Here is a 144,179-nt window from a genome sequence, read left to right on the forward strand (position 1 = left end):
ATTACAAAGAAATCTGTGTAGCAGTCAGTAGCCCCCCATATCTTAAATTACTGCCCACAAATATTTGAGCAAGGGCAAAATTATCTACCATATGTTGTGACAAGTTTGGAGATATCAGGGCAGTCAATTTACCTGAATCATCATTTTATGAGGACAAAGGAGTTTGAGCCAACATTAACAGTGTGGTCCAGGGCTCCTTTGCTGAGCTTTAGCTTATAAAAAACAAAAATGATTATACAATCACCCCCACACCGTTATATTTCTAAGTGGTAATTCTGCTTCATCTGTCACCTGGGAGGATAGTGAACTATCACAGCATACAGAATTCAGGAGTAAAGGAAGGGGATGAGGTTTATTATAAAGCCACTCACATTTCATTTTAGTAATCCTCTCTACTTCCAAGAAGATTTCTGAAAAGTATCAGTGTTCTGCTGGATAGCTTTAATGGGATTACCTTTAAGGCTGTTCTAATAAGTGGTGTTATTAAGCTGTCTGGCTCATACTGAGACTTATGCATAACCACTAGAACTCCCCCGTTTCTCCTGGTTTTGTTACAAATTGGAATTAGTGTCTATCTAGTGTAGGGTTTCATGTTTTAAAGAGGATTGGGTTAGGGGAAAATCTTTTGGTTAAAGCCCTTTTTATTTTGCCTATGTTGAAAAATCCAATTCTCTCAGCCTACAAAGTATGTCTTAAAAGAGATTAGTGACACTGTTCAGTACAAATCTGCCAGACATTCTCAATCAAGGGCTCCTACATAAGACACCATGTATCAATGTGATAAACAGTTTAGATTTAACAGGAGAAGAAATATCTGTTTTAAGAAGAGTGTTTGAAACTCCATGCAAATTAAAAAGAATGTGCAGAAATTGAAATGACAAAGACTCATTCTTTCAACCCTTTAAAGTGAGTTCTTTTAAAACTGTTCGTATTTAATCAATGTTAAACTGTTCATGCAGAGAGAATATTGATCAAGACAATTTTGAACCTGATAGAAAACCCATAAATGTCAGTGGAAAAGACTCACATTCCCTTCACTGGGATTTGGATCAGGCCTCTTAAAAAAAAATCTGAAAATAAATAAATACATATTAAAATAGATAGAGTTATGGTACCACAAAGATAAAAACCAACATTAACAAGCTGAAAGCCTCCTCTCCCTGGAGATACTCCATGAAAATGACAACAGAAAGGCCAAAATAATTGAACCCATTTAAGGATTAATGGAAATGGGAAGAGGGAGAGAGCTGGAAGATGCACGTGCCACTTAAAAGGAGAAAAGAGTCCCTACAGGATAGAAAGGCATGAGATACAGCTAAGATAGCTGAGATACAGTTGCTGTGGCACACTGTATTTAGAGGCTGTCACAAAGGTGGTCATCTGCATAGCCATGGTAGTATCGGTAGTGCTATCCTAATTGATAAGTAATTTAACCTTGAAGGGCTGGGAGGCAGGCCTGTGACTCTGGGAATCTCAATGGCATCCTTGAGGCAGAATTATTTTTTTGGGACTTGGTCCTCCTCCCATTTATGTCAACGTCAAAACTTTCATTGACGTCAGTGGGAGCCACAGGAGGCTCTAAGTATAATGATTTAGAGATGCTGAGAAGGTGGCTGACTGGGAAGTTGTTGCTCCTTTCTCTGATTCATGCTTCCACGTTCCCAGAAAGGAAGCTTGCAGTTATTCTCTGTTAAAAAGTGTCCATTGGCCTTTGGGCATGGATGCCTTAAGAATTAAAATGAATTTGTATTCACTGTAGTAAAGCTTTTCAAAAAAGCTGTCTCTGAAAGTAATGAGCATTTGAAAAAGAATCTTCCTACTAACAGTTCAAAACTTCTATAGGGTGTCCAGGCTGGGATGCTGGACCCCACAAATCACTGGAGCCACCAGTGGAAGTATGCAAATAGAATACAAGAAGCTGGAGGGGAGCATCATTTTTCAAATGGGAAATAAAACAAACATTCTAATTTTAAAAATAATAAAATAAAAAATCATTGAACAGCTACCATGACTTGTAAGTCATGATCTGCAGATTTAGCTCTCATCACAAACCTTCTTGAAGCTCTGCTTGTGATGTGTGAATCAGATGCTATTTTGCTTTTGTGTAGCTATCTGCACTTTAAATAATATGAAGAAACCTTTATGGAAAATCAAATATTTCAATCTCTAATCTGGATTTTTCGCTAGCACATATGTAGGATTCTGTTTTTTCTTTAAACAAGTAACAGTGAACTTTGCCGCACTGCTTCCCCCCCCCCCGCCGCCACACACACACTTCATGCCCCTCCCCTCACTTCCTTTTATGAATTTGGGGTAGTGAAATCCAAGCGGTGTTTCCTAACTACTAGAATAAATGCCAGCTACCACTAAAAGGCATTCCAAAACAACAATGGGGCTCAGATTCTGATTGCTTTACCCATGCTGCATAGATGTTTTACTCTGTGAGGAATCTGTTGGTAGACTAGTGCTGATGATGAGGACAATATTGTCGCAATTGTCAGCTGTGGCTATGCATATGACTCTGAAGTCTGACGCCTGATACACAGAGTTGACCACACTGAGGTCATGGGAAGTCCACATCTATGATGTTTGACAATGCAGCTCTGAGTCACCTTTCACATGCAGCCTGGAGTCTATTTCGTCAATCCCGCTCAAAGTTGTTACATGGTGATCTTGTCAGAGACCACCAATGAGTCCTGTTCAGAGGTATTTGCTCGAGTTCTTTGAGATTGATGCCAGCCCACTGGAGACTGCTTTTCAGGTTATCTTTGAAGCACTTAAATAGATGACCCTTTTTTCTTTTGCTCTGCCTCAACTCCACATACAAGTTCTGTTTTGGGAGATAGTGGTCGTCTATTCTGATGGCATGTCCAATCCACTTAAATTATGCTCGCAATAATGTTTCCTCAATGCTGGTTGTGGTTGCTCTCTTAAGGACTTTAGTATTGGTCACTGTCCTGCGAGCAAATGCTCAATATTGAGCAATGGAGTACATGTGAAATTGCTCAAGTTGTTTAATGTGCCATCTATACAGAGTCCATGTCTCATATCCATTCAGAAGAGGTGTTAGAGCAACTCACTGGACCTTCAGTTTGATGGAGACACAGCTGTTGTATTGGTTAATGACTTTTGTTCAGAGTTGGACAAGTGTTTGGATGGCTTTACTAATTCTGGAGGCAATTCCCTTATCAAGAGAACCATCATTTGAGACAGTGCTGTTCAAATACTTGAACTGATCCACATTTTTTTAGCTGTTTGCAGTGGGTGAAGATAGCTGGTGTATCGGAATGAGGTGCTGGTTGGAACAAGACCTCTGTCTTACCAAGACTGATGGTGAGGTCATGGAGCTGGATACTTCAGAGAATCTATCAACAATGACCTGAAGGTCGTGGTCTACGGGTCATCAAGGTGCAGTCATCTGCAAAGAGTGCTTCAATGAGAGGTGTCTTGAGCATCTTGGTCTTAGCACTGAGTTGAAGGTCAAAGAGGGAGCCATTGAATTGGTAGTGAATGTATATCCCCTGGTCCAAGTCCCTTGTGGCATGGCTGAGGACATGGGCAAAGAACAAGTTGAATGGCAGTGGAGCAAGCATGAAGCCTTGCTTCACTCCATTTGAGATTTTGAATGTGTCCATAAAGTCACCACTGAAGAACATTTACACTGTCATGTGGTCATGGAACAGACAGATGATTTGGATGAACCTTTTTGGGCTATCCAGTTTATGCATAGATCCTCTCTGTTAACCATATCAAAAGGCTCTGGACAAGTCAATGAAGGCTGCATACAGGTCCATGTTCTGCTATAAACATTTTTCTTTGACTTCTCTGATGACAAAATATCCCTAGTACTACGACCTGGTCTGAAACCACATTGTGATTCTCAGGTTCTCCTCAGGTACATTTGCAACTAGTCTGTTCAGTAAAATGTGAGCTAGTATTTCCTCTGCTGTACAGAGGATGGAAATGTCTCTGTTTTCTGCAGTCAGCTTTGCTGCATTTGTTTTTGAACAGTGATACAACAACAACATCTTTGAAGTCTTGTGGCATTTCTTCTTCCTCCCAAATGTTACTCAAGATGTCATGAAACACCTCAATAGCCTTTGGGCCTGTTGCTCTGTACAATACTGCTGGAATACCATCCATTCCATACCCTTGCCAGAGTTCAATTGTTTGATGGCTTTTGTGACCTCTTCCATGGATGGAAGAAGGTCAAGATCCTCTTTGATGGGTTTCTTGGGTAATCAATCAAGGATACACTGATTGACTGTGGATGGTCTATTGAGTAGACTACTTAAGTGTTCAGTCCATATCTGTATAATTCCCTCCTTGTCTTTGATAAGAGTTATGCCATCTGCAGACTTCAGGGGAGCTGTGCCAGATTTAGATGGTCCGTAAACTACTTTGAGAGAGTCAAAGAACATCTTAGCATTGTTTATATTCATGTAATGCTGAATTTCTGCAGCTTCCTTCTCCTACAACTCATCCTGCATTCTCCTCAGTTCAAACTGGGCCTTGCTCTGTAGGTACTTAAACCTCTCATTCTTTGAGATTGAAGTGAGATTGTTATGCCATTCAAACAAACACTTTTTGCTTGAAACTTAGGAGTTTGGAAACGTCCTCATTCTCATTAAACCAGTCCTGGTGGACTCTTTTCTTTTGGACCCAGCACTGATTTAGCTGTGTCAATAATTACATCTTTGAACTGGTTCCATTTTTCTGTTGGGTTGCCAGTGAATGGTGGGCATGAAAAAAGCTTGTTGTCAAGTTACTGCTGAAACTGCACCTGATAGTCAATATTCTTGAGCTTTCCTATATTGAAGGCTATTCTGTTGATCTTAGGGTGCTTGCATTGTGTGTGTGTGTGAGGGGTGTTATTTGCAGGTTGAGCACTGCTCTTATCTATCTGTGGTCTATTCAGCATTTTGTGCCATGAATGGCTCTGGTAATTCTGAAATTGTAGATGTGTTGTTGGCGGGTGATAACATAGTTGATCAGGTGCTATTGTTTGATAAATATAAAATGACATGGATGCACCCATAGTCCATTTTGCCTAAAGATAGTGTTTGTGATGAGCAGACTATGTTCTGCACATTTACCCAAAAGGAGAAGTCCATTGCTGTTTATCTTTCCCACTCCATGTTATCCTGTCACACCTTTCCAGTCACTGCTGTCTCTACCATCTCCAATGTTGATGTTTCCCAGCAGGATGAGCTTGTCATATGCAAGAGTCCAGGTCAGAGTAGAATTGCTCCTTACTCTATGAAGAATCTCACTGGTTTTTAAGAGACTCCTCATGAGTAAGGTATTTCTTAACATTGTACGGCCCTACATGCAAATAGTATCATTTTACAGAGTCCATGCACTATGTAGTTCCAGGTAGTAAAAGCTGATAGTGCAGGTAGATGTTTTGTTGAACTGTACAGCACTCTCAGATTTCATAATACATTTAAGCAATATTTCTTGCTCCTTTATCTGGCATGGGGTGAAATCATTCCTTTCAAGTGACATGTGAAAAACGATGTATTCCAAGATTTTCTCTGCTTTCTGGTGACTCCCCCGGCAGCTGCCACACATGCATTGCTGTTGAGTGCAGTAACTCCACAGAACTTTCAGGCAAGGATATAGATTACTGAGCTCACAGAGCAGTATGAAAGCAGTACTTACAGTTTTGGGTAGTATTAAAGAGTTGGAAGTTGTTCAAGTAGTGGGAGAGTATAATTTTATTACTTTAAAGGATGAAAGACTGGAGGAATCCATGATTAAATTTCTATTGAGAGTATGTTATTATTGGAAATTTTTCCATTGTTTCCCGTGTTACATCTATGCATGTTCTAAAATTCCTCAGTACAGACTCAAAAATAAAAACAAAAAGGAATGGAATAAATGCATTATGGATAAGATTTTCATAAGAACCTAAATGACATAGAAGCTTAAGTTTCATTTTCAAAAATGACCTAGGCATTTTGGAACCACAGTCAATGGGACGTTAAGATCCATGTAATCCCACTTGCTTGTTCAAAGTTAAAGGAACAGTGCAGATACTAGCTGTGAGTGAGAGAAATGGTTGGGAGCCAATAGTCACACTGGTTATCTAAACTGCAGTTTCTATGGATGAAAATATAGGAGATGGAAAAAGAGAAGAATGTGTCATCAATAGTGACTTATCAAAACTGCCAACAGGCCAATTCTGTGGCTCAGTACCAACATGAGTTTAGGATATTTTTGCGGTCTGCATGTATACCCTTCTCTCTGAAGAAAGGAGGGAATGCTGTATGTGTGGGCAGAAAGGCTCTCTTTCATCTAAATCTATACCTGTGTTTCCATTTCATAGAACTTCAATAGATGTGGACCATTCCAGCTGAATTTGTCCTTTTGCTCTTTTTTAGACAGATGTACTAAAAACATCTCTGTTCCCCATAACTAGTTTACATTCCTAATCTTCATATGGTGCCTATTACTAGAGCATAAATATGGAATGTTAAATCTCTGTATATTTCAAGCTATCTATAGCCCTCAAGGATCAGGGGAAAACTAAACAAGAGAGCAGGCAGCCTTCCAGAACTAACACAGCTTTAACAAACACATGGAATATTTATAGAGCACAGAAAGAACAAAGGAAATGCAGCACTTCCGCTATTTACAATTTCTTTCAGTGTTTCAGGAATTCTGGTTCCCTGCCATGTTGTTGCTCTCAGCACAGGGCCACTGCTGAGCTATTTTATGCACTCTGAGTTGCCTTGGTTTTGTCTAGAGCCTCCTTTGCCAGTGCATAGATATTTTATCATCATCTCAATTAACTTTTTACAAGGGAATCCATATATTTAGGCAGGGTTTTTGTGGGGGGCAGAGGAGGAAGGGTGTTGTTTTTTTTTCTTTTAACATTTTCAGTTGCAATGGTCACTTTTAAGAATATTGTCACACTGTCTTTAGGTAACCAAATGTTACCGCTATACTGTCTTATCCAGCCATTAAAAATGAACAGCTTATAAAGGACCATGTAAATTAAAAGGCCTTATTCCTCCTAGAACACTAGGGTGGAAACCATAGATTTCTTTACTTTCCTACAAGGTCCATAGAAACACCAACTTTCAGACTCCTGCTTTGACAAATACTGAAGGCAGGTGTTCCCCTGTCTCCACCATAAAAGGCTCATGCAGTGCTCAACATCTCACAAGAATGGCCCCAGTGATTGTGTGTCAACCAACAGTCACAATGTTATGGGGCACAGAGGTAGCATATCTATGATGGAGACATGAATCTAACCTGAAATCAGTGCTCTGTGATGGACACCTTGCTACTCCATCTGCAGGTTGTACAAATACAGTGGCTGTTCAAAATGTAAGCCACAGACTGCAACTTTCTTAGTATTCTTGATCTCAAAACACCAAGTCTTACAAAGCTGTCATAAAAAGGAAGAAAGGAGGGAAGATGGGAGCAAAGTTAAGATACTTTCAATCTATTGGTTTCTTTTGAGATTAACTATAACTCTGAATTTTTAAAGATTTCTGACCAAAAAGTTATTGAAGGATTTTTACATGCAAGTTACCAACATTTATTCTAAACCTTAAGATCATTTTTTCCTAGAATAGAAATCTATTCTAATCTATAACTACAGCATTCTAGCTATAGTACAGTGAAATGCAAAGTAAATTTTGAATTGTAGAGCTGTTTATAACTTGAAGGGTAAATACAAATCCTATTTAGTTTCCCTATCCCTGTTCATAACCAGTCATGCCATGAATAGAAGCACATCGAGAGCTTCACTATGTTTGCACACTTCTATCACCACATCATCAGAACAAAGCATTCCTTTTTCAGTTTCAGTACCATTTTTGGAAGAAATAAAATTTTTCATAGTAGAAGATAAAACTCTATATTCTAGATCTTGCATGTAAAAACAAACTGCCCAGACTAAACAAAAACATTTTTTTTTCAGGTTTCACAGCTGAGATGTTTTATCATTTTTCAGCATTGAAAATTGCAACTGTTTGCTCATCACGTTATCCTACTGATTGGAAAGGCAGAACAACAAAAAGGTGAGTATTGGTACTGGATGTTTGCTCATGCTAGAGAGAAAACATGAGACACAGTACAGAGATCGACAACTTCCTGTAGAGGAACTTGTAAAAAAACAGACTGTTATCCTCCAACAAATGTACAGAGATCCAGGTCTGTTTGTGGATAATACATGGACATCAAAAGGAGCCAAACACTAAATAAATTGTTGTCATTAGTTCATGAGCTGTACTCTAAATCCTGAACAGCATAAATAAAGGAAGCTCTAGCATTGTAGAATGGCCTCACATCTCTTGCTTTGTGGATTAGTAGGACTGTGTCCTGGTGAATAGTATTTGGGGAACTAGTGTTGCAAAGCCAACAGCAAGAGCTGCTTATTTTGGATTTTTAAAAAGCGAGTATATGTGCACGCATACACATGTGACTGGCAGAATTACATAACTTTTAAATAGTCACTCAAATTGTATATTCCAATCACCATGAGTAACAGAAATTAAGGCCCCAAAAGAGTCTACATATGGTGCTGCTATATTAATTCATTACTACACAATAGATTGAGAATATCTACTCTACTTTGAAACTGTGAAAGACAGCAGGTACAAATATCGGAAAGGTTTTTAATCAAAGGTAGAATGGGACTTGACCTCTTATCACAGAGTAAACTCACATAGCCTCCTAAAAATGAACTGCAGACAAAGCATGGAACAGATTTATTTAGAAAAAACTGTGAAAGATCATGTACTTGGTGAAATTGTGACCTTGGATATTCCTGTATATTTCCAGGGTAACTCCACCAACTCACATCTGGTCTCTTAACATTTAAGAGAGTATTTACAGAGTTTATAAAGCACCTCTTTACCTGTCTGCTGTATTGCTAACTGATTTAAACAGTCTACTTAGCAACCTTCATTGCGAGAAATCAAAATATGGGTATCTTGGCTCAGGCTACAAGGGTCACATGCATATCATTCCTTCCTTCTTGAAGCTCTGTCAAGCCATTACATGGGTGTAAAATCTCCCCATACGGTGTCTAGCAACATAAAAGTGGAAATTAAAATGGGGAGATGCAACATTATTATTTTAACATTTTAAGTTAATCCATTTATTATGGATTAACTTAAAATGACCAGTCTATTTTAAAAACTTGCCATTATCTAGGTCAGCAATTTTCAACCAGGGTATGCAGAAGTCTTCCAAAGGGTGCATCATCTTATCTAGATGTTTGCCTAGTTTTACAATAGGCTATCTAAAAAGCCCTAGCAAAGTCAGTACAAACTAAAATTTCAGACAGACAGAATAAGAAAGTAATAGTATGCTGTGACACATTTGTATTTTTATGTCTGATTTTGTAAGCAAGCAGTTTTTACGTGGAGGTGAAAGTTGGGGTACACAAAACAAATCAGACTTCTGAAAGGGGTTTAGTAGTCTGAGAAGGTTGAGAACCACTGGTCTAGGTAGAGTATCACAGATGTTTCTGAATGGTGGTTCATTTGTTATGCAGCTAGGTTTGCAGAATTTCACCTTTTGGGATTTATATAAAAATCTTACCGGGCTGGCAAAACACTGGTGCAAATATGAAGAGATCATTTATACCAGATGCAATGTACTTTGCCAGTAGCTTGTTTCCCCCTTTACTATTATTAAATATATTCAGGCAGCTATAAGACTTTTTCTACTCAGCACTCAGTTATTTCTTCTCCTTGATCCTGCGATGTCTTTGCTTTACATTTATGATGCCACAGTCTGGTGCTATGGAAATGTTTATGAATTCACAGAGTATTCCAATTTCACTATGGGATCCTTGGGAAGGAAGAGAAGAGTTGTGGAGGTGAAATCCCTTATCTCTATACACCATCACCACCAAAAGGTAGTCTGTGTCAGGAATAATTCTTACAAATATATGAAAGGAAAATAGAATTATTTTTCAAGGGTATATATTTCAAAGTTTGCCTCAATGGCAATGTACCCCTATATTTCAATTTTAAGGTAGCTTTTTGCACTGAGTTTTATTTTGTTATTTAATAGAAAAAACGAAAAAGGAAATTTCTTCTTCCTGGAAACATATGAAGGTTGATTGATGCCTCTAAAAAGAGGTCAGTGTCTGAAACACTCAGAACATCATAGGAATAACACTACATGTCAAAATAGGAACTCTTTGTTGGCACTGTTTAACTTCACATTCAGGTTTCCTAATTTGGGGAGCTGGTTGATGAGAAAGAGAAAAAAGAAGTTTGTTAAGCGGTCTGTGTGCTTCCAAGACAGAGGGCTGAAGTTTGCCTATTTATTTATGGTAATTGCCACCTTTCTAAAGGTTCAAGAAGGATGGTGCCTGCTCAAAGAGGACTCCAGGGACGCTCACGAAGTAAGTGATCCAAATCTCCTGAAGAGAACTAGTATTGTGGATTACACTGGTAAATTTTATTCAAAAATAAAAAACCAAGAGGATAGACTGATAGGGTTTGAGCCTAAAGCATTCTCTCACTCCGAGAGGAGGGCCAGCTGAGTTATATTAATGACTAGAGCTATGCAAATAATTGATTTTTTTGGCTCACTGGCAGTTCCAAGAAATAAAAATTGTGTCAGGTTGAATGAAAAACATTTCATTTAAGTGTATATAATGTTTTAAAAATAAAATTGAATGACATTTTAAAACTAAAATAAGTTTTTCAAATTGAAAAAGTTAAGATTTTATTTTGAAAGTGCCAAAATGAAATATTTTGGTGCTTGGGGATTTTTTCCCTCCTGAAACAATTTAGTGAACTTGACATAAATTCTCAAAATGTTTCAGTCAATAAGAAACTGCATTTTTCACTGAAAAGTGTGTCAAAAATTTTCCTCAGGTCTATTAATGATACAGAACTGACAATGTTACACTGTTTTCTTCTAAATTACACACACAACTTTAGTCTCAAGAAGCAGCAGCTATAATAACGTTACCCTAAATATATAAATCATAAAAATAGCTCAGTAAACCCATAGGTCAGACTTAAGGTTGCAATATTTATCCTAGGACCCATTTGTTGATGAAACTATTGTGCAGAAAAGACTTTCTCTGCAGGAGCCCCTGGTACAGCCACTACACATGCAGAAGCTTTTTATGACCTGCAATAGCATATAAACTATAAAAATGTGTTTCAACCAGGGAATTCTAGGACATCAGATAGTAAAGGTAACAGAAAAGAAACAGATGCTTAATTACTTAAAAAATATTGGGTTAAGCTACAGTGTGCCTTTTTCAAGTATTACGTTTCAGTCTGGGCTCTTATACAACCCTCAAAAGCATAGGGGCTAAGATCTTACTGGCATCTTTTTGAGTAAATTGGTTAGAAAGGCATAAACAGAAGAGAATTTGCAGAATGGCAAATATCTTGAAATGAACCGTCAGGACAATTGGAAGCAGGGCTATAATAATGTTTTATACTATACTTATTTTTATGATCCCTGAATAACATATTGAAAGCAGCTGTGACATTTTTGAACACCAGAGAGATGTGATAGACCTATTTAATAAAGTGAGTTAAACAGCCCCAGGTGGTCTGAAGATTTAAAGACCAGGAAATACCACAGACAAATGAGAAAATAGGATGATCTAAACCAGACCAGGTCATTGAAATAGATTCTGATAAGATATGGTCATATAAGGTAAGTATGTCATGTCACAATACAGCATTATAAAATTACAGTATGGTGTGCTAAGGTTGATTATTACATCACCCCGAAAAACAGGGATATAGAGCCTGTCCATACAGATTCATATTAGGCTAATGTTTGGTCTATACAGGCCAATTATAGACACATTTTTATACATTTTTTCCCAAAACAGATGGGATCTTTATATTTTGGAATTCTAAAGTCATTATATTTCCAGACTCTGTGCATGCTTGAAAGGAACTTCCATGGTTTAAACAGTATTTAAAACACATTTTTGTTTGTTTTAGCTTTGCAGCTAACAGCAGCAAACACTGAACCACACTCTGCCTTAAAATACATATCTGCCTTGCCATTGAATGAGGCCTTTAAAACTGAAATGTATTTTAAATCAAATTTGTTTCTGTATTTATGGGATTTGGTGGTGAATGCAGTAAAATGAAGGCTTTTAAAAATATTCTTGTCCATATACATCTGCTTGACAACATTGCTGTGTAAACTTACAGGTGTTCTCAAAATCATATCTATAGATGTCAATTTAATTATTTTCCATTTACATGAGTGCAATTGATATCAGTCAACTCAAGGAATTGTTTTCAGAGACACTGGTACTCCCACAGTGAAACTAAGTACAAGAATAGATTATTATTTATTGTATTGCTCCTTTTGTACCTGAAAATAGAACTGTAGAAAAATTGTAGAGTGGAGAATAAAAGTAAGCTGCTATCTTATTTTATTGCAGAGTTAATTACAGAGGACATAGCATCTCACTGAAATTTAGACAAATCATTCCCCCATTAAAATCATATCACTGGAGAAATCTATTAAAAACCTCAGCACCAAGGTTTTAATTCTGACCACACTGAAGAAAATGGCAAGACTGCCATCAAGTTGATTAGGGCCATGATTTAACCCTTAATGTTTTAAGTGTCCTATCATGCCTAATGATGCCAAAGGTCTGTATATAGATTGCCTTCCAGGCATAAATTGTTTGTCTATATTTAATGCAACAAATACTCTGGTAGCAATGGGCTCTTATTATCCTTATGTTACTTCCTGTTTACAATGTTGTGTATTCATTTCTTACTTGTTTATATACTATCCTATAACTATCCGTTTGAAACACAAATAAGGGTGGGCGAACAACAAAAGCAGATGCACAGTATAATAAATTGATATAGCACATAGTAGTTTAAATGTAAAGTAAATTGGTCCTGATAATTTATTCTCGATTTACTCTTACCCCATTGAAAAAGAGTAGAATTTATCCATTTATCAATTGCTTCTTGAGATAATCCAAAAGTCAAACTCATTCTAGAGATCTCAAATCAGCCTCTCAGCTATCACAAATCCATACTGGGTGAACACAAAACCTATTGATATTTCCTCATCCAGAATACCTGGGTCGCAGTAGGAAAAAGTAAATCATGTGTCCCCTTATGGCTGGGCACTGGTTACACAGCTAGCCCTTTACATGTAACGGTGGTAACTCTTCCTTAATAATCATCCTACCTCTGCACATTCACCTATTACATTCATAGCATTAATGGGATCAGATGATTCTCTGGAGGGATTCATCAGACAGAAACCTATCAGTTGAGAGATCAGAACAGGCAGTTATTTTCAAATTACCACAATTATGTAAACCTGGCCAGGAAACTGAAAGTGAAGGAATTTGCATAAGGGAAAGTGGAAAAAAGCTGTACATCAATATGATACCAGTGCAGTATCACCATGCTCTGACTGACTGACAATTCCACTTGAGCATAATTTATATTCATTTTTATGTTTGACTATAATTTAATTAAGTAATTAATTACAAGCCCTAATGATTAGCCTCCTCCTTGTGGAGAATATTGCACAATTAACCAGGAATCAATAAAAAGTGCATTTGCAGAGAACAAATCATGCTTTTGTTACAAATATTTCTTCTTCCTTTTTTAAGCAGATTCTTTATATCTCTCTCTCACAGTAATACCAAAAGGACCCAGTGGAGCCCAGTGTGCTATGCACAATACAGACACACAGCACATAGACAATCTGGACCATGAAATGTTTCCAATCAAACTAGACAAGAGAGGGTGAGACAAAGGAAGTATCAGCATTCCTCTTTTACAGATGGGAACTGATACACAGAGAGCGTGAGTGAAGGAAGTCTGGAAACTGAACTGATCCCAGCTCTCCTAAGGCCCAGTCGACTGCCAGTTAACTAAGAATTGAGGCTGGGATTTAAGGGAATTAGGCAACCGACTCCTACTGGAAGTCAGAGATTTGGGTGCCTAACTCTTTTAGGGACTCTCTAAAATCCCAACCTCAGTGTCTCACCTTCTGCTAGGACACCAGGATCTACTGTGCGATCATTTGGCCTTTCTTGTCCTGATCCTGAAAGATGTCCTGACCAGAGAGGTGAATATAGATGACAACACCGCCTCCACTAACTGGCTAAATCCTGACCATCATCTGGGGATGTGAGTCTTCTCTTTCCTCTCTCCCCTTTTCCCTTCTGTTTAAGTCTAGTTGAGCCATCTCAGACTGTTACACTGCTGTAAGCCTGTGATGAGAGAGACAATAAAAAGCAATGCTCTGAACAGCCTGAGGCTTACACAAATTTGCCGTATCTGAGTGACTAAGACCAGGTGTCATGCCCATGTTTCTCCGCTCCAGCAGTGAGTTTGCAATTGAGAGATAGAACCAGAGATAGAGGCTGCATATTTTCTCTCCCCTCGCGTGTGCGTCTGTTTCATTTTGTCTTTTTAGGAAATGGGATTGGGCAGCAGCTCCAGCCCATCTCAGCTAACTGTTCCTCTCCCTCTCCTCACCACAAGACAATTATTACCCTCTTCAATGCCATTTAAGAGACTTAAAGGGGGAGATCCTTCTAAAAACTCTCTCCAGCTAAAGGGAAAGGGAACAAGGGATGTTAAAAATGAAAGTCTTAACATCTCATTTCAAATGCTTTAACTGTGTCTTTCTTTATTGTATCTTCAATACAAGGCTAAACGTGTTCTTAACCATAGGATTGCCATAATACTAAGCAGGCTGAAGTCTCTGAAGGCCAAATCCTGACGCTTGCTTAAAACTATTTAATGGTGGACATTTCAGAGTCACACTGACACTTTTGATCCTCATTTAATCCAATCAAAATTAATTCAAGATCAGGGCTGTTGTAAGATACCAAGCCCCTTCAGCTCCCACAGGAGTCAGTGGGAGTTCAAGATCAAGATCACACAAGTGTATTAATAATGTTAACAACTAATTCTATGACAGAAAACCAAAAAACACTTCAAAATCATGAAAGTTTAATGCCCTGTAGATCAGACATAAAGCAGCAAGCACACAACCCAATATGGGCACTGGCCACATGTTGTAACTTCGTACTTCACTGAGTCATTTTAAGAAAACATGAGCTCATTGTTTTTCTGATGATAGAGAACAAATAGATTACATTTTTACTCAATCAGTACAATGCTGCTAAGAATTTTAACACAGTGATCCTGGGACAGGCATTGCTTTACATGAGTAAATCAAAAGCAGTAGTAAGTGAGGCCCAGATCCTGCAATTCACTGCATGGGAATGGAGCAAGAGGCTTTCTGCAGGCACATGGGTAAGTGAGTTGCAGGATCAGAGTTGAAATGAATACACTTCACTGCAGTTTTTAAGTTCTGTAGAAGCCGAGAGCAGTTGGGTCTACAAGGACTAAAGCTAAATTAAATCTAAACATTTCAAAAGAGATTAGTAACACAATGATATGTGGCCATTTCAATGAATTTATTAGGATTAAAAATGTTTTCACTCTGGACATAATTTCTTTGGAGCATGCACCACTGTCAGTGTGCAAGGATTGCAGCTGGATGCTGCCACTTGAATATCTGTCTATTCTGAGCCAATAAAAATCCACTTGAATATAATTTTTATATGTTCTTCTGAGTGTAAACCATGACTTAGGTTTCCAGGGCAACACAACAACAAAAAAGCCAAACAAAAAAGCCATCTATTTATGGGAGAAGAAAATGTGCTTAACCTTAAAGGCATTTAATGATCAGACATTAAAATTAGATTAAAACTAAAGTAAATGGAAGCTACAAATAGTTTTTCAAAGTTAGAACCTGACATTATCTTTCTCTCTTGTTGTTTTTAGGAGGTAGTAGGGGGACAGCACTTGTTACTTCCTTAACAATTTTCATGACTTTTAACCAATACAATTTCTGTATGCAAATAAAATAAAACTCAACTATATGGCAATTGATTCAGTCAGCTCTGATGTCACAATCCCTTGATCTTTGTTTTGAAATTAAACAATAAGTTAATATTTGTGATCTTAATGCAGAAAGTAGTTCTGTTGAATAATTACCTCCAGATTTAGCTTTTTAAGAGTAAAACACCCTGAGATGTGTTTCTATAAAATGGCAAATTTGTAACAAAGAGAATTTAACAAACAAATTCTGATAAACCTGTGGGTAAACAAGGAAAGGGAAAGATTTCCATTAACTCCAATGATCTTTGAGCTAGGCCCTATGTCCAGTCACAGGTGTCTTCCTGTAAACTCTAGTATGAATCATCAATTTAAAATAGAAAACTGAGTTAGGTTAGATGTACACAAAGACCTGATGACATAAAAACACAAACCTTAGTCTTGTGATTGTCATGATATTGTTATCAATATCGGTAGAGAGTACATTTAGCTTATAGCTGTTTGTTACAATAACACTGCATTGTCTTCTTTGGTCTTATAATTTATGGGCAAATTAGAATAGTTGGTAATATGATGTCTTTACGTGCAATTTAGCATCTGACAAAACAACTCCAAGATGTGCTTTGGATCTTAATCCAATATAAACACTACACACTTCTATTTAATGCTTAGAGTCATTAACCACCATAAACATTAATAATAAAATCCTTTCACTCTACCTCAGAGATGGGTTAAAAGTACATGCTGATGTTGATGTTTTTTGAACATCAGTTTCTACTACCCAGATAATCTGAGAGACAAAATGCAATTTAAGATAATCATTCAAGTGAGCTTCCTTGCCTTTAATTATGTTCTTCTGTTAGTTTTCATGATCACAATCTCTAAAGCAGAATGCGCTGAATTATTACATTTTCATCATCTTGTAATTTTTCATTCTTTACTACTAACAATATCATAATTGTCATTAGGATCTAGAAATCCATTGGAACTGGATGAGAAATACAAAATGAATAATTTACTCAATGATTCTCTTTTTTTTGAATATGAATTACTCAAATATATTGAATTTTCTAGAATGTGTTTAAAATTTGCAATTATCCACTACGTAGTTTCAACAAATTATTCATCTACAGTTTCTTTATGACCAGATTGTTGCATATTAAAGTCTGAAATTCAAGCTCTTCTGATTAGACTGGTGCACTCATGGTATGTTTCTGTTCCCTTATTGGTTATTGTAACTTTCAAGTCAAGTTTCCAATACAAATACGTATTATCAATTCTAAATATGATTTACATAAATATTCTGCAATATTTGTGTGATGGGTTGGATCTTAGAAACCCTTTTGGGAACTGCCAACTGATGTGCCAAGACTACTGCTGCCCCTGCTTTCCTGCCCTGCCAGCTTGGGACTCCAGCACTTTGTCTTGTTGAGCCAGACACCCCAGTCTGCTCCAACACAGACCCAGGGTCTGAACCACGTGCCCCAAAGCTGCAGGCTTAACTGAGAGCAATTTAAGAAGTGTTCCTGGCTTTAACACCCAGATGCCCAACTCTCAATGGGATCCAAACCCCAAATAAATCCATTTTTCCCTGTATAAAGCTTATATAGGGTAAACTCATAAATTGTTCGCTCTCTATAACACTGTTAGTCCTGGTCTACATTACAGGCAGGCTTTGGTGGCATTCAAGCAACATCCATTCTTTATCTCTCTGTGTTAGCCTCAGGAGAGTGATATCATTCATGGTCAGCTGGTTGAAATATGGGAAATTTGTTTAAGGGGACATTCAGAGGTCCCTGTTCCTGCTGGGCTGTTTACCTTTGGCTGAAAAAAAATCACCCCCACTGTTAGCCATGTGTTGAGAGGAGGCCTGTTCATGCTGAGCTGTTCAGCTGACAAGGCTCTTCTCTGATACTAGCCAAGTGTGGCAGGGAGCTAGAGGAAGGGGGCGGGGGGTTGGATTGTGCTGCACATTCACCCTAAAACAATAGCCCCTCCTTTTAAATGGCCAAACCAATGGGCTTTGCTTGGTAAGGTAAAGGAGGGTGCTGCAGTTTGAAACTGTTCCTACATGTTATGAAGGTTGAAGAAGCTGAAACCCTTTGCCTTACCATGGCTGCCTGCAAGCCAAATTCTGTTGCCCAGCCAAGTGTGTGTGATGTCTCACACCAAACCAGCAGGCACTCAATATAAGAGGCAAAATGTGACCTTGTACCGAAAGCACGTGTGCTATGTAATGTGAATCACTTGATTCAGTGTGAAGCAGTCTTTCCTTTGTTCTCTAAAATGTATCTTTTTAAATACTACTCTCCCCTTTTTTCCTCCCACAGCTGAAAATGTTCCTACACTCCCCCTTTCATCTCTGTCCCAGAGGCTAGCGCAGATCAGAAGGTGGAAAAAATGCACTCACAACGACATGTTCTCAGAGCTCATTCAGTCCTTCCACACTGAAAGAACTCAGCAGAATGCATGGAGGCAAACAATGGCAGAGGCCAGGAAAGCATTAAATGAACGTGATGAGAGAAGGGAGAAGCACGCTGAGAGGAGGTAGGATGCAATGCTGAGGATAATGGGGGAGCAAACTGACAAGCTCAAGCATCTGGTGGAGCTGCAGGAAAGGAAGCAGGAGCACAGACTGCTGGTGCAGGTATGCACAGCTGTTCCCCGCCCCTCCGCCCCCAGCTATTAATATACACGCTGGGTTAATTAATAAGTAAAAAAGTGATTTTATTAAATACAGAATGCAGGATTTAAGTGGTTCCAAGTAGTAACAGACAGAACAAAGTGAATTACCAAGCAAAATAAAAACAAAACATGCAAGTCTAAGCCTAGTATAGTAATAAAACTGAATACAGATAAAATCTCACCCTCAGAGATGTTTCAATAAGTTTCTTTCACAGCTGGATGCCTTTCTGGTCTGGGCACAATCCTTTCCCCTGGTACAGCCCTTGTTCCAGCTTAGGTGGTAGCGAGGGGATTTCTCATGATGGCTGCCCCATTGTTCTGTTCCACCCACTTATATATCTTTTGCATAAGGCAGGAATCCTTTGTGCCTCTCTGGGTTCCCACCCCTCCTTCTCAATGGAAAAGCACCCGGTTAAAGATAGATTCCAGTTCAGGTGACATGATCACATGTCACTGTAAGACTTCATTACCCTTCTCTTGATTTTAAGAGTTATGCTTATCCAATGAGGAAACAAAACACCACCATGGGACTTGTGTGATCAATACCAGCTAAACAATACAGCTTACATATCAAGCATTGAATACCCTTACTCTAATCAATCCTCAGAGTACAAATTAAAACAAAAACACTCACACAATTTTGCTGCATTAATCTAAATGATCAATGAATTCAGAAAAGTTACAGTCTTTTGGAATGCATTATGCTAGTACCAAGAGAACTAAGTAATTATTCACCACACCCCACCCTTTTCCTAGAGAGAGTACATCCACAACCTTAGGTGCCAGGACAATTTATTTTCACAAACCTTTATAATCTTCAGTTGGCAATATAAGAATACTTGTGCTATCAGAAGTGAACTATTGCAAAATATTAAGTGAGGAAATACTTAGTACAAAAAGAAGCATTTTCTGTCTAAGACTCATGCCCGCTGTGCTTGTTAGTAACATAAATCTTACAGAAGAATTTTATTATTTAAATACATCCTCAACACAGAACTGTCACAAAACTGATTTTGTTTACTTACCTTTCTCATGATAGTCTCCTCTCTCTCTCTCATGCTTATAAAAAACAACAGCCCTTATGTCATAAACAGATAGCTAAGGGTTAATGTCTCTTTCACCTAAAAAAAAAAAGTAACCTGAAGCACCTGACCAGAGGACCAATCAGGAAACCAGACTTTTTCAGATCTGGGTGGAGGGAAGTTTGTGTCTGAGTTCTTTGTCTTCTGCCTGTACTCTCTCGGCTATGAGAAGTGATTTTTTCTGTCTCCTGCCTTTCTAATCTTCTGTTTCCCAGTTGTAAGTACAAAAGATCAGATAGTGATTTATATGTTTTTTTGTATTTACATGTCTATAGTTGCTGGAGTGTTTTGAATTGTATTCTTTTTGAATAAGGCTGTTTATTCATATTCCTTTTAAGTAATTGACCCTGTATTTGTCACCTTAATACAGAGAGACCATTTTTATGTATTTTTCTTTCTTTTTAAGACCTGTTGGAGTTTTTCTTTAGTGGGGAACTCCAGGGAATTGAGTCTGTGCTCACCAGGGAATTGGTGGGAGGAAGAAGTCAGGGGGAAATCTGTGTGTGTTAGATTTACGAGCCTGACTTTGCATTCCCTCTGGGTAAGGGAGGAAGAGAGATTAGCTCTCGGTACTTCTGTTTTCCAAGGCTGGAAATGGGGGAGGGTGGAATCCCTCTGTTTAGATTCATGGAGCTTGCTTCTGTGTGTCTCTCCAGGAACACCTGGAGGGGGGAAGGGAAAAGGTTTATTTCCCTTTGTTGTGAGACTGAAGGGATTTGGGTCTTGGGGTCCCCAGGGAAGGTTTTTGGGGGGGACCAGAGTGCCCCAGAACACTCTAATTTTTTGGGTGGTGGCAGCTTTACCAGGTCCAAGCTGGTAACTAAGCTTGGAGGTTTTCATGCTAACCCCCATATTTTGGACGCTAAAGTCCAAATCTGGGACTAGGTTATGATACCTTATAAACTAAACTAATGATTTTCATGTAATCTGGGAAGGAAGGGTGACAGATTATTAAAAATAGAAGAAACAACTTGGGATGCACATAGATACTACAGCAAGGGGAGGGTGGCTAAAAAAAACAGAGAGCTATAAAATATATTAGATAGATAGCATATACCCATTCACTCTGACAACAACAGCACCCCTCCCTTCCTTGCTTCCCCCCCTAAAAAAAGTTTGTGAAACCTTAGGTGCAAACAAACTTTCTCTAGGATCAGAAGTCCCTGAGATGTCTGTCCCTAGTTCTGTCTTGCCCTTTTGGAGACCTCACTCCTTGGTGGGCTAGTGGTGTTATCCTCAGCAGTATACAAAATGTAGTTTTACTACATCTCATAAGTGTTACTTAAAAACCATGATAAGGTGATTGATGTTGGCAACATTTCATCACTGAAGGCAGAACATAAAGGATTTTAATCTCTTTGATCACTTTAATTCAAACAGTACAATACCTGTATATACTAGACACAGGCCCAAGCCAAAACCCCAGATGGACTTTGGGGAAGTGGAGCAGATGAAATCTGAATCCACATTTGCAATCAGATTTTTGGCTGGTTACTAGCATTATAATGGACGAACCCCCAACCCTGAAACATTTCTGAACAGTGGACGATTGAAAATTTAGATCGGGATGTAACTGTAGTGTCTTAGGTCCAGTAGTACCACATAACTCTTTTCACAGAAATATTATGACTGCTTTTTCCAGCCAAATAACTTTTTAAATATTTTCTTCCCTCAGGACTTTTATCAAAAAGTGCAGCAAGTATTTTTAGGCAGAACTCACCTTCTCAGTACTGCTTAAGTATTTCCATATCAAGGGTCTGAAATAGATTGCTCTTGATGGTATACATATCTTTATGTGGTCAGTATAGTCAGTAGGACACTTTCAAGATTTGTGAAAAGAAACTATGTTCCATCACATAAGGTCTAGCAGTTTAACAGTATCATTTCATGTTCAAAAGCACTGCCAGGATGTGTCTAAAAAAAAAATAAATTCTTGCCTTTGCAATCCATTCCTGCCCTCTGATCCTAGCCTATGATGAATGTAAACATGTTCCATTTCTCATGTAATAAACATATTAAATAGCAGCTGTCTTACATTTTTTAGCAATTAACAGGTAGAAGGTTTAAAAAAAAAAAGACAAAGAAGTACTTCATCACACAACACACAGTGAAACTGAGGAACTCATGCCAAGGGATGTTGTGAAGGCCAAGAGTATAACTGGCATCAAAAAAGAATTAGATAAATTCAGGAAGAACAGGTCAATTGATGGCTATTAGCCAAGATTGTCGGGGATGCCACCCCATGCTCCAGGTGTCATTCATACTCTGACTTCCAGAAGCTGGGACTGGACAATTGATAATTACCTGATTCTGTTCATTCCCTCTGAAGCATCTGACAATGGCCACTGTCACAAGATGGGATACTGCGCTAGATGAACTGCTGGTATAACTCAATAAGGCTGTTCTTATGTTTGAACATATTTATGCTATAGTCTAAATGTAATTAAAGGGTTTTTTTGATATAAAGGTCACCATAGAAATTAAAACAGTTGACTGTGGCTATTCAGTAAATATATACAGTAAGCGCACGTTCTCCTTATCTGCTAAGAAAATATTTACAGGCTCAGTGGGTAACAAAAAATATCGCCCTACAAAACAAATATTTTCTGAAGCAGAAGGCTGGGGTAGTTTCCACAGCTGAAGGAGGTATTTTTTCCTCTGAGCAATTGTATCTTCTTTCCACCTAGCTGGAGCAGTGTTCAAGGAGGACTCCATGGCAGGGCTATTCTTCAGAGGAAGTAAGGCAGCAAAGAACATCTCATACTACTCCACCCAAGGTTCTTCTCCACATATTCACCTTTCCAGTACCCCTCTCTCCTCTCCCTCTATTTGCATGAACTTCTTGTGGGAAACAGGAAACTGACTTTTCCCACATTTTAAACAAGGTGCCTTGGGGAGCACCAGGGATAGACCAGTTGTTCTCTCCATCCACAACATATAGAACACCGATCAGTAATGATATTCAGAAACTCATTGTTCTCACATGGACTGTTTCCTAATGCATACTAGTGTGTCTTTTTGGTCATGTGATCAAAAGTTAACCAATGGAATTTTGATTTTAAAAAATTTCAGTTGTTAGTACTCTTGCCAAAAAGATCAATATTCTCCATTGTACTCCACTCAAAGTACTGCAGTATCGCTATTGTAAACTGTAATGTTTTAGATTGTTACTGTAGAATACTATTTTATAAGGTTCTTTATATAACATAACTTATCTGAATGTAACACACATATAAACACACTAGCCAAGAGCAGCATTTTCTTCCAGAGGCAAATTAAAGATGAACGGAAGGCCAAGCACTGAGGTCCAAGTCTGAGATCAAAGTCTGGTTTCTGACTTGGACAGACTTGGTCTCCTTTTTGAAACATTAACAATATATTATGGTTTGCTCCCATCTGTGTGTTCTCCCTCTAATTCTCCTCTTCATTCTCTAAGTAAACTTACTCTTAAGAGTTTTCTCCTTCTTCAGTTACAATTCTCTCTTACTCAACACTGGCAGGGACACAAGTTTCTCTCTCATACTAACTGCAAATGTTACTGTGTTTATTGTTCACCCTGGCTGCAGCAGACCAGCCAGTTACTCTAAACTTTTCAAGCTTCATGCAGAACACATTGTTGCTTTTAACTACATGATTTGCAAGTGTGACCAAGTGATTGTGACAGTGTGACTCTTCCTTCTCTGAATGTCCTGCAGAAAATTGCCTATATATGCTCAGAAAACAGACTACTCTCTGGCACAAATCTCTCCTATCTGGCTTCTCATGTCCTAATTGCTCTGTCATTTGACACATTTCTGCCAAATACTGCCAACCCAAGAGTTTGCCTTCCAGTGTTTTTATGGATTTGAGCCGAGACTGTTACCAACCACAAAGCTGGATGTGGTATTCTGCCCAACCCGACAGTCAACTGGTTTCTATGAGTATTTCTATGTTTAATTGTAGATTAAAAGGAAGAGAGACAGTAATGGCCCCGGGGCAGAGACCAAGTTTTAGACTTCATTCCGAAGATGGAAGCATTGTAGCAGCAGCTAAGGCCATGGGTTTAAACACAGGGGAAGAGACAGAAGCATTAGATTCAATTTTAATAAGTGGGAGAATAGGGCAGCCTCCAGTAGCATTAGACAGAAATGGGGCCAGAGGATCAGCAGAGGAAGGGATTAATTGTACACCCAAAGAAGCAGCTGACCCCTGGAGGAAGCAATGGTGCAGGAGGAATATGAGAGATCCAGAAAGACTACTTTAGACATCATCATACTGGTCCACCACAGAGAGTAACAGGGTTCTGTATTAACATTAGTCACCAACTTAACTGTTTATGCTTCATATTCAGGGGCGTCCGCTAGTCCCGCACGGCTTCAGTGGAGCATCCGCAGGCATGCCTGCGGGAGGTCCACCGGAGCCGCGGGACCGGCGACCAGCAGAGCGCCTCCTGCGGCATGCCTTCCTGCTTGGGGCAGCGAAATGTCTATTCTATTTCTCCCTTCTCTCCCTGTTTCAGCATGATACAGAAAAGAAGTCTGTAGGTTAAGTGACATTTATACTCATTATAATATTCTATTCTACTGGTGTTGTCTTTAGTGGAAATTAGCTATTATACAATTTTATAATGAAGATAAGGCAGAAAAGCCTTTCATTTGTCACTCATATGCATCATAAATTATTTTCACATGCTCACTAGTTTAAAATCTGCCCTAATTTATTCTGCATAGGACAACATCTCAGTGACCGATTGAAGTAAATTATAGATTTGAACACAAAGGAAAACTATAAATACAAAATTGGAAGCCTATAAATATAGGAATAGGTGCTTCATAATTACCCTAGTGCTGCCACAAGAGAGATGCTTCTCCAGTGCCAAACAAAAGCTCATATATTAGTTGGTACTGTGGGTTATTTCACACCTGAAACACTTTGCACTGGTCCTAATGAAGTATAATTATTGTGGCAGGCTCAGGATATGCCCTCACATCACAAAGCAAGTACCCATTTTCAGTATGTTTTGGTATGAATTAGCAGTAGATTTGCTACAAGTATGTTTTCTGAACCATAAGAACTCTACCATTAACAAATCACAGTTGCAGAACTGAGATCTCTCATAATAAAAAATACCATGTACCCGGGTTTAATAGGCAAATCTAATATCACAGTGCTTAGATAATACCGTGATGTTCACTATATTAATGACTAAAATATAGAGATAGGAAACTTGGCCAAGATTTAAAAAGTGGGAGGAGATCTAAAAGTGAAATAGGAGCTGATGAAAGAGCAGTTAGGGAACTTTAATCAGAGAATGGCAATTTGTCAAAAATTGTTTCTTGGGCCCAGGATGGAGTTTCTGGTCAAAACAAGAGAACCTGTTGGTCAGGGCACTCGCTTATCTGCAAAATTTGAGATCCAGAGTCACGTCTCTGCTCTGCTTAACCATTAGGTTATGGAGTCTCTCTCCTGGATCCAAATAATGTTTATATAAAGTAGAACAGACAGATTGTGAGTGCACCCAATCAGGCTCCTGCTGTGAATCAAGCAAGGGTGGGGCCTGATCCTTGGTCTCCCACAAATCAAGTGAGAGCCCTATCCACTGGATCATTGACTATTTTGGAGCCTCTTTTTGGGGGGGGGGGGGAGGGAGTGAAAAATTTCTGAAGATCTTTTCATTCCACATCAGAATGAAAAATATCAAAACCTCAATTTCTCATGCAATGGGCATTCTTGTTTTTGAGACAGCCCTGTGGTTGGGTACTCAGCACTTTTGAAAAACAAGTACTTCAGTATGGACTTGGAAGTGAGGGTGGGGATTTTAGGAGCACAGATCTCACTGGAAATCTGTGGGACTTGTGCACCTGTTTCAGGAGCTTGTCTACCTGAGAAGTTAGTGTTGAATAAGCAAGGGTATAAATTTAAAGTGCAATAGCTATTCCACACTAACTTCCTGTGGAGACAAGCTGATGGTCACTTTTGTAAGTCCCATCCCAGGAGCCTAACTCTGGGTTCCCACTTCTGAAACTACTGGTCCTCAATTTATCCAGAAGAACTCCTTTTGGAACAGGAGGCTTCTAGGAGTAACTGAAAATTCCCTGGAACAGTAATACTAGCACCAGAAGTGATATTACATCATTTCATGTAAGAGGATATTTGCTAATTTTCACTAAATATTCATTAAATATTAGAAGAAAACATCACTATGAATAGGAAAGGATTAGAAGCAGTTAAGGCTACATTTACCTAAGACAACTGATAGCTTCTTGGCTTGAAACATAATGTAAGAGAAGAATCAAAGCTGGATAGTTCAAATGTCTTGAAAGTTAGAACAATATCTTTAAATTATTCTCTACCTTTGCCTAGTAAAAGAAACAAACAAACCCCACAACTTTCTCACTAACTGGTAAGCCTTTGGAGCACCAGAGGTTTTGATCTGGCAAGACAGTTTGCCCATCCAGAAGATATGTTCCGTACCTTCTGCCATGTCATATGGAAGATAAACACAGGTGAATAAAAAGGTAGCAGAAGCTATAAACTATATGACGAAGCTTGGGAAATTTCATGCTTCATTAGGAAAACCATGCTGAATACATCTTATGCCATTATCAAGGAGATAAAGCCTTGCAATGTGATGAAGACTGATTTAAAAAACATTCAAACTATTTCCTCACTTTTAGCCTCCTTTCGGGTGTGTATGTTTGTAAGATATAATCTTTATACAGCTGAGACATTTGTTTTTCACATTCACAGCATAATATACATAGTTGCTTACTATTGCTTTGGTAACAGCAAGAATAATTTATATTCCAGCTCATTCTGTAATCTATTGATTCTTTTTGCACTACTGAAAAAAAAAATATAAAAATCTCAGCACAAACTGGTCCAACTTCACCCCAGTTTGTTACACCAATTTGGTGAGCAATGCAATTTTTTGTTGTAAAATTCTGGAAAAGCAAAAGCCACTTAACTTCAAAGTACTGTATTATTGTGTGAGTAATAAGCATATGTTAAAATTAATGCTGGCACCTTGGTACATATCTCTGTTCTACATTTCTTGCTCCTAGACAGTAACATCCATTAATGTTAATGATAGTTACACCACATTATAGAAATGAACATACCTGTAATGATGCCAATATTTTTAAATTAAATGAAAAAAAATTGAATCTTAAACAATAATAAATACAGAGCAGCCTTCACAAGGTTCTACAGCTGGATTCAATTTTCAATAGCAGACCAGATTCATTGTGAAGCTTTCACATTTACATGTGATGACATTTAAGGCAGACAAGTCTGGAACTGAGCCACTAAAAGATTTACTCTGTTTCAAATAAATCAATAGGAATTTACATCACATTAACACCTTCAGCAGAGTACATGTCAAAAGTACCTTTTGTGTTTAGGAGCTGGCCACATGGAGCCAGGCGCAAAGCCTACTGAAGTCCATGGGAGTTTTTGCATTGATTGCAATGCGGATTGGATCAGGCCCAGGACTAATTGAACTGCCTCCCTAACATGTTGACAAGCAACACAACCACTGCAGAGGATGACTCCAATTGACTTCAGTCCTGCCAGGATTTTACCACATGACTTAAGTGAACAATATAGACAACCCAGACTTAAGTTCTCCCCAAGTATATCCTGGAACCCTATGGTGCTGGGGCTTCTGCCCCCTGGGTTTATAAATACTTACTAGAGCTCTGCTCCAGTTGGCTCTGGCTGAATTTAAGCCCTGTAGACAAGTGAAAGATTAGAAAAATCAAGATAAGTCTCTGACAGATTTATAAAGAGTTTAATCTTTTAGCTATTAAAATAAAATATTATTCCACACTGACAAACTGCTAAAGTTCTGTATCTTCCCAAACTACTTCCTGGCAACTTCAAAAACACCAGAGTGGATTATACCTGTTGTGTTATATCCAAACAGTGTTGGAGAGTGGTTATCCAGTCACTGTACGTGTGTTTCAATAAGAACAGCCATGCTAGGTCAAACCAACTGTCCACCCAGATGGTATTTTGTCTGACAGTGGCTAGTGCCAGGTGCTTCTAAGGGAACGAACAGAATAGAGCAAACATCAGTGATCCATCTCTAGCAGTCCAGTCCCAACATCTGGCAGTCAGAGCATGGGTTTGCATTCCTGACCATCTTGGCTAATAGTCATTGATGCACCTATTTTCCATGAAATTTATCTTTTTTTTTTAACCTAGTTATAATTTTGACCTTTCCAACATCACCTCACAATGAGTTTCACAGGTTGTCTGTGTGTTGTGTGAAGAAGTACTTCCTTTTATTTGTTTTAAGCCTGCTGCCTATTAATTTAATTACTGACCCCTGAGTCTTGCGTTATGTGAAGGAGTAAATAACACTTCCTTATTCACTTTCTCCACACCATTCATGATTCTATAGACCTCTTTCTTATCCCCCCCTTAGTCATCTCTTTTCCAAAATAAAGAGTCAGAATCTTTTTACTCTCTCCTCATAGGGAAGCTGTTCTATACTCCTAATAATTTTTGTTGCCTCTCTCTGTACTTTTTCCATTTCAAAATATCTTTTTTGATATAGAATGACCAAAACTGCAGGCAGTATTCAAGGTAAAATAAATAAATAAATTTGCAAGGACACAGTCATGGGATCCACCACCAGAGCACCTCCTCCTGGCCTCTCTGGTGATTAGCTCCTTCCAGATGCTGTGTCCTCCTCTGGCAGTCTCCCTATCCATCTCTGCAATTCCAGGTGCTCGTTCTTCATGACTTAGCTATGTAGCCAGGTCATTGCACATGTGGCCCCCTTCTATAATATCAAAGTCCTTAAAGGCAAACTGAACCAGGCAGTCTGCTCTCCACCACCTGGGTCTGAGCCACTTCCCCAGTGGCTGGTAGGAGAACCTGGGCCCACCCTCTACTCTGAGTTCCAACCCAGATGCCCTCATAAGCGGCCAAGCTCTACCTTATCTCATACCTTGCTGTTTTCCCCTGAATCTTTCCTACTTTTCTGGCTTTCCCCCTCTCTCTGGGTTTGCTTCCCCAAACACACCTCCCTTCTCTCAGGGAGTGACTGCAGACTACTTCCCTCTCAGCTCCTGGGCTTTATACAGGCCCCTCCTATTCCTGTTCAGCTGAGCATCATCTAATTAACCCATGCTCCTTGGCTTCTCCTCCGGTTGCAACCTGGGCAGTTAATTGGTCCAGCTAGTCACCTTAACCTCTCCAGGGCTTGTAGGGGGTGGACACACCATAATAGATTCAATAAATATTTATGTAAATAATAATAAGTATAAATTATGACACATGTAGCCTGTTTCCTCATCACAAAGCAATTACAAATGGATCAAGTTTCAGCAAATGAATACATTACCCATAAGCAGTAACTGAATACTGTGGAAAAACAGTTTATAGAGTGTACATAGATTGACATGGACTGCTTGCTTTGACTATTCATTGTGGTGTTTGGTTACTTAATTGACATGGTATTTTTGCACTCCAATTGGATGACAAGCTTTTAAAACAGTATAATAGCCAACCATGAATAGCAATTTGCATCAAATAATCAATGAATGGCATCTACTCTTGCCTGCACATGAATACAAATGTTTTCATGCAATTGTGTATTGGATTGAAGGATAATTATTAGAGAAACATTAATGAAATCAGAAACCTGTTTTTATAAATCTTCAAACCCATTACTCTGTTTTTGAACATGATAGAATTGAATAGCCAGCCAGCCTTAAATGAAGGTGTGAAAACACTGTTTTTGCAGTAGTTGGTCAACTCTAAGCTTTTAACTGACAGTTGAAAACCAGATACACCTCACTGATGATGAGACTGAGGTCTGCTAGCTCTTCAAGCTACATTCACTTGCTTACCAGCACCACTTACTCTACCCTGGACTGATTCTGAGGCAGCTCCTTATAGCACAGGTTTCTAATTTCTTTTAACCTGGGATCAGCGGGGTGACTGTACTGTCCTTATATGACCAGGGGACATAGAAGTTGGAGACATCTGGCCCTCTTCTCTCCCATTTCAGCAGAAGGAAAATAGACTTGCTCCAGGCTGGTGCCTTTGAAAGATTTTTCTCTGACTGCCTAAGAGCACACAAAATGAAACTCCTTCTTTTGAGAAAGTGGAGAAAAATGTTTTTGACAGCTGGGAGCAGAGTTCTACTCCTTCCATGTTAAATCTACATCTATGCCATTATATTGCTTTCCTCACCACAGCACTAGATTGCTTGTTGGTTTACAAATGGCTTTGTTACTTTTTATATGTAAATAAAGCTGTTGCCATATAAAAACTCAGCATACAGAAGAGTATGGTTTATTTGAGGGCAGGAGAAGAGGGAGTCGATTAAAGGGCACAGGTCAAATTCAGTATTGCATTAGAGGATACAATTCCCACTGAAGTGCTGCAGCCTTTTGACCATTGACTTTAATATTGGTAGGGACCTTCCCTCCAGTCTCCAAATATGCCATAGGCTTCTCTTTCTTCTGAATCTTTTATGGCCACTGGTTTATTTACAAACACAATGTGATGGGTTGGATCACAGGAACCCCCCAGAGAACTGCCAACTGATGTGCCAAGACTGCTTCTGCTCCTGCTTTCCCTGCCAGCTTGGGATCCCAGCACCCTGTCTTGCTGAGCCAGACACCCGTCTGCTCCAATTCAGACCCAGGGTCTGAATTACTTGCTCCACAGCTGCAGACTTAACTGAAAGCAGCTTACAGAAGTGTTCTTGTCTTTAACGCTCAGATGTCCAACTCCCAATGGGGTCTAAAACCCAAATAAATCCATTTTACCCTGTATAAAGCTTATACAAGGTAAACTCATAAATTGTTGGTCCTATATAACACTGATAGAGAGATATGCACAGCTGTTTGCCTCCCACCCCCAGGTATTAATACATACTCTGGGTTAATTAATAAGTAAAAAGTAATTTTATTAAATACAGAACATAGTACTTAAGCGGTTCCAAGTAGTAACAGACAGAACAAAGTGAATTACCAAGCAAAATAAAATAAAACACGCAAATCTAAGCCTAATACAGTAATATAATTGAGTACCGATAAAATCTCACCCTAAGAGATGTTTCAATAGACTGGTTGCCTTCCTAGTCTGGGCACAGTCCTTTTCCCTGGTCCAGCTCAGGTGGTAGCTAGGGGATTCCTCATGATGGCTGCTACACTTTGTTCTGTTCTACCCATTTATATGTCTTTTGCATAAGGTGGGAATCCTTTGTCCCTCTCTGGGTTCCCACCCACTCCTTCTCAATGGAAAGACACCAGGTTAAAGATGGATTCCAGTTCAGGTGACACGATCACATGTCACTGTAAGACTTCATTGCCCACTTGCCAGCGCTCATGTATACAGGAAGACTTACAGGTAAAACAGAGCCATCTGCAGTCAATTGTCCTGGTTAATGGGAATCATCAAGATTCCAAACCACTATTAATGTCCCACACTTTGCATAATCACAATAGGCCCTCAGAGTTAGATTTCATATTTCTAGTTCAGATACAAGAGTGGAACATTTATACAACTAGGATGATCACACTCAGTAGATTATAAAGCTTTGTAATGGTACCTTACAAAAGACCTTTTGCATGAAGCATATTCCAGTCATATTAGCATATTTTCATAAAATCATATAGAGTGCAACATCACACACAGTATACCAAAAACAACTGAAATCCGTTGGTCACAGAACATTTTTGTGACATTTAATATCTGACCTTGCCAGGAAATTCCTAGCACCAGAAATATTCTGAATTAAAAAGCAAAACAATACTTTCTGTTCCCCTCCCCCAAAGTACATCAGCCCATCAATCTGAAAAACATTGTCTTGCCTGTAATCACCAAAATTAAACTGAGCATCTACATAATGTCAGAGTAGACAGGCCTCTAATTTCTTCCTAGAAGAAACAGAGATGTAGAAAGGAGGAATCAATGGGAGCCATGTCCATTTATGCCAGGGCTGAATGTATCTTGCATTGCTAACAGTTTTCTGTTAGAGTGATATTACTATAGTTAAGTGGTTGCCTTTATCAGATTTTGCTAAGTATTCTGTACTGCAGTAAAGCAGAGTGTTCTTGATGATATTGAAAATATGGCAACTATCACTATAACCACATGTTTTTATGCACAAATGCTGAGATGACAGACACATTTCTAGGGAATGGATAAGCCTCAGAGTCAGCTGTTGTGATTTACAGTGAAGAGCCTGAAGGTTTGCATACTGCTGCTTGTTCACTTTAACCGTGGGTCTAAGTGGGCAGAGACAGCCTTTGTACTTTCAGTCATTTTGTACAGTGGTCAGATTCAGAAGTAATTATTACACTTTACTAATCTCTGTCAAAATAGCTTGTTAGTAGAACAAAAGCAAGTCCTTGATTTTCCCTTTACCTTTCGGGTGTCTTAGAGGAGCTGTCCATATACTATTGGAGTAAGTCATAATCATAAGCCAGTGTTTTAATGTGCTGCTCCAGCTTAGGAACAGCACTTGTCTTCACAGTAACTAATGGTCCACATGTTGCCCCTAGGAGGTTGAATGGATGTAATGGCCTGTTGGGTGACCTTAGGCAAATCACTTACTCACTCTCTGCCTCAGTTTCCCATCTGTAAAACATGGATAATGATACTGACCTCCTTTGTGAAGCACTTTGAGACCTGATGAAAAGGGCTAGATGAGACCTAGTTATTATTGTTACTTATTCAGGGCAATATTTGGCCCATTGACTCATTTAGACATATTTTAAGAGAAGCTACTGAGGTGTTGTCTATACAGTGCATTAGTCTGCACTGCCAGGGTGTAAATTCTTGTGCAAACTAATTGGCCCATGTGGACCCTGCTGGCATGCACTATACATTTCCTAATCCATGTCAACTGTTTCAAACAATACTACATTAATGAGCACTAGAGAACTTATAGTGCATGCCAGCAGGGTCTACAGTTAATGTGCAACACATTAGCGCTCATTAGAATCCACACTCCTCTACTGTGGACGAATGCATTGTGTAGACACGCCCTCAGTGTATTTTCACTCTGTCCAAGTATGTATTGGAATCCAGTCTTCTTAAGGAATAGTTCCAATTATATTCCTGATATACTCTGTGATCGAATCTATCACAACGCAGATGGATTAACTCTTCCTGTCTGCTGTAGTTCATTGTACAATATGTACTCCCTGCAATGCGCTGTATGGTGCAACTGCAATGTCATATATCCTAAAAGTTAAAATAGAATTAAAAAAAAATCTTTAAAATGCTTCCAGAATCAGAGTATAGGAAAATAGGTTTGTTAGCTTGTCTGACTATTTGCTTTAGGCAGAACAGACTGCATTAAATTCAGTGATAAAACTAAGACTTGGTGCTGAAGTAAAGATGTCAATTTTTACACTTTAAATGTGATTTTAATTTCTACCTATTTTTTTTGGTGTGATGTTTTATTTAAAACTTTAATTACGCATGTAACCAATTTACTGTTTTGATATTGTCTAGGTCCAGTATTGTATGGCTGCCATCCTTAAACCCATAAGTTCCTACAAATTCAAAGTAAACAGTTCTCACTTGACAGTGCATACATTCAGTAATTAAACAGTCTGCTTAGGTGTTCCAATATGCATTTTTAATAAAAAAAATGGTGAGTAATTTAATGACTAGGATATCAGTTAAACTAATGTGAGCCCCTACCCTTTCATACAAGACCATTTTTCACCTTGTGTCCTGTAAAGGCATTTCATTTTCAGAGACAGGAACTCTTAAGTCACAAAAAAATTTTTTCCACAAATACTTTTGCTAATTTTCTATTTCTCAGTATTTCCTGGCTAATATGGATTAAGATGCAATGAAACAAAACTGTTTTATAGGTTTGGTTGACTTATTTCCTTCCTTGACACTAACAGTTTGTGAGAAAACAGTCTCTATTACAAAGGGTGTGCTTAAAAAGTAAGTAGTGGGCTTTCCCCCATGTCATTGAAATACATAGAATTTCACAGGGTGAAAGGGTGTATTGATTTACATCCAAACAAAATACCCACAAACATACTAAAAAACAAAATACTTCTGGGTTTTGCTGTTATTACAAAGTCAAACCCTTCCTGACTGAAAGGAGATGAGAGCTGTCATTTTGAAACAAGAATCTCACTTTTTTCTAACTTGAGCCTGGAAAAATTGCAAGTGCTCAAATAGAATGGCTGATTATGCACTTGTTACTATTCCTTGCTCATTCCAAAGCCTTTGTTCTACATTGTTACATTACCTGGGAAAGAGAGGGCTAAACCTCCCATGAACTATTACTGATGCAACGCTTTATCTGGGGCCGGGTGATAAGTACATACTGAGAGGATGAAAGTTATCAGTGCCTTCCAATTCCCCTATAGTTCTGCAGGTTTTTTAAAAATGAAATGTAATGAAATATCCATGGAGACAACATTATAGAGCCAACAAATCTTAACAGAGTTGACTGTTGTGGTTTGCTTTGAAAATTGCAGTTGTTTATTAAATGTCAGTCAACTGACTTATTCTGAGGAGAACCCAATAGGTACACAACGTTATAAAAAAGTTAGCAGCAGGTGTTAACAAAAAGTCATTTTTATCTAACTCTAAACAATCTCAGTGGCTTAGACTCCAATTTATTTTCAATGGCCAAATCTATAGGTCAAATTGATTATTCAGAAGGGATTGAAATTGATACAAGGCTACTTTATAGTTTTGACATTTCTTCTTCCCCATTAAAGGTTATTGAACTATTTAGGGTTGAGTAAGTCCATAGAGACTATATTATGGAACATTTTGGCACTAAGAGCTATAACATTTCCTTAACTTGTGCGACATTTATCTCATACTACCAATTATGGTTACTTTTGCAGCTTCATATTTAAGGGAATTGAGAAAATTTACATTTACAGTTTGATCCCCAGTATGCTTTGATATAGACGTGCATTCCCCATACTGTTGCACTTGAGAATGTTTGACCAATTACAGTTTTGCAGTCTGACTCTATAAATTTTAGCTACGCTGACCTAAGTCCAAATGTCACAGGAGAGCTGAGGGTGTTTTTTGAACCATGAAGAAATCAATGTTTAAACCATAGCCTGGTGTAATTATGCATTTATTAAATAAGGCTAAGCTAGGTTAGATCCGTAAACAGAGGGCCCCCTATTTTCAAAATCAACATGCTTTGGGAATCCTTTCCCTATGTGCAAGTGTATACGGGGTGCAATGGAGATATATTTCTTTTCCTTCTGGCTATTAATGAACAGTGATGATGGGCAGGGAGTCCTGCTGACACAGTACACTACAAAAGGGCAACATGATATAAAAAAATTCTAGTGTTTAGGGTTCATCTGTTTCAATAGATATATTGATATTGATTCCAAGGACTTATTTTCAAATGCATGTTTTTTTTCAGAAGAGTATACACTAGCTGGAAATTAAAACTTAAGGGACAAATTTCTATTACTGTACTAATAAAAAATTTGAAATGTCCCAAGGACATCCCTGCCAGGTTCCTAACCAATGAAGGGACTGTTGCAGTTAACCTTTAGATTTTACCATGAAATATTGAACTTTTGTTAATAATGTGTGGCTACCTATGATCAATAAAGTTTATACCTATCAATGTCTTGATTTAAACAGCCCCCAGTAAATAGGGGCATAACAGAAAATTTGTTTTTCCTTGGGTTTTCAATAATTACCAACATCACTGAAAATGTTATCCTTCCAAACCTAAAAAGGAATATAAAGTATGCATTAAATATCAGTGGTCATGTGTTGTGATCTGAGCATTGACAGAAGCTATATTCATATGCTGACAAGGATTTGTGATTGACACCTGCAACATTTTTCAGAGTGCCCGTGTTAAGCTTCTACATGGGTGCATAATTGCACTTGCTTTGTTTGACATTCTTAACTAGTAGTGTACAACAGAAAATATTGAAAATTTAATAGGGGCACAAAACAATCAAGCAAGCCTGGGTACAGTGCAATTGCATTTTTAACATAATTAGCTGTCTTATTTTGAACCCCAAACTAGTCGATGCATTTGCACACATAATTAAATATGATTAATTCCAGCTCATTCACCCTATTCTTGTAATGAGCTCTTTGTTTCCTATAGTTCAATTACTGAGGGCTAGATTCCGACGAGGAGTTAAAACTTCAATTTTATTAGATGTTTTACGAAGTTAAAGAGAAAATTCCTGTGAAACACACAACTGCAGACCTGGTGAACTGGATTAGACAAAGCCTCATCTTTTACCCCAAAATTTTCCCAAATTCAGGTTAAACATTATTAAAAAAAAAAAAAAGTACAATTAACATTTTTTACACTACTTTTCAATTTCACTCTGCTCAGCCCTTCGCAGTTTTATCTGGGATCAGAAGCAGAACTGTCAAGACACTGTGAAAACTGCTATTCTTGTGCTATTTTCAGCTGAATCAGAATAGCATAAATCTCATGAAAAAGTCTGTTCTCCTGATATTTTCCGACAAGTCCCTGCTTCTGCAATTGGATCTGTTAGCATGACAGAGTGCCAGAACACAGTGGTCTGATCTAGCAAACTCAGTTTCAGGATCAAGGCTAATTTTTGCAGAGCTGTAAGTTTCAGCCATATTTCACTATTTAAATCAGCATTTTATTTTTCCACATTTTCTACGTTGTTTGAGTTCTACCCATTACTGCACAAAAAATGCATAAAATAAAAAAAGTTTGAGGGAGACCGACCAACAACTTATATAGTATCTTCCCATTCAGGTAAACCTGAAAAGATTGACAAACATGCCAGCAAACTCTTATGTGCTCATGATGGTACTCCTTATTACTCCTCAAATGTGAAATTACCAATCAGTTAGTAAAAGAGGATGTACCAAAAGAAACACTGAAGGAACACTCAGAGAGGAAGAAAGACAGCTAGGAAATCACACTGTGTCAGAAGCCCAGGATGGATAAGAGGAAAGCATGATCTACAACGTCTAAAAGCCGCAGAGAAGTCAAGGAAAATGAACATGAAGTAGAGATCCTGAGATTTGCCCAAGAATATATAATTAGAGACCTTGGTGAGAACAGTTTCACACAAAAGAAACCATATTACAGGGGCTAAAAGATGGAGTTGGATGAAAGGCATTTTCATGCAACAGTTGTGAGCAGCACAATCACTGTGCTCATATTTCTGGCAGCATGTGCCAACTGTTGTCTCTTGATCTCTTCCATTGCTTGTGTTTGCAAGTGGAAATCAATTAATCACATTTATTCAGTTCTCCTCAATGATCTCCCTTAGCTGAGGGAAACATTTACTTTTTTTCTTTTAAAATAAAATAAATTTTCTCGAAAGACCAATGGTCAGATTTTTCATAAAATATCTTGCCTATGTAAGGCTAGCATAAAACTTTGCATTGGCCTTAAAGGAATCTGACTTGCACAAAGTTTTTTTATGAGGCAAGAGATAACTCAGTAACCTCATTCAATGCTGGGCAAATTAGTGCATACTTTTTAACGGCACTGCTGATTTCACTGATTTATCTTAAAAAAAAAACAAAAAAACTGCTGGGCTCCTAGTATTTAGGGAATCAAAGCCATAGTTCTCTAGTGTGTACTGCTTTGTTGTCAGGAATCAGCATGAATGCTCTAAGAAATCAATGAAAACTTTTCAGATAACATAGAAAATACACACTCAGGAATTCTTGCTTTAATCAATATCCATGGGGAACATATGGATTCCCCCTTCCTTCTGTCTTCTCTGAATTAGGTACTTTATAGTTCATTACTAAATCTCTTCAGCAACCTTAGAATGTGGATGGGTAAAACCCAAAATTCAAACTCAGGGTTTGTTTCAGAGAAGATACAAAAGCTTTTCTACAGAAAACTTTTGCAATGAAAGTCCCAGTTTCAATCCAGTTTCCACCTATTTATGGTAAAATTCTAAAATCCAGAAAACACCTAGAACATTTTAACAGGATTTATTCAGAAACAAAGAAGAGTATTTACTAATTCCAGGCTACATATTCATCTCAAAGTTAAGTTGAAACACCTTTAGTCTTAACAAGGAATTACAACAATGGCCAAAATATCTTTAAAGAGAATCAATTGCTTTAAGGTTTGATAATGTGATATGGAGTCTATCATCTATAGTGTTTGTAAATTAGATTAAACAGCTTTTTAAAGGCACATTTAATTCTATGTCTCATGTTTCACTATGTCCCAGAGTTAAAGTTGTCTTGGGGACCTAATTGTAAACTCCTATCCCTTAACATGTTTGGATTTCATTTAAGTTTGACATTAACTTTGAGTTTCCTGGGTTTGTAATGGTTGTTTGGGGATAATTACAACATCCCTGTAATAGTTTTATTCTTAAATTACTGATGAGTACTTAATCTTAACCCTAGTCTAACTTTTTTTATTTGGGAATATTTTATTAAGATTGGCAGACTAGAGAATACTTCAAAACTGTGCCCTTAAATTTTCCATAGCAGCAATTTGACCTTGGAATTTCATTTGGGTTTGGAATTATTTTATCCCAAACAATACAAAGGTGATCCTCAAATTATTGCCTGTCTTTTATGATTGAAAAATATTGCATAGTACTTATATAACTTACATGTACAACAATGTTGTGCCAGAAAAAACGGTAGTCATATTTATTAAATATTTTGTTCAATACCAAAGAAATTCCTCAAACTCCATTTTGTGTCCCTGGCTTCCATTTAAATAAGCAGAAGTCTCTCCACCATTGGAAACCCTAGGTCACGTACCATTGGACACTGGGACACATGGTACTTTACAACTGAGAGTAGGCTGAGGTCACTCAAAGGCCACTTCAGCCAAGTTAAACAATGGTAGTGAGCATGTGCTGAGTATTTGGCAGGCATCCAACAACGAGATAACATTGGCATGTATCCAAGCCAGGGGTGGCCAACCTGTGGCTCCAGAGCCACATGCGGCTCTTCAGAAGTTAATATGCAGCTCCTTGTATAGGCACCGACTCCAGGGCAGAAGCTACAGGTGCCAACTTTCCAATGTGCCGGGGATGCTCACTGCTCAACCCCTGGCTCTGCCACAGGCCCTGCCCCCTCTCCACCCCTTCCTGTCCCCTCCCCTGAGCCTGCCGTGCCTTCACTCCTTCCCCTTAGAGCCTTCTGCATGTCACGAAAAAGTTGATCTGGAGGTGTGGGGAGGGAGGAGTAGGCACTGATTGGCGGGGTTGCCAGTGGGTGGGAGGTGCTTGGAGTGAGAGGAGCTGATGGGGGGTGATGACATATTACTGTGACTCTTTGGCAATGTACGTTGGTAAATTCTGGCTCCTTCTTAGGCTCAGGTTGGCCACCTCTGATCCAAGCTGATGAGAATATGTGGCAGTGAGCATGTGCAGAAAAGATTTGATAAGACAGAGAGAATATGCAGTATAGATCTGATAGCAATGGGACAGTATAAAAGGAGTGTGTTAGCAAAGAGTTAGTTAGTTAGGAGCAGCAGTCAGGAGAAGAGCAGATGAGATGGTCCTGGAGGAGAGAAGTCAGGAGGAGATCTGAGGAGCTGCTAGAAGATTGGAGTGAATCTGACTGACCAGAGCAGACAGTGGCAGCAGCAGCAGACAACAGAATGGAGTAACCTGCCAGTTTCAGTTACAGTTTAGGATAGTATAGTGTCAGATTTGTGTTCATATATGTATGCTTGATATGTATGTGTATATGTTAATTGTAAGTTACATATGTAAAACAAAGTACAATTTAAGAACTGTTGTCAGCAATCTGTTGCAGATTGGCCATCTGTAGCAGATCGCAACCACTTGGGATCATTTAAACCTAGGGTAGTCAATAAGTGGACCATAGGCCAAATCTGGACCACCAGACGCTTCTGAACAGACCCCCAAATCTTTTTATTTATTATTATTTTCTCTGGAGTCTGGACCTTGATTATACCCTGACTAAGAAATTTGGACCGTGACAAAAAATAATTGACTACCCTTGATTTAAACTACATGATATTGCAGTTTAAATGCTCTTTAACTTGCAATAAGGGATTTGTGTTTGATTTTTATTTTTAGATTACTGTATTAGGGATTATTAGTTATATTAATAAAAAGATACTTTGTTTTGGAAAACACTGCCTGCATCAATCACTTATTGGAAGGTTTTATCTGTGTCTTCCAAGGGTTTCTTTAGCTACTCTGCAGACCCATACCTTCAGGAGGACAGATTAAGGGGGCAATAGGTAGGTTATTCTAGGAGCTCTCCAAAACCTGTTTTTTGGGGCAATATGTTGTAATTTCCAGCACAGAATTTGGAAAGTTCATGGCTAGAATCTTAGTTAAGTGCTAATGTAAATTCAGTTATTAATCTACAATTTGAACTGCGAACTGATTCTGACATACCATATTCCTTTTTGCTGATTGGTGAATTAATTTTGTAGATACAAGTGGCTAACAATTTTCTGGTAGAATAATTTTATTTTTCAAAAATTGCTTAATTTTAGGCCTTGTTTAGTAGTGTCACTAATGTACAGGAATGTTTATACCAACATGTGCTATATTGGCTTCAGAACTTAATTTTTACTATTTTTTACTTGGCAGACAACTAATCACTCAAAGCTTGTGCTGCCTTCCTACACTTTCTGATTGTTTTGATTTTGTTCACAATCCCATATAGATTGCACAGCTTGTGTGGGTTTTTTTAGTCACACTACTGACTAACAGTTTCAGTGCCTTCTGATAGGTATTGGTGATATTTAGAGTATGGCACTTGTGCGTTTGAAAGAGTGCTGAATAACTGCCCAGTGGGGACTACAGGTAGAGATCAGAACTTTCTAGAGAAGGGAGATACTGCTATCAAGGTCCACCCCATATGCTGATTGATCCAGCTAAATTCCAAAACACAGTTACAGGAAAAAAGCAAGGAATAAGAGAATGTGAGCTATTATCACTCATTGCCTACTGCTGCCGCTACTCTGGCTCTGAATCATCCGTTCCTCGAGTGCCTTTACAGAACTCCGTAGTTCTTAGATGTATATCAGAAATAGCAGGAGAAAGAAAACTGAACAATTCTTGTTTTTCTGAGCTGATAGATAAATAGAAAAATTTGGCCCAAGGAGTACTTGCTAACCTACTCTTCTATCCTCTTCCCTCGCCCCTGCAGATCCTTCTTACATCCTATGTCTCTTCTACCACCAAGGCCACAAAATAATCTCCTGATAAACTATTCTGGACTGTTAATAATTTTGTCAACCTAGATTGCCTCCAACCTGACCCAAAATCATCTCACCATCGTGGATTATGAGTCTACTTCACAGAGAACTCCTGCACCTTCAGAAAGAAGGCATCAAGATAGCTTCTTATGACACCAGGAATGTCTTGCTGAATGACACATTGCCTTCCTTCATGTTGGCCTTTCACACAACAGGAAATCAATCCTAGCAGGAAGCATAAGACTCCTCAGATCAATGTTCCTCCTGGCTGGTAAATGATAATTAGGGCTCTAAATGCCCTTCACTAAGCTATTATCCACACTTCCTTTGTGGGATAAATTTGCCATCTATCACAAAGAACACAATAGCTGAGCTGGTCCTTGATTAAATCAACCTCACAAACCAGTACCAAATCTAATGTCCCATTTCTGAACAAGCTACTGAAGTATTAGCCATCTAACTGAGTAAACAGCCAGTTCCAGCTTCACCTGGTCACTGCCAATACCTTAGATCCACCCCAGCCAGGTTTGAGGCAGAGCAGAAATCAAAGACTGTGGTAGTATTTCCACTCCCTGCCCTAGACTAAATGAAGTAGAGCTGAGGTATATGAAAATAAGTCAATAAATAAAATTACATGAATCTCACACGATTGTTTTGGGGCCAAGGTCTAAGGTAATTCTTATTTAAACTGAAGTGGTTCTTTCTACCCTAATAATCATAGATTACTTATACATAGTGAGGACACTGATCTCTCCACATCGTGAAACTGCTTCATCAGTCATGTCAATCAACTTTTATGGCACAAGAGGAGAGTAACAGGGTTTGATAGTCACCCCTGAGGAACCTCCTAGTGGCTTGTCTGAGGATTAGCTCTTGACTAGTTTGATACCTCTCCTTCAGTTGCTCACTCCACTCTCTCTCTCTCTGGACTCAGGTCACTGCCTCTTTGTGACTCAGCCCTCTGGCCAGGTTACAACAGTCCTGCCCTTCCAGGGGAACAAAATGTCACTGGACTAACTGTCTCAGGAAGTCTTCTGATTCACTACCCACTCTGTGCCACATTCCTAGGTAGGGGAATCCAGGTCCACCCACTACTCTGGGTTCTAGCCCAGAGACCCTATGTTCTTCAGCCACAGTCTGCTCAAGCTCCAATCTTTTTACTGTTTCCCTGGGCTCTTTCTTATTTTTCTTCCCTATTGTCTAGCCCACCTCTAAGCTCCCATTCAAGCTTCCTCTGTTCTCTGAAGCAACGTCACCTCCCTTTTCAGTTCTTGCCAGTAGCCATACTCAAAAGCAAGATACCATGGCTTACTCCCCCACCAAAACATCCTCTTTATTTTTAACCAACACTCCTTCCTAGAGCCATCTCTTATTACCAACTTTCTCTCTCTATATATATAAGCCTACCCATTCTCCCCTCCCTCCCCCAGCTGCACTTCATCGGCCATTAGACTTTATCAGTCTCTGGCTCTTCCAGGTGCAGCCTTTCAGTTTAATTGACTCTTTTTATGAGGGCTGGATACCCCACCACTAAGAGCCTTCATTTTGCTCTAGACTATAAGAATCTAAGAATAACCACTGAGAAATTCAGCTTCTAAGATCTACTATGCTGGCTGTTAGCATCAAGAAAGCTAAATTTCCTGGGCATCAGTAATGACTTCTTTCATTTTTTCCCCTTATTATTATGGTAGAAAACTCTGCAAGAAAACCCTAAACTACAGTTTGGTAAATGGCAAATATATTTGGGTAGCATAGATTCACTTAATTCTATTTTTGATACTCTAATTAGTAGATTGGGCAATAGCAACAAGCAGATAATTTTTATAATCAAATGACTTTACAGATTGCTATGTTTCTTATTTCAGAAACCACACAGCTCTATTTTAAAATCTTTCTTCTAAAATGTTCTCCCCTTGAATCCAGCCAAAATTTTTCCTGACAATTTATAATACAGTGACAACATGTGAGTTCTGCTAACTTATAATCAATTATTCAAATAAAGTAATTAGATGTGGTGGAGACAATGGAGGTTAGAGTGTTAGAAGACATGGAGAGGAATACAGACACCCACATGGCAGGGGAACAGCAAGGGGATATTGTCTTGACATCAGAGAATGTTATCTCCAGTGGTCCCCCATAAAATGCTTTGCCTGCAGGACAGCTGCCCCCAAAAGAAAAATTGCTTATATGCCAATAGCGGCAACAAAGGCAAATTTTTCAACTAATCTGCTCCAAATGAGGATAACATCAAACAATTATTTCTCTGATTTCCTCTTGATCAGAGGGTAGAATTGAGTGCACAGAACTCATTTTCATATGACACTGAATATGTAATCATGTTTTATATATTCAAACTTACTTTAGACAACAAATAGAGGTTTTTCTTTACTGTTGTTTTTGTTGGTAAACCTCTACCCCAATATAACGCAGTCCTCAGGAGCCAAAAATCCCTACCGCGTTATAGGTGAACCCCCTTATATCAGGGTAGCAGCGGCAGGGCTCCAGCTGTGATTTAAAGAGCCCAGGGCTCTGGCTGTGGGGAGCCCTGGGCCCTTTAAATCGCCACCCGAGCCCTGCTGCCAGAGCCCCGGGGTAGCGATGGCAGGGATCCGATGGTGATTTAAAGGGTCCGGGGCTTACCATGGTGGCCAGAGCTCCAAGCCCATTAAAGCACTGGCCGAGCCCCGTTCCCGCAGCTCCAGGGTAGCGGCAGCAGGGCTCCAGCAGTGATTTAAAGAGCCCGGGCTCCAGCCACTGTGGGAAGCCCAGGCCCTTTAAATCTCTGGCCAAGCCCCGCTGCCGCAGCTCTGGGGTAGTGACAGCAGGGCTCCAGCGGTGATTTATAGGGCCCGGGGCTTCCCGCAGCAGCCGGAGCCCCGAGCCCTTTAAAGCGCCGCCCAAGCCCCACTGCCAGAGCCCTGGGGTTACTGCGCTATATGCAAACCTGTGTTATATAGGGTCACATTATATCAGAGTAGAGGTGTATTTGCCAGCCTCCTGCAATACAAGAATTTGACATGTCATTCCCAGCATCCAGTCCCAGTCGCTGCTATCAGAGTACACGTCACAGTCTTTACTGCCTTCTAGCACCTTTGCAGCAGTCTGATAGCTCACAGGAAATGGAAAGAAGCTGGACCTAGCCAGATAAGAATTGTGTTAGGCTGGGTGAGTTCTCAGCTGGCACAGCATTGACATACCCAACTCCTGTGCAATCATCCCCACCTGGGTCTAGTATGGACTCTAGAACATAAGCTGGTATTATGCAAGAGCACATTGTACTCTGGCCCTCCTCAGCTGGAACAATGCCAAGAGAAAGGGTTTAGGGCCAGCTCAGGTCTGTCCTCAGAATCAAGAAGCTATAACAGTTTCACTGAAAGACCCCTATCCTTTGGCTGTGCCAAGAGAAAACTTACCAGAGCTGAGACTCTCTAAACCCAAGTGTTTACTTTCAGCCAGCAGAGGTACACAGTAAGCCTGATTTTCAGTCCTTATCATATGTACTTATCAGTATACAATTGTAGTTATGACTGTGTGCATACACAAATGACCAGTTATGGATCTATGTAGCCATTTGCCCAGGCAGATACTTAATTTGTATATGTAATCACTGTAAATGTGCACACATGTTAGATGTTCTTGTGCTAGTTCTCATCAAGTTAGTACATTCAAAATAGTAATGTAGCTGTGGGCATGGACAGCAGTGAGTGGTAGCACGTGCTAGTTGCCTGAGTATCTACCTATGGTGTTCAGGCAGATAGACTACTCTTTTTAGTGTGCTAACTTAGTGACAGCTAGCACAAGTGTATCTACTCAAGCTAGGAATCACTTCCCCACTCAAATCCAAGCACAGACAAAGCCTATAAGTCTTTCTGAGTTTCACCCAAACTACACCTCTAATATCTGTCAGTTGCTGCCAAAACCTTAGTGTAGAGCTCTGCACTTCTCCTACAAAGAACAATGGTATCGCTACCACTTAGGCTTTGTCCACACTGGCAAGTGAAAGACAAAACGTTAGTCCTTCAGAGGTGTTTAAAAAACACTCCCTCCTCCGAAAGACAAAAGTTTTGTTGACGACAAGTGCTGATGTGAACAGCGCTTTGTTAGCAGGAGCGCTTTCCTGCTGACAAACAGCGGCTACATTGCGCACCTTTTAATGACACAGCCATGTCGCTAAAAGCTGTGTGCTGTAGACATAGCCTGAGAGCACTTAGAGAATGTAGCTCCCTCTTTTGTTTAGGTGTGAGTTATGCCTCCAGCCACTGCAGCAGAAATTAGAGTACAAGGAAAGCAGGACTATTCCTCTCATACGCCTTGTCCTTCCTCATATTAAATTGACATTCATGGAATTGGTAATTGACAGTTTGCTCAGATTTGATATTTCTGTATTTAGAGAGCTATTTAAATGGATTCAAAAGGTATTAATAGATTAATTTAAATTTCATTTTATTCAGTTCCCAGACTTTGAAAGACCATTGAGTTTGCAAACCAGTCATAAGTTATTGCTTAATAGCAAAAGAATTAACCCGAAAGAATGGATAGAATTTTATTTTTCTCACACTACTTTTTTTTACTTAGGTAAAATTGTATGTTATCATACCAAAATGAGCCTGAGTTTTTAAATGGCTGTAATAAAATATGACCGTATTCTTGAATAGAAAATATTAGACAGATGGAAGGAACCCTATTAATTGTCAGTAATGCAATTATACACCATGCTCTGTTAGGTGTAATGTTATACAGGATACAATTTTTCTAAGGCTGTCATAGAAATATTTTCTGTTTAATAGTACCTTGTGATATATACATTAATTATTCTATTCTATGTAAGTTCTTATACTGTGCTCATCATTGCAGTATCTGAGCTAGTTCATGGTAAAATCTAACAAAGGATAATAAGAAGCTATGTCTATTTCACCTGCTGTGGTCACTACTAAAACATCAGGACAGGATGAGACCACCATTTGAAATCAGTTACACAATCAATAATAATGTATTAGTCTCCAACTATTGAAGTCCTATAGCTAATTTTAATAACCTCTCTTTACCCAATTGAGATGTAAGTGCTTAGACACTCAATGCTGATGCTGAACGATCTTAAAAGTCAACTATTGCCATTTATTAAGAAAATGATAAATGTGAAATCCAAGCAGAATCTGCAATATTACCATTATATACAGATACAGCTTAAAAACTATGTGATAATTCTAAATGGAGTGAAACGTTCAGAGAAGATTATTTGTTGGGAGCAATGTCTGATCCATACATCAAAGGAATAAAATTAGTCTTGGAAACTAACCAAGAAATCTGTTATCTAGAGCCAGCCACTCAGATACCACAGAATATGCTCCAAGGAGAAAGTGCAGTATATACACCTTAACACACTTAAAACCACCTTCACCAAACAAGGACACTCCACCAGAGAAGTAGATTGCATCATGGAATTGGCTACCCGAATATCCCAAGAGAAACTCCTTCAATACAAGAATAAAATCCCCTCCAATCGCATATCTCTAATTACTACCTACCACCCTACCCTGGAACCCATAGAGTATCATCAAACAAAAAACAACCCATATTTGATGGGGACCCCATCCTGAAAGAAATCTTTCCTGGACCCCCTTTTCTAGCCTTCAAACAATGCCTCAACCTCTCCAAGCTCATCGTCAGAAGCAAGCTCCCCACAAACAGTCTGTGAAACCAGACAATCATTACACTCTCAAATGAACTCACACTGAAAAATGATAAAAGAAAAGCACACCGTAACACCTCTGCCTGAACACTTTTCATAAAGAAATCACTCAATAGTTGATCTCTTAGTCCTCATCCTCAAAGGAAACTTGCACAACACCTTCAAAAGATGAACCTAGGAGCTTAAATTCATAACTTGGCTAGATACTAAAAATCATGGATTGAATAGAGACACTGGATTTATGGTTTATTACCCACTTAACTCCCATCCCTATCTTTTTTTTTTTTCCTTTCCCCCCTGGAAAGATGTTAACAAGCCACTTCACCTCAAATGGTCCCTTGAAATATGTAAAAACAATGAGGAATCCTTGTGGCACCTTAGAGACTAACAAATTTATTTGGGCATTTGTCTCTAAGGTGTGACAAGGACTCCTCGTTGTTTTTGCTGATACAGATTAACACAGTTACACCTCTGGCACTTGAAATATGTGTTAACTACTTATGCTAAACAATCTGTTCCATCTTGTATGTAGTTGTGACTCTTTGAGTACCTTTCCCACACTTGAAGAAGAGCTCTGTGTAAGCTCAAAAGCTTGTCTCTCTCACCAATAGAACCAGGCCCAATATCCTGGGACCAAAATGGCTACAACAATATTTAAAATATATGACATTTGAGAACACTAAAGGATTAAATGTCTTCATATTTTCTGCATTTTTCTTCCACATATTCACCATATCCATTTTTGTTTTCATTAAAGGACTCTAGGATGAATTCTGTGGACTAGTATGAGACTTAATTAAAGTCAGTAGGATAAAGTGGACCAAGCTACTCAAAACCCTATTTTCTCCAGCTAAAGTATGTCACAAGCAATTTAGCACAGGAAGCCAGTCACTACAATTGGAAATTCTTAATGATTATCACAGCATGTTGTAAAAGCAAGTGGGTAACTAGGGGTCTCTTCAGAGATTTGCAGCTTTCATTGCTGTGTAATCCTGTGGATAGCTACAGGCCAGAAGCTGTAAATCTGCCAAAATGATACACAAATACTTTAGAGGAATTTCTGGTGTATGTTCTATTCCTCCATTTTTACATATACACACAGATGTGGATGATACTTTTTGGATGCATCTAAATAAATAAATAAATGTCCCCAAAATGAGGATCCATGTATTCTGAAGAAAGTTTGTGGTATATGAGCTCTCTTCTTTGCTTCTAGAAATATTGTCTTCCAAATAGCAATAAGAAGAAAGTCAGGGAAAGTGTGGGACCCTTACTGAATGGAGGAGGCAACATAGTGATGTGGAAAAAGCTGAAGTACTCAATGCTTTTTTTGCCTCCGTCTTCACAGACAAAGTCAGCTCCCAGACTTCTGCACTGGGCAACACAGTACGGGGAGGAGGTGAGACTAACAGATGTATTGAAGTATGAGCTTTCGTGGGTGAATACTCACTTCGTTGGACGCATGTAGTGGAAATTTCCAGAGGCATGCATCCGATGAAGTGGGTATTTAACCGTGAAAGCTCATGCTCCAATACATTTGTTAGTCTGTAAGGTGCCACAGGACTCTGCTGATATTTCACAAAGTGGGCCCTCAGTTTTCCAATAACTGACTTACTTCTTGTATCAGTCAGGCTGGGCCTCGACTTCTCAAAATATGCGTAGTAGTCCACTCTAAGCAAGTACTACTTTCCCTTAAAGGTAAAGAAGCCCACTCCCCCTTTTCCTCATGGTTGGGTGGGCAGCACAGCTGGTAAACAGATCTCTTTCTGCTAATGGCAGGGACAGCCTTAGGGAAAATGGTACCCTAGGCAAACTTGTATTTTGGCACCCCCCCACCACCCTTGGCCTCCACTGGCTCCCTGGGCTTCCCTGCAACCCACCTCTGGGCCCTGCTGCCTCCCCTAAGTGTTTAATTTGTGTTGAAAGAGATGCCAGAGCTCAGCCCTGGTGCAAATTAAGCACTGGTAGGGCAGCCTGATACTAGCAGGGGCTGGCTGGGCATCCAGCTCTGAAGGCAACACCACCACCAGCAGCAGCGCAGAAGTAAGGGTGGCATGGTATACTTACTGCACTGCTGTTGTGGCTTCTTGTGCCTGGTACTCGGCATGTGGCTCAAGGTGGACTTTGCGTTGTCACACAGTAGCTGTATCTTGACAGAGTCCACGGCCCTCCTGCAGCCCTCTGGCCACTCCTGGCTCAAAGGGGCGCCATTTCAGATTTTGGGGAGTTGGAGGAAACTTTAACCATGATTCCAGGGACTACTTAGGCACCTGAAAACTGTAGGTTTTTTGCATATAATAATTTAGGAATTAGTTGACAGGAGCACTCTAATTGTTATAGAAAGAAAGAAAAAATATATACAAACTCCAATTAAATGTTTAAAGTTTCTATGTAAATTTAGAACAATCAGGAGATAATACAGCAAGATAATCCCAATCCCAAGCCTTGAGGTATCCGTTCTGGAGTTTTAACACAGATATGAAAACACACTTGATACTTCGTACACTATCTTTAGTAGAGATAAATAAAAATAAATAAAATCTGCTTATTTTCTCTAACAGACACATTCTGTGTTACTGCCATTATCTACTCTATTTTAGTCAATTGTTTTTCACTAAAAACATATTTTTAACATATCTGATTAAGGTTTTTTTCTTCTCTTTTATTAAGAAAGAGAATTTATTTTTCTAATTATTTTGGCATTTATGTTTACCAACCACAATCATGTATGTGACTCACTAATATTTGACTCCATCATTGCTATTGGTATGATAGTTGGAAATGCATTTATCTTCATGCAGATTTTAAGATATTTTACAGATATAACTAAAAATACAATTTGAAAATAGGCAACCTTCATCTGCCCAGTGTCTAAAGCAAGGGTAGGCAGCCTATGGCACGTGTGCCAAAGGCGGCATGCAAGCTGATTTTCAGTGGCACTCACACTGCCTAGGTCCTGGCCACTGGTCTGGGGGGCTCTGCATTTTAATTTAATGTTAAATGGCGCTTCTTAAACATTTTTAAAACCTTATATACTTTACATACAACAAAAGTTTAGTTATATATTATAGACTTCTAGAAAGAGACATTCTAAAAACGTTAAAATGTATTACTGGCATGCGAAACCTTAAATTAGAGTGAATAAATGAAGACTCGGCACACCACTTCTGAAAGGTTGCCGACCCGTGGTCTAAAGTTATGCATTTAGCTGATTTTTTTTTTTTAAACTGGCACTGCTAAGGTTAGTACAAGCTAAAGTTACACTCTAGGAGGATACTATTATTTGACTGTGCCACTTCAAATAATGAATGACAAAGCACAATGTGGCAATAAAAGTAATAATGATAATTACTCCAGCCAGGTTAGGCATTTTAGAACTCACCACTCAAAGAATTAAATGTAAGCATAAGAGAGAAATAAAATTATGAAATGCACAGACCAGTCAAAAAACAAAAATAACAGCACTTTGAAAGAAAAAAATTGCAGGGAATATATGTGCATTGCAGGAAGTACCAATAGCAACAACATAAGTATGTGTTGGGGGGTGAGTGTGAAAGAGACAGAGTGTGAGAGCTGGGGGAGTGTATGAGAGACCATGCACTGCTCCTTTAAGAGAGCCGCACTCACCAGTCTGAAGAAAAGCTCATTCAGACACAGCAGAAGCCACCAGCAGTTCCATCGCACTCTTGAGCCCTGTACACCCACCCCATCCAGCGGAAATGGGGTACATGGGCATGGAGGCAGGGGACACCCTGACAACAGCATCCATCCTCCCCACACCCTTCCCTGCTCTGTATAGCAGACAGGAAGCTCCCAGGAGCAGCCGGGGCAGCTCCAAGGCAGAAGGCAGGAGCCGTGGGGCTGCAGACGCCAGCAGAGCAGCAGGGGGAGAGGCACCCCTGCTCCAGAGGTTCACCATTTATAACAGCGCCCTGGGATTTCACCCAGTTTGCCTGTACCTAAGGCCAGCCCTGGCTGGTGGTTATCACACCACTGGAAGGCATCATACTCTTCTATCAAGAAGCAGAGTTGTGTATTTATTTCCAAACAGGAAACACATGCTCAAGCCTGTCCGATAGCTGCCAATGCCCAGGTGTGAGGCATTTTCTTTTCCATGACATCCTTATGTAATGAAGTGGGAACAACAGCTCTGTGTTGTTGAAATATGACTCCATCCTCCACATTCAGCTCATCTTTAATTTGAAAGTATAGTTCTGCTCCTACCAGTACTTGGCTTGTCTTCTGGACATCCTGCTTAGTATTGCTTTCTTGACTGCCTGTTGCTGGATGTCCTTTTCTGTAGTCTCTTTGATTGCCATCAGTTTCACTGTGGAAACAGGGAGACAGTGAAGCTAATGGACAGTTAATTGATTCGGTGTCCTGAGCCCCTTCCCACAACTCGCTAATATGGGTACATATGACTTGCTTAGGATGTCAGCTAAGACTAGTAAATGGCTGAGAAAACATCGATCTCTATCTGGTAAAGCTGGAGGCACATCAACATGTGCTGCAGTCTCTTTGGAGCACTAATAAGGGGCTATCCCCTTTGATAGTCTTTAGGGGGTTGTGGTCTGATTATACCATTGATGGTGGAATTTGCTACACTCCAAATACCACAGCCAGAAGCTTTTTTTCTATTTGTCCATACCCCTATTCACCTTCTGATAGGGCTCAGCTGGCATAAGCAATTGGCTGGTTCTGCGAAAGAGCTATACCCAATTCTTTCTTCGATGCATCACACTGAGTGTCAGGGGCTTTCCTGACTGGTAGCACTTTAGGACAGAAGCATGTGTTATCATTTGTTTCAACATGTCAGATGTTTGCTGTTGGGGACCTGCCGAGTACCACTGAGCATACTGCCTTGTGAGCTGATGTGTGTTCTGGCTGACAAGTGATGAGCGACAACCAACCAACCAACTGATCGACAAGAAAGATATGACTGGCAAGCAACTTGATAAGGGGGCAATAGGCCCAGCCAGAAACTGCAGCCAGCAGGGCTGCCTTTAGGCCGATTCCCCCAAATAGGGCCCCGCACCTAAGGAGGGCCCGTGCCCAGTCAGAGCATGGCAAGCTTGCGGTCCCACAAGCCCTGTGGCCCCGGTCCCCTAGCTGGAGCGCGGCAAGTCTCATGGTCCTGCTCCCCCAGCCGGAGCGCGGCAAGCCCCACCGCTCCATTCCCCTGGCTGGGGACTGGGCAGACAGCTCTAAGCATGCGTCCCCGCTTCCCCAGCCGAAACACAGCAAGCCTCACGGCCCCGCTCCCCCAGATGGAATGCGGCAATCTGAAGTGCTGCTGAAAACTCGGAGCACCGCCCGGTGAGTACAAGCCCAATGAATCGAGCCCCGCACTTGCTAAAGCCGGCCCTGACAGCCAGGTGTAGACAGAACTTGGAAAATTTATTGTTCCTATGAAATGCTGTACCTCTTTCACATCCACTGAAGCTGGCATGTTTCTGACTTCCTTGATCTTGTTGGGCTCTGCTTTCAGAGTTCATTGAATGTCATGCTCTTTGAGTCATATTTTTTATGGGTTGAGTTTTATGTTCTTAACCCTACATCATTGTAGAAAAGCTTGTAGGTTTTTTTGTCATGATATCTTTCAGTTTGTATATGATTGCTCCCTTCCCCCAAGAGGATATCATTCACAACTATTTTCACTCCAGGTAATCTTTCTAGTGCTTGAGTGAGTCTTCTCCAGAACACCTCTGATGTTAGGCTTATGCCCATCAGCATGCACAGCCATCTCTAGCAACTAAATGGTGTTGCAAAGGTTATCAGCATGCTCTACTCTATAACCAGGCTTATGTGCCAAAATCCATTCCTCACTTCAGACTATAAAGATTATGGCTTTGGAAAGTTGTGGGCAGTGGATATTGCATCTTTTCAATGTCAGGTTCAGTGGCTTTGGGTGTATTCAGATACATAAATTGCCTGATGGCGTCTTTACCACCACTATGCTTTCTATTCAGGCTGTACTGGCTTCTACAGGTGCTATGAGACCCCTGCTCTGCAGATTTTTGAGCTCCTTGCATACTGGATTATGTAGTGCCTCTGGACTTTTCCTTTGTGGAAGCAGATAGGTTCTATTGTGTGGTCTACTTCTAGTTGGAGTTTTCCTTCGAGGCACCTGTCACCTTTGAAAAACATTCCCATATGCTTTTAAAATTGTCTCCATTATCCATGTGACTCCCTTCTTGTGTCTTGCACTGCAGCTATAAACTTGCTACATTATACACCGCTATTCAAAACAATCCAATTTTGTACACATAGGGTTCACGTACACCAGAAGTGGAATACATGTTGATAACTGCTCAAAGTACCTCATTTTTCCCCAAAGAACAGAAATTGTAACAACACAGTACCCCTTAGCATCAGGCTTTGGTTTAGTGCTGAGTCAGAAGGAAGAGTGATACATATAGATACCATTGTCTGCAGTACTTGAGGTATTCCTTAAAGTTCTCCCATCCAAACACTGATCTGGCTTGACTCTTGAAATCTGATCATAGCACAAGAAGGCTACAGGTCAAGTGGCATAGTTTTAAGTAAGAGAAAGATGAACATGGTGCAATAAATACCAGCTATTAAAAGCTATTTGCAGCATATCTTTCAGTCAGTTTCAAGCTACATTAGGTTCAAAATTCCTATGGGTCTTGTTCTGAGTCACTTTAACTGTTTGGAAGTTTGTATTTATTTGCAGAGTCTGTAGGTGAAAAGAATATCTATAACTCTTGAACATGCATACCAAGATCAATATTAATTATTATATCTCCATCTGCAGCTGGCTTCCAACAGATTTTATATGTTTATAAGAACAGGTAATTCTGTTTATTTTAGGGGAATAAGGATATTTTTCATATGTTGGTAAATAATGGCAGTCATTTTGTGTCCTTTAATTGATATAAATTAACCGCTGTTTGAAATAATATTGTAGCTCTCTTTGGAAATAGGAATTACCTTTCCCTTAAAGCTGATTTTCAACAAGGTATGTGTAGAACAGTTTAATATCCACAGCATGGAACATCATTATAAAATATGAATGAATAGCTTAGGATCGCATAGACAAGCAATACAATTAGTGCATTTGCTTAAATGTAGGAGAAAGTGACTCATTTGCACAAACTTATTCACAACTGTACATATTAAATGGGAGAGGCAATATAAATTAGTGTAAATCTAGAGCATCCCCACTGATTTCAGTTAAGATATTTTGCAGAAGTGAGAGTAAAATTTGGTCCATTGTATTTTGTTTCTTTCAAACAGAATTATCTATTGTTAAAATCAAAAGTAATTCTTTTACATTTCCTAGAAACTCCAGTTTCCCAGAAACTCCAGCAACAAACTGTGGCTGAAATACATAGCTTTAGAAGCCTTTCTGACTCTGCACTGAGCATAATATCATCTGAGCGACTAAACATTTTTATCCCTAGACAACTTATGAGTCACATAAGCAGCTGTATAAGCAGCTATACATAGTTGGAACCATACACAGTCCAAATTACATTATAGTCCATTGGTCCAGAATCACCTGAGAAACTGCTTTGTAGTTTGGATGCAGGGGGATAGTGAAGGAAGCTTTGTTCAATTTTGTATTTGCTAGAACTCTGCACTCTTTAAATATTGCAACAAACGTAGGGCAGAGTTTACACTTAAAAATATTATTGTGACTGTAGATGGTTGTTAAAGAATGTGTTGACTGGCACAATGCTGAACATGGTTCAGCAGTCAGCATAGACCAGGATAAAGAGATTAGGGTTTGATCACAATTAGCTGACACAATGGTGAACATGATTTGACCTACCATGGTCATTTAATTTCAAAAAGGGGAACTACACATAAATGAGGAAGTTAGTTAAATTAAAATTAAAAGGAACAGTCATGAGAGTGAAATGCCTGAAAACTGCGTAGAACCAATTTTAAAACACCACAATAGAGGCTCAAACTAAACGAACACCCCAAATTTAAAAAAAAAAAGTAAGAGGGCAAAAAATGCCACTGTAATTAAACAGCAGAGTAAAAGAGGCAGTTCGAGGCAAAAAGATGTCCTTTAAAAATTGTCATGTATCAGAGGGGTAGCCGTGTTAGTCTGGATCTGTAAAAGCAGCAAAGAGTCCTATGGCACCTTATAGACTAACACACATATTGGAGCATGAGCTTTCATGGGTGAATCCGACGAAGTGTGTATTCGCTCACCAAAGCTCATGAACCAATATGTCGGTTAGTCTATAAGGTGCCACAGGACTCTTTGCTGCTTTAAAAATTGGAAGTCAAACTGTAATGAGGAATACAGAAAGGAGCACAAACTCTGGCAAGTCAAATGGAAAAGTATAATTAGGCAGGCCAAAAAAGAATTTGATGAGCAACTAGCAAAAGACACAAAAACTAACCATAACTTTTTTTTAAAGTACATCAGAAGCAGGAAACCTGACAAACAATCACTACAATCACTGGACAACCAAGGGATTAAAAAGTACTCAAAGAAATTAAGACCACTATGGACAAGCTAAATGAATTCTTTGCATTGGTCTTCACTGAAGAGAATATGAGAGAGATTCCCACATCTGAGCCATTCTTTTAAGGTGATAAATCTGAGGAACTTCTCCAGAATGAGGTGTCAATAGAGGAAGTTTTGGAACAAACTGATAAATTAAAAAGTAATATCACGAGGACCAGTCAGTATTCGCCCAAGAGTTCTGAAGGAACTCTAATATGAAATTGCAGAACTACTAACTGTGTCAACCTGTGGAACTCATTTCCAGGGGATGTTGTGAAGGCCAAAAGTATAACTGTGTTAAAAAATAGAATTAGATAAATTCATGGAGGATAGGTCCATCAATGGCTGTTAGCCAAGATGGTCAGGGACACAATCCCATGCGCTGGGTGTCCTAAGCCACACACCCTGGCATGAAGTGGTTTCCATTATACACAGGGTTTACAGTTTGGTTCAGTGGCTCTCAGCACCCCAGCGATACAAATTGTTCCAGCAGCTCTGTCTCAGACTGGATGACAGGGGGTGGATCACCTGATAATTGCCCTGTTCTGTACATTCCCTCTGATGCATCTGGCACCTGGCAATGTTGGAAGACAGAATATTGGGCTAGATGGATCATTGGTCTGTCCCAGTATGGCCATTCTTATGTCCTGGTTTTCACCAACTGCAAAGCCACATTCAGCATTGCATCAGTTAACCTGAATATTCACAACAGCTTCCAGCTATGGCAAACTACTGCAGTGTATGCCAAGCCTAATAGGGCCGAATCACCAAATGAAAACAGAGTTTATTCAGCTTTGACCTGGAGTCTAGGTCAAAGTGGTAGCAATCTGCCAGAGCAGGCTCTTATTTCATGTGGTTAAGAAAGCCTACAAGGAGGGTGGAAGCAGTGGGGAACATCACTGTGAATACTGACTGAGCGAGAACTGCAGGGTTTTACCCTATAATTATGTTGCAAGATCGAAATACAACACAAATTTAGTGCAGTACCACAGCAGGGACTAACTGATGATTACAGCCTGAGCATATTTCTTCTTTTATGAACAATTATCTTTTGTTCTCTTTAAACCTGGTTAGAGTATATGTCGGTCAGCATAAAATAGAAGAATAAAATTTAAGGAAATTGAAGTCAGCTTCTCATCTTTCACTGAATATGTGAGTCATTGACTTTCATGATAGAGAAGCGTGAATGCTAAAGCAGTGTGTACAGTTTCAAGTAGAATGATTATCCAAACACAGAAAGGACTCCGACATTATCTGTCACATAGCTAACAGTTATTATAATTGTTTCTGGACTGGAGAGGAAAATATTGCAATTATAGTGGAGTACCAGTTTTGTAACTTGTAAAACTATACCATGAATAACAACCAGTAATAAAACAATTTGATCAGTAAACTGCTGATAAATGATTGACACAGTTAATGAACATGGATGCACTGTTCCAAAACAGTAAGCAGAAAATGGAATAGATAATGGAAGTGGTTAAAGTGATTTGTACTACTTTCTGTGTCCCTTTTTGGACAAATACTTTGAACATCATTAGTTACTACAACACAAATTAAGATAAATCAATGGTCAAGTGTTGAGCCTGGATGCTTAAAAAGCCCAGTTTGCATTGATATGGATATTTTTGCTCTGTAGAATAGTCAGCTTATTCTACATTTTCAAGATTTTTTATCTTTCTCCAATCACTGATGGGGTTATTTAGTAACAGTTAGCTAAGAGTATTCAGTCATTCTACATTTGGATTGTCTTAAAGTAAACTAATCTCTGACTTCACAGTAAACATGACTTTGAACAGATATTTCAGGATTAAATGGCATAGAAAATGGGTAGATGTATTGTTAGCTTTCTCCTAAACAACATAATTACAGAGGGAGAATTCTGCCAAAAGTTGATAACTAGGTACCTCAAAAAGAAAGCAGAGACAGGCTCCATGCTAATCACAGTACACACCTCTTGCTGGAAACTAACCTTTCTTGTGAGCCACAGATACATGGATCAGATCTAGACAAACTAAAAAGTTGGCTCAAAGTCTATATAGAATATATTCAGTGTTTCTTTGTAAGTAACTTTAGACTGCTGCTTTTCACATCAACTGTAGCAATGCCACAAAACATAGCATAATTTAGCAGTCCTGATTCATTGCCCAGCTCCAGGCCCTTTACACCTCTGATGGCATTCATGGGTTGTAAACTGGCTGCATGCATCTCATACCTCAGGAATGCCTCCAATTTACAGGGCTGCCTTAGGAAGCACAGGGCTGCTGGAATAACTCTCAGCTGCACCCCCTCCTCGCTGCAGTCCTGAGTAGAGGTGGTATACTGGGAGCATAACCAGAGAAGATGTGCGGGGCTGGAGTGCTAATGCACTGCAGCTATTTTTAGCTACAGAGTTACTTTAGTGTTGCTGTAGCTGAATGTGGCTTAGAGCAAGCAAGAGGCTGCTCTAAAGTGTACTGAGAGTCTAGCCAGTCTGCCCAAGGAAGCACAATGTATAATCTTAAACTAACAAAAGCATGGATGACAGTCCATATTCCAGAGGAATAGTTGCAACCATCTGGCCATTGCTGCTACCTGATCTTACAGTAGTAGTTGGGAATCCTACCAGATTGCTTATATTATAACTCTGAACAACAAATGGTGCAGATCTACCCTGAATTGAAGAGACAATATCCACTACCCTGAAACTAAGCCAGCTAGCTCTTATCCATGCCTCAGTCTCACACTGATACTGACTGAAGTAATTGACTCCTCTGGGTGGGTCAGCCAACATGGAGGCATAAACCTGTGTGTCATCAACATATTAAGGCACCTCAGCATTCCAAACAGCACCATGATATACATTGAACTAGAGGAGGCAAGATGGAAGAGCACTCACACATTAAGCAACTACTTTGAAAATCTGCCCTTCAATATTTATTTTACTGGATGCAACATAGTATAAATAATTTAAAATATCAAAGCCACATGCTAATCATTTACCAATATATATTCAATACGATGTGCAGAATTTTAGTTACATGACTTTCATTATAAGTAACGAGAGCTTCACGTGTGAAATTACATGCAGTCCTTTGAAAGTGGATTAATAACTTGTGTGTGTTTTAAGTATCCTCTGATTTGGGTTAGGCAGTGAGTTCTCCTAGTGTCAATTGTTGAGTACAAGACAAAAGCATTGGTCATGGTTGAAACTTTTGACAGGAAAAAAAATCTGGGACAAAGTTTGCTCCAATTACAGTGGTTCCTCTCTATTGAAGTCAATGGATAGAACTGGAATAATTTGGCCATATGATGGACAGTTATCAGAAAAAATGATTCTTCTTGAATTGGAAAGCTGGAAGAGTGAAGAATGATTTGAATTTGGCAATATTTCAGCCCTGGGGAGTCTTATTATTAAAGGAATAAACAGACTGCCGGGAACATCAAGCTTAAAACATTTTGACACTAGCTGACAACTGCCAATCGTCATTAAAGTCATTTACAAAAAAATTAAACAGCTTAGAGTAAAAAGGAAACATACTGAAAAAACCAATGACATTGTTTACATAGAGCAGATATTTGCTTTCAAAAATGTGGCTTGGTGAATCTAAGGCACAGGAAATGAAGAACAGCATGAATCTGTCAGATTCATTTTCCTCTTAATCCAGCTGCTAATATATTTGTACATACTTTATTGAGTGGAGTGGCCCTTCTCTATTTGCCTCTGTGAACCACTTTTCATTTAGGATTGTTACTGCATAGCAGTTGCATATGCTGTAGAAGTTTGTTCGTTATTTTCTGTTTACTGGTGAATAAAAAGTGAATCGAGCAGAACTGGGAACTGTCTCCGTTCCTTCATAGCAAATACTGTATCACTGTGACACTGTGAATAAGCTCAACTCCCATGCACAAACTCTTATTCTGTGTAAGAGCAGGGCGGCCACAAGCTCCAAATGATCTCATGATCTGTGCTTTTGAAGTACATTTGATATCTCCCCTAGAGAATGGGTTGTGGCTAGGCTTTAAATTGGATCATACTGCTCAAACCAGTTTCCTATAAAAGATAGTGAAACTTGTCTTAAGTGACTGCCCAAGGAACTAATAAAACCTTAATAGATGTGTTGTTCTAATAAAACTAGAGGAGACAAATTGTCATATGAGATACAAGATGTCTACATATATAATAAGAATATTTTACATAAACTCAGGAACTGTACAATAGATTATTTCAATATGGCAAACTTTAGAAATGTTAGAGGGACATCTTTAGCTTTTCTTAATTATTGCTTGAGATCAGATGCATTCCTTTCACATTGGCCTGGCTGAAGTTTGGCAATCTTCTTCCTTCTGCTAACCCTGCTAATGGTTTGGCGGATTTGAAAGTGTATCTGAATACTGAATTGCAGACAATTTTCTAACATAGGTTTTTTGTGCCTGACTAGGTTGGATAGAGAGTCATCTGCATTTTTGCTACCAGGCACAATTTCAAATAAGTCTCCAGTTTCTTAACCTCTTTTATTTTGCAATATTTGCACTCACATTTTTCCCCTTGGAAATATCTAGGTTTGGCAGAGTGTGCACTTGTATGACCTCTCTTCAGTGTTTGTGCTGACCAGCATTTGAAAATTTAGTGGTTCATATACTAATTAAGTTTTGATGTATAAATTGCCCTCCCCTGGTTTGGTTTGTTGGGTTGTCTGGCTCTGATGTGAAGTCATTGTCCCCTGATGTCTGGCAGGTAAGGATACATTAATTATGCATTTCTTTCTCTTGGGAGTGTTTTTTGTCTCTTTGCTAAAAGGACTCAGTTGTTCCTAACTTTCTGGGTACAATAAGACTCTGTAGTACTCATGCGTTCTTTCTTGCTTGCTGTAAAACAAGTTTTCACTGAATATGTTTGGAAGTTCTTTTGTTTCAAGGAGCATTTTCCCCCTTTCTATACTGTATAATATTAATATAAATTACCCTAAATGCATGCCATGGCAAACATGATTGCTTAAACACATGCAGTTGGGACTTAATTGCCAGAGGATCTTGATATCAAAACACCTGTTAATAATAATAAAAAGCCTTTTATGGCTAAGTCACTTCTCTGATCTGATGCAGGTCAGTGGTGACCAAAAGTAGTAGTCATCAGCAGCAGCATCATCATTTGACAGCTGTTTAGCAGCCTTTATATAATGAGTTGGCAGTTTCAAGCCAGTTCCTAGTGAACAGACAAAATAAAAACCACCACCATAATTATCATAAGTCCTAGCTGAACAATATTCATTGAGACAGGTTTCAGAGAGATAGCCATATTAGTCTGTATCAGTAGAGATGAGGAGTCCTTGTGGCTACGACCCATTTCATCCATGCATCTGATGAAGTGGGTTATAGCCCACGAAAGCTTATGCTCAAATAAATTTGTTAGTCTCCAAGGTGCCACAAGGACTCCTCATTGTTTTTAATATTTATTGAGGGTCAGATGCTGCCACCCTTACTGCAAATAGAACCTTACTGTTAGTAGCCCTATTGAAATCCATGTGACCATTTGAGAAGCAAGATACTACTTAACATAAATAAGAATAGCCCTGAGTAACTTAATTTCACATCTTAAAAAAATTATTAGATGAATCATTTTTAAAACTATTTCAAACAGGTCTGAATCTCCAGAGGTCACAGGGAATGAACTACATTTCCTCCATCCAGAAAAGAGTAACAAGACAGAGTGGGAGGTTTGCACTCTTATCTTCACTGAATATATTCTGTGGACAAAATGATGACTTAATTTACATTTGCTATCAATTATGTATCTATCACTGGCATTAACATTCATTTTTATGATAATCACTTCTGGAAAGGGCAGATAGTGAATTGAACAAAAATAAAATAAAATAAATAAATAACTACTTCTTCCTTTTAATCATGCCTGTTCTTTAACGGTTCATCACACTCTTTCTCTACTGTTTACAGATAAGAATAAGTGGAAGGACACACAAATCTCCCTGCAGAGACTCTTGCCCTGTCCTATGTCTGAAAAACTTCAGATCTCAAGATTCATTATCCTATATAAAATCTTGTCTCTCATATTGTGAATCTGTCTTAACTGACAGTATCAAACATTAAATACAGATAATTAAGTCTACACAAAGTTAGACATCTAATCAAGATGAGGGAACTATTAGAAATTACCAGGACAGGAAACTCCACATATTATTTTGATTTCTATTGCATTAATAACAGAATATAAGAAAGAAATGGCACAAAAATGAAGGTTGAGATGCACAGTTCATATCATTTGCCATATAGTTTTGAAAAACCCAAACACTGGGGAGGGGGGACAATTCTGTTATAGTATAAAACTGCATTAAAATGGATGTAAAGAGGTCTTTATGTAACTGAGAATCAGGCCCTATTATGTATAAATGAAGGTTACTTACTTGTAAACAAGATTCTTCACACTGGACTGTGCACATTCAGCATATGTGGCAACAGGTGCCGTTGAACAGCACAGCCTTTTACTAGCAGTGCCTGATTAATCACTCAAGCACCCCTGTCTGCCGTTGCCCTCCATGTCCAAAAACATTCTGAGGGTATGGCTATATAAGAGAGTGCAGCCCCTTCCAGCGCTAATGCTGAACCATGAGTAGATGAGACTCTGCAGAAGAGGGGAAGGAAAGCAGGAAATACGAATATGCTGAGTCCATCTGAAAAAAACCTTGGTTAGAGGTAAGTAACCATTTCTTCCAGTGTCCTCAGCATATTCCCAGTCTTGGGGTAGTTTAGTCAGTAATATATAAAGAGATTGGATGGAGGGTAAGGAGTCCTAACTGAACAAAAATTGAAGAGACGATATGCCAAATGTAGCATCAGACTTAGCTGTAGTATTTAACACATAATGTTTAGTAAAACATGAATTCCATGTGGCCACTTTGCAAATCTCACTGAATAGAACCTGTTTTAGACATAGTCGTGGCCACTACTCTAGTGGAGTATGCTGTCAACATAACAGGGAGTGATTGTGAGGGATAATAAGCTTCTATTATACATAGTTTGACTCACCTAAATAACTTTTGTGCTGAAATGGAATTCCCTTTACAGTTATCCACACAAGACAAATCTAAAATCCTTAGTCCTAACTAAATTGATAACTCTTTTAAAGTCCAAACAATGTAGTTTTGCTTCATACTTATCTGAATGCCATTTGGGAAAGAACACTGGTAGAGTAATGGATTGGTTAACATAAAAGTCCAAAATTACTTTTAATATAAACTTTGAGTGAGGATGAAGAAGTACCAGTACTTTGTCTTTATGAAGAACTGTAAATTGGGGGGAATCAACCATCCAGGCATGACGTTCACTAGCCCTCCTCGCTTATGTTTTTCTGTGATAAAAGTCGTCTAATTGAAAGGTGAAACAGAACAATCAGATAATGGTTCAAATGGAGGCGATATAATTTGTGAAAGCGCAACGTTTAATTTCCAGGCTGGAACAGGCTTTGCTTTTGGAGGTTACAGATTTAGTAAACCTTTCATAAATCTCTTAACAATCTGATGAGAGAATACTGATTTACCATCTACAGAATTTACCTCTAGGGTTTAAAGTAAGCACAAACTATTGGCTGAAGTTCTTTGACCTGTGTTATGTGAGAAGTCAGACTTCTTGCCTTAATAACAATAATAAAAAAAAATCTATGAATTGACACCATTTGCCAATAGAGGAGTAGTATCTCAGATCTAACCAATGGTCCATCTAGATTAGTTTCCTGTCTAACAGGGGCAAGATGTAGCTGCAGAGGAACCTCCACAAGGGACAATCATGCAGTAACATACCTTTGCCAGTAGTTTCCACAGACATAGCATAGCACTTCTTCATAAGTGTGCTGCTTTGAGGGATAGTCTCTAGTTTGTGATAATAGATGAGACTCTAATGTACTAGATAATTCTTGATACAAAAAGTAGTTACAGTATTTCTTGAAGGTGAGTTTAATGAGGTATTTCTTTCCCCTTTCTCCACTCCCCGTGATGTAGTCGAAAAGAGGTCAGCATTTCCCACTTCTAACCAGCATCACTTTAGGTTATGTCTAAAGGTAGCTGCAGCTCTTGTAGACATACCAGAGCTAGCTTTGATCTGGCAAGATCATGGCTAGCTAACAAAAGGAGCAGAAAATAGGCTCATCTACCCAGCTGGGGAGTCCCATTCAAGCATAGAGTTGGCATAGCCAGCTCCTACAACAGGCTAGGAGGCATTGCAGGTGGAAAGGAGGAATCTAGCATAACTGGAGCATATTGTGAAGGCACATTATAGTGGCACGGTTGGAGCAACTGGATAAGTTCAGAGCAGCCCCCAGGAGAGTGCAGACACAGAACATGCAGAAAATCAGCAAAATGGTTGCACTTACATCTCTTGTAGAGAAGGGAGGGAAGGAACAACCATTAGCACAGACAGGAAGTAACTTCAGCACTCTGCACCCTTTTAACTTGCAAAGCTCCATTTGCAGGACACAAAGCTTAACTGAGTACAGAAGACAAAAAAGGAATAGTGCAAGAATTTTTTGAAGTTTAATTTCTGTAGCATAAAATGTACCTCAGTTTCAAGATTCAGCTTGTCTATTGTAAACTTACAATAATAAAAGTGAAAGGTCTTTCTGGGATGTAAATAAATTAAACCTTCATGATTAAGGTTGATATGATTTACACAGAATTTCTGAGAATCCTTTAATAAAACTATTGGAACACTTGTAGAATTTTTTCAGTCTACCTTATTTCTGACACTGGAACTGTCTCCACTGTAGAAAATTTACAATCTAGATCAATGCCAACTTCTTACTGCTATTTGGCACTGGTGAGGCCACATCTGGAGTATTACATCCAGTTTTGGGGGCCCCACTACAGAAAGAATGTGGACAAATTGGAGAAAGTCCAGCGGAGGGCAACAAAAACGATTAGGGGGTTGAGGCACATGATTTATGAGGAGAGGCCGAGGGAACTGGACTTATTTAGTCTGCAGGAGAGAAGAGTCAGGGGGGATTTGATTGCAGCCTTCAACTACCTGAAGGGGGTGGAGGGGTTCCAAAGAGGACGGAGTTAGGCTGTTCTCAGTGGTGGCAGATGACAGATCAAGCAACAATGGTTTCAAGTTGCAGTGGGGGAGGACTAGGTTGGGTATTAGGAAACACTATTTTACTAGGAGGGTGGTGAAGCACTGGAATGGGTTACCTAGGGAGGTGGTGGAATTTCCTTCCTTAGTGGTTTTTAAGGCCCAGCTTGACAAAGCCCTGACTGGGATGATTTAGTTGGGGTTGGTCCTGCTTTGATCAGGGAGTTAGACTAGATGACCTCCTGAAGTCTCTTCCAACCTTAATCTTCTATGATTCTATTATTCTCACAGGGCCTTCAGTTGAAAAGCTTTGCTTTAGTTTACTCTGCCAACTAGTCCCAACTGCCTTTTGGAAAAATGCATGCAACTCACAAGTGAAATTGTCCTAAAGAGCGTATAGAAGATTTGAAGCATTAGTTTAATCTGACTTTACATATTCCTCAAAATCAGAGATTAAAAACAGGTGTTCAATAATTTTGTTTAAATATGATTATTGGAAGAAAATGTGTGACTGTGGAACATCATAGTCTTTAGAGATTAATTCACAAGAAATACTTTGCTGTCTTTGTGAAAAATAGCCACAATGCATATGCTGTTATTCCTTGGCATAAAGAGCATACCAAAAGTGGGTCAATGGTTAGAGGAAATCCACAGAAATAGTATACAAAAGGTAAATGAAGAACTTCTTACAGTAATTATGTTTGCCCTTCCGCCCCCCAATCCTACGAAGGACTTTGCTAAGTTTGGACCTATAGTCATTGTTCAGATAGATCTCAAAACACATCTCCAAACTTAACTGCTTGTGGGTGACTTGAAATGGATGTGCAATCACTTGAAGAAAAAAATGGTTAGTAACCTGTTTTGTAACTGTTATTTGAGATGTGTTGCACATATTCATTCCATCCTTCTTCCCCTTTATGTTGGCATCTGTCCCATAAGAAGGAACTGAAGGTGATCCAAGGTGGCTCCACCCTTTATAACATTGTGTAGCAGCATGAGATTGCTGAGGATGCACATATACCTAAGGGGTACCACTTAGGAAAAAAAATCTCTGACTCTAGTGTGCTGGGCATGCACACACCTGAACAAAAATGGACATGGACAATATGTCTCGAAGGACAAGTTACAGAACAGACTAATAACTTTTTTATTCCTGCTAGTTTCAAGGCCTCGAAAGAATGTGAAATATTAAATCTGAAGTCAGTGGAAGCTGCTGAGAACTCAGCAGTTTTGAAATATCAGGACATAAATAGGTGTCTAAATATGAACTTAGGAGCTAAACTTCAGGCATCCAGTTTTGAAAATGTTGGCCTAAAGTGCTTATGACCTTTTAAAATCATATTCTAATTTCCGTTAGGTTTTATTAGACACTTAACAAATGCTAGTCAAGTTTTCCTAATTTTTCAGAACCTTTTCCTGAAATGTCGCAAGAAAAGAAGTTGTAAAATAAAACAGATAGCTGCTGAAAAGCAAATATATTTATTATGCACTTTCATATACATAGGGTTTTTTGCTTAATATAATACAAGGAATAAAATAATTTTACAATGTGAAATTCATTCAATGTACATTATAGGCTATATACAACCCAATCCAGGAAAAAAAAAAACAAAAAAAAAAACCAAAACAGTTTATCTGCAAACCAAGTTAACTGAACAGATCAGATGGAGGATATTAAGAATAACACACATTTGCATAGCAGAGTAATGAGGGAAACAGACGTTTTTAAATCAATGGTAATACTTTCAATACTGATCACAAGGAGTACAAAAGGGCATCACTGTACCTCAATACTTTTTTAGGTCTGACAAATTTCAGTACTTTTCTCTTTTGAAGACTTTCTCCACAAGTATATGGTACTGTTAATGTTCACAAGACAGTCCTTTCTCTAGCTTTCCCATCATGAATTTGTGATCACTTCTGGAGATGGTTGTTGGAGAGACTACGTGAAACGTGAGGAGGAGGAGGAGATAGCACTAGTCGCATAGTGGCTTATGAACAACAAAAATCTGAAACAGAGAAAGATTTGACAGGCTAAATTCTGGTCTGAGTTACAAGTGTGCAACCCCACTGACTTCTGTGTGATTGTAGAGACAGCAGGACATCACCCAACATTTTAAAAGTCCAAATTGAATTGCTTATATTTGGGGGATATTAGTTTTACTTTCTTAGCCATGATACAGACCACATAAGGTGTAATATTAAAATCACACACAAAACCAGCGGGGAATGTCTCACACACCCTCATCAAAGTGGATATTTTAAGAGAGTAGTTCATGCTATATTCCAAAGCAATACTGAAAAGCTACAGGAACTGTTACTTTGATTCAGAAAGTAACCTTTCAACAGGTCGTCTTTCAGTTGATTTATATGTGGGGTTTACCCACCAACTGTTTCACATGTAAATAGTATTTATACAAAAACTTGAAGCTGTCTGGAAACTGTAGCCCATTGTGAAATGGGCCCTCTGACCCAATGTGCACTTTGTAACAAAACAAAACAATAAAATTAAATAAATATAATCCCAACGACAATCAAGTAGTAGAAAATGTAAGCCTTCAGGGATATCTTTCTACAGAACAAAACATACACCCAATAAAAAAGAGAAAGTTGTGTTCTTGCACAGTATTGCAAATGCACTATACTTAAGGTTCATAACAAGTTTGCTGAAACTTTCTGGTACTCTCTTTTTACTGAACCATTAACATTCTTAAGGCTATTCTGCAAGAGTTTCATTATGTTTATTTGATAAATATCCCACAGGGACAAGAAATTAAATACTCGAAACATTCACTTCAGAATTATCAATATTGCTATGGTGTAAACTTCTAACATTACATTTTACTACAGATCATATGCCTATGAAAGATTTTCTTTTTACATTTGATAATGAGTAAATAAGAAGGAGGTGCTTTAATTAAAAAAATCAAATTTAATTATGTTCTGATGACTATTCACCATAGTAGTAAGCTATCAAGATCTTCAGTGACCGGAATACAATGTATATGCATCCAAGGGCCATTTATCTAAATTTATAAATACATTACCATCATAACTTTGGATCACACTATTCAGGGAATGAACAGAATCGCAATATGAGAAAAGTTGAATTCAAGTCTTTAGAGGAAATACTTTAGATAATAAAAGTTAACGTTTTCTACATGAGTCAGACTATGTAACAGTGAATGGTGCAATATACTTTGTAGTTTCAGGTGTTAATCAGTTCTATGACTCATGAGTGATAGAGTTAGAGTTGTGCATGTTCATCCCTTGTAAATGGAGAAAATTTCATAGTGGACACTGTTACAAACAATAGACCTGTTTTTGCTTGCTTGCACAAATATTACACAGGTGTAAATTCACTTACTTTATGGAGTTATTCCTGAGTTCTTACGGAGGCATAAATGAAAGCAGAATCAGGCCTTACATTTTAGCACATTGTATTTAAGCACCTAATATTGATTTTTTTTTGTCATACTAGACTATTTAGTATGGGCTAAGTTTTGCCCGTGGATGTATATGCATAGCTCCTATCGTTTTCAGTGGTAGCCAGTCTGTACATCCAGATATCAAGCTGTAATTGTAGAAATTAGATTTTATTACAAAAAAATCCCAGAGGTGTGGTGTATGGTTATAATCTTGCATCTCTACCATTGAACGGAGTAGTTTTACAGACTGAACATACAAGTACTGTAAATTCATCAAATACTATTACCAGATTTGTTTTTCTTGAGAGAACTTTTGAAATACACAGGAAAATGACCATACATTACAGCAATGCAAATAGGGTATAAACTGAATGTTTAGTTTCTTTTGCCACAAGAAAATAAAATAAATACAAAAAGCACTGTCCTCCCATATATAGTTCATTGTGGTACATGCACATTTATCAAGCCTTTTGGAATAGGATATCAAAAATCCTTGCTTTTACAATTTTTCAGATGTTGTCAGGGCAACACAGCATATATTCTGCAATTAAGAAAAAAGTGCTTATTCTGTGTATGATGTACAAAGTACACAAAATAAACTTCTGAAGCGCAGAGAGTTACACTGAGAAGGCAGCCTTAAAATTTAGGCACATTACAGTAATTAAGGTAATTGTACTGCAGTAATCACATTCTTAGTTTTCTAGATGGACTATCAAGCATTATATGCTTTCATCCCTGGCAGCTGATTCAACCATTCCAGGCAGAAACTCTTCTGTTCATAGCATCATGGAATTGGCCTAAAAGTGCAAAATTAAAAAGTTAAATTCGTGAATATTCTATATACATACAGCATATACAGAAAGACAACTATACACAGTTTCTAACTAAAGATATTTAGAAATATGAGTCCTGAAACAAAGATTTTCTTTAAAAACAAAAATACACAATTGCATTCACTATCCATCCTGGCTCCAATACCTATGGAAACTTTTGAAAATATTGCCCCAAAAAGGCAACAAGTGGTGAGAGCTGGAGTTCCATTCCTGGAAATCCTTGGAGATTAGATTGGCAATGAGTTTCTCCATGATGAAGCAATATTTTCTAACATGATGTTCCATAGCTAATTCACTCAAAATAATCAAGATTAATCTGTGAAATATTTTTCAGGGAAGGCACTGAGATGAACTTCAAGAAGTATTCGATCTCTGTTTTGTTGGTTAGTGGATTTTTTTTTTTTAATTGGGATGTGGCAAAGATATAGAGAAGACATCAAAGTAAAAGATACTTTCGAGGCTGCACTATGTAGGTAACTGTCACCACAACAAATGATATGCAAGTTTACATTTAAAACATAATTGTAAAAAAGGATTAAAAAGAATGCAAAAGCTACTCTTTGGTCATATTTCACTGTAACACTATGCAGGTTGGCAAGTGTTAAATTGGAAAAGAGCTAATGAATAGAGTCAACATGTAGTTATAAAATTATACATGGGGTTATTTCCATAAACTTTTCTTATATTTTAATTGCATTTAAGTCAGACAATTCTAAAGAGTTAGCAAATTGAATGATTTTATCTATGCTCCTGCACAGTTTTGTTCTGGTGGACTCCTTGACACAGCTTCCACAGTTCCATCATGTTATTTGAATTTCATTTCACTTAATGATTGTTCAAAGACAGTGTTTGGGGTGCTCACATTATAAAAGAGTTATGAAACGAAGAGACTGATTATGCAGCATGTTAACCTTATAAAATATTATACGGAGCAGGAGTAAAATTTTCAAAAACACAAAAGTGCCTTAGGAACTAAGTCCCATTTTCAAAAAGGACTAGCACACTTGGTAAAAGTAGCAAAGAGTCCTGTGGCACCTTATAGACTAACAGACGCTTTGGAGCATGAGCTTTCGTGGGTGAATACCCACTTCGTCAGATGCATGTAGTGGAAATTTTCAGGGGCAGGTATATATATGCAGGCAAGCTAGAGATAATGAGGTAGTTCAGTCAGGGAGGATGAGGCCCTGTTCTAGCAGTTGAGGTGTGAAAACCAAGGGAGGAGAAACTGGTTCTGTAATTGGCAAGCCATTCTGGACAATCACTACGGAAAAGGATAAAAGAACACAAATCAGATATTAGGAATGGCAATATACAAAAACCTGTAGGAGAACACTTCAACCTTCCTGGCCACACTACAGCAGACCTTAAGGTGGCCATCCTGCAGCAAAAAAACTTCAGGACCAGACTTCAAAGAGAAACTGCTGAGCTTCAGTTCATCTGCAAATTTGACACCATCAGCTCAGGATTAAACAAAGACTGTGAATGGCTTGCCAATTACAGAACCAGTTTCTCCTCCCTTGGTTTTCACACCTCAAATGCTAGAACAGGGCCTCATCCTCCCTGATTGAACTACCTCATTATCTCTAGCTTGCCTGCATATATATACCTGCCCCTGGAAATTTCCACTACATGCATCTGACAAAGTGGGTATTCACCCACGAAAGCTCATGCTCCGAAACGTCTGTTAGTCTATAAGGTGCCACAGGACTCTTTGCTGCTTTTACAGATCCAGACTAACACGGCTACCCCTCTGATACTTAGCACACTTTGGAGTCTAAGTCCTGTTGACTACTAATGAGAGTTAGGCTCCTAAGTGACGCAGGAAAATTTTACCCCAAGACATCTACTAGAAACAAGGTGGCAACTATAGTTGCTATATAATTTAAGATAGTTTACTAAAAATAGTAATACTAAAGTTTTATATAGAGAGGCAAGCTCTGAATGGCCCTTGTCTGAGCCATCATGTTGTTTTAACTGGTTAGCATTAGAGTTGCATCAAACATTTGGGGAAGCAGCTTAGGATTTTGTATAATACTTTGGGTTTCTTCCCTTTACAATAAACCTCAGGAACTAAACTTGTAGCCTAGGAATAGTAGGAAGGGACACACGTCAGTGAAAATGACTTCTACATTTCAAGGCAGCCTGGGATAAAAACCCTCTTCTTTCTTTTGCTAGAACAAGATGTAGGAATGTCTAACTATCAGATGATGGATACAAAATTAATAAGCAACTGTTCACAAAAAAAAATCCTTGTTGACTTGCTGCAAGACTAAGCCAGCTAACAAGAACATTTTTTTTCTAAAAAGGAACAATCTGGTCTGTCAGCATTCTAATATTAATGTAAACAAAAGAAATATTATGGGAAATAAGCAATGTATACAAAGCTTTTGCATTTCAGGAAGATGCTGCTCCTCTGAAAACTCAAATGTTTATTGGGATCATTATTAATAAAGTCACAATATCTTTGCAAAAACTCAAACTTCATCAGGATGTTGCGGGTATAAGGATTGGAGGAGAGTGAATTAACTATAACTAACTCCTGGATAATTTCTGTAAAAAAAACTATTGAAAGCTGCAGAATTTCTGGTTGAAAATGTATTATGTAGAGAGTGAGAAACCAAAATTAATTTCATTTGGAGTCTTAAATTATACTTAAGAACTTCTGTATGAATACACAATTCCCACACTCAGAAAACTGGTCCCATAAGCCAATCCTACAATGAGATGCATGAAGGCCATTTAGAATCCCATATCCTTTAAAAAGGCATTGTTCTGTACTTCTTTCACTGCAGGATATAGGACACATTAAATATTTCAATTTAAAGTTGTAGAGAACTTATTCCTGTAACTTGAAAGAATATTTTACAGTTTCTTGAAGAGTGTATATTGTGACAGACCCAGACCAGTGGGGTACAGGAGTCTGATAGAAGGCAAATATACTGGCCACTGGATGAACAATTTTCTGTTCCCTGAGTGACCAGAGCAGGGGCTGCCCTAGAGCAATCAGGAACCTGCTAGAACCAATTAAGACAGGCAAGCTAATCAAGACACTTGGTTTAAAAAAGGACCTCCCATCAGTTAGTAGGTGGGTGTGCAAGGAGCAGGGAGTGAGGTGTGTGCTGCTGGTGGAGTGAAGAGTTCAAGCGTGATCAGGCTTCAGGAGGAAGATCCTGCAGTAAGGATAAAGAAGGTGCTGGGGAAGGCCCTGAGGAAGTAATCCAGGGAGTTGTCGCTGTCACGCAGCTGACACAGGGAACATTATAGACAGCTGCTATCCACAGGGCCTTCGGCTGGAACCCTGTGTAGAGGGTGGGCCTGGGTTCCCCCCAACTCTTGATTGGACACAGGAGGAGCTGACCTGGTCTGTGAGAAACACCAGAAGACAAGATCTAAATCGGAAAGGGATCTGCCCTTTCCCCGACCCACTAATTGGGATACAGACTGTGAGGATTGTTCTCCATTTCCCCCATGCTGGCCAGTGACGAGGTTAGCTGAGTGGAAGGCAGGTTTGAGCCACCAGCAAAAGTGGCCAACCTGAGGGCTGCCGTGAATCTCTGAGGCAAGCAAATCCACCTATAAGCATAGGATCCACCAAGGCAGAGGAGGAACTGTGTCACAGTATGTAAACAAATGAATTTCAGCGTAGCACTTAAAATATAGCAAGGTATTTTAAAGTTAGCCTTTCAGCTGAAAATAATGCTGTGAATTATTTATATGTATGAAACATGATACATATTCAGCTACTTATCAAAAGTACTGGAGCAACACCTTGCCTTTAGCTTTATATCAATTTCCAAGAAAGTGTACTGATCATCCAAATTGTTTTAAGCTGATGTTTTGAAAAACATTTTATAATGTAGAAATCCAATTTGACACTTCACAATTTTGATTAAAAATTCATGATTTAAAAAAAATTACTCGAGTTATATTTTATTTATTTAAAATGCACATATTTTGTCTATGGGTTGTCTACGTGATGCATTACTGTGTACCAGCTAAGATGCAAGTTCTAGTGAATACCAGTGTATTATACGCTGTCCATGTGGACCCTGCTGGCGTGCATTAAAAGCTCCCCAGTGTGCAGTGACATAATACTATTTGGGACTATGTCAACATGCACTAAGGAATTTTTAGTGTGCGCAAGCGGGGTCTACATGGCCCGTTCAATATAATGTGTGCACTAGAACTTACACCCCAGCTGATGCACACTAATGCACCATGCAGAAAAGCCCTATGTGATGATAAGAGGTTTACCTATTACAGTGGTGTTTCCTTCTTGTAGTTGAAGCTTGGGTCAGCTCCCTCAAGCTGAAGTTTTAAGGCTTGCTTAAGGCTTAGTTCTGTCTCTGCAGGAGGATAGCCTTCCAAAACTTCCTGAAGTCCTCTCTCCTGTCCTGTTCGTGGGACGGAAACCCTACCAAGAAAAACCTGGTTGCTTTGAAGATGATAATTTGGGTTTGTCATTATTCCATTTCGCTTCTTCTGTTCCCCACTCTGTTGGTGAATTAAGAACTGTTGCTGAGGTCGACAAACTTCTTGCTGAGATGGAGGGACCAAAATTTTGCACTGTGGCTCTGCTGGCATCGATTTAAGTGGCACACTGGTTCCAGATTTGGCAACAGGTATTCGTTTATCAAACTGAGTCATTTCATATTCTAAAACTTGTGGTTGAGAGGAGCTGCTCTGCTTGATTTTTTTCCCAGCAGATCCAGATTTGCTGGAGTTTTCTGTTTTCCCCCCTTTGTTTGCTTTAGTTGATTTCAAACTAGGTTTTACTTGGCTCCATTCAAATTCACTACTTGGTGAATTATGATTCTGACTTAAGGAATGAGTTGTGGAAGAAGGAGAAACAATGGACTGCCTGCTTCTGCTACGAGGCAGTGAATGCTGCTGTATTTGTTCGGTAAATGACATACTATGGAAACTATCAATAGGCACTGTCTGGGCAGTTGCTGTAGATGACGTAGTACGCAGAGAAGAGTTTTTGGAACTTTTCAGAGAGTTGTTTGATAAAGACGACTTCTGGCGGTCCACTGTAGAATCTGGAGATTCTGAGGGAGAACTAAAAGCATGAGCAGGCCCATTAGACAAACCACGCATAGTAGGCTGCATATCTCCTCCACCAGTGCTCCCTGAACTATTTGATTTTATTGTTAATGACTGCAGTTTTGAAGAGACTGACTGCAAGGCTTTTTGCTCCATTGTGTGGACTGGTGATGGAGTGCAGCCATTTAGACTAGATGCACCATATTTTTCCAGTAATTTAATAATCTGAGAATGTCCATTTTTTGCTGCAACACGCATAGCAGTACGTCCAAATTGATCTGCATGATTTGGATCAGCACCATGCTCCAGTAATATCTGCACAACATCAATGTGTCCTTCCTGTGCTGCAATGCAGAGCGCAGTAGCACCTTGATTACAGGTGTGGTCAACTAAGGCTCCATGCTCAATCAAAAGCCGAACTACTTTCACATGGCCTTGCCAAGCAGCAGACTGCAAAGCGGATCGCTTCTCATTGTCTGCAGCATTCACATCAGCATGGTATGTTATCAGTATCTGCACCATCTCCAAATGGCCCTGCCAGCAGGAAACATGGAGTGCTGTCCTTCCTTCTGCATCGCTTGCTTCTACGTTTGCACCATTTTCTAAAAAATACTCGGCCATTGTAAGCTGGTTTTCTAATGCCAAGATGTAAAGTGTTGGCCGGCCATCAGCATCTTTGTAGTTTACATCTGCTCCATGGCTGAAAAGTAGTTCAACTATATCTCTATGACCTTCTAAAGCAGCAACTCGGAGAGAATTTCTCCCATCGTAGCCTCTCTGATCAATGTTAGATTTATTTTCCAGTAATATCTGTACACAATCATAGTGACCTTCTTGTGCAGCCAGTATGAAAGGTATACGTCCATCATTATCAATTTCATTTGTTCTGGCACCTTGTTCTATAAGTGCTTCACATATCAACCTGTGACCTTCAAAAGCTGCCATGTGCAAAGGTGTCCATCCTGCATCATCTCTATGATTTTCATCTAGACCTCTGTCTAGCAGAGTCCGTACTACTTCAACATTACCTTGGGCAGAGGCTATACTAAGAACTGTTCGCCCTTCACTATCAATGCTGTCCACAGCAGCACCCCAAAATAAAAGAGTATTTACAACTGAAGCATGGCCCATAGAGGCTGCTGCCAGAAGGGGTGTACGACCATTATTGTCAGTGTGATCCACATCAGCTCCTCCTTCTAGAAGTAAGTCAACTACATCTACATGCCCTTCGTAGGCAGCTACCAGTAGCGGAGTCATACCATCTTTGTCACAATGATCTACTTCAGCACCACGGTCAATTAAAAGGCTAACCACTGAAGCATGCCCCTTACTAGCAGGTACACAAAGTGCAGCAACAGACAGAGCAGTCCTTCCATCCACATCCTCATGATTTACCTCTGCACCATGGTCAAGGAGGTGCTCCACAATCTCTTTATGTCCCATGTATGCTGCCGCAATCAAAGCCGTTCTACCTTCATTATCAGCTTTGTTGACTTCAGCTCCATGTTGTAGCAGATTCAGCACTATATCTTCATGTCCTCCCCATGCCGCTGCTCTCAAGGCTGTTCGACTGTCAGCATCTGCACAATCCACTTTGACTCCAGCATAGAGGAGTGCAGAAACCACCTCGGTGTGTCCACCCCAAGCTGCAGATCGTAGTGCTGTCCAGCCATCGTGATCAGTGTGATTTACATTAGCCCCACATCCAATCAAACAATTGACAACCTTGGTATGTCCTTGTCGAGCAGCTAAAGTAAGTGCTGTCTGCCCATGAGTATCTTCTATTTCTAAATCTGCTCCTCTAGAAACAAGTAAGTTAACAACATCAAGATTGCCACTATATGCAGCATTAGCTAACAATGTTCTCCCATTTGAATCACACTGATTTACTGATGCTCCATTATCTAACAGAGTCCGAATGGAATCTTCTCTTTCCAGAGCTTGTCGTACAATGCAAGATGTACGGTCATCTTCACTGTTGACATGAGCACCAGCTTTTACTAGCAGCTGTAGTACTTCCTGCTCTTTTGGGATTAAAGTGGACAAAGAGTCTTTGACTGGTGTGCCATTCCATATCATCCACAAAGCCAACTCAGAAGTCTCTAACTGCAAATTTGAATTAATTAGATGCAATGCAAATTCTTGGGCCTCTAATGGTGTCAAATCCTTTGCTCGACAAGTGTAACTCATTGCTAACATTCTGTGTCCCTCTGCTGCATTACATAAATATTTCTGTGTACAGTGCTTTACATCCAGCAACCATTCTGCAAAACTGTAATGAAACAAAATTTTAGTATTTCCTAGCCCATCAACAAGAACTTTTGACAGAACATCTAGTTTGCGTTGAAAGTCTTCCATAGTCAATGTCATGTTTTTGGTCCACACTGCATGATACAATTCTGTTGTAGTCAATGGCCTACAAGCTGCAAGAATTACATTCAGAATGGGCTGGACCTTTGCAAACTGTTTTCTTACAAAAAGCCTCTGACAAAGCCAGAGATATAGGCCATTTAGTGTTCCAGGAATGTCACGGATCTCTCTTAGCATGATAAAGTTTTCCACAACTCCATCTAGGACACGTTCTAGATATAAAAAGCAACCACTGCTTTTGATGTGAAGCTGGTTTAGCATTTCTGCAGTTTCTTTTGTGAGATGTTGTCTCAGTGCTTCTTCTTGATCTAAACGATGGAGAATATACTGCTGCACATCTTTCACGATATATGCCTTTCGGAGATCATCTAGGCTTATTTTTCGAAAACCTATTTAAAAAGAGAAAAGATAAAGGTCAACGAACAATTCTGCAGTTTAGTTTTCTACTAGTTTTGGTTGTTCAATATTACAAAAGAAAAAGAAGGCTTTTGGAGAGGAAGTTTGGGAAACAGGAGAAATGATGTATGTATCAACACAGTATATCTGAAATTCAGTGACAAATAGCTAATAGTAGCTGAGAACTGTGCTATAATATATAAAGCTGCATAATTTTTCAAATTCAACAAAAAAAGAGAAATGTACATTAATGAACAAAGCTGAACTGGACCATGGGACAGGGATTGTGACACTGTCAGACAATGCCAAGCACACTGACAGCACATAAATAAATAATTAGAAATAGTAAAAAACTGATCTGCACCCTTAACATATCCCGTTCTATATTAGGAATATGAGAAATTTAGGAACAGTTGTTTGTGTTTATTTGTTTGGTGGACCATCTAGCCCAACAGCTCAGCCTTTTTATTTTGGTTCATCTTAACTCCACTCTCTGCTTTTTAAGAGCTCTCTAATTCATTTGAGAGCTGAACTCTAATCTTGGCTTCACAATCATCTACACAATAATTTTAATATATTTATTATCCTTTGTGTGACAGAGTTCTGCCCAAATTTCCATTTACTCAAACTTTCTTAACTTTCAGATTATGACATTTAATTTTCAACCTCTTAGAAGCCTATAATTAATAGTGATTAATCTCTTTCAAAATTTGGGGACTTTCTATTAGGTTGGCTTGAGGCCGCTTTTTGAACAAGAAAGACTTTGTTTAGTTTAGATTCTTTAGACCTGTTCACTTCCCCTCTCCTCCCCTAACCTACACTGAAAGCAAAAACCTGTTATACCACAATGACTTTGACTTAAGCAAATGAGTAGCCCTACTAAAGTCAAGGGGTACTCAGAGTATACAGAAGTCAACAGATACAATGATGAATTCACATTATATGAGGATGATGAAATAATTTCCAGTTCACTAACTGAGGAGGATGTTACACTTCATTTACTAAGGATAATCATTTAAAAATCAGTAGGACTGGATAATTTGCACCCAAGAGTCCTAAAAAGAGTTGGCCGAGGAAATTTCTGGCCCACTGATATTTTTAATAAATCTTAGTGTAATAGGGAAATCTTGGTGTAACGTGCCAATCTTAAAAAAGGTAGGCATGATGACCCAGATTATAATAAACCTGATTTCATTTTTTGATGAAATTACAAATGTAGCTGATAAAGGTAACTGCGTAGATATAATATGCATACATTTTTGATTTAGCACCACACAAAACATTATGATTAAAATAAAATAAGTACTCTGGAGTACTGACAGAGCACATGTGAAATAGATTAAAAACTAGCCATTTGACAGATATCAAAAAATTGTCGTCAATGGGGAATCATAATCAAATGAAGTGTTTCTAGTGGGGTTCTACAGGGATCAGTACTAAGCCCAATCCTATTCAACATTTTCATCAATGATCTGCACATAAATCTAACATCAGTGTTGATAAAATTTGCAGATGACAGACTGGTGGATTGTTAAGTAATGATGTCAATCATACAGAGCGATTGAATCACTTGGTAACTTGGGCTCATTCAAAGAAAATACATGTGAAAAAGATATCCCTTGAGCAATACAAGTTACATTATCCTAAGCACTGTTCACACCACTGCTATGTTGGCAGGAGAGCATCTCCTACCGACATAGCTTCCGCCTCTCGCAGAGGTGGAGTAATTATGCATCTTCACCACATGCACTACAGCTGTGCCAATATAGCACTGTAATATAGACTTTCCGTGAGAGACTTAAATCTGTTTAATTAATCAAAAGAAGAATGAGAGGTGACTCAATTACAGTCCGAAAGTACCAAGTTCTAAAGGGCTCTTTAATCTAGTGGATGAAGGCATGACAAGAATCAATGGCAGTAAACTGAAGCCAAACAAATTTCAATTAGAAATCAGGTCTTTTAATTTTTTTTAATTTTTTTTTTAAAACAGTGATAGCGATAACCAGTGAAACAAACTACTATGGGATTCCCCACCTTTTGATATCTTCAGATCAAGATGATGTCTTTTTGGAAGATATGGTTTAGTCAAAAACAAATTACTGAGCTCATACTGGGTGAAATTTAATGGTCTATGATATACAGCAGGTCAGATGAGGCCTTAAAAACTCTATGAATCTATGACTATTCCTGTGTTTAAATCTTTGCAGGCCCAGGGAATCTGACATGATGACCTGTGTGTAAGTGTAAAAGTACAAGTAGGATTTAAAAAAGTACCTAACACAATAACATTATTACTTATTTATCTTCCTCATTTAAAACATAGTAAGCTGTTTGCCTTTTTAAAAATTGCTAAAAACTGGGGTGAAGATTTCAGTACTTCCCCACTATTCTGTATTACCTAAATAACCTTGTTCTTTAAACTGCTGACTGATTTCTGTATCTAGCAAAAATAAAATTTCAACAGAAGTACTAAAAACCTCTATAAAAAGGATGACTAATCTGAATCTTAAATTATCCAGGCAGGTAAGAACAATTATAATTACTAGTATTGCCCTCTGAAAATTGAAATTTTAATATATTCTAACGCTGAAAATTGAATACACTGTACATTTCAGAAAGAATTAAGCATATCATTTTAATATTTTACTCAATTCTTGTTTGAAATTAATGCAGCTATTTCAATTTGGAACAATATTACAGTTATATACTGTAGAAAAAGATAATTCACTCACATTAGAGGAAATTATGGTTAACAACAAATGCATAATGATGGAGAATTTCCAAGTTAAAAATAAATACAATTTACTGCTGGTAGTGTGATCACCTTAATCTCCTTTAACAGCCTTCAAAATATTGAAAGTGAACACTGTCAGAGATATATTTAACTATCTTTTTAATCCTGTAAATTGTACAGGACATTACAACCTGCAAATGAAGGTTGTAATGTAGATCAATTTCCAACTTCTTCAGTAGTACAACAAACAAGGTTTCCTCAATGTCATGTCGTCCCTTTGTTTTCTTCTCTGTTCTTAAGAGGAAGAAGGGAAATCATTATACACACAAGAATGCTATACTTGGAAATGTGTTAAAACTGGACTCTTGGAAGTTTTAGTAGGCTGCTGATTCCCAGAACATAGCAGATGCATAGAATGTAGTATATAAAAAAAATTCAGTTACATGTAGCACACAACTGGTCTCTGTCATTTGAAACATCAGTCTTGACAGTGCCAAGTTTTGTATTTGCCACAGATCTTTTTTTCTAACAATAAAACATAACAATGCTTGCATACCACTTTTCTGGAAGCTACAGAACTCTAAAAGTCACAGAAACAGCAATTTAAGTTGCTGAGTAAAAAATAAAAAATAGTTTAGGCCACAATTGTACCTCACCATTCCAGTGACAGACAGTAACCTCATCCATCCACAATAATAACATGCACACATTTTATAGAGTCAGCTAATCTGCCTTAAAAACTTTTTTTTGGAAACCAAAAGTGGTCATCAAACCGCAAATTGTCTTGGGGGAGAAGCAATCCTGTGGTAACCAGTTCAATCCAGTTTTGACCATTATTCCACAGAGCTAATAGCTTGAAGTAATACAATTAAAAATGGCATTGTTTGGATCTATGTTTGTGTTTAACATGACTTCCAGATCTAAATACTCAGTTGACAAATTTTGTTCTAGCTGCAAATTCAACCTGGATTCTAAGACTTAAGATGGATTCTCCCCTTTTCAAGCAGCCTCACTAAAGTTTCTGCATCCCATATTAGGCCCTCTGTGGTACCTATGCAACCCCAATTACCTTCATTGGGGCTGCATAAATAATACTGACTAGATTTTAGTGAACAAGTCTGTTAATATTGCTGAAGAAAAATGTAGTCTAGCTTAGGGATACAGTTTCATTCCTTTTGGAGCTTAGGACTGGACCTAACTACACACACTGACATGAGATGCAGCTATTTCTAAAGTGGAGGGTGGCAGCAAGCCAGCACACAGCATGCATCATCGCAGTGCTATAGTGATGGACAGATATTCTGGCTCAAGTAATCAGACTAAAACCTTGATAAAGGAACCACAATATCTTTCACCTCCAAAAAAAGCAGCAGAAAGGATCCTCCAACTTCCACCCCGTTTTTTTTAAGGTGTCATATGAAAGCAGACAGCAGAATACTTAAATTAATGGCCTTGAAAGAATGATGGACTGAGCTGTCTCTGTCAGGATCTTAACCCCATAATTCCATAGACATATAGGTATTTTAAATTGCAACTCAGACTATGTCATCCTCTTTATCATGTATAAATGCCATTCTGAAAAATAACTGAAAAAAGTTAGAGTTCAAAGCCAGGAGAAACCACCAGATCATCTAGTCTGACCTCCTAACATCACAGGACACCACCACCACCCAGCACCCACACACTAAAACTAACAACCCAAATTAGGCCAAAGTATTACAGCCAACAGGAAACTAGACTATTATATGTCACAGGCAGAGAATAGGAAGGACAGGGGTGCAACCAGTGCCAGAGTCTCCTGCAATGGCAGCAAAACGATTAAATTAAATATGCCCAGATAATCCCAGCAAGTGACTAGCACTCCATGATGCAGAGGAAGGTGAAAAAATCCTATAGTCACAGCCAATTTGACTTGTGGGAGAATTCCTTCCCAACCCTACATATGGAAATCAGTTAGACCTCAGCATGAAAGCAAGAACCATCCAGCTGAGAGAACACACTTGGAGCCACCTCAGAGCACTGATCCACCCCATCCAGTGTCCCATCTCCAGCCATGGGCATCTCTGATGCTTCAGAGGAAAAAGAAAATAAAACCCACCAGAATACATGCGGGGGTGAGGGGGGAAGAAGAGGAAATTCCTTCTTGATCCCTACAGGCTACCAGCTGAAGCTTTGAAGTATGAGCTTTTTGTAACACAAGACATAAAGCAGAAGGGATCACCATCATCATGAGCCACTCCATCATACAATCCCATTCATAATTTGTTCAGCTCTCTGAAAACTAATTATGTTGCTTGTCCCACAACTTCTACTGGGAGGCTGTTTCAGAACCTGACTCCTCTGATCATCAGACAATATCTTGTCATTTCCATCATGAATTTGCTCACAGCCAATTTATATCCATTTGTTTCCTGTGCCAACAGTAAGCATTAATTTAAGTAGCTCTTCTCCCCTCCTTGCCCTGGTGTTTACCTCTCTCAAATGTCTTTATAAAGCACAATCATATCTACTCTCAGCATTCTTTTTGCTGAGCTCTTCTAGTCTTGTCTCAAACTACATGTTCTCCATTTACCTTTGTAATAAGCTTTATACACAAAAAATTAGAATTACAAGAATTGAGATTCTAAAATTTCCATTGCTAGCTCAGACTGAAGGACTAAATTAAACAAAGTTGTGATATTTTCTAAACATTTTTCTAAAAGGAAGGCATTTTATGTGTCTAAACAAAAATCCTACAAACTTGCTTTCCAACCACATCTGACACAATAAGCCACTTTCATTAGGCTGTCATGGATGAAAAGCATTAAAACATTATGAAAAAGCTCATTTTGTTTCAGATACACTTCTATTACCTTCTTGAGCTCAGCAAAACAGGAGAGCAGCAGACACAACTTACGGTCCCACGACCCTGCTTTTGCATTGTTCAGATTTTTCTTACAACACATAATTTTCTGTCCAATATGGATTTCCCTGATTTAGTAAGTTCCCTGGCAGCTCTCTAAACAGTTCAGTTACAAATGTAATTCTTGGCATCCAACTGAGGTCTTGGGTCATTAAAAAAAAAAAAAAGGGATCTTTGCTACAGAGATACTTTAAGAGTAAAAGGACCCCTTTTGAACCTTAGTACAACGAATATATGTTCTGAACAAATTGTGTTAAATACCCTATTTTTTCCTCTCAAATATTTATCTTAATCATTTTATTAAATACAAATTTAAACTAAACATATATGTGTGTGTATGTATCTCTCTCTCTCTCTCTCTATATATATATATATATACACACACACACACACGCATATATATTTCTTTCACTTAACTGAAAGCATTTTAAATATTTATGATGAAAGAGAAATACAATATTTTAGCTATGAATAATTTACACTGCTATCTCAAATCAAAGGATTTCAGTTAGGGATTTATATGAACTTTTACGCATAACCTCCTCATAAGAAGCTGTGTGATTCATAGAATATCATCCACCTGAAAACTGAAAAAACGCATTTCACTTTTTTTCCTAACCATGTGCAGCACACTGTACATTCCATCACACTCTCACCAGACACACCTGCAATATCAAAATATGACAATGAGTTAGAGCAGCCTCAACTTTGAATTCTGTTGCTTTCATAACCCTACATCACTGCATAAATATTTATTTATTCCTTAAAACTTCATAAGGAGAACACAGGCTCTCTAGAACATCTTACCTCCCCCAACCTGTAAGAACTATTAATTGCTTGCATAAAATAATATTAGGGAGTTTTTACAAATGCATACAGAACTTCATGTTAGTTAATACATTATATTCCATGATATCAACCTGTGCAATGTTAATCAGAGAAGAGCAAGAAGAGGAGGGGAACATCAAAAAGCTAATTAAAAATCTACCCACTGGTGGGCACTGTCCCCAATTTTAGCCTCCAAGCCTAAAAGTAAAAGTTTAAAAATTTTAGTATAAGAGTACGAAAACTTCACAATTATATAGATATGAGACAAAAGACGTCTTCTAATCAAACTGTATAATTTCACACAGTGAAATCCACTACTTGTGAAGCCTCTTCTATAACATGAAAACTATTTAAAAAGTACTTCTTTAACCTCTAATACGAACTGTAGGATAACACAGATTTCCTTCTCATTAAGGAATTTCTCTTGATATCTATATAATAAGGTGGTAATATTGGGTGTCATTCTAAAGCCTACACTGTCTGCAGAGTCAGTATCATGCGATGGAAGCATAGATGAGGGCTCTTTTTATTCATAATATCACCATCTTCAGTCATTAGTGGGATTAGTGGTCTGTTACCATCCAACTTTTATGTTTACACCCATATTGATTTTATAAATTACACCAGTGAGACAGCAAGGAGACAGCAAGCATCTATGTCCATGATGAGTCCTAGACCATCATGATAGCAGAGCAATTGCCACACTTATTCTATAGCTAATTTTGCATGCTACAGTTTTATTCGTTGTATGAGGAAGTCTGCACAGATGGAGAATTACTTGACTCAGCTGCCACAGTTCTTCAAAATAATGCACACAACACAATAACTCAAACACATAGAGCACCTCACTGCAGCACCTACCCATCATTTGCTCACCTGTACAAATCCACACAACTCTCCCACTACAACATAACCCAGGCACCAGTCAACACAACCACCCACATAACACAATCAGCAAACATAACCCCAAACATCACTCAGAAGCCTAGAACGGCTGTTGAGTAAGTGTGAAGCAATGAAAACAGCTACAAGCATGACTGAGAGCTTTTTGTTTAGAACAGCACCATTGAGATTCATGGCCTGTTACCATCTAATTTTTTTACTTCTCAGGCTTTTTAAAAAAACACCCAAAAAACAAGAATTTAGGAGTTACATCCATGCAACAGCATGGGCTTTCAGTTGCTTTTATCAATTTTCTTTTTGATGTGGATGACTGAAAGAGGAAATCTCAGCTCCACAACGGACAATCGATTTTATTAGCAGAATTTAGGAGTAGGATAGACAAAGTAGTTAAGAGTCAGAAACAAGTTTGAATTTTGAAATTCAGTAAAACCCGATTATAATTTTTACCATATTTCTCCTTAATTGCTAAGCACCTTTTCATTTCCTAATTTTAGCCAGGATCACAACTGGAAGGATTAAAATACTGGAAGACAGGCTATTCTCAACATCCTACCCAACCAGAACCAGGAAGTAGCAGAAAATGTATTAGAAAGACTGTGCTCCCTAGATTTCTAGCCCAGAAGGTGTTCAGATAAACTTCAGAATTTTTTAATCATGACCCAAACATCTGAACCAAATGCTGGATAAACTGAAGAGCAAACAATCTTGCAGTATTCCAGAGGAGGCAGAAACTTTGCATGAACCACAGCGGTGGAGAGGAAGGGGTGGATTCAGATTTGTTTTAGAAAGAGAAGCCTGCAGAGATGTTTGGGCCACTAACTGCGCCTTAGATACCAAGGATCTTAGCTCCTCCCTCTGATCTTATGGAAGCTTCTCAATGCATGGCAACATCTTGCCCAGTTCAAATCTCTGTCATTTAAGAATATTGCCCGGTAATTGTAAATACGCATCTGGAGACCAGCTGAGGAACAGATCTTCCTGCCAAATAAATCAAGCTTTTTAGGTTTCTTTTTTCCCTAGGAGTCATCTTGGGAGGCCTCTGTTGCTTGGATCTTTCATGTTAGTAACATTACTTGTAAAATTAATTCCATTCAAATTCCATGAAATTTAATACTTTGCCATTTACACTGTTGTGAATTTTCTAAAAAACAAAAATCATTATTCCCATGGCCCTAGCTATAAAACATGCTTTCCAATCTTCTACTCTTTCTTGCATCTCTTCTCTGAAACCTCTCCAATGTATCACTAACCTTCTTGAATTGTGGACACCAGAACTAGACACAGTATTCCAGAAGCAGTTACACCAGCGCCACATAGAGATGTTAAAAATTTCTACACCTACTTGAGATTCCCTTGCTTATGCATCCAAGGATTGCACTGGCCATTTTGGCCACAGTGTTGCACTAAGAGCTCATAGTCAGCTAATTAACCACAATGACCCCCATATCTTTTTCAGTATCACTGCTTCCCAAGTGAGTCTCCCTATTCTGCAAATTGGCTTACATTATTTTTTTTCTAGATGTAAAACTTTATACTTGGCTGAATTAAAACATATTATTGATTGCTTGTGCTCAGCTTACCAAGTGATCCAGATCACTATGTATCAGTGAACTGTCCTCATTATTATTTAACATTCCCCCAATTTTTGTCTCATCTGCAAACTTTATCAGTAATGATTTTATGTTCTCTTTTAGGTCATTAATAAAAATATTAAACAGTATAGGGCCAAGAACCAATCCATGCAAGACCCAGCTAGAAACACTTGCTCAGTGATGATTCCCCAATTATATTCAGAATTATCAGCCAATGTTTAATTAACTGTGTGTCATGTCAATTTTGTATCATTTTCATTCTTTAAGCAAACTATTAAGTGGTACCGAGTCAAATGCCATACAGAAGTCTATTACATCAACACCATTACCATTATCAACCAAATTTATAATCTCAAAGAAATAAAGTTAGACATAATCTATTTTCCATAAACCCATGTTAATAGGCAATAATAATTATATTATACTCCTTTATTTCTTTATTAATTGAGTCTTGTATCAGCCATTCCATTATCTAACCCTGGATCGATATCAGACTAACAGGCTTATCACTACCTGGGTCATCCCATTTACCTTTTAAAATATTAGTACAACATTGGCTGTGAAACCTCCCCAGTGTTCCATAAGTTACTGAAAATCAAAATCAAAGCTCTAGAGAGCTTCTTGGCTAACTTCTTTGACACGTCTGAATTCAAGTTATTTGAAGCGGCTGATTTTAAAATGTCTAACTTTAGTAGCTGCTGTTTAACATCCTGGGATGGAAAAAAGTGTTTCATTATCATCAGATCATATGAATACATCATCTGTTCCTTCACCCTCAAATACAGAACAGACATATTTATTAAACACTTCTGCCACTTATGCATTATTATTGACAATTCTACCATTTCTATTTAGTTATGGGCCAATACCATGGTAAGGATTCTTTTTGGTCCTAATGTATTTAAAAAACTTGTTCTTATTGTTCTTAACTCTAGCCAAAGATTTCTCCTTGAGTCAGTTTTCTAAAATTCCAAGCTTTCTTATAATTTCTAAATGATTTTATGTATTCTAATTTATAAAACCCAGAACCTCAATGGTACTGGAGTTTGGGAGAGATGGAGGAGAGGGAACAGAGGACTGTCATTATTTGAGCCATTTCAACAATATACGTATAGAAACAGGGTCCACATTTCTTTGAATTCATATAATTGCTCTCCATGACAATAAGTTATTCTTCCTTTGTCTGCTAACTCAGAAAGGTCTGAAAACCATTACACTATTCTGAATATAATATGTGTTTGTTATCTAACAAATAATGTTAACAAAAAGCCAATTTGTATTTTAAAAAAGTGTTGATCTCAATACTGGAAAAAAAATGTTTAATCTAGTAAAACATGAATAATTATGCTATAGTTATCTTCCAACTGTCACAACTGTGATCTAAACATAGGGATAGTTGTTTTCTACCTGTAGTCTAAAAACAAAAATTAAGTAAATACATACCTAAAAATCTGGCCCTTTGAAACAACAGTTAGCAACGTATTTGTAAGCAGAAATATTAAAAAAATTAAATGGCAAAGTAAAAGGTTATGAAAAGTAAATTTTAAATATGGGTAAGTATCGGCTTCTCAATGCCAAGTATCTTTAAATAAAACTGCTTTGTTTTAAAATACCTAAAGCTATTAAGTCTATTAAGTAGCTGAAAACCTATGCTATTGCATAGGTGTGGTTCATAAAGTCACACGTAAAAAAAGGCCAAACATGGCTAAAACTTAAAAATTGGATGGTAACAGACCGCCAATCCAAGTGATGATTGAAGCTGGTGATAGTCTCAACAACAAAAAAAAAAGCTTTCCATTGCATCTCACTGACTCAGACATTTTAGACTTCAGAGTGACATACAGTGACAGTCCTGGAATCTTATATAGATATCATGGATTAATTACTTGCCAAATGCCACATTTAACAAAGCAGTTTATTCTTAGAAGGCCAACCACCGTATTTTTATCAGTTAGAGGATTTTTTCCTTTAAAATGATGTTAGCACTTATCAGATGAAGTGCTTTTTTTGCTTTGGAAAGTAAACACACAAAAAAATATGTTTAGCCTTTCATGGTCTATGCACTGAGCACATTAGAAATACCTAAAAACATTCTACAGAATCTATAAAGGAATGCGAAAAATTCCTAACAACTCCTAGCAAGTATAGGGAAAAGACTTCTGCCATTCACTTGCTCAGTATTTAGATATTTATAATTAGACTATAGGGGAGGTACACATGAGAGGTGATGAGCATTATGGGAGTGGGGAGAATGAATGGGAAAAAGCAGAATGTTGAGTATATGAGAAGGGTGAGCAGCCATGTGAGAAAAGCTACTGGAGGCATGCACAAGAGAAGGAGGCAGGGGAACATTGCCTCTTCCCTGACTTTTCCCATCAGTGAACGGACATTGGCTCCCCATGGAAGGGAGTCACTGTGACGGCAGGTCAGTTATGCGGATCTGCTAATGCTCCCTCTCTTCCAAGGTCCCATATTCTTTTTCACTTCTTAAGCCTCTACTTCAGTCCACTTTCCCTCAATTTCCCTTGCCCCATATGACTCAGCATAGCTACTGCCACACTTTTATGCCTCTCAAAGTTCCACTCATGTCCAACATCTGCATCCTTATGGCCCCTTGCCCACACACCTGCTCACTCCTCACTTCCCCCGGCCCACAATCAATTCCTGTGTCCCCAACCCAAACGCATCTTCTCCAGAAATTTTTTGAGCCAGAACACCCATATACCAATCTACTGCCTCTCCTTTACTCACCAGTCTTTGGTGTCCCCAACCCCCCTGGATTCACCATGTCCACTTATTGATGATATCCCCACCCACAACCTCCCCAGTCCATTGCCAATACCACTTAATCATCTATCACTACTGTGAGGTTGAAGATAGATAGAACCCTTTGTTCAAATTTCTAAATTCCATCAATTCTCATTGGTGCTGCTTCCTATTACTCAAGAGGGAACTGAAACCCACCACTCTAGCTTGGTAGATCTGAAGGTAGATAAAATAGCCTAAGGCCTAATTTTCCCTCACTTGGGGCTATCTCTGAGGTAGAGTAGAGCAGAACATGTACATGGGTGGGAGAATTGTGAAACAAAATAAGAACAGAAATACTAGTAGTTGGAGACTAAGGTCAAAAACTTCAAATGTACTTGCTCATGAAACTATATTTCCAATTTAAACATGTAAATACTACTATGACCATGCACAAGTTGGGGTTTAAGCACACAACCTGGACATATATTCAGCATAAGAGTGTTTGCATGCACACTTTGTGGATAGCCAATTGGGTAAAATTTTTAGTGAAGTGATGTAGGGATAAATCTAATGTACAAAATGTTGCAAAATCAAAAATGGGTTGGTTCCATTGTTTTTTGTTTCACCTTTGTCTGTCCCTATATGCACAAACACACATTCACAATACACAGACCAGGTGAAAGAAAAATGTCCAAGGGAATACTCAACTTCAAAACTGTTTTTTTAATTATATGAGTGACCTACAGGTTAACAACTTCCCCTGAATGTTGAGAAGGCTGCAAGAGACTAAAGCACACTAAGTAAGACAAACAATATCTTCTGCAAAGTTCTAAAACATCATACCATTGGGGAAGAATTAGCATTAGGTAATTGTTTATTTCAAACAACATACTAAGCTGAGCACTGAACAAATTAGCAAACAAAATTTAACAGACAAAAGACAGATAGAAGCAGGTATGGCAACCTGGTGAGGTTATTTCTTTGAGACAAAAGAGAAATTCAGACTACAAAGGTAGGCAGGGAGTTTGATCTGTGCTACAACAATTAGAAAAAACATCTCAGAAAATGTTTTCCAAGACAGAGAGCCTGTAAGAAAGTGAAAACATATCATGTGACATTTCAGTTTCCTAGATACTCAGTTAGAATATTACACGAAGTCAGAAGAATTGAATGAAATTCTGAAAAAAAAGTGAGTGAGAGTGTTTAAATAACCTATGGATTCCAGAGAGACAAAATGGGAGAGGTAATATCTTTATTGGACCAACTTCAGTTAGTGAGTGAGACAAGCTTTTGAGCCACACAGAAATCTTTTTCAGATCTGGGAACAAGGTACACCCTACTAAACAATCTTTCCAGCTGGCATTTTGTTGTGATGCTCAGAGTACCCTTCTCAACACCTGAAGAAGAGCCTACTATTAAAATATTTGTTCCCTATGTAGGTTTTTGGACTTCCTATTCATGAAGTACAAGTTGGTGGTTGTGCTGGAGAAAAAGTTTCTTGGATTGGAGAGGCAAGCAAAGATGCTACTGAGAATCAAAGAAGCTGAGGACTTCCTAAACAGCCAGGTTTGGGAAATATCAGTATACCAGGTTCAAGGAAAAACGGAACTGGTGAGACAGAGAGGAGTCCTGGTAGTTTGTAACCATCAGAGGCAAAAGATCATGGCAGCATTCTACGTGGATGGAGATGGACAAAAAAGAGGAAGCAGTGGCCACCAGAGAAAAAGAACCAGGAGGAATGCCACACAGCTAGAAGTTTCCAATCAATAGCATGTCCTCAACATGACAACTGTGGAAGACACCTCTCAAGAGCCAGCTGGTCCAAGGGAATGGAGAGATGCACAGGACACAACTATAAATGGCAGCTTGGCTATACCTGTATGAAAATCAAGCTTGCACACAGATCTCCAACACCCATTGGTTTTGTGAAACATTGGTCCACCTTCTATGGGGAGAAGGAACTGTATGGGGAGAAGGAACTGTATAGTTTAGACGGCTTCCACCTCATTAGTAGGGGAAACATTTTCCATGGAACCAGACTGACTAGAATAGTTAGGAAGGCATTACATTAATAACAAAAGAGGAGGGTAAAAAGATGGAAGATATAAGCATTCATTTAGCACTAAATCGAGATCCTGAAAACAAAAATCAAGGAATGAAATTCTTTAACTGCCTATAATCCAACGCTAGAGTAACAAACAAGAGGAACTGGATTAGTTCTTTATGACCCTAAATTCAACCTAGTTGTTACTACCATCCCCCTCCTGCCCACACCAGTCCCTACATGAACACTGAGTGCTGCAGTGAGAATGAAAAATCCTCTAACTACTGACAAACTGGACAATTTACCAAGAGTTATAATATTCTACTCTGGTGGAGATACAACCTTCTCCAAATATACTCAGATTCATTTCAAGTGTTCAGTTATGTTGGGTTTCACTCTCTCTGGCTATATGTAATAGCCAGAGAAGAAAAGATTTTAATGGTTCACATAGAGTTGCAACATTTCAAGCTAACTTCCTTATTATGTTATTCATCAAACCACCCTCTGAGGAAATGAGAAGCTAATTCATTCAAGTGAAATTTATTTCAAAGCTTATACGTTAGTTCTGCTGATTTTTCTTGTCAGGATCTCCATCTGGAAATATAATCTGAAGACAACAGAAAAGCAATTTTTCAGGACTAATCTGCAACATGATGTGATTCAAAAGAATGGAAATAAAATTGCTCTGAAGGTAGTTTTTCTCTGCTTTTTTGATAATGGCTAAATATCTAAGGAGCCATGGTTTGAAAAACTATTCCCATGCATACACCCAAAGAAACTCTAAGAAGCCACCCAAAGCTTCTCTTAATTTTAGTTCTCATATTCTCCCAAATACCATTTTCATGTCTGCCACTGATTAATACAGTACTTGATTTCAAAATGCAGTTATCACATTGTCCCTTGGCTACTGCGAAAACTAGTAAGGTTATCAGAGATTTGGGGCTATATTCCATAATCACATTTTCATTCCAATTGTTGCCTTAAACACACACAGGCTTTATACGCAGGCCTGGAGCCAAGTCTTGGTGCTTCCCTTTATTAAACTTCAAGAAACTCCCAGTAACAACAGCATCACACTGATGAAAGGGTCTTATGACACAGCAAGGACTGGATGAACAAGTTGTAGAAGATTCTTTACTGTATAACCTTTGCCAAAAACACACTCCCAAGACCTAATTTTGCATTCAGTTAAACCCATGCACTTAGCTTGCACAGTTTAGCTTCTGCTTTCTCAAATAACATGACATCTTGATGTTAGATGAAAAAAATCTCTGAGACTCTTGAAGTCTGTGTGTGTAGGGGAAGGTATATGAGGGGGGGGCATATACTATACATGTCACACTTGCAAAATCATGACATAGCTTTTTAAGACCAGAAAAAGATGAAAGAAAGCTCTGTGCCAACCTTACCTGGCAGATCTAATTTACCATTTACTACATATAAACTAGTGATCAGCACTATAGAAAACCCCACAATAGGAATATATGTTTAGGATTGTCAAGGTTTTTAACTCTTTGGCAACAAATTTAGAGCAATTAAAATGTACACTTTGCACTTTCAACCATCAGTAAGGTTCCTGTAAAATTATGTTTGTTACAGCGCATAGGTAGCTAATAATTCACAATTGCTTGTACTCACCTGTAAACATTTTTGTAACGGTTTTACTCTGCTTGCGAGCAGAGCAGAGGAGGAGCAACCATGGAGGGAAGAACTCGTAGTGATCAGCTAAAAGCTCTGCAATAGTTCCTGATATGCCTGTAGAAGTCTGTTCACCTTCTGCAACATTACAACCCTCATCAATCGAATCTACAAGCAGAAAGAGGCTCTGCTGGGGGGGCTTCATCCCCAAAAGAGGAAGCAGAATGCACCTGTAAGAATTATTAAACAAACAAAAAAAATCAATATTCTAAATATATTGGGCAACACACCAGTTACTATAATAGTCATTCATGTCAAAGTGGCAACCTTTTAAAAGTACACTACCATTTTTAAAACTATCTGAGGAAAGCATTTTAGATGGTCACTTTTAATAGAGAATATGCTGAGGTAGACTAAGGTTTTTATTAAATAAAAGTAATCTGATCAATTAATGATGTTCATCTTGATTAAGCCACCCTAGTTTTCTGGCAACATCAGTAAATTACAATTTTATGAAAAGCATATATATTCTTCAAGAACCCTTACAAGAATTTTAGCTTACAAACTAGGTGTTTTCTGTTCAAAGTTTATAAAGTTCACTAACATTGTGTATCAATTAACATTAAGTACTATTTATCACAAACTACTAGTTAGTGATGATGGTGAAAAGTCTCAAATAAGAAAAAAAAGCATACCTGAGTCTTCAAAGTTGTCAGTGTTATATACTTTACAAAAAGTTTAGTTTTATAAAGAATCCTGATTCTATATTTGTATTTCATGCTGTCAAGGCCGAAAATAATTTAACCCAGGGGTGCTATAGTCATTTTGGTGGTTCAATTCCTTGGGATAATGAAACTGTAGTTTTTTCATTCCTACTCAAGTGGCAAAGATCCCAAGGTTGTGCAACTGAATTCACAATGATCCCTGAGTGTGCAAGGGTCCACATTAGTGGATCCAACTGTAGCATTCAAGCCTAAATATACTGTAAATAATAAATACTCTAAAAACATCTATGGCAATCTGATTTAAATGTATTTAACATTGTTCTCATACTGAGTAGCATTATTAAAAAAAAGTATACTTCACTTTAAAACACAGTCTAACTTTGCATTTATGTGTATTTGTTTATAGTCAATATTACACAAACTATACTTCACAATTGCTAGAATGTAACTATTTATTCAGCACTTCCATTCTACATCAAAAAGAACATAGGGTAAAAATTTCCAAATCACCTGAATGATGTAGGAGCTTCAGATCCATTGATTATCAACAGAACTTTAGCACTGAAGTGCCTAAACTGCTTTTGAAAATTTTACCCAGAGGTCTTTTGACAATTCAGTTTTACAGTGAAAAAAATCTGAATAGGATGCTGAGATAGCTCTGTGATGGGACAGGATCATGCAAGTACTGAGATCAATTAGATGTTTACATATTTTTGTAGGTTAGCTCTTTTGGTACATCCCCAAGGTAAATAAGTCATTACTATTATAAGTCCAGTTTTAAAAAGGCAGACCTTTTAATTTGTTTTACTAAATGAATTTAACTTTTAAACATTTTAACTAAAATTTTATGATTAGTTGCCACGTGGTCAAATTAAAGTATAGCAAACTCCTGCCTACTAATGGGGAAATACTGCCCTCTTTTCAGATGTGAAGGTTCTCCCTTGGTAGTACTGAAGTGGTTTTCCTCTTGGTAAGGTATGGCTGGGGGAGGAGAGGGATGAGAAAAAGAGTAAAAAGAGAGGCTGTGAAAGAAGCACAGTTCCTGCACAGTGTGGTAGCACGTTCCTCCAGATTTCAGTGTGATAGTGCACTGCACTACCAAAAACACTCCTAAGGAAAAGCAAGAAGTACAAGATTATACAGTACACATCTTTTTCTCTCATACTTTCAGTGCATTTAACATTAAATTAACTTTTAATTCTCTCCTACCTTTTTTCAGATTCCCAGAAACTATGTGGAACAATTTATTTAACCCTTCCTATCCTGCAAAACTCAGCTGCCCTTTCAGAAGCATTTAGTTACCCAAATGTTACTTCCAAATAAATAACTTTTGAATATGTTGGAAGCATTAAACAGCCACCAATTTACAGAAAAGAAAATGAAAGTAGCTAGAAGATGAAAATTATTGCTTTAAGGGATGCCACACCCCCGGAGAAAGAAGACAGCTACACATATTCTACTGCCTCTCCCCTGTCAGTTATTTATGTATGTTTCATTGATGGATGAATCAATCACTGGATCTTTTTCTATCAAAACAAATTTTCTTTTCATGTAGTTCTCTGTGTGAAGTTAGTTTTACATTTCAAAGTAATGTGCCATATTTAAAATTAATTGATAGTGATAGCTCCAATTTTTAAGTGATAAAAAATCCCATTCTAATGCCAAGCTACATTAAAAAAAAAATGCCAGTGATCTTTTCAAGACACAGTATGAAGTGTATCTGGGTTTACTGTGGTTTCCATTTTAATATTCATTTATTGTGAACACAACTAAATAGAATTATCAAGTTTCATGTTTGGGGGGAAGTCTTCACTTATTTTGTTCGATAAACATTATTTTATTTCTGAATCTTAACCTAATTTAAATTTCACCAGAAAAAAAAGTGATGCATTACAGTATGAGATGCAACCAGTCCTCCAAGGTTAAAGGAGCACAGCAGGAGAAGAGTAAGTAGTAAAGGAACCATTTATTACCCTCTCTTTTCAAATGAGTTTACAAACCACTTGCTAACCTCCTGTTCTATCAGTTTGATGACCTCAAGCCTATGCAACAGATTCTTCAATCAGACAGCTATTCACAGTGAAAAGATGCCTGAAAAACAGGCTTTAACAATTTATTCTGTTTTCAAGAGGAATGAATTGTGATTCTTCATCCCTTCTTGTTTCAGGTCAACGCAGACACAGTAATATGTCTGGAAGAAAGAAAATGTATAATTGTACAAAAGCGACCTAAGAAGAGTTTTGGCAGTGGAAAAATATAATCCCTAGACATTTCACTCATACACACACACTTTCAACACAGAGGTGCTGTAAGATGGTGGCTGAATTTTCAGAGAACATTCGTGAATGCAATACTCAGATTTCAGAAACTATTCATTTTCACTTCTATATAACTTACGCATTTGAAAAAAAATAAGTGCATATTGAAAATTCATTAATTCAATGCAGAATTACTACAACTTCTCAAAATCTAGTGTGCAAATATATATAATTATTAGGGCTGTTGATTAATCGCAGTTAACATATGTAATTAACTCAAAAAAATTAATCACAGTTTTAATCGCACTGTTAATAGAATACAATTGAAATTTATTACATATTTTGGATGTTTTTCTACATTTTAATATAGATTGTATTCTGTGTTGTAATTGAAATCCAAGTGTATATTGTTTTTATTACAAATATTTTTATTGTAAAAATAATAGTATTTTTCAATTCACCTCATACAAGTACTGTAATGTAATCTCTATCGTGAAAGTGCAATTTACAAATGTAGATTTTTTTGTTACATAACTGCACTCAAAACCAAAACAATGGAAAAGTTCAAAGCCTACAAGTCCACTCAGTTCTACTTCTTGTTCAGACAATTGCTAAGACAAACAAGTTTGCTTACATTTACAGGAGATAATGCTGCCCTTTTCTTATTTACAATGTCACCTGAAAGTGAGAACAGGCATTTGCATGGCACTTTTGTAGCTGGCATTGCAAGGTATTTACGTGCCAAATATGCTAAACACTCACATGCTCCTTCATGCTTTGGACACCATTCCAGAGGGCATGCTTACATGATGATGACGCTCATTAAAAAAAAATTGTTAATTAAATTGGTGACTGAACTCCTTGGGGGAGAATTGTATGTCCCCTGCTCTTTTTTACCCACATTCTGCCATATATTTCATGTTATAGTGATCTCGGATAATGACGCAGCACGTGTTGTTTATTTTAAGAACATTTCACTGCAGATTTGACAATACGCAAAGAAGGTACCAATGTGAGATTTCTAAAGATAGCTAACAGCACTCAACCCAAGGTTTAAGAATCTGAAGTGCCTTCCAAAATCTGAGAGGGATGAGGTGTGGAGCATGCTTTCAGAATTCTTAAAAAAGCAACACTCTGATGGGGAAACTACAGAACCCGAACCACCAAAAAACTTTAATCCCAGTGGTTAGAGACCTTACCAAGGACGTAGGGTTCAAATCCATTTGTGTCTGTCTTCTACCTCTCAAGAAAGTGTCTAAACAACTGGGTTATAGGTAAGCCTGGTGTTGTCAGTAGCTACTGGTGTGGTGCTCTGCTCTTGTTCGATGATGATAGCAGTCGGCTGCGTGCGTGTTCCTTCTATGTGCTGCTCCGGCTCGCGCAGGTAGCTGACACAGCAAACCCCGAGAGAACCCTCAAAGACCACAGACTCTAGTAAGGTATGAAGGAACCCAAGCCAGGTTTATTGTCAAACGAAGCATAGTAATAGTTTCCTATAGACTCTACAGGACATGCTATGAATATGTGCCCCCGGCAATGGAAACAGCTCAGTCAGTGGCAGGACACTCCACTGCCCTCTAGGCTGGGCAAAGATGTGCACTCCAGGACCTACTTTTATAGTTAGAAGACAGATTACTCATCCCTACTGAGGTACAGCCCCTTGGCTCACTAGGGTGCTGTCTCCCCTTTGATCATGTTGTTCCAGACAAACAGATTTATCCACCATGCTGTCCTGTCTTTAAGATGCACCTGCCTGTTCCTTGTTATGTCTATGGAGTGTCCTTGTACTGGGCTGTCCAGGTGCCATCTTGGCACAAGTTCCTCTTGTTAGCACTTATGTGTGTGAATGCACCTTCTTCTAACAATCCTCTTCTCGCCAACTTCTGTGAGTGAGGCCTGCCTCTGGCTCACAGCCCAGCTTTTGCTTAACAATGCCTGGAAATACTTTGGTTCAGGCTTCAGACTAGGCCTCTGACACAAGAGTTTATATTTCAGGGCCTCATCTTACTACACCTGGCAGGGTTTCATTTTTTAATTTTTAAAATAATGACATATCTGCTTTTAAGTCCCCCCCCTCCGTTTTTATATATAATCTATTAAAATTTTCTTAGTTGCACAGAATTATGGAGGATCAGACAATATTATTTAACGACAGCAAATTTTGAGATTCAATGATTACAAAGTTTTTAACTTTTTGAAACACATTTTCAACATCACAGGTCAAAATATACAAAATAAGTATCTTTAATTCAAACTTTAAGTTCTCAAGTAGCATTTTTCTTTCTTTGCTATTTGTAAATTTTGATCATCATCTATGGAAATATTTTTCGATCACTTTGTATGTGTGTAATGATATCAACATTTAGATAAAAATCTAATCCCACCAAACCTAGTTATAAGGTATTCTGTGGTGGGTCTCTCTCAATCTGTCCTGTTGCACTTTGTACAAATAATTAATATTCATCGGAACAGGGACTTGAATTTGGGTCTCCCACATTCTAGGTGAATGACTCTATAGCCAGTAGTTAGGGTACTCTCACTTTCCCTAGTCCAATGAGTATTTAATTATTTATACAACATGGAACAGTGGATTTGGGTTAGGTACCTAAACACAGGGGAGAGTTCACAGCTGGGAATCTTGTGCAGGGTTAGGCACTCAGCAACTTTTGACTCTCCTCATCATTTCCTACTGGCTCACTTAGATTCTCCTCTGCTCAGCTTGCTGGCTTCTGTGAATCCCACTCTTAGGTGTCGAACACTTTTCATATCTGAGGAAGCTAATTTAGGACTAAGGATTCCACTAGGCAGTAAGGTGCCTAAACTTGGCTATTGTAATGCTAAGCTTAAATTCCCTTAGTGGATCTAGGCCCCAAAATCCCTAAGCACATACCAGCTAAAGTTACAAAGCAAAACTTTTTGTTTGGCTGCTGGTATACAACCCCTTCAACGTACATGCAATATAGCTATAAAACAAAGCAAGGTTTGTAATTTCTTGCGGACTGTAGGCCACTGAGCGGGAAATCTCTCCGTATGCATTTATTTTAGCTATGGTTATACTTCTGGCTTTGGAGGTTTCTCTCAGCAATTATTTTGTTTTTGCACTGGTAAAATCCCACTGCTACATCTGCTGTAGGCAAAAACTATAAATAAGTTAAATGACAATATTTAACTTATTCAGAGATATGCCAAATATCCAGTTAGCCTGAAGGAAAGCACAATACATAAGAACTCAGGAATGGTCATACTGGGTCAAATCAATGGGTCACCTAGTCAAGTATCCTGTCTTCCAACAGTGGCAGATGCTTCAGAGGGAATGAACAGAACAGGGAAATTATTAAGAGATCCATCCCCTGTCATCCAATCTCAGCTTCTGGCAGTCAGAGGTTTAGGGACACTCAAAGCATGAGGTTGCATCCCTGACCATCTTGCCTAATAGCCCCTGATGGACCTGTACTCCAGGAATTTATCTAATTCTTTTTTGAATCCAGTTATACTTTTGGACTTCACAACATCCCCTGGAAACAAGGTCCACAGTTTCACTGTGTGTTTGAAGAAGTAATTCCTCATGTTTGTTTTAAACTGCTGCCTATTGCACTGGGTGACCCCTTCCTTGTTCCTGAGTTATGTGAAGGGATAAACAACACTTCCCAGTTCACTCTCTCCACACCCTTGATGATTTTATAGACTTTACTCATTTTTTTTGTAAGATGAAGTGGCCCAGTCCTTTTAATCTCTCTTCATAGGAAAGCTATTCCATACCCCTAATCAATTTTGTTATCCGTTTCTGTACTTTTTCCCCATATATTACTTTTTCCCATATATCCTTTTTGAGACTGGGCAACCAGTACTGCACAGTCTTCAAGGTATGGGCATGCCATGGATTCATATAGCAGCATTATGATATTTTTGGTCTTATTATCTATCCCTTTCCTAATGGTTCATAACATTTTATTAGCTTTTTTGACTGATGCTGCATATTGAACAGATGTTTTCAGAAAACTATCCATGATGACTCCAAGATCTCTTTCTTGAGAGGTAACAGCTAATCTAGAATCCATCATTTTGTATATAGGAGTTGGCATGTTTTGCAATATGCATTACTTTGCACTTAACACTGAATTTCATCTGCCATTTTCCTGCCCAGAGACCCAGTTTTGTGAGATCCTCCTGTAGCTTTTCCCAGTCATCTTTGGACTTCTTGAGTAATTTTGTATCATCTGCAAATTTTGCCACCTCACTGTTTACCCGCTTTTCCAGACCATTTACGAATATGTTGAAGAGCACTGGTCCCAGTACAGATCCTTGTGAAACCCCACTGTTTACCTCTCTCCACTGACCATTTATTCCTACCATCTTTTAACTAGTTACTGATCCATGAGAGGACCTTCCCTCTTAGCTTCTGACTGCTTACTTTGCTTTCAATCCTTTAGTGTCAGACATTCTGAAAGGTTTTCTGAAAATCCAGGTACACTATTTCCATTGGACTACCTTTCCCATGTGCTTGTTGACCCTCTCAAAGAATTCTAATAGATTGGTGAAGCATGATTTCCTTTTTTAAAAGCTGTGTTGATTCTTCCCCAAACACGTTGTGTTCATCTATGTGTCTGATCATTCTCTTCTTCACTATGGTTTCACCTAATTTGCCTGATGTTGAAGTTAGATTTATGGAGCCTTTTAAAAAAAATTGGCATTAAATTAGTATGCTCCACTCATCTAGTACAGAGGCTGATTCACAAATCAGAGTTTGTAGTTCTGCAACATCGTATCTGAGTTCCTTCAGAACACTTGGTTGAATACCATTTTGTCCTGGTGACTTATTACTGTTTGATTTATCCATTTGTTTCAAATCCTCCTCTACTGACACCTCAATCTGGGACAGTTCCTCAGATCTGCCACTTAAAAGGATGGCTCAGGTGTGGATATCTCCCCCACATCCTCTGCAGTGAAGACTGATGCAAAGAATTCATTTAGCTTCTCTGCAAAGGCCTTGCCTGCCTGGAGCGTTCTTCTGTACAGTGCCTCACAAAATGAGGCCCCATTCTCACTTGTCCTGTAGGCCATAACAAAAACACCATTAATGATTGAGATAACTTTGAGTGATGATTTCTAGAAGCATAGCATAAAATTTAGGAGAGCTCACAGGAAGCAGAATTTAGGGGAATATATGCTTTCTTGTAGTGGTAAGGCCATAGGGAGTATTTTGCAAGTGACCAGATTATATTTACAAAAGTAGGAAAAGAAGACAACTATAGTAACCAAACTGTAGCTGAAAATTCTTTCCTCATGCCAATTAGAGGACTGGAGTAGGTTGCTTATTTCTTATATTTACAAGCAGGACATGTTTGCTTTATGTTGGATGTGTAATATGATCACTTTATGTAACCTGTCACTTTGATTTCCAGACCCTCCTTTTTCCTAAATATTCCAGAGACACTGATTTTGTGGCACAAATTAAGATCTATACATTAGATGACTAAAACAGTTTACACTAAATGATCATTACCTTTTCTTTCCTGGTTGTTTTCAACTAGCTTCTAAATATCCTCTTGAATCTCTCATGCTGGGTAATTAGGATTAACTAGATTTTTGAAAAACCTCACAGTTAAAAAGAATGTTTTAATGTTTATTAGAAAGCAATCAAGTAAACATGAATAACAGAGCATTTTTGTTCCATGGACTTAATCAGTTATTTTTAAAAGAGCATATGATTGTAACTAGTTAATGGGTTGGTTGCCAGTCACTGTGTTGTGTTCCCCCCAGTTTCCTAATCTGGGAAACTGGAACAACAATAACCTCCTTTGGAAAACACTTTGAAGTTATTGATAAAAGGCACTATAAAAAGAATGAGGTATTAAAAAGAAGTAGCTCTCATTTTGATGTACAATAGAATGTATAAAACTGCAGAATTAGTTTTATACCAATTTGGTAACAAAATAAATAAATTAATGGAGATATCCCATCTCCTAGAACTGGAAGGGACCGTGAAAGTTCATTGAGTCCAGCCCCCCGCCTTCACTAACAGGACCAAGTACTGATTTTGCCCCAGATCCCTTGGTGGCCCCTCAAGGACTGAATTCAGAACCCTAGGTTTAGCAGGCCAATGCTCAAACCACTGAGCTATCCCTCCCCCCAATGCATTGCAAAATTAAATAACTTGGTCTTTTTATTCACCTCCAGTAATTAGCCAGCTCCCTTAGCCATACAGAATCAATCTTCATTCACAGTCAATAGAGTGGCTTCAATGACCAATGTTAGTTGAACATACTAACATTAAACTGAACCCAAGTTCCCACAACTGTATGCATTCTAGATTGGTCACTTTACCAAAGTGTGGAACATAACAAGCAAGTGACAAAACTGACTAGACTGAATTTATATACTGCCCAGACAATCAGCAGAGACTGACTTCTGCATAGATGATCATAAATATTGACTTTCAAAGCAAATATTAACCACAGAAAAGGCAGGGAGAGGGGAGGTTGAGGAGCTGGGGCACTGAACTATTAGAAGAATACACTCGACAATGTGACTTGACAGATGTATTCTGAGTTTATATTCTAGGTAATTACACTTCTGATTGTTCTGTAATCATGTAATAAAAGGCACTACACCTCCACCTCAATATAACGCTACTCGATATAACATGAATTTGGATATAATGTGCTAAAGCAGCACTCCAGGGTGGAGTGGGGGGGCACGGTTGCACACACTGGTGGATTAAAGCAAGTTTGATATAACGCAGTTTCACCTATAATGCAGTAAGATTTTTTGGCTCCCGAGGACAGCATTATATCGAGGTAGAGGTGTATATCACACTGCAGATGCACAAAGTGACTCAGTAATGGTACAGCAGGTTAACAATCTTGGTTTAATGTTAGATTAGTCTCTTCAATATATTTGATCTCGGGAGAAAAAAAATACAATAGGAGCTATGGAGACTATTTCTATGTGACATGAGATTCTTGAACCAACTAGGTACAGCAGCCTAGGTGTACACCACCATATGTCTAATTACATATCTTCCAGGATTTTCAGTGTACATGCTAGACAATAAAATGAAGCTTTTGAGAAGTCCAGTTCCACAAATACTATGTTAACATGAAAGAGTTCTGCTGGAATTCATCTTGTAACTGGCTGTATACTTGGGGTAGGATATTCCCTCTTTTGTTGCATTACCATGTGTCTTTTTCCCTCATTTACTGAGTCAAAACGATAGCTTTAAGTCAGGGGTCAGTAACCTCTTGCACGCGGCTTGCCAGGGTAAGCACCCTGGCAGGCCGGACCAGTTTGTTTACCTACTGCATCAGCAGGTTCGGCCAATCGCAGCTCCCACTGGCCAATGGGAGCAGTGGGAAGTGGTCCAAGCGAAGGATGTGCTGGCCGCGCCTTCCCGCCGCCCCCATTGGGGCGAAACACAGCCAATGGGAGCTGCGATCAGCCGAACCTGTCAACATGGCAGGTAAACAAAACTGTCCTGGCCTGCCAGGGTGCTTACCCTGGCGAGTCGTGTGCCAGATGTTGCCGACCTCTGCTTTAAATCTTTAATTTCAGTAGCCCGTAGCTGCTGGGAAGTATATTCCATTCTCTTTTTGCTCTAATACAGTCTGTGTGGTTATTTTATCTTTCTCTCCCTTCTATTTCTAGGGGATATAGTTCCTCACATGAGGTTTTATTAATTTCCCATATATCCTTGTATAGTATCTCTATGGTCCACTCATTTATTTTAAAAACATTTTGTAAGACCATCACCATGTATGTCTGATACTATCTCGCTGCACACTTAAACTATAGAATAAATACCAAAGTTATTTAGTAAGATCCATTTTTAGCATTATCTGTAATAGAATAGGGCAACTGATAGCTGTTATATTGTACTACCACTTGATCTTTTTAACCTGGTATCATATAAAGGAACAAATGAGTTATAAATGGGGTGTCTTCTGGCACCAAAGACATGGACTTTTTTTTGTTTGTTTTAAGAAAAAAAGTAAATAAATCAGGAAAATGTCAGCATAAAATATATTTGGGATTAGTCAATCGAATTAATGCAGATGTTACAGAATTTTCTGTAGCTCATGATTTTTGGAAAATCACAGTTCCATTTTTGTGGGGTTAGGGGTGGAAGAGAAGGCTCAAACAGGAAGTAGCAGCATAGTAAGATACTGTTACTAATGGAGTTGATTTTAAAATTGCTGCATACTGCTAGGTATGCAATAGGTTAATGAAATGGTTTGAATAGTTTACCTGATACTGACTAGCCCAAGGACAAAGCTAGTATGAAATATACCTGTACCACTATTGCCACTCCTCATGCCTAAGAGAATGTCCCCTGCAATTTTAAGGCAATTCACTGGGGAAAAAAAAAGCTTCTTGCTTCCCCAGGGTTTAAAATGCCAGTCATTTTAAGTTTCTTATGATTAAAAATTATATAGCAGTGGAGGTGAAAGCTAGTATCTTTTTGAGTTTGGTGAGAATACAAACTTTCACCAGCTGCACACGACATCTTATTTACTCTTGAGTAGACCCTCTCCTGCTGTCTCCTGGGACACTTTGTCAAGCTACACAGGAGAAGGATGTGGTTTCTAGGTATTTATATCATGCTCATCACCAATTATAAAATATCAAAAATATAAAACAAGGAAGGGATGTACAAGGAACACATCAATAGAACAATCTTTGGACTGCAACTCTTCCTGTGTGGCCCCACTATTTCCTCTCTTGCTCTCCCTCTAGTACATCCACAATGCAACTGCCAAAATCTTCTTGCTTGACTCATACATAGAACACAGTTAACCTCCCCCTTTCTGACAATACCTAGTGGCCCCATTGGACCCATCAAATCACATATTAAAGTAAACAGATTCCTGTCCTTGCTTTCAAGGTGTGGCACATCTACATGCCAGCAGCTCTCTCTGGTCATTTGATCACATCCTGCCTGCCCCACCTTGAAAGCAAAGGATAGCATCCTAAGGCCTTCTTCCATTCCACCCATACCATGAATTATCTTAGTGTAGTGTGATAGGATCCCACCCTCTTTAAAACTCACTTTTTATACCACCTTTAAAGGCCACCTCCCATGCAAACATCTCCATCACCACCCCAACTTTTATTTAAAAAATATGTAAATTATCACCATCCTCTAGGCCTCTTAATCTAAAAGACAAATGGAAAAAGAATAAATTCTTCAAGCAGGAAATCTCTTTGTGGATGTTACATAGCATCATTAATTTAAAGTGAATTAATAGCTACTACTACCTCACAGGACATGGCAGATTTATCAGTCTTCTTGATACATGGCCATTCCAGGGATTAACATCTATTCCAGGACAAGACCTAGGTCCTCTTCAGAGTATTGCTCCACTTCTGCTTTCCGCAATAAATCAGTGGTTCTCAAACTTTTGTACTGGTAACCTCTTTTACATAGCAAGTCTCCGAGTGTGATCTCTCCTTATAAATTAAACTTATTTATATTTAACACCAATATAAATGCTGGAGGTGAAATGGGGTTGGGGGGTGGGGGGAAGAGGCTGACAGCTTGTGACCCCTCTCATAACCTCAAGACCCCTGACAGATCACAACCCCCAGTTTGAGAACCCCTGTTCTCAATGCTAGTTTCTGTCAGGAGTTCTAGGAGTTTGTGTTGACATACTCAATTTCTGCTAGTTCACAGAGGCTTGTTCCAAATCTTTTGCGTGGTTTAAAAAAATAGAAAGAATTTGAACACTGAGTCACCTATCAGACAACTAATTAAAAAAGTAACTCAAACGCTGCCACAAATCCTGGCTGTGGGGGAAAAAAATTAAACCCAGACAACTAGTTAAGTAGGGCCATCTTAAAGCAAGTAGACAGAAATTCATTATAAGAATACTAGGCTTGTTTTTTATGTTTCCAGTTAAGTGTGAAAAAATTGATTACATGAAAGAGGTTTCAAAACACTAAAATATATACTAGTCTGTTCTAGTCTAGTCTGCAGGAGCTGTTAGGCTTGTGAAATACTTCACAGTAAAAGCTGGAAGAATTAAGATTGCACTAGGTGGATGAAAGATGAAACATTAGTGTCTATTAAAATACAAGATGAGAAAGGTCCATAATTTGTTATAATTAAAATTCCCTAAGGGAAACTATCTTAGAGCAATTCCAACTGAATAGGTTAAAATCTTAAATGGTATTATGTTCCATGTGTTCAATGATTCCATACATATTAAAGAGACGAATTTAACACTATTATTACATGACCCACCTATTACAGAGGTTCCATAACAGAAAAGCTTCTAGAGAAATGTCACCAAGTATTTAAACTTAATACTTAACTTTTTAATATTCTAGACCATCAAGCTGGAGAGGGAGAACATGGAAGTACAGTATTCGTTACACAAGACACTGTTATTAATTGTGATAAGTAAAAACTTAATAGGCAGCCCAGAATAGTCATATTTTGGTTTATATCTTTTCAAAATGGATTATGATACCTATCACAAAGTAGCCAGGGGTTTCATTACAGTTAAATGGGGAAATGATGCATAGCAAAAAAAAAAAATAAGAATTTTCCCTATGAAATGTCCAATTTTACAACAGAAAGTTAAAAAAGGTTCAGTCAGAACTACCATTTGAGTAGTCAATTTCCCTTTAATCTTATGTGCTGGTTCCTTGCAGTGAAATAATTATTTCTTCACCTCTGTGTTGGAGCTATCTTCAGTCTGTGTCTTGACCCTTGCGTTATTTTGAGCTTTCAATAAAATCTACTTTAGAATAATGTTACTGCATAATTAAAGCTAGGGGTCAAATGCTACATTCTTTAGTGCAAAACTCAGGAAGTGAGTTACTAGATCATGTAACTACATATTAATTTCTAATTTAGTCCAGTTAGGTAAGCACAGAGAAGAATGGTATTCATGATAGTCTACTTCAAACTGTTGCAGATAGTAAAAAGTTAACAAAAATTTAAGACAGCTAGTGATTTAACACAATGTTTAGCATTTATATACTGTAGCCTTCAAAGTATAATAACTCACAGAGGATACAGTTACAGTTTAGTTTTATGGGCTTATTTTATTTTGCTTTGTTCCTTACTTCTCTCACTGAGGCTCTTGGTCAGTTTTGGGGTTTTAGCTAGATCTCAAAAGATCTTTTGATCTTGTAGGTAATAGCACAGTCTACTGTAAACAGAGACGGTGGTCCTATGTTTTAACAGTATACAGAGCCCTCAAAAACTATTTAATGCCTAGGAAGAGATTAAATATTTGCTACGTTTAAGCTTCTTCAGTCAAAAAAATCTGCACTGTTTCCAAAGTCTTGTTGTAGATAGCTTATTTTAAAAGTTCAAGTTTATCATATCCACTTGATGCTAAAGGTGGATGTTCTTGGCATAGCATTTCATAGCCAGGAATCAAGAGTTCAAAGCAAAATATATATATTTTTTTGTATGGCTGACTCTTTGGTACTGGAGTTAGATAAGAGAATATCAGTTTTAAGTATTGTTACATGAAAATTAGGCAGACAGATTAAAGGACGAATGTTTACATAGAAAACATGTATGCAACTTGTGGATTTTTATACCTTCTTTTTAAAAAGTGGCCTTTTATATTTGCCTATTATGTGTTCAGAGCTTTCCTAAACAGCAGCAGAATGAAATCAGTCAGGTCAGTTTCATTGCTGCTATTTAGAACCGAAAGGACTCAGCAAGACAGACAAGAACAATGACCATTTCACTCTGCTGCTGCTTGGGAAGCTATGATCATAGCAGACACTGCCTAGAGCTATTCACAGGGAAAGAGGATCCAAAACAAACAGAAGCCAAGGGATGATTGTGGTAGTGTCTTCCAGCAGCCAGGAACTGGGAGGAGGGCGAAGGATGTAGTGGACTCTCACTGCAACAGCCAGGGGACTCAAGTAAGAGAAGACAGGGTATGACGAGTCAGGTTATCTGACTTTTTCAGAGGAAAATACAAAAGATGACTGAGCAAACTGCAGACAGAACACTGATGGAAAAATCAACACTCTCCTACTTTACAGCAGCCTAGCTTTAGGCTACTGCAGGGGTTCTTAAACTGGGGGTCACAAGCTGTCACCCTCCAACCCAAACCCACTTTGCCTCCAGCATTTCTAATGGTGTTAAATATGAATTAAAAACACTTTATATAAGAGGGGTCACACTCAGAGGCTCACTATGTGAAATGGGTCATCAGTACAAAAGTTTGAGATCCACTGGGCTACTGCAACTGTCCAGAGACTAGATCTAGCTTGTTACCACAGTCAGTCTCTTGTCAGCCTCTGGCTAATACACATCTGGTAATTTTTTCCAGCCTTGATGGCTGTGTGGTCTTTTAGTAAACTTAGCTCTGTGAAAAAGGAAAAGCTTGAACACTCATGTACCATGCCCTCACTTTTTACTCTCAAAGTAAGACCTTTCTCACAGCTATCATTCTGAACTTATGGGCATCAGTGAAACTGTCAAAGATAGTGTCCACTTCATACTGCTGCCAGCTGCAAATAGAGCAGGTAAACAGCATGAAGTGGACAGCACTGTAGTTATGCATTAGGGAGGTGGGGAGGGGTAAAATAGCAAAGGCTCATTCTACTCCTCTTTAAAACAGCCAGGATCATCTGTAGACAAAACTCTTGCCCCAGCAGCTAGTGATGTAGAGGTTCATAGTTTCAGACACTCACTGGTCAGAGTTCAAGCAGCAAGAACCACATATGGCAGCAGTCATTCAAAAGGGAACTGACTGTTGCCTCAATGGTGAAGATCTACCACAATCAGTATTTTAAAAATTGAACAGTAAGCACCATCAATATATTTCCACCATGCTAGCAAGATGCCTCACAAATAAAATTTAAGAAAATACAGTCCAAACAATGAAACATACTAATTAACTACTCACTAAAGTCTGTGTAATTCCTGAACATTCAAATTACTATTATAAAAAGAACAGCTTCTTCATAGTTCTCATTTGACTAGTCATACTAAAATATTAACACACTTAAGCCAATAAAATAAAATAAAATAAAATAAAATAAAATAAATGCAAAGCCTTTTCCTCTTAGATGTGACTACGCTCAGACAATGAACAGTAAAAAAAAAATAGGATTATGGTGGTGTGGTGTATATTTATGGTCTCTCAGAAGACTTCCACATCACTTTTCCTCACTAAATAAGTAGATATTTTTTCTAACTGCAAGACCTGTAAAACTCAATGTGAAAGCAAAGCGTGTTCTCAACACTTAAAGGGAGTAAAGGCCATCCTGAAATTGGAACTTTTTTGACAATACAGCAGCCAGAAAAAAATCCAGTTCATTCCCTGATAGCACTGCAGAGTCAATATTGCTGGGGGGGGGGGGGGGGGGGGGAGAAGGATAGTAAACTTTTGTCTGCAAAGAAGCTGACAGAATACACAGACTGAGGGCTTGTCTACATCACAAAGTTGCAGCGCTGGTGAGGGGGTTACAGCGCTGCAACTTAGGAGGTGTACACATCTGCAGGGCATCACCAGCGCTGCAACTCCCTGTTTGCAGCGCTGGCCGTACTCCCGTTTTGTCTCGGGTGTAGAGGATCCAGCGCTGGTAATCAAGTGTAGACACTTACCAGTGCTTTTCTTGACCTCCGTGGAATAAGCAGGTATCCCAGCATACCTGAGGAAGCCTCTGGTAATCAAGCTGGTCTCCTTCCCCGGTTTGCTCTCGCGTTCCCCGAACCCCCCTTGAAGCCGCCCAACAGCGCTGCAGTGTGGCCACATCTAACACCACTTGCAGCGCTGGTTGCTGTAAGTGTGGCCACTCTGCAGCGCTGGCCCTATACAGCTGTACTAATACAGCTGTAACAACCAGCGCTGCAAAATTGTAGATGTAGACATACCCTCGGTAAAAAGAACAGGAGTACTTGTGGCACCTTAGAGACTAACACATTTATTTCAGCCTTAGTCCTTTACACATTGTTTTTCAAACACACACCAGTCATTCAAGTGAACACTGCTACTAATGTAAGTAAAGTTACTCAGTCATCCTGTAAATTTACATGCACGTAAGTTTTTATATGGCAACTTCTGAATGTATGATTTACTGCTGCCCAAAGCGATGTACTCCAGTACTACATAAGCTTTCACTTCCAACTCTGACACCCAAAAGCAATATATAGCCCAACTTCAAACTTGCAGCTAATGAAAAATTTTCAGTGACCTCCTCCTATGCTTTTGTATAAAGCAGATCAGCATACGTGATTGTGCATTCCATGCTCTTGAAGTTCTAGTGCTTTAAAACCGCTGACACTGTTAAGGTTCTGCATTAGAATGCAAGTTTGACAAAACAGGAATATATACACCTCTACCTCGATATAACACTCTCCTCGGGAGCCAAAAAATCTTACCGCATTATAGGTGAAAACGCATTATATCGAACTGGCTTTGATACACCGGAGTGTGCAGCCCCGCCCCCCGGAGCACCGCTTTACAGCATTATATCCAAATTCGTGTTACATCAGGTCACATTATATCGAGGTAGAGGTGTATATATAGCCTTTAAATATATGTTGGAAATGGAAGTGAAAGCCTTACGGAACTCTAGAATATGGGAAGATGACGAGGAATGTAGACGTCTCTCCCTTTAACATTATTTTCATGCCTATGAATGTTTTGGGTGGATGGGGTATATCCTGCTGCAACCTTAACTGTCACTAAATGTAGTTCTGTTTATTAATTTCCTTGTTTTGCCTTTAAAAAATAAATACAACTTTGCTATATCTCATTGGATAACACCCCAGAACCAAGAAGAGCTGCACCTCCATGGGAATTAGTTGGAGAATCTGCGATGCTGAAATTGCTCCTGTGAAAACCCTCCTGAAGAGAAAGAGCTGTGGCATGCCACACATAGGTCGTGCTTCCATAACTTTTTATCCCTATTTAAAAGCAAGTGTACAAAGAAAAACCCTCTATGTTTAGCACAGATGACAACCTATCAGCTACAGGAACTTCCATGAAGAATTCCATGTAACATCAGACTCAGAGAAGCTCTTCCTTTACCTTCTCATATTCTGGGGTTCATGGCCTTAGTCAATAACAAGGGTAGTTAACTGCCTGGGAATTTAAAAAGTTGAAAGATTTGAGTTCCTGTTGTCCTCTTTCCCAGCTAAGGGAAATTTCTCCTGAGCTATAAGGGTAGTTGATGAGTTTCTCTCCCCCTGCTCACCTTCAATTCTACCCTAAATGAAAATTCAGCAGGCTTGCTTTAATGCAATTATTTTCCATCATGGTAAAAATGTTACAGAATATACTATAGGCAAACACTACTTCCATATAATGGATATTCTAGAAATCAGCATATGAGGAGCAAATAATATGGCCAAAGGACAGATCCCAAAGTATTTGAAATTTCTTTTAAAAGGGGTACAAAGGAAAGTAAGGGACCAGGAGAATTGCCAGAGAAGGAGATACATGAACCATCTGTATCAATAGTTTCAAACCACCACGCACAATTCAAATAGCACTCCAAGTTTATATTTTGTTTTGATTTTTGCCATTCAATGTTTTGGTTTTTTTTAAAAGAGATAAGCTCCCATTAAACACAACTGTAATCTGTGTTGCAGCTAACCACTGCACTATAACGTCCAATAAATAACCACTCAATTTAGGGAAATTAGAAGTGAAAATATTGTTTACTATCCACATAGCATGGTGATAGGTGCATTTTAAATACCTGCACCTTAGTGCTCAGGGAAAGTATCATTAACAGCAGTGGAGTCTGGTCCTATACTCGTAATGCAGGTACAGCAGTCACCAGAAGTACAGGCTTGCCTACTACCCCACCTTGCCAATATACCTCATTGCCTGACCTAGAATGACAATATTGAATGGTTAGGGAAACAACTATTCTTCCAACATTGGCTGAGATGGTCAAGTAAATAAGTTAATTTATGCCAGTTAAGGTAGAAGGCTGCACAGCGTGGACATATGAGCACTGAGACTACTGAATCTTGCCCTGTCACAGCCACCATATAGTAAGTAGTAAAAGTCTTCTAAACTTATTTGAATTTTAAGATGACCTAGAGGGGAAATATTTCATTAAGATGAATCTTCTAGACTAAGCTCCCATTGACTTCAATTTTCACCCCTCAGGCCTTTTTATATTCCCTATAATATTAAGCACTCATTTTTTTTTAGTGTCCCTCCTTCCTTTCATTTTATTAGTTTCTGGTCCCTTTTACTTCCACCTTTACTCTATTTTCTTTTCATTTAAACTGTGCACTGCACCTTTAAATCCACAAAGAATAAGGGTTTTACCTTGTTTCAGGAGCAAGGGAATCCCAAGGAAGATTACATCTGTACCTGAGTTGCTCCTTTGTATAAAACACTTAGTGGTATCAGCAGAGCAGAATCTTGTCACTGTCATAATGCTCCTGCTGGCACCAGTGGAAAAGATGTGTGTGCAGAAAGAGCATAGGCATGTTACTCTGCTGAGATTGGAGGTGTTCTGTGAGGGATAAGGAAATAGGATAAAAAGGAGAGGCAGACTCTTGCTTCTTCTTTCCTGCTTTCCTCCCTCCATTACTGGGTCTATACTCTGAGCCCTCAGCAGCAGAAAAGGGGCAATTGCATTTGCTTCACTGTTAGTGTTGCAGCAGGCTCACTAGTGAAGCACCATGTACAGAAGTGTGATCTGAGAGGACAGAGAGGCAAAAAGCACAGACTTGGGAGGGAGACAGTAAAAAGAGGACTGGGAGAATCCAATACAAGTAGGAAGGACTGAGTCTAACAGGGAGAGAATACTGATTTAGGACCATGTTCAGTCTTCACTCCCTTGGCCAATTGGGACTATTTTCAATCATTTCACATTTAAACTTTGAAGACACAAATAAACAGTCTATATAGTTTTGAAAGTTTATATAGTTTCAAATTTAAAAATTCAGGATCAACCTGATATGAAAAACCACCATACCAGATTAGGACTTTACAAGTAATTTAAATAACCAATATAATTTTCAAGAAAATGAATACTGTACAAGTAACATACCTTTGAAGATTAAGGGTAATTTTTTATTAATACTGCCCATGTTTTTCAACACTGGATGCTTTAAAGTTATGCTCAAATCCATACTGAGGCCAGGTCTACAATATAAGTTTCTGCTGGGATACTTAGGTCAGTCAGGGATATGAAGAGGTGTCATCCCTGACTGACAGGGCTGTGCTGGCATGTTTCTCTCCTGGGAGTAATTTTATTATACCAGTACAAAGTGCAGGACTGCCAGTATAGCTGCATCAATATTAGAAGCACTTCATAAGTACAGTATAACACACTAACTAAACCAGCAGAGTGTTCCAAGGTAGACATGAACTAAGTTACATAAAGTGGTCCAATTTTCAAGCTTCTATGATTTAGTCATAATGGTGTGTCTAAAAACATATGAACCTAACTTCAGGTACTCATTCCAAAAAAAAAAAAAAAAAAAAAAAAAAAACCCACACCTCTTGGCCATTGTTAAAGCAGCAAAAAGAGTCCTGTGGCATCTTATAGACTAACAGACGTATTGGAGCATGAGCTTTCGTGGGTGAATACACGCATCCGACGAAGTGGGTATTCACCCACAAAAGCTCATGCTCCAATACGTCTGTTAGTCTATAAGATGCCACAGGACTCTTTGCTGCTTTTACAGATCCAGACTAACACGGCTACCCTTCTGATACTTGGCTATTGTTGTATTCTCTTATTTTAACTTCAGGACTTCTAACAAGTACAGATTTGGTTTAAGTAAAAGCATAGCTTCATCTGACATTTTGTGCAATTAAATTAAATCTAAAGCTTTCATCCTTGCAGTCTTTTGAATCTAGAACATCTAAAAGGAAACAGCAACGAGTGAAGGTAAGACAGACAAGAATCTAAAGCAAGAACTTCAGCTGCAACTGTGTTCATTCACAAACTATTTTGTGACAGAAAGTGTGCTTATCAAGAGGAGTTCCCAAAAGCAGTACTACTAGCAGCAATTCCTTCTTTTAGTTTTACATCCAGTGACTGTCATTTATCAGGAGGTCTGCTCAAGTTTTCCACATTCTTGATCTCATTTCTCTTTGAATTTGTTCCTAAAACAGGATGCACAATTCAAAGATTATAAATGGGTGGCAGAAAGAAGGTAAATATATTTTAAACAATGAATTAGTTTACTTGATTTTACTTTTTATGAAGAAAAGGCATTTTAAAATATGAATAAGTTTTAAAAGCCTCATTTTTCTGGGTTGCAATTAATTTTTTATGCAAAGTGAACAGTATAAAGCATATCCCAAGATTGCTGAAAACATGCATGCTTAGCACATAAACATTTCACATTGTCATGTCCTATTAAACAGTATTCACTATGAAGTTTTATTTTTCAATTGTGTCAAACAGTAAGTTGCTCCTAAATTAATCTTCACAGGGAACCTAAAATATTAGAGAAGAAAAATTTTCTAAGTCAATAGGCAAGTAGAGTTACAAAATAAACTTGTTTAGATTTATAAAACAAAATATTTTCCATTTCTAGGCTATGAACTTGCAACAGGTTCTGCATGGAATTCACTGATTCTGCCCATCAGGGGCTAGTGCTGGTGCCTGATTTAAAGATAGATATTGGTCACTTTCACTTCTGGTGACTGCAAACAGAGAAATGGAATTATACTACTAGCACTGGGAGTACTAAGCTGAAGCATGGATGTGAGAATTAAGATTGTAAAGGTACTGAAAAACAAGGTTAAAAAGACAAGAGAGATTAGGAGCTGTATATGCTTAGAACTTTGCAAATTAAGTAATTAAACTGGCCTGAATATTTTCATGGTCTATTTTAAACTTTGGGGGAGTGGGGGTAGGGGTGTGTGTGTGTGTGGAAGAAGGCATGATCAACTTAATGCTTCTGAAAAACGTTGTTTTGAAAGCACTGGAGACCTAAAATCTTATGTATCCACAGGGCAAAAACAGAACAGGTATGCTTCCCTCATTCCACTTTGCCAATGTGATCAGGTACTGTTCTTCAGTCTTAGTGGCTGTTTAGCTAACCCGTCTGATAAGACTGAAAGGAAAAATTCTTATGGTGATATTCATAATGTGGACATTAATCCACTTAGACTTCAAAGACCACTACAAAGTTCACAGAGGCTAGCTGAGAGCCATGACTTAGCTACTATTGACTTGGGAAAGTTTCATACCAATGACTTAGTGGTAAAAATGCCAGTATTCCACTACAAATACTGTATTGAGTCAGTATCTTTACTTAGTTTTTTTCCCTTCATTTTAATTGTTTAGATGAAATTAACCTCTTTTGCAGCTAGACCTCCCCTCCAAGGATATACACTCCTAAAGGTCTTTGTGTAAGTTGCTTTACAAACACTATGATTATCAATGTTCCTGCTGTGGATAAAAAGCTTTCAACAGCATCAGAGTCCTGTGGCACCTTATAGACTAATAGACATTTTGGAGCATGAGCTTTCGTGGGTGAATACTCACTTCATCGGATGCATCCGACAAAGTGGGTATTCACCCACGAAAACTCATGCGCCAAAATGTCTATTAGTCTATAAGGTGCCACAGGACTCTTTGATGCTTTTACAGATCCAGACTAACACGGCTACCCCTCTGATACTTTCCACAGCATGTTGAACACATTTTTGTATTGCAAGGGGCACCGATAGCAGAAATGAATACTGCATTGCTGAGCTAGTGATTTCTCTCAGTTACTCAATTTCTATGATTTTGCTAAAAAAAATTAAAGCCCCACCCCTTAAAAAGTTACTTCTACACAGAGTATGGATTCCCTAGTTTTTTTAAATACCTACTGAATAGTTATGATTCTGTAACCCCCCTATACTGTGAAAGAGTGATAATTCCGTAAGTAGTTATGTGAATTTACTGCAATCCATGCATATGTAAGTGGGATAGATTCATTTTGGCTTAACATTTTCCTACCTGATCTTGCGAGACACAGGCCAGGATCTAATGCAGGATGGCAATTCTTAAAGTCTACCTAGTCCACTATCCTGACAGTGGCGAGTACCAGATACTGCAGAGTTCTTGTAACTCCTCTGAAGTATGGAGATGTGGGATAATCTACCGCCCACCCCTCATGGACTTTAGTATTTATTATCTGAGGCCCTATCCCTTCAAAAATATTAATTATAGCTCTGGATATTTTTATATCCATAACTATATTTTGAAATGAAGATTTATGTGAGCTGTGGGAACAGGACGTTACATTTTTTTTCCATGACAATTTTGGAAGTTATGGGAGCAAACCATGGGATCAACAAGCCATGATGTGACAAGAAAAAGCATATTTTTTCCTGTCTGTAAGTGCTTTAGGCTCTTTAGATGAAAGGCACTATAAAAACACAACATGGTTTTCTTTTTACCTTTTAAATGCTTCAGCAGGATTTCTCTCACATTCCCCAGGTTGAAAGAGACTTTGAACTGCAGGATCTCTTAGTTTGTCTTCATATCCCTGGATGAGTCCACTGCGGCAGATCTGGGTAACTAAACCTCTAATAAACCCTCCCACACACAGTGTGTCAGAGTCTTGAGCCCTGCAGAAGTGGAAAGCTAGAGCTTGGCGATGCAAACCTCTTTGTAGGCTTGCAGGTGAGCTTGGCCACAATAATTCAGTACTGAGGGCTGTCTTCCCACTACCAGGCCCTCCTACCAACAACACACCCCAGGCAGTTCCTTTCCCCGAGACAACACCAGCATTATTCCCAGAATTTGCTACAAGAGATGGTTTGTTGGCAGCAGTGTTGCTGCAGTTAGCTTTTTCCTGAAGGCAGTGCTGAAGCTTGTGGAAAACCCACTCCCTACAGTAAAACTGCTTCCCTTGCAGCAAACTCGTTTGAGCCATTTTGTAGACCTTTGTCCTTGGGATTGGTCATAAGCATCAATACACCTTCAACATCTTAAAGTCTGGATATAAGGATCCATCTGCCACAGGGTGACGATATGAGTTAACCCTTCTTGTAAAAGAATAGCCTCTTTATAAGACAATCAGACTCATTCCATTCAGATGCTTTATCATGATCAGAGTGTAGCGTGTTCAACTGCTTACGCAATGAAGCGATGCTTGGTATCAAAGGCTCAATAATATTTCTCACATGGCTCAAAAAGTAACAATTCCATGACTACAGCTGTAGTTTAAACAGCTGTGCACGTTCCCAGAGTACAGAGGAGACAATGCATCTAGAGAAATAAAAGTTTTTTTTTCAGTATGTACTAGATGCCTCTCAATTCAAAACATTAATCTCTCCGGATTCACATCGAGAAAAACCTGTCCACAGTAAAATATAGCTTCCGAGGGGTCTACACAGAAGAAAATTTTTTCTTCAAAAAGTAAAATTTATATTGCGAACACGCAGCTCTGTACCACTTGTTGTGAAGTGGTCTGCACAAATACTAAACATTGCAGGCTTCACACATCTGGGCAAGCACCAGGGAAGTGCTTCAAATTATGATCTCTTATGTAGCAGAGCTGATGGGAAAATGTTAACATCTCCTTAATGTAGGACAAGCGCTTTCTTCCAGATCCTGAATTCTTCAACTCATTCTCAGAGATCTCAATTGCAAGATTTCAAAATAAAGTTCTTCTCTAGACCTATAAAATAAAGAACATGACAATGATTGTAACTCCAGATGCAAGATATCACATCACGATTTTCCCATACATCTGCTAAAACCAAGAATTCATATATTCCTCATTTGTGCCAATTTCTGAAAGTCTTAAAGTTAGTCTCAAACTTACTGAGGAGAAATAATTTTAGTCAAGATTCTTTTATTTCTGTTATGGGTGTGAGCTTCAGTCAGTCACATTCACATCCTTTGATTGGTTTTAAATTTACCTCAAAATCATGGAGGAAAGTAAGCCTCCCACTAATCCTAAGAAGGAGACACATGCACCCTATTATCCTGAACATCCTTCCTTACCAACATTTTCTTGTTACTTGCTTTTTCTACTGCCAGGTGCATTTTTACACACCAGTGCTGTCCACAGCTCTCTTTACACACTTCTTTGTTCATTATTTGTATGCATGAGGGCACACAGCAGCCTCTTGGAGTCCCATTTTAATATATCCACCATTAACACCCTATTGTTTATTTTTATGGAGCACATTTCTGTTATGTGTACTATCCCCCCTGGCTGGGTTCAGTCTTCGTTCTTTTTTTTTGGTTCTTCGCTTGAGGTCCCCAGCGCCGGATTTTACATTTCAGCTGATACAGAGGCAGGACTAAAAAGTCACTTCACCAGGTCCTGCTGGTCGAGCTACATTTTTACACCAGCACTGTCGAAATGAGCAGCTGTGAGCGCTTCCCCATCTGCTTCTCATACACACCACACTGGAGACACACGCCCTGTCCCTCCCCCCGGCCCCACGCAGCAGAGCCCACAGCGCCCGGCACAAAGATCCCAGCCAGCAGCAGCCCCGCGCCCCTCCTCCTTCCCGGGTGTGTGCAGCTTTTCCAAGCCCCTGGGCCCTCTGAACCTCCCCGGCCGGCCCCTATCCCGGGCTCGCACCGCTCAACGCCTCCTCCCTCCCCCGTCCCTGTCGCGGGCAGGCGCCCGGCTCGAGCAGCAGACACAGGCTCAGCCCCCGCTCGCTCTGTCGCAGGCGCGGACGAAAGCAGCGGCGCCGACTGCAGCAGCAGGAGCAACCGCCGCCAGGCTCCCTCAGCCCGGCTACTGGGAAAGCGGCCTCCGCAGCTGCTCGGTTACCTTCCCCGGCCACCTCCGCTCCCCGCCGGCCCCTGCTCCCGAACGGCGCGACTCTGCCCAGTCCCCTGCCTGCTTCTTGCTCCGAAGTCCGTGACTGTCTCAGCCCGTCTGGTCCGCTCGGCTCCTCCCCGCCCCGCCCCAGCCCCTGCGCTCGGGGCCACGCCCCTTCCCCCTCCTCTCGGCGGCACCGACTCCGCCCCCCGCGCGTGCGGCGACGGTTGGGGAGGGGGCGTGGTGGGACAGATGCTGCATGACATCTGGGAAAAGAAATAGTTCGCGGCGCAGGGAGATGAGTTGCGTAGCGTATCGCCTTCCACTGCCTCATCACACCCGCCGGGGGCATTGTCCTGCAGCGTGCGTCGCCTTCCCCCCGCCCCCTACTATCGGCAACAGCCAGGGAACTCAGTTCCGCCCCCTATCGCGTGATCGCAGGGGTAGCAGCAACTCCCCGGACACCCCGGTGGCAGGTGGGGTTGGCTCCCCGCATGCACGCAGCGGCGGTTCGCAGGCGGCAGCCCCTCCGCCTCAGCAGTCCTTCCCGCCCCATAGCTCTTGCGTGGCCGGCACCTGCTGCTGGGGGAGGGGGAATTACAGGAGTCTCCCCTCGCACCAGCCCTTTATTTGCGGGGAGGGTCACAGCCTCATTTTACAGTTAGTAAATACCCAGATGTGGCTCCTCTGCACTGCTATTGCTGAAATTTTGCAAGAGAAATACTCATGCACCTGAGCGGGCGCTGCATGAGGAAAGCCCGCACCCGCAGCACTTTAATGGGTCCTACGTTGGTAAGTCACAAGGAGCACCCCACATTCGGGCCTGCTGACCCTGCCAGCACCATCACCAGGATTTTGTGTAGTGGCACAGGATTTAATAAAGGCTCCACCTGCCACCCACCCCCCAGCTCACCTACTCCCCTGCACTGCCTTCCACAGGTATATGTGCTGGAGGTGTTCCTGCACCCCCTGGCTTGAAGTGGTTTCCATTACATACAGAGTTTACAGTTTGGTTCAATGGCTCTCAGCACCCCGGCTATACAAATTCTTCCAGCATCCCTACCCATGGGAGGTGTGGCAGGCTAGAAAGCCTCCTAAAGCTAGCTTTGCTTAGAGCCCCTTCTCTTGTCCAGCTGGAGAGGCCCTGCAGGTGGCAGCCGCTCAGAGTTGGAGGGTCTGCTCCCTGTGCCTGTTCTCAGTCTGTTTACATGGATCTACAAACCACCCCCAAAACTGTTAGTTGCCAGAAACACACAGTTCACAGCAAAATACAAAAAAATAAGATTAAACAGAAAGCTCAAAAAACAGCAATTCTAACCACAGAGATGCAGAAATTATGCATTTAGATTTGCTATTTCTCTTGAATTCCTTTTTGTTTAATTAAACTCATACCTGATAAGCTCACTCTCTCCTGCCACTCCATTGCCTTTTCTCATTTTACACTGAGTTGTCCCATTTCAGACACCAAATTTCATTTCGCTGACAGAAAGTGCAGCCTTGCCAAGCCAACTCTCACAAATTACTTGCAGTAATGTGATTTTGGACAGTTTTCCCTTGCTACTCGTGATTCATTTAAGCCAAAATCATAGCTTTTCCAAGTCTGCTGCTGCTAGGAGGGATGATATGCTGTCGTTCAGCAGAGCCAAAGACTCACACTTTATAGGGAGTGGAAGATTACCACCTGCTCACCACACTCTCTGTCTCATTCACAGGGCACAGTAAGGGGAGTCAGAGCAAGAGAAAAGCACTACTGCCAGCCTCCTATATAGGGGCAGAAGATGACTTGCTATCTGGAGTCGCTCTGAGGAGTGAGGATAAGGCAGTGCAACACACTTCCAAGGACATTTCTTCTGTGCTTCAGGCTGAAGATGCCACAAAGCAGGACAGTGACAAAAAAGAGGAGTAACGAGGGAATAGGGTGACAAGGAGTAAATCAACCATGGAGAGAACAGGAGGTAATGATTACAGGGGACAGAGGTACTACAGAAGAAGCTGGTAGAGTGACAAAAGGGAGGAGAGAAAGAGCTCTTTCCTCCTCGTTCAGGACAGGTGGGGTTCAGGAAAGAAAGGAAGTGCCTCTCACACCAGCAGAAAGGAAGGGAGTGTGGAACTCAGTCCCCCATTTTTGTGTATGATTTCAGATTGAATTTTCAACATGATGCACACACAATTTGGATATAGAGAGAAGGGGGCTGCATTTCACCACCAAGTTCAAAAATAGACAAGCATGTTATGTTTGCTCCATCATGATTTTCTGACCTCTTGTAGTTGGTTGCATTGTTTATGGGAGGTTTTCCAGTGATTTCAGTGGATTGTGGATCAAATCCTATACCAGTGGTCCCCAACCTTTTCCGGGTGGCGGGCACCAGACGACAAGCCACCAAGGACCGTGGCTGGTGGACAAACATCCACCAAGAAGTGGCAACATCAAGAGGTGTCGCCGCCGAAAAGCCACCAAAAATCAGCGGTATTTCGGCAGTGACGCCTCTTGATGATGCCGCTTATCGGTGGCATTTCAGCAGATGCTTGTCCGATGGCCAGTACGCAGGCGCACATAGATGCCCCGGCAGGTGCCATAGCGCCTGCGGGCACCACGTTGGGGACCCCTGCCCTATACAATCACCACACATAGTACTAGAATGCACCTGTGACTTTTCCCATGTCAGGATAGGGTAGTATATGCAGACATCCAAATCCACTTAGCATTGCAATGGTCAGCACCTCACTATCTAACTTGTAGGCACCTAGAAAATCATTGGAATAACATTGGTATCCACAAAGCCTGAGTTAGACAGTTAGGCTCCCTATTCAATGCATGAGGAGAGGCACCTAAGAATGGGATTCACAAAAGCCAGCACAGCAACTGAGGAGCTGCCTAAACTAGCCACTGAGAGATACTGATAAGAAGCACTGTAAGTCCCATCCCCTTAGGAAATTTGGTGCCTAAGTCTAGGCTACAAGGAGACTCCGATCTCTGCTTGTGATCCACACTTTGAAAGCCTTCTCCTAAGCTGTTTCTTGAAAGGAATGAGTTAGGCACCTGTTTAACACTACACAAAATGGCCATGAGGAGGAAGAAGACCTCCCTTTTAAACTTTAGCCCAGTGGTTTGGATACTCACCCAGGACAGGAGACCCTAGTTCAATATCTGCTTTTCCTAATATGGAGAAGGGATTTGAACAGGGGTTTGTTTCCCACCTATCGGGTGAATACTCTAACCACTGGACTGTACAGTGATTTTTACTCATTCTAGCCCAATTAATATTTAATTAAATTAAAGTCAAATGGCTTCAACAAGAGAGACCAACATTAGAATATCCTGTAGTCCAGTGGTTAGAGCATTCACCTGAGACATGGGCCACACCCACTCAAATCCTTTCTTTACATCAAGCAGAGAAGGGAATTGAACAAGGGTCTTTGTGGGTGAGTACCCTAACCATTGGGCTAAAGGTTATAAGGGAGGCCTTCCAGCCCACCACTGGCCATTTTGTATGGAGATAGATATGCATGGAGCACAGCAAGTGGCTTATGCCCCATGGGAAAAGACAGGTGTTGCAATGCCTATCTACCCCCCAACTTTGTGGATTGTGCTGGGACTTAGGTATGAGATAGACCTCTGGAGAGAACAGCATGCTTGTTCAGAGGCAGACATTTAAGCACCCACAGAACTCTTACAGCAGAAATTTAGGAGCTGAGTGAATTTAGGGTTCAGCTGCAGATGAGCAGGGTATTTTGTAGGTGGTGCCTAAATCTGGGACTTAGGTGCCTAGCATTGGGGTTTACGTACAGAAGTCCCTTGGTGTATCTGGTCCAAAAAGATGTTTTGGTTTTCCGTAAGTGAGGAGCTTAGAAGAAACAAATAACTATCTGTCAATAACAGTTGAGAATTCTCAATTATGAGTGACTGATACTTGTAAAAATGACAGTTGCAGTTAAGAGAAGTAGGTAGAGTGTAGTGGACAAAAGAATGTTATTGATTGCTATAATGACAGTAAGTGCAACACATTACCAAAGATGCCATGGGATCAATATCACAAGGTGTCAAATGCAATCTCTGCATTGCTGTTGTAGCCATGTTGGTCCTACTAGAAAGACAAGGTGGTTGAGGTAATATTTTTTTTTTGGACCAACTTTTGTTGGTGAGAGAGACAAGCTTTTGAGCTACACAGCTCTTCTTCAGGTCTGGGAAAGGTACTAAGGGTTTGTCTACACTGGGACTTTACAGCGCTGCAACTTTCTCACTCAGGGGTGTGAAAAAACACCCCCCAGAGTACAGCAAGTTTCAGTGCTGTAAAGCATCTGTGTAAACAGTGCACCAGCGCTGGGAGCCATGCCCCTTGTAGAGGTGGTTTTTTAGAGTGCTGGGAGTGCTCTCTCCCAGCGCTCTGCTGTGACTACACAAGCCACATGTAGACTAGCCCTAAGAGTATTACAGCTAAATACAAGATAGAACAGGTAGTTTAGCATAAGTTGTTAGTGCATATGCTAAGGGATCATTCAACATGAGGTGGCTAATTAACATTATAGGACAAAAAAGGAGGGGAATTAGTGGGTTACAGATTGTTGTAATAAGCCATTAATCCAGTGTCTTTATTAAGACCATGATTTTTTAATGTCTAACAAAGTAATGAATTTAAGCTCCCAGGGTCGTATTTTGAAAGTGTTGTGCATGTTTCCTTTTGAGGGTGAGGACTGATAGGTCAGATATATAGTGATTGCTTTATGAACAGTGTTCACCCACCGGTGATGTGGTGGTTTTGTCTTCTATCATTTTCCTGTGTGAGTTCATTCAAGAGGATGTAGTGATGGTCTGGTTTCACCCACAGAAGAGCTATGTATGGTCTTGTACAGTATTTAGCTGATTTCCTTTCCCAGACGTGAAGAAGAGCTCTGTGTAGCTTGAAAGCTTGTCTCTCTCATCAACAGAAGTTGGTCCATTACCTCACCCACCTTTTCTCTCTAAAATCCAGTCTAGTCATTTTCACGTATTTAAACTTTCTTTCTGTAAAGACTGGAATACATGGTAGTAGTTTTAAAGAGCCTCACAGGTTTCTACTATGTATTGTAAAACTTTCAAAATATGGTGATTAATATACAAAATTACATGCTTAATGAGAAATACTAAGGTGGGCCTGGGATATGGCCATCTATTTAAGCATATAGTTACATTTTCAATTTAGCGCTTTTCATTACTGTACTTTTCCAAGTATAATTGATTTTGCATGGTAATTATAGCTTTGTTAAAAATGGTGTCATGATTGGTTTTGTTTCTCGGACAGATCAAATTTTTGAGGAAGAAGATGAATTGTCTGGTGCAAAAATAAGGGATATATAACTAAGAATATTAGGATGAACTCAGGGGAAAGCAAACGTAATCTGAGTACCAGACTATTAACAGAAAACATCTTTTAAACTGTGTGATGGTTTTCTCAAAGGGAGTGATAGAACTACATCATTTGAAATATTTACTGTGGCAAACTATGTTCCCGCAAAGGAATGGACTTCATAGTGCTTTTCAATATCTGTTTTCTATGATTCCTTTATACTAGGCCCCAGTTCAGTGAGGCTGGGCAATTCCCCTAATTTCAATGGGACTATTCGTGTGTTTAATTTTAAGCATATGCTTAAATACCTTACTGAATCAGGGGCATTAGTGAACAAGGGGGAAGCAGCTGCCCGAACTCAGTGCTTAATTTGTGCCAGGACTGGGCCTTGGCACTTCTAGGTTCAGCAGTTCATAACCCTGGTACCTCTAGGCTTGCTGCATCAGTTATGAAAGTAAAAAAAAAATGTTGGAGTCCCAGCACCTCTTTCATTACAAATTAAGCACTGCCTGAACTGAATTATTTCTTCTAGGTCTCAGATTATTTTGTACATGCAGTTAAGAGGATTTTAAAGACTCTTCACTCAATTGCATATTCAGTTAGGCAGGTAGTTGTGTACGGAAAACAAATTCCTTTCATACAATAAGTATTACAAAAGTAATTTTTTTCAGAATTATTCTGTAAGACTCTGCACTAAGGTTTTATCAATTGGTGGGAAAAATGAGGAGGGAAAAATAACAATCAGACAAGATAAGTGTTTTACACAGGTAGTTTCATTGCCAGGTAATCACAATACATGGGGTTCTAAAGAGTGCTGTCTCTTTAAGGGCCAAATACAAGAGGAACTTTCTCCATTTTTCACAGCCCATACTTCGAGACAAAATGTGATTTACTCTAACCAAGCCCCGAAAGAAAATAATTCTTTATAATGCTACTTCTCAGTTGCAGGCCTGATGTGAACTTATAGAAACAGATATCCCAGTTTTCCACTAGAACCGTGTTCCCCAAACTTGCATAGGGAAAGACCCTGGCGGGCCAGGCCGGTTTGTTTACCGTGGGAGCCGCGATCGGCCGAACTTGTGGACGCGGCAGGTAAACAAATTGGCCCAGCCAGCCAGAGTGCTTACCTTGGCAAACTGCGTGCCAAAGGTTGCCAACCCTTGCTATAGAATATCGAAAAAATCCATTGACCTTGAGGATTTGCTGCAAAATCTATCTACTTGCTCTGACTTCGTGAAGATCTAAGGAGTGTCTTTGGGAAGGGATATATTTTATTTTTAATAATTGACCAGCTGGCCTCCTCCTTTTTTTTTTTCTTCTTTTTTTTGCATGTAGGTTTAGCTGTGTGGCTAGAATTTGATATTTGTATGAATTGTTATTCTAAGCTGTATATCACTTTGTAATTTGTCACTACCAAAAAGAATCAAATAAAATGTTAATGAAAAAAAGATAAAAAAAGCATAGCTATGAAGGTTTCAGCAATTCATATGAACACGGAGCTCCCATGATATCCATTTTCTGTCCAATCCAGCCTAGGTCCTTAAACTTTGATGTGTACCCAGAAGTTCGTATATTTCATCTTCCCTTCCTGCCCAGAGTAACATATCTAATATATGTGTGATATAAATTATAATATTACTTGTTCCATTTAATAACAGTTGGCAATACACAAGGCAAGTCAAAATTAGCAATAAAGTGTAATATTCTGGAAACAGGTGTTGCTGTTGATAACTAGTTCTGTTAAATGAAAATGTACGAGGAACTACAAAGAATTTAAATGCCATTAAATGATGGTATGAAAATACACATGGAGTGGAAAAGAAAATCAGTCAGCAGTAAGCCTTAAGAGAAAACTAAATCAAGAAAGTGACCTTTCATGTGAGTTGGACGAGAAATATATTCAATATAATTCACAGACTGCATATGACAAGGATAATCAGATGCTTAAGCATAAGGAATAATACTTATGTGAATGATGAAAATGACTACAATAAGAGAAGAAATTATGTTAATGTAAAATCTTATATAAGTTTAGGAAAATCTAAAATAAAAGATTGTTTATTTTCCACTAATATCAATGTGTAAAGTACACAGTGTGCATCCAGATAATTTTTTGTGCCTATGAACAGCTAACAATCTTACTGGTTTCACTGTAATGTGTATATTCTGGGGTTTATAGAGCAACACTCAGAGAACCGAGTTCTATTCCCAGTTCTGCCATTGACTTGTTGTTTGACCTTGGGCAAGTCATGTCACCTTTCTATGCCTCAGTTTACCCATCTGTAAAATGAGAATAATTCTCTTTCTTTTTCCCATCTCCTGCCTACCATGTTTGTTTACTTGTTTATTGCAAACTAGAGTGAGATTTATCAGTATGCTCTGGCTGCTTTGTGCAACTCCAGTAGCACAAAGCAGCCATAAATTTGGTCATGGGAGAGAGTGCATAGCAGTCAGAGTATACCAGTAAATCTGGCCTTCAGTTTTTAATTTATTCTGTTGTGCCAAAAATACATAAGGGTCTTCAGACACAGTATTTGAACTTACAAATGTGGCTCTAATACTATAGCTACTCATGTACATTCATGCAAGAAATCCCATGACATACAATACTGAATCAATGTAACTCATTCTGTCTCGTGCATTTTGTGGTATTTGTGAATTCATACATTCCAAATCCTTCAATCCTTACTCAGACAAATCTACCAAATCCCGAGAGATACTGATCACCCACTGTGCACTGAGGTTCTTGAGAACTGCGGGTGTTCTGCTGGTCCTGCAAAATGATTGCAAGATTTAGTATTCAATTTGGATTGTGCTTTATATGCAGACTTTACTTACATTGGGATCAATATGTTCCTTTCGAAGTTAACACGACATTTACTAGTATTTTTACTGGGTGCAAGATACTAGATCTATAAAATGAAAATTTAATTTATCTTTAATCTAATTTTCCAAGGTCATTAATAATATTGTGTGAAATCCTGTACTACACTTAATAATCTTTACTCAACTGTGGTGTTGTAAAGAGGACTTAAAGGTAACTTAAATTAGCAACTGGGGATCCTCCTTATTTAGGGAAATCCCCACGTGGCATAAAGACAGTATAGCCAGCTCTGCATGAACCATTCCTGAGCACAAACCACTGGATGTACAGGGATGTGTCAGAAGCAGAAGGGACTATGGCCAGAGTGCTCTATACTCCTGTGATTCTTGCTGGTATAACGTCCTTTAAGGAGTCATTACAAGCTTACCTTGGACCTTGACTTCCCTTAGGATTGGGTATGCAGAAAGACAGCACACAACTACCTATCCATCATATATGTTGAGCTGCACCTGAAAATCAAGCCCATTGCTGGCACAGTTATATTTATTATAGAGGCAAAAACAAAAACCCTTCCGCCACCACAATTGAGACAATTCCAAGAAATTACAATATTAGTCAGTTATTTCATATAATCCAGACTGATTATTGTGCTACTGTTAAAAAACTGAATTACTATTATCAAAATATTGATAATTGACAGTTCACCTAACTTTGATTGAATTTTCATATACCATGGTTTGATGAAATTATTAATGGAAAAACATAAAAAATGTTAATCATCTCCATCACTCTTCTCTAATACGCGTCTACATACACAGAGATAATATATAGGAAGAGGATTAGATATCTGGACATCAGTTAACTAATGTGCTTTAAAATTAATTTCTAATCTTCTGGATCGGTAATGGACAGCAGAGACAGATTTATGAAGTCGGTGACCCACTTAGAAGTGTTATACTAGCCAGTAGAAGTAAATTAATAAAGACATAAATTAACAACGCATTGAAGAAAAAGTGGGTATATTTTAAAGTGTATGATCTACAAAAAATATGGTTACCTACTCATACCAGTGGTAGAGTCCCATCCCAATTTACAAATTGGTTTATTTGAAATAACTAAATCCTTTCTCCCTCCCCATATGGAGAATTCAAGTTTAATTCCCAAGTAGCAAGTGGATTTAGGCCTCATTTCAACAAGGTACATAAACTTATGCCTAATGTTAAGTATGTTAGTAGACCTGTAAAAATCAGTAAGACTACTCACATGCTTAAGTTATGTACATAAACATTTTATGAATGGTTTTACTCTTATTTAAAGCTGTTTCACAGTTTTTCCTTTGAATAGAAGAATTCCATAATCCCTAAATAAGAAACTTATTTTAAACAATAGCCATCTTTCTTCATTCTCTGTCTTTCAGATTCCCCATTCTGCATCCTATTTGATTTTGAATAATTAGAGAAATATATTTTTAAAAAGTTTAAAGGAAAAGGGCCAAATTCTGCCTTTCAGTGCATGCTTGCAGCACTCAGTGAAATCAATCAGATCTCCATTCACATATCTGAGGATGGAATTTGTACTAAGCAACTAACATTTCCAAGAACTCCTTTCAACTGACGGCCAATTTCAAAAACTATTCCACCTGTAATAATAGTAGCAGCAGTTTCTCTGTGCTTGTCTACCCATGAAAGTTCAACGGTTTAACTGAACCTGTGATTTTAAAACGATTACTTGAACCAGTGCCAGTGCTGGCTGTTGACAAGATCTCTGCTAAAAGAGTAAAGTAAACAGGTTTTGAATTTCATAAGTATATATTATACGACGATGGGTAGGATGTAAAATCTGTATTTTAATGGAAGTCTAAGGGAAAGATTATTTTACAAAGGGATATATCTGCAGAAGTATAAATAATAACAATAATAAGCAATAATAATAACTAGAAGAATAGTAATGTTTCCTAAAAATGTTAGCATAAAATAGTTGTATATCCTAATGGAGTAACAGTGAACAAATAATTTCATAGGGTTTAAAAATCTGAAAATACATTGAAAAAAACATTTTAAAACTAGGTTTATGGCAATTAAGTTGATCAATCATTAGCATCTATTTTGTACAGGGTTGTAACCAGGGTTGGGTGAGCAGGTTAGACAAACACCTGTCAGGGATGGTCTAGATAATACTTAGTCCTGCCATGAGTGCAGGGTACCGGACTAGATGATCTCTTGAGGTCTCTTCCAGTCCTACAATTCTATGATTTTATATAAAAGTGCAAATGAACACAGCACTGTACAAGACAGAGAAAGATAGGTTCCATGCTCTGAAAAGCAATTCAGGTAGGGTGGTGACAATGTCTTCCTTTGTGTTTGTAAAGTGTTTAACAAATATTGGGTTATTGTCACCATTAAAATAAATAATAATAAATAATAATAAAAAATAACAACAGCTTCCACAGATGCCTTCTTCTACCTACAGAGAGCCAGGAAGCTGTTGTCCTGTACTGAGGGACATACTTGGCCAACATGATCTAGCCATTTATGACTCCAGTTTTGATCAATGCAATGCACCGAATCTGGGATCAAATGTGCAGGCTTTGAAGAAGCTTTAGAGGGTTTAAAGTGTGGCACCACACCTGCTAAACAATATACATCATTCTATTGCTTCTCATGTTTCATTTGTTCCACATAGAAGTCCAGATTAAATTCAAAATCCTGGTCCTGATCTTTAAAGCCCAAAGGACTTGGGCCGAAAATAGCTCCATAATTACTCCCTCTCGTGATCAGGAAATACCCTGACAAATTCTATCATTAGGAGCAATGGAAATGTCAACGAGATTGAAACTCAAGAGAAGAGATGAAGATTTTCTGGCAGATGGCTCACAGCTGTGGAACACCCTGCCACAAGAGATTAGAATGATAATAATATGACCATCTTCGGGCTGTAAGGCAAAAGTCACCCCTTGTTTCTAACTTCGTCACAACAGTCTCCCCAAGGAAGGAATGACAAGAAGAAGAGAGTAGGTTAAAATAAAGTATATAAAAATAAGGGGTGAGGGTAGGAGAACAAAAAATATTACTTGATAGAGCAGTGTCTCTGAAGCAACTGGCACTGGTCACTGACAGAGACAGGATACTGAACTAGACAAGTTGTTGTTAGACGTTGCCGGCTTTAATCAATGTTTGGAAGATAGTGTAGTACCACAGTGATGAGTGAAGGATGGATAGGTTAGATAGAGATTGGGGTGATATTATGTAGGACCCTGACAGTGAGGACTTGGTAGCTTTAATATGATGGAACAGAAAAAAAAGGAGTGAAGAGGTCCAAATGGGGTTAGTGGGTGATGGGCCTGAAGCAGCAGAGGAGGAACATAACTTTAGCTATGGTGTTCTGGATAAACTAGAATGGGGAGTGGTGAGATGTGTGGAGACTGAAGAGGATATTGTTTCAAGCATCAGCATAAGAGATACTGAAGGATTCTGAGGTTTGGGACAGTGAGAAGCAAAATATGTGGCATCTAGAAAGAGACAGTAAAAGGTAAGCCAGGAAGGTATGGGAAATGAGAGAAGAGCAGCAGAATGATCAAGACAGAACTGCTCCTTTGATTTAGCTAGCAGGTAGTTATTAGTGACATTGGTGAGAGCAGTTTCATTGCAACTGAAAGGACAGACACAAGATTGGAGAGGGTCAAAAAGGCCATCTAGGTAGCAGAAGCAGCAAATTTTGTTGTAAATCAGTTATTTTATTTACAGGCTACATTTTACATATATATAAAATCAGCGCATTTTAGCACCTAGGGTGAACAAGCATATTTGTGCCCCCCAGATTTCTGCCTTCCAGTTAGCACAGAGGTTTTCAAACTAGCAGGACATGTGACCTCCACATGCCTCCCCCCTCACGTGTCACCTCTGTTCTTATGCCCCATTTTTCTGCCCAGTTGGCTTTGTTCCCTGGGCAGCTGCCTTGCTCACTCCACCATGGTTACAGCCCTGTATAAAATAAATCCTAATAATTTATCAATTGCCATAAACCTGGTTTTAAAATGTCTTTTCAAATTATTTAAAACCCTATGAAATTATTTGTTGACTGCAACTTCATTAGGATACACTACAGTTTTATGCTAAAGTTTTTAGGAAGCATTACTTTTCTTCCTAGCTGACCCACCAGTCAAGAAACTGTTGCCTTTAAGCTGCACATGAACATTTAGCTGCTTAAGGCATGTTTATGGAAAGTGTTGTCAGCTTTCTGTCAGGGAAAGGATAAACAAAGGAAACTCAAAGTCTTTCTGATTTAAAATGAAGAATTATATCTCTTCCTTAAAGCTATTGTTGCCATCCTTCATATAAAGTGGGGATTTATTTTTCATTCATTGAACAAGTGCCTCAAACTCCATAAATAATGCTGAAGGAAAGGTGAAAATGAAGCTCTATCACTGTAAGTTTAATTAAATAATAACTTATAGGTGTTTTGGGGTTTATGAATTAATAACGATATTCTGAGCAAAATAAATTCTCAACCGCAAGATCAAGGAATATGGGTCTAGTCTTACTACCATTTAAACCCATGGGAGTTTTGTCTTTATCTTCATTGGGAGCAGGATTAGGCCTTTTATTAGTATAGGGTCCAGTTATTACTGAGTTAGCATGAAACATCTTTAAATTAATACTACACTGAAGTTTTTCTGTCTAAGCTTTAAACCCTTCACTGTAATTACTATTGTTCATCTGCACTTATTGGTTACTGCCTTCAGCCATATGCCCACAACTAGGGTTGCCAACTTTCTAATCACACAAAACTGAACATCCCTGTCTTGTTCCCTGCCCTAACACCCCGCCCCACCTCACCCCTTCACCAAGCCCCCTCCACCTGCTCCATCGCCCCTTCCTCCATCGCTTGCTTTCCTTCACCCTCACTCACTTTTACTGGGCTGGGGCAGGGGTTGGGGTGCAGGAGGGGGTGAGGGCTCCAGCTGGGGGTACAGGCTCTGGGGTGGGGCCAAGGATGAGAGGTTTGGGGTGCAGGAGGGGGCTGGGGTAGGGTGTTGGGGGGCGGCTCCAGGAGGAAGTTTGGGTGCGGGAGTGGATTCTGGGCTGGAGCAGGTGGTTGAGGTGCGGGAGGGGGTTCGGGGTGCAGGCTCCTAGCGGTGCTTACCATGGCTCCCAGGAAGCAGCTGCGAGGTCCTTGCAGCTCCTAGATACGTGGGCAGCCAGGGAGGCTCCACACACTGCCCTCATGCCTGCAGGTGCTGGCCCTGCAGCTCCAATTGGGGCAGGGGTAGTGTGTGGAGCCTCCCTGGCCACCCATGCATCTTGGGGCTGCAGAAACCTGGTGGCTGCTTCCGGGAGCCATGCAGAACTAGGGCAGGCAGAGAGCCTGCCTTAGCCCTGGGTCCCTGCTGCGCTGCCGACTGGACTTTTAATGGCCCGGTTGGCGATGCCGCCCAGAGCCGCCACAGTCCCTTTTGGACCAGGTGTTCCGGTCAAAAACTGGATGCCTGGCAACCCAACCCAAAACAGAGAGGGTTACCTAAACTCACTATCTGTCTACTGTGACAAAGTTCCTCCTCTACCTTGGTGGGTCCTGTGCTTATTGGCAGATTTGCTCACCTCGGTGATCTCCCCCACAGTCTGGATCAACTCCTCCTGTGTCTGATCAGGAGTTGGGAGGTTTGGGGGGAACCCGGGCCTGCCCTCTACTCTGGGTTCCAGCCCAGAGCCCTATGGATTTGCAGCTGTCTATAGTGCCTCTTGTAACAGCTGTGTGCCAGCTACACCTCCCTGGGCTACTTCCCCAAGGCCCCCTCCAAACACCTTCTTTATCCTCACCACAGGACCTTCCTCCTGGTGTCTGATAACGCTTGTACTCCTTAGTCCTCCAGCAGCACACCCTCTCACTCTCAGCTCCTTGCGCCTCTTGCTCCCAGCTCCTCACACGCACTTCCTCTCCTCTGGCTCCTCCCCATCTGACTGGAGTGAGCGCCTTTTAAAACCCAGGTGCCCTGATTAGCCTGCCTTGATTGGCTGCAGGTGTTCTAATCAGCCTGTCTGCCTTAATTGGTTCTAGCAAGTTCCTGACTACTCTAGTGCAGACCCTGCTCTGGTCACTCAGGGAACAGAAAACTACTCACCCAGTGACCAGTATATTTGCCCTCTACCAGACTCCTGCACCCCACTGGCCTGGGTCTATCACATATCCCTTCCCCCTGCTCAACACCAAGGGGTTGGGCAGCTTGGGAAGTCAGACAGTGCACACGTGAAAAGCCATCGGCATTGCCATGACGGCTCCCTGCTCTGTGATGCACAAGGAACTGGAAAGATTGGAGGGATAAGAACCACTTGGTCATTCTTGTGTTCTTCTCCTTGTTCCGCTGCATCCATTGGAGAGGGGCATGGTCGGTCACGAGGACAAATCTGCGCCTGAGCAAGTAGTAGCGCAATGCTTCCATGGCCCATTTTATGGCAAGGCACTCCCTCTCCACCACTGCATATTTTTGTTCCCTCGGAAGGAGTTTCCTAATGAGGTAGAGAATTGGGTGTTCCTCCTCCCCGACCATCTGTGATAGAACGGCCCCCAACCCTACTTCCGATGCATCCGTCTGCAGGATAAATTCCTTGGTGAAATCAGGGGCTATTAGGACAGGTTTACTGCAGAGGTCTGTGAATGCTTCTCTGCTGTGTCAGACCACCCTACCAAATCAGGTCCACAGGCTTTTACTAGGTCAGTCAGGGAGCTTGCCCTTGTGGCAAAGTGGGGGATAAATTGTCGGTAATACCCCACTACACCTAGGAATGCCAGGACTTGTTTCTTGCGACGTGGTCACGGCCAATTTTGGATGGCCTCCAACTTGTTCACTTGGGGTTTTCCCAGACCTTTTCCCACAATGTAGCCAAGATATTTGGCCTCCGTAAACCCTACAGCGCATTTGGCAGGGTTTGCTGTAAGGCCAGCTTGCCTGAAGGTATCAAAGACTGCCTCCACCTTCTTTTGGTGACTTTCCTAGTCTGCGGTATGAATGACCACATCGTCCAAGTAGGCAGCAGCATAACTGTTATGCGGGCGTAATAGCTTATCCATGAGGCGCTGGAAAGTAGCTGGGGCCCCATGCAGTCCAAAAGGGAGGACAGTATATTGAAAAAGACCCTCTGGTGTAGAGAACGCAGTCTTTTCCTTTGCATCTTCCGCAAGGGGAATCTGCCAGTACCCCTTTGTCAAGTCTAGAGTAGTCAAGTACTGGGCATTACCCAGACGGTCCACTAGCTCATCTATGCGAGGTACAGGGTACGCAGCAAACTGGGATACTTCATTTAGTCGCTGGAAGTCATTGCAAAACCTTGTGGTGCCATCAGGTTTGGGCACCAGCACGATTGGGCTGGACCACTGACGGTGAGATTCTTCGATGATCCCCAATTCCAGCATTTTTTTTACTTCTGCTTCTATTTCCTCCCTTTTGGCCACTGGCACCCGATATGGCCTCATTGTTATTCTGGTCCAAGGGTTCGTGACGATGTGGTGATATGTCTCGGTTGTTCGACCCGGTTTTGTCGAGAACACATCTTGGTTCCGGAAGATCATCTCAGACACCTCATTCTTCTGGTCTGGTGTTAAATCAGGAGACACTCTCACCTGTTTGGAAGGCTTGTTTTCCTGGGTTAGGTCTTTTTGGACACTTATGCACACTTCTTGTGCATGCCAGGGTTTCAGAAGGTTGATGTGATAAATCTGTTCTTGTTTTCGGCGTCCTGGCTGCAGCACCTTGTAGGTTACTTCCCCCATGGGTTCAACCACCTTATAGGGCCCCTGCCATTAAGCCAGAAGTTTGCTTTCTGCCGTGGGTACCAACTCCATCACCCGATCCCCTGGTTGGAACTGTCAGACTTTTGCCTGATGATTGTAATAGGTTCTCTGGGCCTCCTGAGCCTTTTCCAAATGTTCTCGTACAATAGGGGTGACACGGGCTATCCGGTCTCACATCTGTATTACATGTTCTATTATATTTCTCCCCTCATTGGGTTCCTCTTCCCAGATCTCTTTGGCGATGTCTAGTATGCCACGGGGGTGACTCCCGTATAATAACTCGAAGGGGGAAAACCCAGTTGAGGCCTGAGGTACCTGCCGGATAGCAAACATAAGGTAGGGTAGTAGGGCGTTCCAATCCTTCCCGTCCTGACTTACCACCTTCCTTATCATAGCCTTGAGGGTTCAGTTAAACCAGGCCTGCACAACTCGTAAAGCGACGAGGGCCACATTACTCCAAAGAAAACAGCTGAGGGCCGAAACCCCCCGGCCCCGCAGAAACACCACCCCCTCCGGCCCAGCAGAAACACTCCACCCCAGCACCGCCCAGCCCTGCAGAAACAAACCCTCCTTTCCCAGTGCCGCCCCACCAAAAGAGCTGTGGGCCAAAAAGGAACGTTGGGGGTGGGGAGGTGATACTTGATTTTAAATCAACCAGGGGCTCCCAGCTGAAGAGCTGGCTGGGAGCCTTCACGGTCAAATAAAAGGGCCCGGGGCTCCGGGGGCTGCGGGAACCCAGAGCTTCGTGGGGCTGGGGCAGGGATTTAAAGGGCCCAGAGCTCCTGCTGCTGAGGGGAGCCCGAGCCCTTTAAATCCCAGCCCCAGCGCATCCGCTGGAGCCACTGCCGGGATTCAAAGGGCTCTGGGCTGCCCGTGGCGGCGGGGAGCCCTGAGCCCTTTAAATCTTAGAAGTGGCCGAGAATTTCTGCGGGCAGCTCAGAGACCTTTGAATCCCGGCCACGGCTGAGATTTAAAGGGCTCTGGGCTGGCCACGGCTGTGGGGAGCCCAGAGCCTTTGAATCCCGTCCGCAGGTGGCAGGGCCAGCTTTAGGAAGTGCAGGGCCCAATTCGAACATTTTCGGCGGGGCCCCAGCAGGGATGACTAAAAAAAAAAAAAAAAGGTAAAAAAAAAAAAGCCTTTCATTTCTTAGCAACCGGTTCCCTATAAACAGTTCTGCCACAGTATGTATTTTTTGTACCAGTAGGGTTACCATACGTCCGTATTTTCCTCCTGGATGGCGATTTAAGAGCCAAAAAGCCTGACATGTCCGGGAAAGTACGGATGTATGTTAACCCTACCTAAAGTTCTTTTTTAAAAAGATGTGTCTGAACTAGAAATGAGCTCCGCCACTCCCTGAGAGTGTGCTAGGGTGCACGTGTGGGTCCCAGCTGCTCCCTGCCCACCTCATTGAAGCAGGTGTGCAGTTACTTCCCTGGGTACTACAGGGCACCAGTGCACATGGGGCTGGCTGGAGGTGTGGGGGAGGTGGCTGGAGGTAGGGTCTGGCTGCAGGCTGGGCAAGGGGTGTGGGGCAGGCTGGAGATGGCGTGTGGGATGGGCTGGCTGGCTTCAGGCAGGGCCATGGGGGAGTGCGGCATGGGTTGGCAGGGCTGGAGACAAAGGAGTGCAGGACTAGCTGGCTTCAGGCAGGGGAGTGCGGCAGGGGTTGTCTGGAGACAGGGAAGGGGGTCCAGGGCTTGCTGGAGACAGGGGTTGGTGCGGGGCTGAAGGCAAGGCAGGGGGTGAGGGGCTGGCTGGAGACGGGCTGGCTGTGGACAGCGGGTGCAGGGCTGGCTGCAGACAGGAACTGGTGCAGGCAGGGCAGGAGGTGTGGCAGGGGTTGGCTGCGGGCAACTGGTGCAGTTACAGGGGGTACAGCCCATCCTGTATGGTGAGTGCCCCCTCCTCCTGCCTCCCCCACCAGGGTAGCAGTAGCAGCCCGTGGCTCAGAAGCTATTTAAAGGGCCTGGGACTCCCCTGCTTCCACTGCCTCAGCCCTGTAAATAGCTGCAGGAGCCCTGGGGAAGTGGTGGGGCTCCAGGGGCTATTTAAAGGACCAGGGCAGCAAAGGCATCTGGAGACCCCCCCACCTGCTACCCCAGGGCTCTGGGAGCTATTTAAAGAGCCCGCGGCTCCCCTGCTTCTACCGCCCCAGCCCTGTAAATAGCCAAGGGAGCCCTGGGGAAGCGGTGTGGCTTTAGCAGCTATTTAAGGACCGGGGCAGCAGGGGCAGCTGGAGCCCCGGCCCTTTAAATAGCCCCCAGCGCCCCCCGCTACCCCAGGGCTCCGGTGGCTATTTAAAGGGCTAGGGCAGTAGAAGCAACTGGAACCCCGGACTTTTTTAATAGCCCCCAGAGCCCCACAGCCCTACCCCAGGGCTCCAGCAGTGGTGCTCTGGTGGCAATTTAAAGGGCCTGGGAGCCACAGGCCTTTTAAATTGCCCCCTGGGGAAGCTGGGCCACCCAGCTACAGCGCACTGGCTTTTGCCGGTACACCGTACTGGGGCTTGGGCATGTGGCCCTCTTAGGGATGGGCTGATTCAGGGGAATTGGATGAATTGGCCTAAAGCCGGCCCTGGTGGCTGAGATTTAAAGGGCTCTGGGCTCTCTGTGGCTGCGGGCAGCCCAGAGCCCTTTGAATCCCGGCTGTGGCTGAGATTTAAAGAGCTCTCAGCTCACGGGTGCCTGCAACTCAGAGCCTTTTGAATCCTGGCCGCGGCTGAGATTTAAATGGCTCTGGGCTCCCCACCACTGTGGGCAGCCCAGAACCTTTTGAATCTTGGCTGCGGCTGGGATTTAAAGAGGTCTGAGCTCCCCGCCGCTGCGGGCAGCCCAGAGCCCTATGAATCCCAGCCGCGGCTGTGATTTAAATGGCTCTGGGCTCCCCACCGCTGCAGGCAGCCCAGAGCCTTTGGAATCTCGGCCACGGCTGAGATTTAAAGAGCTCTGAGCTTCCCGCCACTGCGAGCAGCCCAGAGCCCTTTGAATCGTAGCCGCGGCTGGGATTTAAAGGACTCTGGGCTCCCCGCGGCTGTGGGCAGCTCAGAGCGTTTTGAATCCCGGCAGCGGCTGGGATTTAAATGGCTCTGGGCTCCCCGGAGCCTTTTAAATCCCGGCCGCGGCTGAGATTTAAATGGCTCTGGGCTCCCCACCGCTGCGGGCAGCCCAGAGCCTTTTGAATCCCGGCCGCAGCTGGGATTTAAAGAGGTCTGGACTCCCCGCTGCTGCTGGAAGCTCAGAGCCTTTTGAATCCCTGCCGCAGCTGAGATTTAAAGAGCTCTGAGCTCCCCGCCAGTGGGCAGCTCAGAGCCTTTTGAATCCCGCCGCGGGCCGCACAGTGAGCCTCTGCGGGCCGCATGCGGCCCGCGGGCCGTATGTTGTGCAGGCCTGAGTTAAACCTTTCTACCAATCCAATCCGTAGACTGAAGTTCTCAGGGTATGTATATGGAGCAGCGTACAGAGGTACTTCATTAGTTTTGACATATATGGGGTTCCTTGGTCTGTTAATATCTCCTTTGGTAGCCCCACTCAGCAAAGATCCCCACCAGCTCTTTGGCTATTGTTTTAGAGGCTGTGTTCCGCAGGGGGACGGCTTCTGGGTAGCCAGTAGCATAGTCCAAAACAACAAGAATATATTGGTGGCCCTGAGCCGTCTTCTCCAGGGGTCCCACTAGGTCCATGGCTATTCGTTCAAAGGGGACCTCTATGATGGGAAGGGGTACTAAAGGTGCCCTCAGGTGGGGACGGGGACTGTGCAGCTGACACTCTGGGCAGGACGCACAGTACCTCCGTACTTCTTCGTGTACTCCGGGCCAGAAGAACCGTCGTAGGACTCGTGCCAGGGTCTTCTCTACCCCCAAATGCCCCTCAAAAAGGTGACTATGAGCAAGACTTAATACAGCATTCTGGTGTTTGTGAGGTCCTAGGATCTGCTGTATCTTCTGCCCCTGTACTGGTTCAACCTGGTATAAGAGATTCTTCTTTATTATGAAGTAGGGTCCTGGTCCCTGGATTTTTCCTTCCATGGGGACCCCATCTATTTCAGTCACCTCCTTCTTAATGTTGTCGTACCTTGGGTCTTCGGCCTGGTCTCATCCAAAATTTCCTCTTCCGGGACTAATCTGCCCAAGATCTAGGGGCCCAGTCTCTGTTGCCTCTACTGGTTCAGAAACTCTAGGGTGGGGGTCAGACTCGGGTGCTTCTCCCTCCGGGGTGGCCTTCTTTTCAGCTGCTCGGGTCCGCCGACCTACGAGAGCGACCCTCTGGCTTTGAGTCAGTATTCAGGTTCCCAAGGCCTTAGCTGCCCTCCTTTCCCTTTTCGACTTTCTACCATGTCTGGGAATGGAAAATAAATCTGGGGATATTTCAGAGAAAACCAGGGGTTCACAGTCTACTATGGAGGCCTCACTAACTTCAGGGTTCCCCTTTTCCTCCAATCCCCCTAGTGGGAGTAAGTTTCCAAACCCTGGGATGTCCCTATGAGCACCGGGTATGGGAGTTTAGGGACTACACCTGCTGCTACCTCAGTAGTGTTCCCCTGAGTTTCGAGTTTTACAGGGATGGTGGAGTAATAACCAAGTGTCCCATGGACGCATGTTATCCCCGTACGCTTAGCCCGCAGCAACTGACTACACTTCACAAGCACTCCCCAAATCAATGAGTGCTGTGGTCTTTACCCCATTTAGCTTTGCTGGTCTGGTATACATATGTGGGGTTAGTGAGACCCCCATAAGGTGGATTAGGGAGCATGGGTCTGCCCAGTTCCCCAGGTTACACTGCATCGGCTCCTCAGCATTGGGACATTGTGCAGCTATATGTCCCCATTCCCCGCAGGCATAACATCTATATGGAGCCCTAGGCATTCCCTGGTCTCTTGGTTTGGGCAGTCCAACCTCATGATCCTCTTCTCTCTCAGTTCTCTGACTCTTTGTGGCTTCTGGTGAGCCTTCAGTCCCTCTCTTTTTCCACCTGGGCTCCCCTGGTGGCCCCGTCACTCAAGCTCTAGGGCTTAGTGCTGCTAGCTTATCCCAGAGTGCTTCTTCCTTAACTGGTCGGGTCAGCTCCCTCGCTGTCCTTCGCCTCTCTACCAGTGCAACAACCTCATCATAGGTGGAGGGTTCATTCTGGCTTACCCAGATACGAAGGTCTGGCGGTAGTCCCCTCATGTATCGGTCGATGACCAGAACCTCTACTATCTCTTCTGGACTCCGGGACTCCGTTCGCAACCACTTTTGTGTGAGATGGATGAGGTCATACAATTGGGATCGCGAGGTTTTATTTTCCTGGTACTTCCACTCGTGGTACCACTGGGCCTGTACTGCAGTTGTTACCCCAGATCTGGCCAGGATCTCTGCTTTCAGCTGGGGGTAGTCTGCTGCAGCCTCTTCAGGCAGATCATAGTCAGCCTTCTGGGCCTCTCCACACAGGAATGGGGCAAGGATGCCAGACCACTGATCTCGAGGCCAGGCCTCCCGTAGGGCTGTCCTCTCAAAGGCCAGAAGGTATGCCTCTACATCATTCTCTCACATCATTTTCTGCAGCCAATGGCTGGCCCGTATGATCTGCATCCCAGCATGGCCGCGGTTCAGCTCTGTAAGGGTCTTTACGTGGTTTACCAGTTCTTGCAACATAGCTCGGTCTTGAGAAGCCTGGTCCACCAGCAGGCAATTAGTCTCTTGCTGCAGCCGCACTGCCTCCTGTTGGGCAGCTGCCTGGACACGGGTAGCCTCCTGCTGGGCCGCTGTAGCTTGTATCAATGCCCGCACTAAGTCTTCCATTGTGGTGAAAAAAATAAACCCTCTACCTTTTTTTTTTTTTTAAATCACCCTCCTTCTTCTGCCGCGCTGTGTACACCAAGATCCCACCTCTTACACCAGTTGTGGCAAAGTTCCTCCTCTACTTTGGTGGGTCCTGCGCTTATTGGCAGATTTGCTCACCTCAGTGATCTCTCCCACAGTCTGGATCAACTCCTCCTGTGTCTGATCAGGAGTTGGGAGGAACCCGGGCCCGTCCTCTACTCCAGGTTCCAGCCCAGGGCCCTATGGATTTGCAGCTGTCTACAGTGCCTCTTGTTACAGCTGTGTGCCAGCTACACCTCCCTGGGCTACTTCCCCAAGCCCTCCTCCAAACACCTTCTTTATCCTCACCACAGGACCTTCCTCCTGGTGTCTGATAACGCTTGTACTCCTTAGTCCTCCAGCAGCACACCCTCTCACTCTCAGCTCCTTGCGCCTCTTGCTCCCAGCTCCTCACACACACTTCCTCTCCTCTGGCTCCTCCCCATCTGACTGGAGTGAGCTCCTTTTAAAACCAGGTGCCCTGATCAGCCTGCCTTGATTGGCTGCAGGTGTTCTAATCAGCCTGTCTGCCTTAATTGGTTCTAGCAAGTTCCTGATTTCTCTAGTGCAGCCCCTGCTCTGGTCACTCAGGGAGCAGAAGCCTGCTTCTCCTGAAGCCAGTAGTGGCTCTCCCTTTGATTGCTCTGCTGTAGAGGAAGGAGGGAGAGGGCTGCTGCTGCTGCTGCTGCTGTTCCTGCTGGGCACTGGGCCCTCGCTGCTGCTACTGCTGCTGCTGCTGCTGCTGCTCCCCTGGCTGGGCTAGACACCACCAGCCACCCCTTTCTCTGCTGTCTGTTTGCTGGCTGGCTGGTGGTACCCCCTGTCATAAACAGATAGCTAAGGGTTAATGTCTCTTTCACCTGAAGCACCTGACCAGAGGACCAATCAGGAAACCGGATTTTTTCAACTTTGGGTGGAGGGAAGTTTGTGTCTGAGTCTTTTGTCTGTCTGCCTGCTTTCTCTGAGCTTTGGAGAAGTAATTTCTACTTTCTAGTCTTCTGTTTCTAAGTGTAAGGACAAAGAGATCAGATAGTAAGTTCTATGGTTTCTTTTCTTTGGTATTTGCATGAATATAAGTGCTGGAGTGCTTTGATTTGTATTCTTTTTAAATAAGGCTGTTTATTCAATATTCTTTTAAGCAATCGACCCAGTATTGTATCATCTTAATACAGAGAGCCCATTTGTATTTTTCTTTCTTTTTATATAAAGCTTTCTTTTAAGACCTGTTGGAGTTTTTCTTTACTTCAGGGAAATTGAGTCTGTACTCACCAGGGAATTGGTGGGAGGAAGAAATCAAGGGGAGATCTGTGTGTTGGATTGCTAGCCTGATTTTGCATTCCCTCTGGGGGAATAGGAAAGTACTTTTTGTTTCCAGGATTGGGAACAGAGAGGGGGAGTCTCTCTGTGTAGTTTCACAGAGCTTGTGTCTGTGTATCTCTCCAGGAGCACCTGGAGGGGGGAAGGGAAAAAGGATTATTTCCCTTTGTTGTGAGACTCAAGGGATTTGGGTCTTGGGGTCCCCAGGGAAGGTTTTTCAGAGGGACCAGAGTGCCCCAAAACACTCTAATTTTTTGGGTGGTGGCAGCAGGTACCAGGTCCAAGCTGGTAACTAAGCTTGGAGGTTTTCATGCTAACCCCCATATTTTGGACGCTAAGGTCCAAATCTGGGACTAAGGTTATCACATGAGTGGCAGCAGGTGGGATACAGACAGAATCCAGAAGCCAGTAGGAATATTATATTTTTCTCTTCTCTGCTAAGGGCTTTTTAGCAGAGAGAAACAGTTGGTTTTAAAAGGGAACCAGAGAGAATTTTTTTTTCTGCTCTCTCTGGCAGTTTGTGGCTTGCATGTTAAGCAAGAAGCCATTACCAGACTGTTAAGGGTCTTTTGTCATGCAATAGCCCTCCCATTAGGAGGCAAGTCCAGCACTATATGCATGCAAATAAAGTGGTTTTTCAGGTTTACTTAACATTGAAGATTAGCTAAAGGCACTGTTGCTAGGCAGACTTCAGGAGGCAACAGAGAACCTGCAGTTCAGAAGATAAACACCGGAGGGCACCCCAACACAAGAAAACAGGAACCATGACTTCTAAGGCAAAAATTGAGGCCGAAGAGCAAATCAAAGAAGCTGAACACAGGCGAGAGATGGAGATAAAAGAAAAGGAAGAAAGCATGAAACTGGCAGCCTTCCAAAGAGAACAGGCAGCCCAAGAGGCAGCACACAAAAGAAAACTAGAAGAAGAAGAGGTGGCCTACCGAAGGAAACAAGCAGAAGAAGAGTTGGCCCACCGCCGAGAAATGGAAAAGCAACAAAAAGAGAATGAAGAGAAGGAAAAACAGAGAAAACATGAACTGGAGTTGGCAAAAGCTGGGCTGCATGTGCCAGCCAACCCTAACAACCCGGCGCCAAATATTGCTCCACAGCACAGGAAATTTCCCACCTACAAGGCAGGTGATGACACCGAGGCCTTCTTGGAAAATTTTGAAAGAGCCTGTCTTGGGTACAGCATTCCCGAAGACCAGTACATGGTAGAATTGAGGTCACAGCTCAGTGGACCTTTAGCAGAGGTGGCAGCTGAAATGCCTAAGCAGCAAATGAATGACTATAAACTTTTTCAAACCAAGGCCAGATACAGGATGGGGATAACCCCAGATCATGCCCGTCGGCGTTTCAGAACCCAAAAGTGGAAACCAGAGGAGTCATTTCCCAAACATGCCTACTACATTGCAAAAAACTATGAGGCCTGGATAACAGAAAACAACATTCAAACCTTGGAAGAACTGAACCTCCTCATACAAATGGAGCAGTTCTTGGATGGTGTTCCTGAAGACATCACACGGTACATACAAAATGGAAATCCCAAAGATATCACTGAGGCGGGGGAGATTGGAGCCAAATGGATGGAACTGGCAGAAAGCAAAAAAGCTACTGTCAAGGGGAACGATTACCCCAGGGGGCACACAGACCATAAACCCTACAACCGAGGACAGCCAAAGACCCCACATACCACCCAAGTAAAGCCACAGATACCCTACCCTTCCACCTCACCAGTCTCCAGTAACTCACCTCGGCCCAGTGACCCATCAGATGGAAGATGCTTTAAGTGTAATGAACTGGGACATATCAAGGCCAAGTGTCCCAAAAACACCATGCAAGTGCAATTCATTACACCACCATCACCCCAAAGATCCCCAGGCCCGGATGCCTCTCAAATACCCTTGGAGCGAAGGGAAAATTTGAGAGTGGGCGGAAAGAAGGTTACTGCGTGGAGAGACACGGGGGCACAAGTGTCAGCTATCCACCAATCCTTCGTTGACCCCAAATTCATCAACCCAAAGGCCAAAGTTACAATTTACCCCTTCATGTCACAAGCTGTAGACTTGCCTACAGCTCAACTGCCTGTCCAGTACAAAGGCTGGTCAGGAATGTGGACTTTTGCAGTCTATGACAATTATCCTATCCCCATGCTACTGGGGGAAGACTTGGCCAACCAGGTGAGGCGGGCCAAGACAGTGGGAATGGTTACACGCAGCCAAACCAGGCAAGCTTCCAGACCCATTCCTGTTCCTGAGCCGTCCACAGAGGCCCCGTCTGTGTTACCAGAGACCCAGACAGAGGTAGTGGACCCGGATTCCATGCCAACCACTGAAACAGCCACAGCACCTCCAGTCCCAGGCCCGGAACTGGAACAGCAACCAGCACCAGCCATTGCAACCCCATCTTCAAACTCAACGCCAGAGGGCGCCAGCGAGCCAAAACTGGCAAAAGCAAAAGACAGCCATACCCAAAAGGCTCAGCCAGAGCCTAAAATACCCTCAGGTGCACCAGCGGAGAGCGGTTCACCAGCAACGAAAACAACCCCATCACCTACATCGCTTCCAGAGGGACCAAGCCCAAGTCCACAGTCTCAGGAAGAACTGGTGACCCCAGCCTCAAGGGAACAGTTCCAGACTGAGCAGAAAGCAGATGACAGCCTTCAGAAAGCTTGGGCGGCGGCACGGAGCACCCCACCGCCTCTCAGCTCTTCTAATCGATCCCGGTTTGTTATAGACCAAGGACTTTTATACAAGGAAATTCTTTCTGGTGGACACCAGAAAGAATGGCAGCCGCAAAAACAGTTGGTGGTTCCAACTAAGTACCGGGGGAAGCTCTTAAGCTTAGCCCATGATCATCCCAGTGGCCATGCTGGGGTGAACAGAACCAAGGACCGGTTGGGGAAGTCCTTCCACTGGGAGGGGATGGGCAAGGACGTTGCCAGGTATGTCCGGTCTCGAATTCTCCAATAATTGGGACCTAGTGTTGCAGCAGTTACTGTTTGCCTACAGGGCTGTACCACATCCCAGTTTAGGGTTTTCACCATTTGAACTTGTGTATGGTCACGAGGTTAAGGGGCCATTACAGTTGGTGAAGCAGCAATGGGAGGGGTTTACGCCTTCTCCAGGAACTAACATTCTGGACTTTGTAAGCAACCTACAAAGCACCCTCCGACACTCTTTAGCCCTTGCTAGAGAGAACCTAAAGGATGCTCAAGAAGAGCAAAAGGGCTGGTATGACAAACATGCCAGAGAACGTTCCTTCAAGGTAGGAGACCAGGTTATGGTCTTGAAGGCGCAACAGGCCCATAAGATGGAAGCATCATGGGAAGGGCCCTCCACGGTCCAAGAGCGCCTGGGAGCTGTAAACTACCTCATAGCATTTCCCAATTCCTCACTAAAGCCTAAAGTGTACCATGTTAATTCTCTCAAGCCTTTCTATTCCAGACACTTACAGGTTTGTCAGTTTACAGTCCAGGGAGATGATGCTGAGTGGCCTGACGGTGTCTACTACGACGGAAAAAAAGACGGTGGCGTGGAAGAGGTGAACCTCTCAACCACCCTGGAACGTCTGCAGCGGCAACAAATCAAGGAGCTGTGCACTAGCTTCGCCCCATTGTTCTCAGCCACCCCAGGACGGACTGAACGGGCATATCACTCCATTGATACAGGTAATGCTCACCCAATCAAAACCCCACCCTACCGAGTGTCTCCTCATGCCCAAGCTGCTATAGAACGGGAGATCCAGAACATGCTACAGATGGGTATAATCCGCTCATCTACCAGTGCATGGGCATCTCCAGTGGTTCTGGTACCCAAACCAGATGGGGAAATACGCTTTTGCGTGGACTACCGTAAGCTAAATGCGGTAACTCGTCCGCACAACTATCCAATGCCCCGCACCAATGAGCTATTGGAAAAGTTGGGACGTGCCCAGTTCATCTCTACAATA

The 144,179-nt window shown here is 40.3% G+C and overlaps 1 protein-coding gene across 3 annotated transcripts; it reads right to left on the bottom strand.

Annotated features, from left to right (window-relative positions):
- Positions 1 to 37,116: 37,116 nt before the first annotated feature.
- On the bottom strand, positions 37,117 to 117,268 carry ANKRD50 (ankyrin repeat domain containing 50). 3 transcript variants are annotated; one of them, XR_007773443.1, is made up of 6 exons: positions 117,154 to 117,268; positions 114,812 to 116,037; positions 91,472 to 91,701; positions 72,525 to 76,075; positions 65,632 to 68,234; positions 37,117 to 37,133 (listed from the first exon to the last, which is right to left on the bottom strand). XR_007773443.1 is itself a non-coding variant. In XM_050946219.1 (5 exons), the coding sequence occupies exons 2-4, from the start codon at positions 115,288 to 115,290 to the stop codon at positions 72,528 to 72,530; spliced, it is 4,257 nt and encodes a 1,418-aa protein (XP_050802176.1). In that variant the 5' UTR covers positions 115,291 to 116,037; positions 117,154 to 117,268; the 3' UTR covers positions 65,480 to 68,234; positions 72,525 to 72,527. The 3 variants fall into 3 exon arrangements, 2 of the variants coding, with proteins under 2 accessions (XP_050802176.1, XP_050802177.1); XM_050946219.1 differs by lacking the exon at positions 37,117 to 37,133 and having other exon boundaries at positions 65,480 to 68,234; XM_050946220.1 differs by lacking the exons at positions 37,117 to 37,133; positions 117,154 to 117,268 and adding an exon at positions 110,723 to 110,912 and having other exon boundaries at positions 65,480 to 68,234; positions 114,812 to 114,888.
- Between the last annotated feature and the right edge of the window lie 26,911 nt (positions 117,269 to 144,179).

Source organism: Gopherus flavomarginatus, chromosome 3 (assembly GCF_025201925.1).
Source record: "Gopherus flavomarginatus isolate rGopFla2 chromosome 3, rGopFla2.mat.asm, whole genome shotgun sequence".
Taxonomy (NCBI): Eukaryota; Metazoa; Chordata; order Testudines; family Testudinidae; genus Gopherus; species Gopherus flavomarginatus.

What these genes read in the sequence shown, in the direction of transcription:
- ANKRD50 (XM_050946219.1), bottom strand. Translation starts at nt 115,290, where the DNA reads ATGGCTCAAACGAGTTTGCTGCAAGGGAAGCAGTTTTACTGTAGGGAG. An exon ending in CCTGCTGAAGCATTTAAAAG is followed by an intron (nt 91,702 to 114,811) that starts GTAAAAAGAAAA and finishes TAATTCTTACAG; the next exon opens with GTGCATTCTGCTTCCTCTTT. An exon ending in CGTTACAAAAATGTTTACAG is followed by an intron (nt 76,076 to 91,471) that starts GTGAGTACAAGC and finishes CTTTTTAAATAG; the next exon opens with GTTTTCGAAAAATAAGCCTA.